We start from the raw sequence: 121896 nt of genomic DNA, 5'->3' as shown, positions 1-121896 counted from the left end.
ATAAACTTTAAAAACAAACAAACATCCCACTTGTTAAAACTGCCCCTGCCCCCTTATGAAAACGTAGCTCATTTCCACAATGGCATGACTTTGAAAGATTTAAGCTACATGTATAATTTAATTTCTCTGATGTGGAGGTCACATTTAAGTGCTTTTATATGGAAGACACAGGATGAGAGTCCAGCACAGAGAACAGAACGTTCAAGAAGTCTGAAAACATGCACAGCATGTCTACTCAGAAGTACCACTGAGTTAAATGGAGCATACTCTTCACATATTTCTGTATCCCGGGGGTTGGGCTAGATGACCCTTGGGGTTTCCAAACTTTACAATTTTATGAGAGCATATAGGATTGCAGGGTTGTGCAAGTCCCAGTGTGGGCAATGGAGCGATTTTTAGAAGTTTAAGCCCCTCCACCTCACTTAAAAGGCCAGTGGGATAAATGTGTAGGCCTTGTGGTGGAGCTTGGGGGCGAGAACTGGGTGGTATTCCTAAAAAAGGTGGTATAAAAAATTTATTAAGTTTGGAAGAAACCCTGCTCTCACTACTTTGCCAACACTTGACCTATATACATACTACAGGACAACTGAAATTTAGTGGAACCAAATCACTTTTATTGGGCATTTGAGTTACAACACAAAAAGAACAATAGATGGTTTTATACAGTTATGGACAATAGTATGGATAAACAAAAAACAAACAAACATGCACAGCTGAGTAAGAAGGTAAGAGTCCCTGCTGAAGCATTCACGGGAGGTTTAGTTTTCACTGTCACTTTCTCCCAGGGTGTGCTTGTCAAAGAGATACTCTGCCATTCCAGATTTTGGTGCCCCCATCTTGCGCAAGTTGGTCACATGGTCACCCAGTTCTTTGATGGATTTGACTTGCTCATCCAAGTAGTGGGTCTCAATGAAGTCGCATAACTGGAAAATAAAACAATGTATTAGGCACACCACACTATCGATCCTGCCAGCAAAGCAAAACAGTCTTCAAAACTATCATCAAGAAGTCAAGGTTTCCTGATGAAACCATGAACAAAGTCAACAGTCAAGGTACTGCCAGTAGTTAAAGCCTGGTTTGACCTTAAAATGCAGCTCTGCCTTCAGATTCTCTTTGAACAGATGTAGCACACAAGTAGCGTGTGGGGTTTTTGTTTTTACCAACTCCAATTAAAGGAGAGCTGCTCAAGAATTAGAGCACGATCTACTACTACTTGATCCAGGCAGGGATGTACTCCATGCTAAAAATGAAAAATCTGTATCAATGAAGACCAAATTCTGTTGCATGTATAGACTATGCAGATTTTGCAATGTGTTCTGCAGTTTTTGCTAGCTACTAAAGAAGTAAGGACTCTAAAGCCCCACCCCAGCCTCTAAAACAAAAGAAAAATATCTGAAAGCTTCTCACTTCTGCAATCTTAGTATGCAGTGCAAAAATACCTGGAAATGTGTGGGCAGGCATAAAGGCTAGAAATGGTCTCTTTAAATAAAAATAGCAAAAAATCTCATGGTGTCGAGTTCCCTACCCACACGAACACATTCTGTAGTCCCACAGCTTCTCTGAACACACAGTTCCACCTACCAGCGTGGAATTCCAATTCAGCCCAGTTCTTTTACTGTTTCAAATTTCATTTACTTCTTGCTTTTTTTCAATCGCAGCAAGTATTTGAGCATATCATTTACAAAGACAAACATGCTATTTCCATTGATTTCCAACTTACATGGGGGTCATTTTTGTCAGTTGCCAGCTTGTGCAGTTCCAAAAGTGACTGGTTCACATTCTTTTCCAAGTGCAAAGCACACTCCATTGCTGTCAATCCACTCTCCCAGTCATCACGATCTGGTTTCTAATAAAAGCAAAGGAAACCACTCTCAAAGCTGAACCACTGGAATAACAAGGATTATTAGTACAGCATACACCTATCAGAATAACTGGCAGGTATTTACAGGACAAATTTAGGGCCTTTATGAATACACTTTAGATTAAATACTTCATTACAGGGCATGTTCCAGCGCAAAATGTGTCTATTGCAATGTCCTCCAGCTCCTGAAACTGTAACTGGCTGCTTCTAACCCGGCTCCAGGCACTGCCAGATTCCATCTACCTCTCCTCTCATCCCTAATAGCAAGGAAAGAGCAACAAAAACTACAGCAGCTAGCTAAGCACGCCCATAAACACCCAAATGCTCTGAAAGAGCCAAACGCCGATTTAAACTGCTCTTGATCACACTTCAAGTTACTTGTGATCAGACTTTCCCCTTACTTCCCCTGCCCCGCGGTCAATATTTTTTCCTTTGACACAAGCCACTTGCTTTATCACTGAATACTGAAGTTATATGGAACGCCACATATTTATCTGCAGATTAGAGCTGTTCACTGTTTATTACATAATCACCAGAAGATTGGTTGATGTTGCAGTTTCCATGGCAACTACATTCTCAAGCTGCATTTTCACTGCAGAACGAAGGGCATGTTCCATTTTGCACATATCTTTCAGCCAAGCACTAGTAACCCAAGACACCTCAAGCCACTTTAAGCTTGAAGGAACTCTTTCCTGGTCAGCTTGGCCAGCAAGACCACCTGCAAGTTGCAAAGGACTGTAGGAAATCCTAGGTAGCCAACACTTCATAGTGTTCAAGCTAGGCCTGATGGGACCCACTTTTGGCCTGTGTGAACTGATCTTAACTTTCCTTTTCATGCAGAGGTGGTAAAGCTGTATTTCAGAAAAGCTGGCCCTACAGTTAGAATTTATCAGAGAAGCCACCACAATAACCCCCCCATGGCTCCTTGTCACAGTCTGAAAACCAATACTTCAAAGCAAGACGTGATCAGCAACTACACGTAGTGCTGCAGTTTATCTACTGCCGGACTGTACCACTTCAGATTGGTCATGGGGAGGGAATCCAGTTTTGAACTGTCCTCATAACTCCATGCATAATTAAAATGTGAATGTTGGTGAGGGTGTTCTAGTTTCAAATTACCCCCAAGTAGTTTTGTACAGGCAGCAAGGAGTTTGTTTACACAAAGGGATATTTCCCCTCCCTCAACCCCACCCTGGTGTACAGGTATAATCTAGCAACGCTACATCCTATGAGGCCCGTTATTCATGAACTCTTCTTAAGCAGATTTAGCTTCTGTAACCTCTAGATTAGTTGTGGATTTTGCATCTAATGATACATTCAGTCTTTGAAAAGCACATTTTAGTTCTTTTCATAATTTTAATCTGGATCCCAGTCCAGGAAGCAACAGTGCTGTATTTACCACACTTTTACAACTCACTTTGATGTCCTGCAAGAAGATGCGGCCGCCTCTCTGGTTTTGCAACTTCATAAGTTTCTCTGCATGCTCACGCTCCTCGTGGGACTGGTGAAGGAAGTACTTGGCAAAGTTCTTCAGGGCCACATCATCACGGTCAAAATAGTAGGACTGAAAATAAAGTTCAGATTCATTAATTAGAATCAGGGAACCATGTATTTCAACCATCAATGTTCATATCACTTGACATATGCAGGCAGGAACCTGCTGCTACTGGTTGGCAAATTTTTTTTCTGACATGGCAGTTCTTGAAACTACTGATCAACTAATCTATCAAACTTGGCCACATTAAAGGTTTCCATTATTACTTGTTTCTGGTATACCACACATAGGCTCAAGGGTCTAGAAGCACTGGAGCTCCAGCCTCAGTCAAGCCACAACAAGCTAAAGTGACCTCAATGTGGAAAATCTAGTTGATTTTATTATTTAGTAGTAGTGGTGAAAACCTGGCCCTTAACAGCACAATGGTGCTTGCTGAACACTTAAAATGATCAACTTGTGTTCTAGGAGTAAGAAAATAACTATCAAAGTGACAATTATTGATAAGGTTAGTTATGAAACAAAGCATGACACTCCGAAGCAGGATCAGAAACCTGTGACTTCTTTGAGACCATGTTGTCTCAAGAATCCAGCCCTTTATAGTCAGTTTTGACAGTCCAAGTCTAATCCCTCTAATACACTTGCAAAACATAGTCCAGATAAATAAATTAATTTTAACAGGACTGTGGAAGCTCCAACAGCAACTTTATAGGTTCTAACTTGCTCAATTGTGTAATTTGGTTGTTTAAAGCACTGCTATTCATTTGCTTACAAGCTAGTTGTATGTTCCGTTCTACTTTCCAACTAACGCTGATAAAAGCTCTAGGGTTGAAGGAGTCATCCTAGTCCTTTAGCGGAGTTTGTAATATGGCAGCCTGCTTTAATTAATGCAAATTGAACTGTTAATGCATGTTGAAATAGGCAGGCCAATCTGTTATTTGCTTATTAAGATGCTGCCAGACAAGTAATAAAGCTTGTTTTACTATACCAAGCAACCGAGCAGTAGATTGCTCACACGTGGTCCACTTATCCAAGTTCTCAGCACATTACAGTACATTCTAGCACTCAAAACAGTGGGCACCAAGTGAAAGGCAAACATTTTCAAGCTAGGGTCAGAGAAATGGCTTGTAACTACACCTACACCCCAAACGGCATACTGTTTGAAGCTTCATTGAAGATTCTTGGCGTTAACAAGCCCACAGAGTCCCACCCACCCTCCTCCTGGCAAGTTTAAGATAGCCATCTTGAAGTCCTACTGTTCTTCATGTTCACATAGGCTAGTACAAACATTACAGTGGAAGCCTGTTTATACCAAACGTGTATGTGGAAGGACTGGTTAAAGATTAACTTTTAAAATGCAATCCCCTTTTCTTCAGAGGCAAGCATACAACCAACTGCTTTAAACAAAACAAATTCCTTCCAGTAGCACCTTAAAGACCAACTAAGTCAGTTCTTGGTATGAGCTTTCGTGTGCATGCACACTTCTGTGTATCTGAAGAAGTGTGCATGCACACGAAAGCTCATACCAAGAACTGACTTAGTTGGTCTTTAAGGTGCTACTGGAAGGAATTTGTTTTGTTTTGACTATGGCAGACCAACACGGCTACCTATCTGTAACCAACTGCTTATTTGGGAGTCCACCCCATGTTGCCTGCTAGCAAGGCTGTGTCAAAAGGTGCCCCCCAAAGCTGCGTTCTGCCCTCCTCACCGCTCCCGGCAGCGCAGTGCCCAAATGTTTGCCAAACCCCAGCGGGCCGGGCCTGCCAACCCCAGCCAGTGGCGCAGAAGCTGCCTTGACCTTTAAGCCGAGCTCGGAGCATCACGGAAGGCCCCGCTGGGCGCGAGGCAGGGCGCGCCGCGATGCGCTTCTCGCTCCCGCCGCAGGTGCGCGCAGCAAAACTGCCGCTCAGCAGGAACGGAGAACCAAGAAAACCGCTACAGCGCAGCGGGAGCGGATCAAGCCTCCCGTCTCAGCCGCCAAACAAACAGCATAGAAATGCAAGCGTCAAGGATCTTTTTTTTTATGGCGGTTCTTCGACTCCCGAGTTGCGTTGCGCAAGAGGCTGGCTGCTCCAGGGGGAGGAAAAGAAAAAGGAACGGAGCGCCTTGCGGCTCCTCGGAAAATAACAAACCACCAGATTTATTACGACATGAGTAGCGAAGTAGCCCGCGGCTGAAAAAAACCTGTTGGGCCTTTTAAGGCGTCACAAGACGTTGCCGCTTTATGCTCCAACGGGCAGAGGGCAAGCCTCTCTGCACCGTCTGCAGAAGGGCAGCGGAGCGGCTCGAAGGGCGCCGCGATCTCCTCGGGAAAGGAAACCGCTCGGTTGTTTACAGCGAGGAATCCCGAAGGGATCCGCCTGCAGGAGCACGCAGGCCTCGCTCGCCCTCCAAGGACAAGCCAATGCACGGCCAGTAAACAGAGACGGAGGCGGCGCCCCCGGGGAGGGGAGGGAGCTCCAGCCGCCGCCGCCGCCGCGGCTTCCCTTTCCTTCGCCCCCGCCTCCAGCAAGGCACCATTCCCTGCTCCAGTTCAGGACCACCCCCCTCCGCCCGCCCGCCTGCCCAGGTCGGAGCTCACCATGCTGAGATACACGTAGGAGGCGTAGAGCTCCAGGTTGATCTGCCGGTTGATGGCGGCTTCGCAGTCCTGGTGGTAGTTCTGGCGCACCTGGGAGGGAGACGAAGCCATGGCAGCGCGGCTGTAGGTGGTGCAGCTGGGTCGGGCAGGCGGAGGCGCGGAGGTCGGGTGGGCCCGAGCAGGGGTGGGTTCCGTCCAATCACTGTTGAAGCAGGAACCTCCTCGGCCGGGTCTGTCGGAACGTTCTGAAGCCCTGCGCCTTACGTAGCTGCCGTATATACCCGGACCCCGAGGCTGCGTCACAATCCGAGGCGGGGAAAGCCACGCCCACCGCCGCGCGAGGAGGGGGGCGGAGGGAAGGCAGGAGAGCGGCGCTCCGATCTCGCGCCTGAGGAGTAAGCGTGACGCAGCAGTTTTTCCGCGGCGAAGGCGGCAGGCGGCGGGAGCGAGGAGAAGGCTCCAGCTCCAGGGAGAAATCGCTGAGTCGTGGTGTTATTCGAAATTCAAATAAAAGTTGCGTGCTGAAATATGGGAATGAAAGATCCGAAGGCAGTGGTACGCTATAGAGAAGGAAGCCAGTTAACGCATAACCCAAAACAGTGTGTACGTGAGCGCGCGCACATATACTTCTGGGAGTGTAACATCCATAGGAGCCAATTTCTAGGGGGCCCACCCCCCAATAAAAACTTTGAGGGGACCATTCAGATAGTGTCCGTGCGCCGCATCATGTGATCGATTATGCAGGGCGGGGCTTACGTGCCCGCCCCGCCCCCAATGTTTTATTCCAAGTTGGCATCCCCAGTAACATCAAGAGACTGGAAAAATAGTGACACAAAAAGTTCATCTCTTCTGAGAGAAGAATCATTGTGATGTAGTGCAATGGTTCTAAAAGTGGGTTGCAAGCCAGTGTTGGTAGTGCAAAGATCATCTCCAGCCTTCTCTGGGTGGTGGGCATCTTACCAGCTTGAAAGCAGAGTACCCAAGCAACTAGCTGTTGAATCAGTGTGTTCTTTCAATGCAAGGGGAGGTAGAGGGGCAACTGCCTTCTTGCAATTAAATTTTTATTTATTTATTTAAACTGTTTTTAATCCCACTCTTCAGAAGAAGAAGAGTGGGAGAAGGGGGAAAAGGAAACTCAAGACACCAGTTCTTAAAGTTACAGTTCTTTTAACAGGTCAATTATAACAGGCCTGGTAGCCTGAAGTAATGGCTATTGCTAGGTGACCCATGAAGGAGGAGAAGACTAGCCAAAGGTAGCTGGTCTCCCAGCAGAGCCGCTGAAATAGCCCTGTTGCCTTTTCTTTTTCACTACTGTAACCTGATGGAACAGGCAAGGCTAGGATGGTGTTCAGAGATAGCCCAGAGACAACTGGTCTCTCAGAGCAGCTGATGGCCAGGTCGCAGCTTCTAGAGAGAGAAAACACTTATTCTTCTGTTTTAATGTGCGTTCACAGTTCCTGTAAATGTAGCACCTTCTTTTACAGCAGTGCTTTTTAGGGGTTCCTCAATCAAAAAGAGAGTTGGAAAAAACTGCTGTATAGCACTGTATACATTGCACACATACTTCACTCCTTGACAGGAGAAAATATAGCTGTGTACATACACAGTGCTCATTGTACATAAAACAGGCGTCAAGCCAAAATCAATAAGGCTCTTCTGTGAGGTCTGGTGATGTGTTCTGCCAAATGATTTTTTAACAAACAAACCTCCAAGTATACATTTTCTTGAATGCGCCAGGAAACACCTTTTCACAATGATGCACTATATAACTACTACTTTTTTATCGTCAAGTCATCTTCAGCATCCTTCACTTTTTCAGAATTTCAAAACACTGGCAGGATTGTGAAATTTAGTTCCCAAGTGACAAAGTCCTGAATCAGCCCCAGTAACGTATTAGTTGGAAGGGAAGCTGCAGAATCAGGTATGAATTCAGAAATGATTTGGAGAGTAGAAAAACACTGTGCAGTAATTATAAAATAGATGCCCTTAGTGGCTTTTGATTCCCTTTAAACTCTTGTATTACCAGGGTGTGTTGTCAAAGGCTTATTGTTTCAGCCCATAACTTGTAGACTGAAAGCCGGAAAGAAGCAGCAGACTTCAAACTGGTACTAATTAAAATGGTTTATTCTTGTCAAAGAGAGTAACAGGATAACTAAAGGATTTCAGTAGCAACTTGGTCAGGGTGATTCGATTTAATATTCCAAAAAAGGAAGCAACTCGCAACATGCTGAGTACAAATTATTATGATTATGATTATTATTAAAATTTGTATACCACACCATCTGAAGATCACAGGGCAGTTAAATATTGACTGATTGTTTAGAAATGTCGTGGTATCTAACATGTTTCAAGCTTCCGGGTTATGTGGCTGGCATGACTAAGCCGCTTCTGATGAACCAGAGCAGCACACGGAAGCACTGTTTACCTTCCTGCCGGAGCAGTACCTATTTATCTACTTGCACTTCGTGCTTTTGAACTGCTGGGTTGGCAGGAGCAGGGACTGAGCAATGGGAGCTCACCCCATTGTGGGGATTCGAACCGCCGACCTTCTGATCAGCAAGCCCTAAGCTCTGTGGTTTAACCCACAGTGCCACCTATTTGAAAGTCTTATTCCCTCATACGAAGCTCCCCAGCATTTGAGATCTTCAGGGAAGGCCCTTCTATTGATCTTTCCACCCTCACAGGATCACTTGTGGACAGAGCCTTTTCGGTGGCTGCCCCCAGATTTTGGAACTCCCTCCCTAGAGAAGCTAGAATGGCTCTCTCTCCTCGTTGCCCTTCCGCAGGCAGGTGAAGAAGTTCTTGTTCCAACAGGCTTTGAGGAATCGATTGCTTTTAATGAAAGTGCTGGTGCTATGCTGTTGTTGTTGTTTTGTAATTATCTGTATGTTTTTAATGGATTTTATATATGTATATAGTTTTGTTTTTTATGTGTTTTTAGCCATTATTATTTTTAATTGTAAGCCACTTTGAGTTGCATCAGGGGAAAAGGTGAGGTATAAATATAACAACAACAACAACTTTAAAGCCATGCCCCCTTGCTGTAGTATCTGCCATCCATACAATTCACTAGTATATCACTTTGTCTGCCCTCCTAACATGTGGGAGTTCTAGACATTTGGTATACTTGTAGGAGCTCTCCTTATATGCACCAAATGCACAGCTGGCAAGGGACGCAGTCCAGGCATCTGTCAGCAGCAGATGGCCCTGCTTACCTGGTGACACCCTGGTCTCCTGCTCAACATGTGGGAAGGTTGTTTGTAAGAATTTTTCTAAAAGGAGAGGCCAATGGATGGCAGGAAGCGATAAGTAAGCAATGCATACGTTTGTCTGCAGTTCTCACAGAATAGCTTTGATCAGCAGAGCACTTTATGGATCTGACCTTACAGTGTGTTTTGAGAAGAAGCTTTTAGGCAGAGTAACTTTTTTTTAGTTTCTTTAGCTGTTTGTTTTGAATCTGACATGTCACCCAGACAGGAAATGAGTGTAAAAGTTCCATTGGGTAACTACCCAGGCTATCACTTGTAGAAACCCAATTACATCAGGCAAACTATGCAATGCCCTGTAAGGAACTTTGTGCAACAATGAGGAAAAACAAACTACAGAAATATCACCTTGTGGTGAGTCTACAAAGTACTTAAGAGATTAGGAGAGCAAAACCTGGGTTTTGAAAATGCCTTTAAGAAAGCCAAATCACAGGAAAATGCTATGTCATGTTAAAGCCAATCAGAGTATTAAATATTAAGAAAGCAGAGCTACACAATGCAGAATTAAAACCACAGTGGGAAGTGCCACAGAACCCCACTGGAAGATGAACCAAGTAGCGTTGGTCAATTACTCATCTTACATGACTCACAGGGGTGCTGGTAATAATTTGTACATTTTCTTGCACCAGTCCCTTTGGCACAGGTCAGAATTAGGAAAGGTAATGCCTGCCACTGCCCTGTACTGTGAATGAGAAGCTATTGCTGCAACTCCATAAACCCTAATACATAAGCTGCTGTATACAGTGGTCAAGGTACTGTACTGCTGAGAAATACTGGGCCACTTGTTGGAAGTGTCTGTAATGTCCAAAACCTGTATTGATTTGCCGAGACATTTTTTTGTTCTCCAGGCCACAGATCCCGCTGGAAATGCTGACACTCTTATTTGCCAGAATGCAAGAGCCTTGCTGGGTCAGGCCAAAGGCCCATCTAGTCCAGAATGCTGTTCTCACACCAGCCAGCTTGACCCACTGCCTCCTTTTGTTGTTCTTCTACCAGTTCCCTTAGCCTCCTGGGCTGTCTGCAGGTAGGGATATTGGAAAGCAGTCACCTTGGTGCTGATTTGCTGCCTCAAAAGTATTTCAACGTATGTAGGCACCATCTAACAAGGACCAGACTACCCTACACAACAGAGAGAACACTGTTGAGGGTTCAGTCCCAAGACGAGAAGCAGATGTCCCTCAGGCACTGAGCTGAGGTGTCAGAGGAAAAAATTCCAGAAGCTAAACACAAGAAGGCAAATGAGGGGGAAAGATATCTCTGTTGAAATGCCATTACGGAGACTTTCCACTCCCTATAACCACTTCAGCCCCCTTCCAGCTACTGTGCAAACACAACTGGTAAACAATGAGGCTGACTGGTAGGTCTGATGACTGTGGAAATCTAGCCCTGCCCTTCGCTGCAAGTTAGTGAGAGAGCGCTGCTTGTTTTTAAACAGGGGCCGAACTAGGCAGTGTCATTAAATACCGTATGTCTCTGCCCTTCCCAGGTAATTTATTATGATTTTTAAATGTAAGCTGCAGCAGGGCTGGGGAATTGTCCAGATTGCAGAAGGCAGAAGTAGGGAGCTTTCCCCCTCCCTTGTTGAAGTCCTTTGAAGCTATTTGCATAGGGAGGAAAAACCCCCCTCCTTTGGCGCCAGAACCAGGGGCATTTAACCTCAGGTCTAGTTAAATATCAGCAGTTCCAAAAGACAAGCAGAGACAATAAAAACAGCCGGGAGTCCTCCTCCTACTCAGTCGTTTCCTAATCCCCATCCAAGCCCCTTCTCCTGCCCACAATCCCTCATGTGTGCTGTCAGTCCCTATTTTGTCCTACAACCATGCCCAAAAGCTGAGCTCACAGTGGCCATTCCACATTCTGCTCATTCAGGAGTCCACACTTATGCTCTTCATGTGATGAGGGGAAAGCCAGCATGTTGCAACTTGGGCATGTGGGATTTTTTTTTTAAAAAAAAAGTTACACAAATGGGATTGAAACAGCTGTAGAATATGCGGGGGGGGGGGGCGGAAACCAGCATCAGCTGAGCAGAAAAAGCCCCCACTTATCAGGAGAAAAGAGAAACACACTTCTTGTAAACAAAATCTGCCCTTTTTCCCTTATGGGGTATCCAAGAGCCCGTAGAGAGTCCTTACATGGGTTCCCTATTGGTAGGAGAAAATAACTGAGGCCAACCAGAGAATACTGAGAAGCAAAACAGCTAGTAAGCCTGATCTTTATTGATCTGTTGCAACAGGGTGCTCCCCTCACACGCAGGAAAGGAGGAGGACCCAGAACCAAAGTGTGCCTGCCCTTATATAGAGATTTTAAATTCCCTGCCCTGGAGCTCAAGACCACCTCTCCATGCATCATACATACATCACAGAAGGGGTGTAACCCAAGACCACCCCTCACAAACATCATACCTACATCACAGAAAAGGTGGTCTACAACAGAAATTTGAATGTTGTTGTTTTTCCTGTCTGTCAGGTTATCTGATAATGCCTTACCTGATTGCCTTTCCTGGTAGTCTGCCCATTCCTTGAGTTGGTGATTTCCCAATTCCTGAGACAATGGGAAGGCTCCCTGACCCCCTCCCTCCTTGCAGAGAAAACATTTGGTCAGTTTGGGAGTCAAAATGGTTTCAGGTCAGTCTTCCTGTGCTGATCTATGTACGTGCTTGGCTGGTACATTTATGAAAATTTATTATATATATAAGACCTTAAATTTTATTATTACACACTCTTCACAAGGCAGAGTCTAGATAGCTTCGTCACACCAAAGAGCACAATTTGGTTAACAGAGCTCAAATCTATAAAAAAAAGGCTGGGTGTCACATTAAAAAAGTAACTGAGTTCTTTGTCCCTTTATTTTGGCATAAGCTGTCATGCAGGAATCGCCAACGGCATGCCCTTCAGATGTTGCTGAGCCACAGCTCTCAACCGTGTGGACAATGCTTAGGGATAAGGAGAGTTGTGAGTTCAGCAACATCTGGAGAGCAGGAGCCATTTTTTGTTTTGTTTATGGGAAGATTGCCAGCAGTCCTCTTTGGGAAGGGGTGACGCAAAGTGAGGGGGAGAAAAGGGACATAATCACTCCTCACTGAAATGTAAAGTTGTGTGCTAAATCCAAGTTAATTTTTGGCGTACAGACTGAAGACAAAGATTTCTAGTAAGGAATAAAATGACATTTCTATAGTAACTGATTGATAGGGGCCGAGACTACAGGACATTCTAGCAAGACTTATTTATTCAGTTTGCTCTAGGTTTGACATACTTAACAAAACAAAGTTTTACTCTCACGAAAAGCCTTTACGCTACAACATTTTAGAACTTCCCTGGTGGTAGGGCTCTTGCGCTGGATTATCTCCTCATAACACTAACTCTGTCAGAATAGAGTCTATTGATGAATCTTGTTTCACCATTTTGAAAACACTGTTCCACATAATATACCCAATACCACATACAATTGCCAGAAGGCCCTTGGAACTGGACGTCAGTGTCCTGGCTGAACTATGGGAATGGAGACGCTCCCTCAGGTGTACAGGGCCGAAGCTTGAACAAGCTTTCAAGTCCCCTAGCTTGGAACACTTTGTTAAGCTAGATGATACACAAAAACAGGGGTGGGAGATGAGTAGAACAACAAGAACAAAAAGTACTAGACTTACCACAGGCAATCTACTACATTTGCAGCACCCTTTCTTCCTCAGTCTATCCGCTGAGAGACTTGGGTGCCTTGTCCTTAAAGCCCTTACATATTGTTGAGTCCCCTAACTTTTGGAGTCGGGGGGCAATTTGAAAATCTAATAAACTGTCGAGGATACAAGAAGATACCCACTTTGCAGAAGAAAAACTGGTGATGTTCAGAACTATGTAGCAGACAAAACACCTACACATCTGTAGCAGGAGACCCCCCCTTCATTACACCGTAATGCACAAGCACCACACACACACCTCCCACCATCCCGACCCTGGAGATGCCCCCTTCTAGAGGGACATCCCCTAAAAGCCTTCCGTAAATAAGGAAGCGCTAGCCTGACAGCTCCTCATAAAACCCCGTAATTTCTCATATATTTCCCCGTAACGCTCCACATCGCCCTATCTTTATTACGGGTAGACCGGCCGCCTGAACTCTAGATCAATCGGCGGCCACTTCAACCAATCAGCATTGTCGAACAGCGCCCCTTGCGGCGGCCACGCAGGTACTGCAGGCAGCAGGCCCTCGCCTTCCCCATCTTTGACAATCCTCAATACAAAGTTTCCGAGTTCAATTGACCGTGACTGATTTAATCAAAATGTTGCAAGCCGTTTCCGGAAAGCAAAAGTACTTTAAACCTCAAAGACCGTATTCTTCATAAATTCACCATAAATCGGCCGTACATCGGATTTTCACCAGACCGCTTTTCTTTTGCTCCATATTACAAGGACTATCAAAGGGGGGTGGCCTGATACTAGTCAGCCATAATCCCTCAACCGAGCAGTCACGTACTCGGCGACCCTTCCCAGTTGGCATGACCACCTGGATTGTTATCTCGATAAGCCCAGACGAAAGACTATCAAGAACATAATGAGTTGCATATACTAGTGTATTCTGCATGGACTCTGACAAAAGGACCATGACGGGATTTTCCCTAGGGGGCAGGAAACTGCGCCTTACCCTTTGTTTCCCAAGGATGACTCATGTGGGGGAAGAGTGGGGGGCTCCGACCAGGTGTCAGGATACTCAGATTACCTGCGCAGCCCCTCCTCGGCCCCTCCTATTTTTAATGTAGTCACGATGTAAATATGATGTATTTCTAGGGGTGTAGCTTAGGGGATTAGGAGCTAATAAAAGTTGGGGTCTTCTTTTGTTCGGGGCTTCCATCTTGCTTCACCTTGTGGGCGGTGGGAGTCCTGTCGCGACAGTCTTTCCAATAAAGACCAGGCCTACAGGCTGCTGATTTGCTTCAACGTTGCTCTGGTTGGTGTCTTCATTTGTTCCAAGGGAGCCCTCGGTTTTCCGGTAACAACATCCAAATCAAGTAAGAGACAAAAGAGGAAGAGAAGCCCCCCCCCCCCAAAGAAACATGTAACTTCCCCAAACAAAAACAGACACAACGCTGTTCATAAATAACTGGGAGGATTGAAGACCCCAGTTATAGAGGGTTCAACAGAGTGGAACTATAGCATGGAACTTCAACCCGGTGCCACGCAGTTTGATCATATTACACCAATTTTGCATCAGACACTTTAGTTACTCATTCCCAGGCTCAACTGAAAGGACTGGTACTGGCTTCTAAAGCCCTGAATGGTGTGGGACCAGGTTAGCTGAAGGACTACCAACACCATGGATGGGGAACCTCCATTCACAGCACAATGCAAGCCCCAAGGATCCACTGATACTTGGGTTTGAGTGTTTTGCACATAGAGCTATACAAGCCCCACAAATCTGATGATGGGCAGAGATCCCCCCCAAAAAAGTTTTTTATATTAGATTTCTTATTAGCTCTTCACTGTATGGTTCCAGGGTGGGTAACTGCAGTACATTCATGCAAACAAGTAAAACAGTTTATATAATATTATAAAAGCCAAATAAAATGATTTCAAGCAAAAGCAATAAGCTTCAGAAAAATGTCAAGGGACCTAGGAATAGAGTTAGAAAGCCACTACTCTCTATCTTTCACCAAAAATCATTATTCCACTCTTAGGTATATTCCGAATAAATGTGTAGTTTTACTAGCTTTCATAGGAGGATACAGTAGGGAATTCAAATCTGACTTATTGCACACTTGGCCAGTTTGTAATGAGAGAGCTTCTGGGTGGTTGCACTAGGCCCCTTAGGGACTGACTGTTCCATCTGTGTGCATCTTCATATGCATTTCTGAACATGTCAGCATATATTACAAACTTTAGCTAGGTATCAAATCATTTTTTTCCAGGTGATATTAGTCATTCATCGTATTATGGAGCCAACAGACATACGGTAATTACCATCTTGCCAAGGCCCTCTTAGGCTGGCAGGCATTCATGCTGTAGCATTTCCTCATGTGCACAGAAGCAATACTAACCCTCTGTAATTATCACTAGGAGACAGAATCACAAAGCAGCACAGCTTGGGAGAACAAGAGCTGCAAATTCAGTCATCGAGTTTAGCAAGTGGTTGCTGATGGAAAGAGCTACATCTCACTCTTCAGAAACTCATTTGAGTGAGCGGCAGATCCTTCATGACTGGGTTGGTGCAAGGCGTGCACACACACACACACACACACACACACACCAGTCTAGGGGGTAAACAGTAGAATCATTACAGAGTTCTTTGGAAATGCAAAGGTTGGCAAAAGGATACTCATTGCTCAGGAGGCAGTGCTCTTGTAGATAATTGCTGTGCACATCCTTTCAAATCAGCTCTAGGAAAAGGAGCAAAGCACCTTCAATCCTGTGCCATTACTAATGACTTCCAAAAGGGCCACTATTTCAAGTGCATTACAACTGAGCACTTGTTATTCACCCAAAATTGTGTAAGTAGTAGAGAAAAAGGAAACACATTCCCATCAACAGTCTTGACTCAACACCTGCAGTCTTAATGCAGATTAAGTACAAATTACATGGGAGCCTCTGTGGTCCGATTTATGCAGACAAAAGGAATGAAAGGATTTTGTTTGGTTTTGTTTTGCTGATGTTAAAGGAGATTCATGGGATTAAAAAAACCACACTGTACAAAAATTTGTTTCCAGTCATCTGACAAAGGGTCGTTCTTTCAAAATCCATAGCGACTGATTCATCTTTTTCCTTCCTGTTCTTCTGGCTATGTCATTATGCCAATTCAGATTTCAGCTGACGGGACAAGATTCCTCTGACACAATACATGAACGTTACTTTGACAAACAAGAAATTGTTATGAATGAGTGGGTTGTTGCTCCAAGGCCAATTTGATAGCCATACCTTCAATTTTCTAAGTCCACATGCAGATACAGAGTGTAGCAAATTGAGGAGCTGGAAAAAGGAAGATCCCTTCTTTGGGTTAAGACCACCTGCTCTTCAAAACACCAAAAATCTGCTCCAGGACAGGGATGTACATGTGTACATTTCCCTATGCCAGCCGATATCCCTGGTAGCATAGGGTGGCTTGCAAGCATTTGCCCCGGAGGGGGATAGAAGTATGTTTGCCAATGCAACACAAGGACCACCTGGCTCCTTTTGCCTACTAGTATCACACAGTTGCTAGTGCAAGAGGGGTCTGTGACAGGCAGCAACCACAATCTGCACAGTAGGCTACTGGTTTTTTAGGCCGAGGTGAAGCATGCATAATAGAGAATGCTGGAGAACTTACAATTCCAATAGACTCCCCTACTTCCAAAACAAATCAATGAAAATTACCGTATTTTTCGCTCCATAAGACACACTTTTCCCCTCCTAAAAAGTAAGGGGAAATGTGTGTGCGTCTTATGGAGCGAATGCAGGTGGGAGGCTCTGCTCAGCACTCCCTTTAAAGAGCCGTGTGGGGCTTTTCCCCGAGGAGGGAGAAGGGCAGCTCTGCTCAGTGCTCCCTTTAAATAATGTTTTTTTTCTTGCATTTCCCCCTCTAAAAACTAGGTGCGTCTTAGGTCAGATGCATCTTATGGAGTGAAAAATACAGTAGCTACCAACTGATTGATTAATCTCAAGGCTCACTTTTATAGCATGACCAGTAATATGATATTAGTCTGGATTCACAACTTTTCATCAAGGTTTGCTTAGCAACACAAATCGTGTTTAGCTACGTTCTGTGCCTAATTGCTGTTTTGGACATTGAAACTGAACACGCCTGCTAGGACAGATCTGGGCTTGTCTCTTCCAAGGAAACGGCCTTGGCATCCTCATGTCGGATAATCTTTGCTACCAAGACAAGGGCACTACTTCTTGTCCTTTGATACAGCAGTCCCCAGAGGCAGTTTCAAATAAGAAAAAAATACATTTGTTGCAATTATCACTTTAAAACCCTAAAGCTAGCTACTTCCATGTAAATAAAGCCAAGATAACTGCAATACTCCCATTAGATGGAGCCATGAAAAGTGAGTTTATGTACTGCCTTTGTCAAGATGACAGATTTCACCCTCCTCAAAATTTCAGAAATAACAATGTGAGCTGTAACATTCTTTGGTTTTACTGCCTTTCTAGGAAAGTCATAAAAATATCTGTCTTTTATTTACTTGACTGCAAATACATGTAACCTTTGTATGTCACACTGAAATCTAACTTTCTGAAGAAGTGAATCTGCGTTCTGATCTGGGCAGGTAAAAAAGGCTTGTCCCCAAGCTACTGAAAATCTGAGAGGATAACATTTAGGAACTGTGTGCTAAAACTAAAGGCTGGTAGTAGTTACATAAGACCAAACCAATTTTTTTTAAAGAAAGGCAGAGGAAGTCCCATAAAGTATTAATATAGTTTAGTCTGGCAATGATCCCTTTGGTTCATACTGAGCAAGAATTTAGTTCACATCATTCTTGCCAATTTGTTTACTTGTTCAGTTATTCCAACTACTGTCAGATTTGTTTTTCAACTGCCCTCTTTCTGTCTCACCATTAGCTTGGAAGAACCATTTGTGCTGGTGTGAAGTAAGAAACAGTTATAAACAGTCTATTATGACCTGAAGGCACAATGGGAAGAGATAAACCCAGCAGTATTGAAGTCTACTACAACCTCTTTCTTCATCTTAGTTGGAAGATTCGGTAAACACATGCATCCAAAATAAGCAAAGCAAAATTGCCCTGGTTATTTGATTTTTTTTTTAAAAAAAGTTATTGACAGTTTCAGCATTTAAACCTTTATTGCACAAGATATAAAACATTAAAATACCTTACAGATGCATTTTACATAGACATGACAGACAAAAAACAGCTGAGCGCCATAAGTGGTTCTACACAGCTTCAGTGCTTCTTCATACTGTTAGAGGCACGCAATGCTGCTTTGGTACCTGGAAGAGGTGGAGACTGCCAAACAGCTGAACTTGTGCGCTTGAAATACCTCGGCTTACTTTTGTAGAAGATAGCTTCTAGTTTAGGACTTAAGATTACTCCAAAGAACTTGTTGATATCTGGAGGGTTGTAGTATTGGTATGTAACAGCTTCATTAAGCTGAAGACCTGGGGAAACAAGCAGTTATTCTGTGAGTAATCCTTCAAGTAGCAACACATCTCCACTTGAAGCACTTCTACGTAGGGGAAAAAAATGTGAAACCCAATCTATGAGTGGACTCTAGCCAGCAGCTCAATTCAGCACTCAACGGATCTAGGTATGGCTCGGCCTACATACGGAATACCTCACTGTAATTATCCAATAGTCTCCACCACACAAGCAGACTTATCATTTTGATTCAAAAACCCCCAAAGGAATTAAAAAGCAAGTTTGTCAGATGACCAAATAGAGGCAGGCCTGTAGAACAGAAATTATATTTCAAGCTGGGCAAGTTGGCTACACGATGAATCCCCCCCCCCCCCACGTAAGATTTTATTAAAGCTTTTTCACAATACAAGAAACTAAATAAAAACAAAAACAGAGGAAGAAAGAAGAAAGTGCAGAGTCTTCTCTCAAAGGTAGTTCTTAACCCTTGCCACTCACAGAAAGCGGGGGACCCTCCCAGCTCTCACCTGGGGGTTAGCCTTTCTTCTCCCAGTCTCTCACCCCGGGAGATCTTCCCTTCCTTGCATCTCAATCAGGGTCCTTTGACCAACCATCCACCATCCAGAAAGAGCATCTCGTAGAGAGCAATGAAGCCTACATTGACTTTGCTCTCTCCGTAAGGTTGTGTAAAGGCTCTTGTGTTACCATCAGGGTCTTGTAGCAGAACTGAGCTCTGAGAGATTTGTTTATGTATTTATGTATTAGGACAGATGCAGCAAAAACCGAGAGGACCGTCAGAATCTGAAGCAAGAACCCTGTAATTTCAGTGATACCATTTTGCAGCCACTGAAAACTCACTCTTACCAGTGGCCCATGCAGGGATGGGTTTCCTGGGCTCGCTTTCATCATCCGTGGAGTCATCGCTATTCAAGTCCATTCCATAGTCATTGTGGTTGACTTTGAGGGACTTGGTACCTTTCAGACCTTGGGGGCTCATTTGACTAGAACGGGCAGCAGGAGATTTCTGTAATAAAGAGGAGACCTGAATGGATTGGTTAATGTTACAGGTGCAGCAATTTGCCAACAGGGCTCGTTGGCTATACATCTTCCAGTTCCAATGTTTCGACCTGTGCCTTTTTAAGTTTCTTATTATGCAAGCACCTCAAATGACACTGTGGATGTGTCCTCCGTGATCATTAATCACTATGGAAAGCTTATGATTACCATACCTAGAATATTTAATATGAATATGGATGCTCTAATGTGCTTGAAGTTTTTTTTTTATTTTCTGTAATGTGTGTATATTATTATTGTTTATTAAATTTATATACTGCCCTTCATCCAAAGATCTCAGGGTGGTTCACAAGATAAAAAAACAGAATACAATCACAAATAAATAGTTAGAAACAAAGCAAAGCAAAACAAAAACACTCATCCCAAATACATTTAAAAGGCCATAGAATATTAATCAGCCCAAGACCTGGTTGAAGAGAAACATTTTTATCTGGAACCTAAAGATATATAATGACAGTGCCAGGTGAGCTTCCCTGGGAGAAGCATTCCACAAGCAGGGAGCCACTACAGAAAAGGCCTGTTCTTGTGTTGCCACCCTCCGGACCTCTTGCAGAGGAGGCACACGAAAAAGGGCCTCAGATGATGGTTGCAGAGGCCAGGTTGGTTTATAAAGGGAGAGGCGGTCCTTGAGCTATTGCGGGCCTGAGCCATTGGTGGTACAAGTCCAAAAGATAAATAGCTAGGGAGATGCTGGTGACTGCGTCACAGAACTAAAAGGCACCAGCTATGCAAGTTCCTAAAAATTAAGGCTTGAGATTGGTAGTTCCAGTTTGTCTATCACAATATGCCACCAGGGAGTGGCTACTTCAAGAATGAATACATGAATGTACATAATGCAAAAGCGGCCAGTTACATTATACGTCGGAACTGAGCTTGTTCCAACATGCTGACACTTTGAAACACCATGAAGTCTAGGACTTCATGGACACACAAGGGCATTGCTATATATAGCACTCACAGCTTCCTCCTTAACTGGCTGAAAGAAAATAACTCCAGGTCTAACCAGAACAATGCTGAACTGCATTTTTGCTGGCTTCTAGTAATCAATCCTTCTCCAGTGCTTTTGTGAGTTATTGGAGCCGCACACCAGATACTCACAAGGCAACATGGGGGATTATGAAGCTTCACCTCCCTCATTCTGGTTGCTGCCAGGCTAAATGGAATAGCATACTGGTAAGTGTGTGTGTATAGGGTGCGAGATACCATTGCTCCAAAGTAACCCCCTCAGTATTAAGAAGTACTGCTTCTTCTAAGTCCTTCCTATGGTGGTGCTACAGCCAGTACATTTTTTCTTAAAAAAGGTTTAGGGGGTTCTCTCATTTTGACTCAAGAAAATCACCATTTTATAGTTCAAATTGGGAAAAATAAATACAGTAAATGGACAAAAGTACAAAGATTCACAAAATATTTAGGGGTATGCGTCCCCCCAGAAAAAAAGCACTGACAACAGCCATGGAAGGGCTGCCCTTTACCAGTCTTCTTTGATAACAGCAATCAAACAGCTTAGTTCTTCATATTCTCATGCCCCCTTGTGCTCATTTGTCAGAACTGCAGCACCTTTAGAATTCATGTCTGCTTATTGCAGCATAAACAGCTGCAGGTTTCTTCCAATATGTATTCAAAAGAGTGTTATTTTCGATGCCTTGCCTCCTTCAAAGAGGAAGTTAGTGCACAGCCTCAGGAAATGCTTAATAATGCAGCATCTGGGTCACAAAACTCACTCAAAACCCTATGCCAGTGACAGCCAAGCGGCTGTGCTAGAAGGCGTTGGTAAGGTAAGGAGAGAAGAGAAATAAAAGGTCCCCAAGTTGGAGGCATTTAACACATTCAGCAATATACAGCCTGGCTGTTCTTGATCTGCTTTAATCACAGTGTAGGCCCTAATGATGCTTTGAGGTACACTACATAGCAAGGACAACTGCTTGCTCTATAGCCAACAAGTGAGGGGAACTGCAGAAACATAGACACTGCCCCATCCCCAAGTGCTTACTTAACAGGCAAAGGGAAGGGAGGGGCAACAGAAAGCAATTTTGGACTGCATCTGCCCACTGCTCAGGGCATAGGCAGAGTGAATATATCTCTGAGCATAAAACGGAGGACTGCTTTTAATTTCAGTTACTGAAAAGGTGTCACAAGTTTGTGAGATACCAATGGACATCCAAGTCATTTCCCAATTCAAAGCCCAGGTATCTGACCACAGGCCTCAACTATCTATTGCTTACCTGGGCAGTTATATTCAACCATTTATTAGTAGCAGGAACTGTGTCCACCTGCACAGCTTTCTTTTCTTGCTGCAGCTCGTCTAGGCGGGTAGAATTCTGTTCATCCTATTGGCAAGATCAGATTTATTAGCTGACCATTCTACAATGGTCTTTGATTCCATCCACTTCACCCAGACTGCATTGAAATTTAGTAGGGTAGCCTCTTCACCAGAAGGCACCAGCAGCTATTTTTTGTAAAGATGCAGAGGGTCTTCAAAAAACAATTTTCTTTTCAGAAAAATCCATTAAGATGCTCCACTAATAAGTCCATTAACTCTTCCCACCTGCTCCCCCATCATCAGTGAAGCATAATTATGATTGCTACCTTTCCCCTGGGTGACTCCCCAGACACCCATCCCATTCCCCGAAGAACAAATATAAGCGTAAACTCAGTTCTCTTGTAGAGCATATCGTGCAAAAAATGTGCACAAACCTACAATCTGGTTCAGTATGGTGGGATACATAGCTGCACAAGATTAACACAGCACTTTACAGAATTTAAATGGTGTCAGACAAGAAAATACTCAATTCAAGCAGTTCCCATCAGCAGTACAAGGGACAAGTTGATGTCCTGCATTTTCAAAATGCATCTGCTAAAATTAGAGGGATTTGTTTACATAGCTGCTGGCAAGTGGGGCTTTATGCCCACCCCCACTTCAAATCCTGGCTTTCCAATTCCTTGGCGTACCTTCAGATTTTCTTCCTCTTCTGTAACTACTGCTAGCTCCTGGGGTCTCACCAATTTCTCTTTATCATGCTGTCCATGGTGTCTAAAAAGTGAAAGGAGAGCATACATAAGCATGTTTACTTATGACTGGATTACTAGCAAGTCTGTGTTAGGACTGCAGCTTTAAGCACTTTCCCTTAATTACAAAATGCATATATTACCCCAAAGAAAGCCATATGGTTTTAGAACTGGCCCTTTTACATACAATTTTGGAAAGTCATCAGAATTGCATCTACACCATTCCATCAAGTGTTCCTAGGGTCATCCAACCTTGTAACCAAGGAAGCAAAGTCCTCACCCTTTCCCCTGTTTTGTGCAATTGTGCTCCAGCATTTTCTTAATTTCTCCAACGGTCTTCCACTCTCGATTTTTGTGCCCTTCTTCCTGAAACAAGGAGTACAGAATCAGCACCCACCACAAACATGAAGAGCAGGCAGGGAAATGCCAAATCCCTGTAGTGAAGTGTTTCTCAACCTTGGGTCCCCAGATGTTGTTGGGCTACACCTTCCATCATCCCTGAACTCTGGCCTTGCTAGCTAGGGATGATGGGAGTTGTAGTTCAACAACATCTGGGGACCCAAGGTTGAGAAAGGCTGCTGTAGTGCAACAAAGAGAACTCTGCCCCATTATATTTAACTGCTCCTTATGTACACAACAGGAATTGTATTAAGAGAGGTTTTATTGTAACAACAAGGTTTATTAAAAAACTAAACAGCCAAGCAGAATGCTTTAGAAACAAACCAAGCAGTTCAGACAATACTTCTCAATTCTCACCCATACGTGCAGCGAAAACCACAGTGGGACTTGGGTACTTTTTTCATGGCTCCCCAGGAGATACAGAAGGTAATGCCTGAGCTAGAGGATTTTGCATTTAATATGTCTGAGGGCATGTGGCAATGGTATTACCTCTTAGAATAATAGAATCATAGAGTTGGAAGAGACCACAAGGGCCATCGAGTCCAACCCCCTGCCAAGCAGGAAACACCATCAGAGCACTCCTGACATATGGTTGTCAAGCCTCTGCTTAAAGACCTCCAAAGAAGGAGACCTTTAAGCAGAATGAATGCTAGGAAGCTAGATGCAAAGACATTCGGGTAGGTTTTAAAAACCTACATATTCTCACCACCAAGAGTCCTTCCATATTTTGCTCACTCCTCACCCCTTCTGACAACTCCTTATGGCCTGGCTTTGCTAATAGGAACCAGCAGGTCAGTGGAGATTTAAATGCATCTTCCTCTTTCCAAGGAGACCTCCAGGGTTTGATACTTCAGGCAACGGCAATGCACTTTTCAGGATTACAATAAGACGTTGCTCAGGAGTTTGACTATTTCAGTCTCCAGCATGCAGGGCTTAATCCTCTGCCTCAGTTTCATTCTCTTCTGTACACCCTTTCACTTAACATTCAGTACAGTGCTCACCATCTGAAGCACCTTCTGTTTTCGCGCTTCTGCTTCCCCCATTTTCTTAGTAGATATTCTTTTCTTGGTCTTTTCCTCTGCTACTTTCTCTTCCCGCACCTGTGTGAAAGATCCTTTCATATTTTAGTTTTCATATTTCAGACCTCAAGACCATACTGAATAACAATTCATATAGTATCTGGGAAGTGGGGGGGGGGGGGAGAGAGAACAGAATCCAGTTAAGAATTGTCAACCCTACATGCCTGTGAAGTACTGATTTGAGTTTATGATCTCAGTGCCGAGAACTAAGTGCGATCCTGTAGTCAGTGCCAGACCAGAACTGAAGAGACCCAGGTTCAAATCCCCACTGGGTGCAGCTCATGAGGTGACCTTGAGCTAGTTGTAGCCTCTCAGTCTCCCTGGCCTCACAGGATTGCCAGGAGCAAGGCTAGGGAACCAAGTGCCCTCCATATGTTCTTGAACATATCATCATTACCTTGGGTCACACAGGCTGGGGCTGATGTGAGTCAGAGTCCAGCAACATCTGGGCAAAAGTTCTTCAGCTCTTGTTAAAAGGCCAAACCAAGAGTAGCCAATGTGGTGCTTTCTGGATATTGTTGGACTGCAACTCCCATCAGCCTCAGTCAGCATGGCCAATAGTCAGGGATAATGGGAGCTGTATTCCAGCAACATCTGGAGGGTACCACATTAGTGACCCCTGGCTTACATATACAGTGGTACCTCTGGTTACGTACTTAATTCGTTCCAGAGGTCTGTTCTTAACCTGAAACTGTTCTTAACCTGAGATACCACTTTAGCTAATGGGGCCTCCTGCTGCTGCCACACTGCCGGAGCACGATTTCTGTTCTCATCCTGAAGCAAAGTTCTTAACCCGAGGTAATATTTCTGGGTTAGCGGAGTCTGTAACCTGAAGCGTATGTAACCTGAAGCGTATGTAACCCGAGGTACCACTGTATACAAAGAATTAACGTTGGGATTGGTAGCCTATTTAATAAAACATAAAACCACATCTCTCAGAATGGATGACACAACATACCAATAGGAATCCGCTTACATGCTCTGACTACTGTCATTAAAAGGCTAGGAAGAAAATGGGACCACCTCCCACCTTCTCGCTCCTTTCTTCATGTTGAGATAACTTCTGCTCCATTCTCCTTCTCTTTTCTTCCCCCATCTGCTCCACCCGTTCTCGAGCTTGCAGTGTCTTTCTTAGACGTTCTTCCCGCTTTCTGTGAGATATAGAGAAATAGGTGTGTTTATAGTAGAGGCTGGGGAACCTTAGGCCTGGCACAAAACCCCAATTTGGCAAGCAATGCTACTTCCCCACACCACGTCCACCAGGCCCATACCTGACATGATATGTGGTATCAGGTATGGGGCAGGCAGGGAACGTGCCACAGGAAACCGTAGCATGCACTCCCAATTGTTCATTAGCAAGGAAGGCTTGCTATCATGGCCAATCAGCCCACTGGAAGTAGCTGCAGTACAGAGCTCCCCATGGGGAATTTGGTAGTGCTGCCAATCCTTGTAGAAAGCAGGGCTTGAACCAGCTGATCAGTGGTAACTTAATAATAATAATAATAATAATAATAATAAAATATTATTATTATTACTATTAATATTATTATTATTTACTTATATCCTGCCCATCTGACTGGATTGCCCCAGCCACTCTGGGCAGTTTCCAACATAATGCAAAAACGCAGCAAGCCTTGCTTGACTTCAATTTTCCTTTGTTAGCATGCTGTACCACCAAGGAAAAATGGTTCATCTGACATCATAGCGATCTCAGGAGATTGACTGTTTCCCCCACCCCAACAAATATAAATGAAATACATTTTCAGTGCTATGAAGAGTTTACACCCATACGTCCTGCCATATTTGAAGAGAGTTCTCTCTTCCTTTGGCATGACCTCCCCCCCCCCCCACAGGCCACCTATGGTCCGCCTGCCCATCACCTGATGCCACCAGGCTGTTGATTCTTCCCTAGCTTGCATTCAAGCTGGCGATGCAAAGGAAGAATCAGGTCCTCGCTGAGAGTGCACTCCTGAGTCGCCTCCTTCCTTTTAGCTGCAACATGAACTTCCTCAAGATGGACATCATATGCCAGGCTTGGGAAAGGTGGTGTAATTTGTATAAATGGCCTGCCATGCCTAGCTTAGACTGCAGGCTGGACTTATCTAGGTGAATGGCCCCCAGTTATCCAAATGGGAATGAGGGTGAACAGCTACCTACAGCCTTATCTCTTCTAGTCGCCGCTTTTTTTCTTCCTCAACTTTCTGCTTCCTCTGCTGCTCAGCTTCTTGCTTTTTCCGCAAACTCTCAAGACGCTGTCGCTCCTTTGCCTATGATGTGTAGAAAGTTTAGACTACTTCCGGTTGTGGCAACCATTTATTATTATTATTATTTATTATTATTATTATTATTATTATTATTATTATTATTATTATTATTATTATTAATTGACCCACTAACCAAGAAAAGCAATGTTTTCTCCAACCTCACTACCACGAGTTAAAGCCAGATCAGTATGTGTAGCAGTACTTAGGTACGTGAAACACCAAAACCTTCTGAAAAGAGCCATATGCAGCTAAAATGGGTAGCACATTTAGGGCAGTTAAGTCTTTTAAAAAATAAATAAATTCCCAGGCCACAAAATGAGAAAAATAGTTACTTACAACAAACTCTCCCTTTGGTAGGATGAATATGAAAAGGAAAGGAAAGACAAGTTACTTAGTTTCCAAGTCTAAATGCTAACTAACCAGTTCATTAGAGTGATTCAAGAACAGTTCCTTCTGCCTTAGTAAAGCAAAGGCTTGTGAGAAGATGCAACATGGGCACCGGGGCCCGGCAAGTAACTTCTTTACCTTATCAGTTATAACAGAGGAGAGATGAGACAAATAAATCCCAATTTGCTGCCTTAAAGCTATCAAAGATCCCAAGTTCCACAGCAGGAATGGGAATTAAATTAAACCAAACCAAAGCTGGAAAGTCCAGCAAGCTTAATTTTGAAGAGATTTCAGCCATGCTTCAGATAGGACAAAGGGCAGAAGATGATGGCTTGGTCTGACTGGTGACCTCCCAAATTGGTTTCCCCAAGAGTAAGGCAGACCGATCGAACCCACATGCACAAGTGGAGGAAGAAACGTCTCTTGCTGGTATGCGCTGGAAATTTCCCACGAGGCCACTTACAAAATGACAGTCCTAGCCCCAACCTCACATCTCTCAGTGTGATAAAAGGATGCATAAGCCCACACTATTAGTTCACCAAACCCAATCCAGCTGGCAGCAGTTCTGCAAGGTCTCAAGCAGAGGTCCCTTAGCCCTGCTATGCAAGGTAACTGCAGCTGCCAGGAGCTCAGGGTGTAGCAGACTTTTAACTTGAGCAGCATCCTTGACTCTTACCTTGGAGGTAGGCTTACTGGGGGTGCCACGTTTGATGAGATTTTTCATGACACTATTGTGGCCTGCAGACCCTGGGGATTTGAGTAGCTGGCTCTTCTGTATTGTCTGGAAGAAGTTTTTGAAAGGCCGTGCGATCTGTCGGAAGAGTATGGATGTTCTTAGTGGCTGGCCAGTGATGTGGCATCAGAAAAGGGCCATTATGTTGCCCTTGGCATTTACTTACCTTGCCTGGGCCAGATAAGGGCTTGTTTGCAGGAGATGTGGGTTTGTGACTAGGAAGAGAAGCGCCTCCATCCTGTGTGTGCTGGCCAGCAGGCAGTTCATCCATTGCTTGTTTATAACTCTGGCTCCTGAAAAGAGCATGAAGTGTATACATAGCAATCCCAATTACATAAATTATCCTTGCTGTCAGAGATCTGAAGACTCCCAACGATTCAGCAGGATCAAAAGGTTTTGGGCCTCTTACTCAATGTCCTTTTAGAGGTCAAGGTGCCCTATAAGCTCTCCAGTGAAGCTCAAAGAAAATTGGGGAGGGGGGAGGGATTACAGAGGAAACCACAAAAAACAAACAAAAACCTAGCAAGCACAAAAAACAAAAAACCTTCTATATATTTTTGAATCCAAAATTTCGGGCTCTTCAGATTAGAGTAAAATAACACCTTGATATAGTAACATGTTCAAGAATATACAGTTGTCCTTGGAAGTAGAACGGAATCCGTTCCAACTTCCAAAACGTTCGGAAACCAAAGCATGGCTTCTGATTGGCTGCAGGAAGCTCCTGCAGCAAATTAGAAGCTGTGGAAGCCCCGTCGGTTCGCAAACCGGAACACTCACTTCTGGGTTTGTGGCGTTCGGAAGCCAAAACATCTGAGTACCAAGGCATTCAGGATCCAAGGTACGACTGTATACTGTTATGCCACATGGTTTCATGACAGCCAATTTTGCCTGACACTTCCAATTTTGTGTCAATGTACATAACACGTGTTAAGCTTACCCAGCTATCCAAATTTCCTCTGATCTGTTATACTAGGAGATTTTCATTATGGAGCTTTTACCAGTAAAGATAACAGACTGCATACTATTTCTAAGTCCACCCACCTGCCAACGGTGACCCACTGAGTGGGGGGATGGGGGGGATAAGAAAAGAGAGAAGAATCTGGCTCACTGGCTGGACCTATCCTGGAAGAACTCATCTCGCAGAACAAAGATAAACTTTCATCAGATATACTTGTGTAACCAATACCTAACACAAGGCATCATAATACCTTCCAGGAGAACTCTTTCTACCTGAAACAACTTTTGGTAACTGCACTGATTGGAAACTGAGGTGGATTGAATCCAAGCTGAAAAGAAAAAAGAGAGGCCACACCAGATTATGCTCCCAAAAGAAAACATACCGTATATTCTGCAATTGCTCATGGGGACAGCTCTGGGCTGAATAGTCAGCTCCACAGATGTGGGTGTCAGTAATTTTAGTTTCAGCTGTTTCTGTGGAGAAGGCACAATTAGTTCAATGAAGGGTATTTTCCTGAAACAGTATCACAAAAGCCACCCTCAACTGATGGCAGCTAAGGTTAGGTGGAAATCGTACCATGGGTGCAACGTGTACTCTAGACCAGTGTTTCCCAACCTTGGGCCTCCAGCTGTTTTTGAACTACAATTCCCATCATCCCTGACCACTGGTCTTGCTAGCTAGGGATGATGGGAGTTGTAGTCCAAAAACAGCTGGAGGCCCAAGGTTGGGAAACACTGCTCTAGACAATGCTAATCTAGGCATAGTATCAGTATGCCAGGATTCAGGTCTCTTGTGCCTGAATCCTTTCCATTGGAAGAACAAGATGCTAAGCATTTATGCAGGTTAACTTATATGACAGTTCCCCTTTATTCTAAACTTGGAAACACAACCCATATAATTAAAATTCTAAAGAAACAAAAATAGATTTTTTTACATAAAAAGAAAATGATTCATAACGATGCTATAGTGGGTTGATGGCAACTTCTACTTTCATTTGTTTCTCAAAGTTATATGCTGCGCAGGCAGCTTTGATTGCATGAAGCTGTTTACCTTTACTGCATGATTCCCCTTGCTGCATCTCAAGTGGAACTGGACTTTGCAGAGTGCAACAAATATTCAGACTAGGTGCACCCAGAGCACAAGTCATATTTTGTAGTGTGTTCAAAGCCTAAAGGAAAAAATAATATTTTAACACTAGAGTGAGAGTCCTTCCACAAGGTTGAGTGAGCTGAATCCTAGATGAAGCACATGCATAACTTTTATTAAAAGGTAAAGGACCCCTGACAGTTAAGTCCAGTCATGAACGACTTTGGGGTTGCGGCACTCATCTCGCTTTACAGGCCAAGGGAGCCGGCGTTTGTCCGCAGACAGTTTTTTCCAGGTCATGTGGCCAGCATGACTAAGCCGCTTCTGGTGCAACGGAACACTGAAACCAGAGCAACTCACACAAACAGTAAAATAAGCACGTGCCATTTTTCACGAAGAAAGATAAAAGAGAGAAGAATATTAAAAGACTATTTCCAAGAAAGCAGCTATATAGCACTCAGTGAGGGAACCCAACCAAAGTCAAAGAAATATTCAAACACCAGAAGCAGGAGTCTTGGGATTAGTTTATACTATTAGAAGATCAAATAAAACTTTCTTAGACTAGCACTACAGGCAGTGGTGTCATGGGGGAGAAAGGAGAGAAGACATGCTTATTCAATTGCTCTCCTAAACAAAGCCTTCCTCCACATAAAAGCTAAAATATCTGGGCAAAGGGTTCAGTGTGGTCATGTAGGTTGGGCCTACCTGGCTTAGAAAAGACACAGAGTCAGAGATATGTAAAGTTGAAAGGGGCCACATGGGTCATCTAGTCTAACCCCCTGCGATGCAGAAATCTTTCACCCAACATGGGGTTCTAACCCACAACCCTGAGATTAAGAGTCTCGTGCTCTACTGACTGAGCTGCCCCTCTATAACATACCAGCGGTGCTGTCTTGTTTAGGCAAATTAAGGTGAAAAATATCCCAACACAGTAGCAGCCAGCCATACAGACTTAATTACTTGCACTAGTTAAGATGGATAATGTCTGTTCAGTTGCACAAAAGGTGATAGTTCTATCTTGACATAAGAACCTAAGTCCCTGCAATGAGATACTTTTACAAGTCTAATCTGACACCCAAAACAGAAAACAGGGGTGGCAAATAAAAACTTCTTCCCAAGACCACACACAAGTGTTAAGACTCAGAACCTCCAAGAGGCTCATGTCTAAGGCCCTAATTTACTTCTCTACCTGACAGATACAACACTTAGTTTTCCTCTGCATTTTTCACAAGTCTCCAAGTTTTGTTTGGATGCCTTTTAACACGGAGCATCTATCACTAGCCATCCTGACAGAACTAACTGGCCGGTCCTCTGATCCAACCGACAGATTCGTACAAGATTATGAGGGAAAGTGATCTGAACTAAAGCAGGTGCAAGGAAAGAGCAGGCAATTCACCAAGTGTAACCCAGTGGATAGCTTATCAATACCTTACCTCACCGGTTTCAGCATTCTGTGCCAAAAAAGGCCTAAGGAGAGGCATTTTGACAAAGCGTTACCCATCCCAACAGAGATCAAAACAATGGCTGCATGAGCAGATTAAAACCTTAAGGCACTTCCAAAGAACAATTGATGGGCTACTTGAACAGAAGTTGAATCTTCTGATAGAACAAAGCTGAAAGAATTGTGTCCCCAGGTCTACCAGTCTACTTTTTAATGCCCTTCAGGGTGCAACTTCAGAAGTTTAAACTGAACATAAGACTCCAAGGAAAGGTAAAGACTTTTTGCAGAGCCACTGGTCTTAAAGTGGACAGTAGAAAACAGGAATGGAGAGCTTGTAGACCTCCACATGTTGTTGGACTCTGGCTCCCATCATCACTGACTGCTGGCAATGCTGGTTGCAATTGATGTTGCAATGACATTAGGAGGCCCACTGGTTCCCCAGTCCTGGTGTAAAATGACTTTAAGCTATACGTTTATTTGGAGCCTCATAGCTGTCAAGAGAGCAATGACCAATCCTTTAGTCAAGTGTGCCAGAAACACATCCAAAGTGTTAAATAAGCACCATTCAAGAATATATCACAACACATATGTATGCAATGAACCTCTTTATACCCTGGGGACATTTTACCAGTAGATTCCTGAGCTGAGGAGCAGATCACCACATAAATCTGGGAAGGTGAGGAGTATAGGCCAGACAACTAGGGCTTTCTTGTCAATTAGGACCAAAAGCTCCCTCTGCCAGTTGTGACCTTAGTCAAGAACCAAAGTGCAACAGAGCCTTGAGACTGAGGCTACTCCCAGTCTTTGCTCTTCCACTGTAAACTACAGACAGAACCGCAACTCATTTTCCACATTATGAGTATTTTTCTTCAGTGTACATTCCACTAGGATCCATCCACACTAGAAGGCATGACATAGATGCTGTGGGTAGGGTGTTTGATGCTCAACACACATTAGCAAAACACTTGTGATAGGTGCCATTTTATGATCCTGTTTGTTTTGTTTTAACTGCCACTAAGACAATTTTCCAGGTAGGGGTATTTTGGGTTTGGTATTTTTTTATAATGAAAGAGATATAGTGCTAACACATCACTATGCTATAATGTTAACATTTAAAATGAATTAAAAGGAAAACATATTTCTCTTATTTCCATTTTAGCAACCTTTATAATGGCACTGGTCAGATTTTTTTTAAAAAAAACTCTTTTTTTAAAGTTAAAGTTATAGCAGAATCTTCCAAAGGGCTTTGATTTCTGTCTGTTTGCTAAAGCTTGCTCACCTATGTTTGCTAGTTTCATCATCCATGAATATATCAATGGAATTGTGGCCTGGAGAATAAAAAAGTTAAAGAAAACCATTAGTTGAACAAATGCTTGAAGGGTAAAAGTGTGGTTTGCTTCTATTCCTCCCATTAGCAACTCTGTCAGTCTAAGAGGCAGAACTTTAAACATATCAACAAGTTCTGCTACAGTGAATGGTGTATATGTGTGTATTCTCTCTGGTTTATGCACATACACATGGACAGAATTAACATACCAGCCCATTTGCTACTTGTTTTCATTCAGCACTTTCACTGTGCATGACAAAGAGCATAGTATGCCACAGGTTTTATTAAATCAGTGTTAGTTAAGGGGAGATGTGAGGCATCAACTATTAAGGAATACCAGTGTACTTTTCAGCATAGTTCCTAGCCTGAAAAAAGAAGGCAAATACACTGTGTGTACCAGGGTTAGATATCAAGTTTTGAAGGCCCTCCAATTAGGAAGTGACCCCGCACTTTCTATATAAGCAGCATATTGGAGATGCCAATTTCTTTCCCATATGTCACAAACTTAAGGCTACATATTGACAGCTTGTAGAGCCTTACATCCCAGAAGTGAACTGAATTGTCTTTACTTACAGCTTACTTGACTAGAGGTAGATGAGGAGTCCCAAACTGCTTTCTTCTGAGCAACGCTCTTGTGGATGGATTTCCGAATCATGCTTTTCCTTTTGTTGGCTAGTGAGTATTTCTCCGCGAGTGACACCCGCCTGCTCTTGCGAGGTCTATTTGGAGCGGGGTGGCTTGACTGAGAGTCTGCAGAAGTTCCAGTGTTGTTCTTTAACCCTCGGGAAAACTCTCCCTCGGGCACCATATTAGTGACTAGTTCTTGGGCAGGAAAGTCTTCAATTTCACACATTGCTTTTTCATTCAAAGAAGTGTTTGGAGTGGATGTACGCATTGATCTGACAGCATCTTTTTCTGTGTTTCCCGGATCAGTTGTGTCTGTCAGCACCAGCGCAGAGCTATTTGCTACACCTGCAGCCTCTGTAGCCCCAGGCCTAGCAACTGAACAGCCACTAGAACCCACAGTGATGATTTCAGGGTCTCCATTCATCTCCTCATTCAGTTTTCCTGATAATTCACTATTTTGGCTACAGTCAGTACCAAGTGTTCCACCGCCTGCTGGATACACAGTCAACTTGTCACACTGTACTTCTGAAGTTGGTTTAGCAACAGAGCAGGCCGCAAAACCAGAAATGGATCTTGCCATCCCGACATCAATTTTTTTCAGTTTCTCTTCACATGGGGACAGACACTGAGAAGGTACTATCTTTACACTGCTTCGTCTTCTAGACAGTCTTAAAAGAGAAACAAGCAAATAAACTTATTGTTAAAAAATTTTAAAATCTAAAAAAAAAGTTTATTCTATGTTAAGCCACAGGGTGGCACCAGATACTGGGATACAAATTTCAGATATTCCACAGATCTTTTCTCCACTAGAATTGAGTGCGACCACACCAAATTCCTCCATTTTCTTTGTAGTGTTATAGACAGGATAAACCTAGAAATTAATGAATGCTAGGATTTTGATTATTTGTGGTATGAAGGGAGAATGCAAGCTGCAAAGGAATTCCTGGGCTGGCTTACGCAAACCAGCCTGGCTGTGAGAAGAGGAGACCTGCTAGCATTACAAAAAGGTGTTGAGGGGCCACAGAAGGATCCTTTGGCCTGGGGAGTCAGATGTCACAATGGTTGCCAGGGTAACTGTGTGTTTGAGGGGCCAGGAAAGGGGAGCTTTGAAACAGGGGCTTCTGGGCAGAAGGAGGAGGAAGTGAGGCTGAGATCCACCTTAGAGAAGGGGACGAAAGGTTGCCTGCAATGCCGTGGGCCATGCTGTACGATCTAGACTCCCTCTATGCAGGTTGAAGGTGTAAATAGGCAAATAAACCCTATTTCTTAAAGCATGACAGTGTCTGCCGTGCCTTCCATTCTCCAAAGGGACACAGACCTTGCATGTGTGCCTGTGGCCCCATGCACTCTTGCCACTGCTTGGCAGAGAGAGGGGCAGGCACTGGGCTTTTGTAACAATAGGTTACTCCACTGAATAGTTATTGTCCTTATTAGGTGCCCAGCGCAGGGTAAAACTAAGGCTTGATTTAAGCACTGCATGGTGCTGGCTGACAAGTATAATCTTGAAACAGAGAGAGGAACATGATATTAGCAAAACCTGGGGACAACCACTTTAGCAAGTTATAATTCAGTCCTAGGCAAGTACAGAATTGATATAGCTCTTTTAAATACACATAGATGAACATCTAAAAATATTATATCTCTGTGACCTCTGACTGCAATACCTTTTTCTAGTTATTTCCTTATATTCATCCTTAAAACATGAAGATCGTTTCTTCTTTCGATACTTCTTTTGAGAAGGCGTTCTGGGCATCAGCTCAGGCTCAGCACTGAAGTTGCTATTAAAAACAATCTACTGAATAAATGAACTGAACCAAAATAAAAAATAAAGATTGCAAGTTGCATTCAATGTTTGGCATATTCAGAGGAAACCCACTGAAATTAATGGACATTACCAATCCATTGCTCCCAATAGGTCTAGTCTAGCCTCAGCAAAGTTTAGCTGGATTCAATACAATATGCTGGTCCCTATTTCAGAAGAAAATCTTAAATATTATACTGCCATTCTAGCAGGCCAGAACATGTTGCAATACCAGCCAGTTGATAGTAAAAGAATAATATATTCATATGTATTTATCACAGTGACAGCCACTGAATCCACATGCAGAAAAGCCCCTCAAACAGTCAGTCCTAAACTTCTGATGCAAATACCCAGCTTATGCCAGGAGCAGAATAAAGCAAAAACAAAAAACAAAACCCACATGCCAGAGAGACAGCCTTGATTTCCATCAGACTGGTACTCTGCATTTTTTAAATCTCTTAAGAATAGTGCAGAAATTATGGCACTGGTGGAAAAAGTCATATTCCCCTTTTATAAGATGCCTGGGATTCAAGGGTCAAAGCCTAAGCCTACCTATCAAACATCTTCAGGGCTTCGTCCTCGATTTCCCGCAACCACACCAAGCATTTATGTTCAGCATTGAACAAGAATTCTGTGAACTTCCGGCTACAAACATCTAGAAGATGAGTGGGGCCTCCTGCCTCTGCCATGGCACTGGTTAAAACAGGAGAAAAATACATTAATAATTGCATTCTGCATTTGATTGCATAGTGATTTCCTCCTAGCAGCAGATAATATTGACAACTAACCAATTTTCTTACAAACGTGCTTGTCTGAGTCTACCATGAAAACTGAAGTTGAGCGAGAAAGCTAACACGCCAGAAAGACAAATGAAGAGTAACCATCAACTTATACATATGTAATGTTAAACAACTTACATCATGCAAAATCAGTAATAGGGAGAAACTAGGAAGCCAACGCTGCCCGGGTTTTCAATACGGTTAGGAACGGTTACTTTTCAACTAGCCTGATTAGATTTTGCTTTTAGAAGAGTTAGATTAAGCGCCATTACGTTTGCAAATTGTTTGACTCCTTTGCTGCTTGCCAGGGGCTGAATGGGGAGAGAGCTTCCTGGGTAATATAAGAAAGGGAAAAGAGGATGAGCGCAAGCCGCTCCCTCCCTACCAAGATAAAGGAGTCGAGCAAAGCTGGAGGAAAATGCTCAAAACCTGCTTGTTAATAGCAAATCCAAGGAAACAAACTTAAGTTCTCCGTCGGTTGCCCAGAAAGAGGCAAAGTGCAAACCCTGCACCCTGCAGGGAGCACACCTAAAACTTGCACGGTAAGTGCCTGAATTCTTAAAAACGACACAGCAGCACGCCCTCCGCCCGCCTCAGCATTCGAAGCGAGCGCCCGCCCCTCGCGCGCCTTCTCACCCCTTCCGCAGCGCAGCTACATCGCGGCTCACGCGCAGAGGGCGGATTATACGAATAGACGACGCCTATTGGCTGCAGCCTTTGTAAGTTAAATCTTAAAGAGGACGTTGCATCCCCACCCCATTGAACAGCAGCCGGACCGAGATGAACAAGAAGACGGATTCTTTCCTAGTTTGTCAAGCCCCGAATTCGAGATTTTTAAAAATAGTACAGACCAGACCATTCCTTTGTTCGATGACGGGACCATTTGCTTATTTTTGAATTTTGATGCGGGGGGCGGGGGAGGAATGAGGGCACAGCTACTTATTGGAGACAAAGGAGAAGTCGGGGACTTTATGGGAGCTGGGACTGGGCAGCTGGACCAACAAAGAAAGGCGGTCGTGCTCTTGTAAGCTCACATTTGTGTCCGTGCGCCGCGATGGAAAGGAAACGAGAACGTTGTCCTACCAATGCAAACGCAAATATGTCGGGGCTGTTAAAGCCCTTTTAAAGTGCAGCGGTGAAGGTTTTCTTCCCAGACGTGCCCCATTTTTTGTTATTTCCTGCTGAAAACCCCCCGAAGGCCAACAGCCTCAGGTTGCATCAAGAACGAACGGCTACCTCCGGTTTACCCGCGCTGATGTTTAAATCCCCCAAGTTTGAAAGCGCCAGTCACCTCCACCCGCCCGCCTTCCCACCCGCCGTCCCTCCAGCACGAAGCGGAAACTCAAAGCCAGGCAGTGAGCCGGAGGAAAGACTTCCGAGCCCTTCCCCTCCCGTCTCGCCCAGTCGCGTCTGAGCCAATAGCAGGCGCCGCTCTGAAAAACCGCGCTTCCCATTGGAGCGCGGCGGCGGTGACGCTCTTTGAAAATAGGAGCGGGCGGCGTGCCTGACGTACCGAACCCTGGGCGGTTTTACTCGTTTGGCGTGAGGTGCTCTCCGGCTCGTGCGGCGGCCGGACAAGCGGGACCTGCGGCGGAGCGACGGGGGCCCAACCCACCCAAGTGAGTTTACAAGCCGAGGCGGGGGGAAAGCGGGCGCGAGGGGAGGCTTTTGGAGGTCGGTCAACTGGGGACACCGGCCGTTGCTCGGCCGGCTGCGGCAGAGAGCCGGGGAGAGGGTGGCGGGCGTGGTGGGTGTCTGGAGCGGAGGGGGCGCCTGAGGAGCCTTACAGAGCTTTGCGCGGGGGGGGGGGTTTCAAATGCGGCCCTCCAGGCATCTCTACCCGGCCCTCGAGGCGTCATCCATTCCGCCCCTCTCACTGGCTCTCGTCCATGGCCTTTATGCCTAACACCAGTGTGCTACTGACCAGGGCTTGTGTTGGGGAATGGACAGGAGCTTACAAAAACCTATTATTTTTGCATGGCTCGAATGCAAATTGGTACGCGAAGAGGTCGTAGCTGCTGCTGGTGCTCCGCCTCCTTTTTCCTCTGCTCGCTGCAGGATGCTCTCCTTGGGCTTCAGGAGGTTTCCTCACCCCGACCTCTTTATAGGACGTGGTGTTTCCCCAGAGGGGGCTGCAAGGCAGAAGCATCAAGTGGTTATCCGCTTTGAGATTTAAATATTTTTATATATAAAAAGCGGTATAGAAATAATAAAAAAATAATATCCTGCGAGCCTTTAGTATGTCTACTCAGAAGTAAGCTCCACCCAGTGCAGCGGAACTTGCTCATGGGTAAGCGGGTCTTTTATAGGGTTGCAGCCTGGGAACTATTCGGAGGGGATGCCAGGCTGCTTGGCGACTCTTTCGGGAACTGGGGGGGGGGGGGGGCTGAGGGTCAGGCTAGGCTGCAGGGAGGTACTGTATAGTAAGCATACACAAGTTCAGGGGTATTTACTCTCCATCAGCTCGTTCTCAGTAACAAGAGAGTCTCTTCGTTTCTGTATTCGGCTGCCAGGTACCGTTTGAATTTAGCAGGGCAAGCCCGAACAGGAGGAATGGGAGGAGAAAAATGGAGATATCAAAAAGGCAGGGTGAATTTGAAGTTAGAAAAAGTCGCTTCCGTATAAACCATTATTAGGTCTCCCTTTCCTGGGGAAATTGGAATCACCCAATAGAGAAAGCTAAGATTTTAAGTTGTGTGCTCCAAGCAAAAGGTGGCAGCAAAGACAGGTGTCAATGCTGCTTGTGACTCTGCTGTGAAATGTGAAATAGCTTGTTTTTGCATACAATTGTTTGTCAGTGCAAATTCGAGGTAAAGTAGTTTGCCATTCCATACTGCAGTTTGGAAGAGTCTGTGGCTGCTGCTGAGAGAGAGGGAATTGAATTTTAAAAGCCCTGTAGTGTACTTTATTCTGAATACTCAGTTGGTTGCCTGTCTGAGGTAAGGTAGTTTTGCAACAATTCCGTAGCATTTTCCTATGGCTTGGTGAAGATTAACATACTTTCTGTTAAGAAAACATCTCTCATTTCCAGCACTCAGCTTCATACCAAGGCTTGCATTCCTTTGATTTGCATACAGAGTGATTGTGCTTTTCAAGAACTGTTCTTTAAAAAAGTTTGCATACTAAATAAGATTCAGACTAGGAAGAATGGGGACTCCTGTCTTTTCTGACAGACTGCTTTTTCATTGGGAGGTACCTGTTCCCCAGTTCAATATGGTAGCACCTGAATTTCTCCTTTGATTACTATTAACTGCTCCCATTTCAACTGTGGAATAGATTTTATCTATTTAAAATATAAATTTGTGGGCATGTGTGTGATGTTTTTGAATCTCTGGGAAAGCGGAAATGGCAGGAAGGAGGTGGGTGGAGGAGAAGCATGCAAAATGGCCATAGGGAGGGGAAGCAAAGCTAGCGTTGAAGGAGGTGTAAAAGCGTAGTGCAAAAAATAGGCCGAGTGCTTGCTTAATATCCACTGGATATTAACATCAGGAGGAGCATTATTTATGAAAAAGATATTTGCACAAACCAATGCTAGGTAAAAACTGAGATTGTTACTGCATGTATCTTGTATGTAAGTTTACAACTTTGCACTACAATCATGTGTGTAGTAGTTCTGTGTTCAGAAGTTCAGAAGTAGTTCTGTGTTCAGTGAGGGCCTTAATAGCTGCACTGGCTCCCGGTGGAGTACACAGTCAGATTTAAGGTGCTGCTTTTGACCTTTAAAGCCCTTCATGGCCTAGGACCCTCGTACCTACGGGACCGCCTCTCCCGGTATGCCTCACGGAGAGCCTCAAGGTCCATAAATAGCAACACCCTAGTGGTCCCGGGCCCTAAGGAAGTTAGATTAGCTGCAACCAGAGCTTCAACTCTGGCTCTGGCCTGCTGGAACGCTCTGCCTCATGAGACCAGGGCCCTGCGGGATCTGATTTATTTCCGCAGGGCTTGTAAGACAGAGTTGTTCCGCCTGACCTTTGGCTTGGAGCCAATTTGATTCCCTCCCTCTCTTTTTTTTTTCTTTTCCTTCTCCTCCTGCGATGAGGCTACATTTTAATATTTTAATGTTTTGTTATTTTAATGTTGTATTTTAATTTTGTTTTAAAGTTGTAATCATTCAACTTGTTTTTATTATTGCTTGTAAGCTGCCCTGAGCCCGGCCTTGGCTGGGGAGGGTGGGGTATAAATAAAAATTATTATTATTAATACTCAAGCAAGTGCATTTAGACAGTGTTAGAAACTCAAAAATATATACTAGGCACCAAATGGTTCCTTAAACCAAGGTTACAGGCACCAAAATGGAATGTCCAACTACCATTTTGGGTAAGACAGCTCTAAAGTCTTTCAAAGGATTGGCTACAGATAGGTAGCCGTGTTGGTCTGCCATAGTCAAAACAAAACAAATTCCTTCCAGTAGCACCTTAAAGACCAACTAAGTCAGTTCTTGGTATGAGCTTTCGTGTGCATGCACACTTGTATCTGAAGAAGTGTGCATGCACACGAAAGCTCATACCAAGAACTGACTTAGTTGGTCTTTAAGGTGCTACTGGAAGGAAAGGATTGGCTGGCTGTGATTATCAGTGAAACATCTGGCTAGTTCAGATGACAAACTTGAGCTAGGTTCAGAACTTTGAGAACTTAAAGAAGAAAAGTCACTTTATCCAGGGATAGTCCACATACAAGATTGGCCTATTTTTCTTAATGGTGACACAGACCATTCATAACATAATATTTTTCACAACTGTGAGTAGGGCAGTGCGGTGGGGTAAGTGGAGACAAGCTACAGCAGTTAACTATAGCATAGTTCACCACTCCTGCTCAGGCTGCACAGCAAAAGCATTTTGGTTCCTGAAATTCATTCTGATTGTGCAGGTAAAAGATAACTGATAGAATTCTACAGGATGTGGTATTAGTGTGTGAAAACAGTCAAGATCCAATGATCCCCAGACATGGACCTCCAGATGGTGGCGGTGTCGGGTGCCATCCTGGCATCCAGGCTTCTTCACTTGGTCACAAGTGGCAGATAGGTGCAAAATGCTCTTGGCGCATGGCTAATTTTGAACACTGTAAATTTGTGTCTAACTTGGAGCAAGACCCATTTTACTTTGTGGCATTTAGGGACATGGGATTGCAGCCTCGGGGCTGTGTCACACATTACAGAAGTAGGCATTCCTCCTGTCCCAATGCGTATGTGACAACATGTATTTTTAAAAAAATTAAAATGGCATATAGTTGGGTGCCTACCCTTCTCTCTGCCGAATGGTGGCAAGAGTCCATGGGGCTCCAGGCACTCACCCAGTGTCTGTGTTCCTTTCGAAAATTGAGACACGGCAGAGGCTGTTGTAGCTTTAAGAAATATGGTTTATTCACCTATTTACACTTTTAGTCTGCATGGAGGGATTCCAGACCTTACAGCATGGTCATTTCAAAAGGAACTTGTACCCCACAGCAGTGCAGCCCTGGAGTCCAAGGCATCTCTCCAACCCAACTCTGCAGATAGCCCACCCAAAGATAGATCCCAGCCCTCTTCCTGCTTCTTTTTCCCAGTACCCATTGCTACCAGGTTCCCTTTTCCTGTTGCCTCAAACACAGTTACCATGGCAACCTTCCAAATACCTGTCTGGACAGGTGTGTTTTTTAGTTAGCCCTAGCTTGGCCAGGTCATTTTGCATAGGCTAGCTCAGGAATTTCTCTGCAGCTTATATTTCTCCCTTCACATTCCAGTAATCAAAATCCAACCATTTAATAATTTCTAGGGTATAGTTTCCCCACCACCACTATAACAATATTTAATGGGAACATGTGAGAGGTTGCAGCAGTTGACACTGGCTGTCTGATTATATTTTTTGCAAGAGATGTGTAGTGAAAGCCACAGATCCTGCTGCCTTTTGCTCACTTCTGTTTTTAAGATGTAGAGTGGCCTTGAGGTACAGGAGGCAGGCAGAAGGTTGACAAAATCATTTGAGTTTTGCAGCATGATGCTGTTTTACATTGTTGCAATATACTTCCTATCATTTGTGGGGAGATCAATGGATTTTTGTTTTTTTGTGCCTTGAGCAAGAAGTCTCTTTCATTTTTGCAGGCCAAGCCATGTGGAAGATGGGGAACCCAGTGATGCCGGAAGAACGTGCAAGGAAGAAACTTGCTGAATTTCTACAAAATATTGACAACAATGACTGTGTGTGGATGGATGAGATTATTGAAGAGGCTAAAAAGATGTTTACGAGGTATGAGCAAGAGATCTAGAAATGGTGCCCCAAAGCATGAGTTTTTTGTTCTATGAATCCATTGAAATCACAACAGCCCATAAGCTGTGTATATACCATAGGTTAAGACTAGGTTTGTTACCCATGCTAGATTAATTTTAAATCAAGGCAACGGTAAATCTGCAAGGAAAAGATATTTACTTTATTTATTTTACAGCCCACCCATCTGGGTGTCTTACAGCATATCTAAAAACATAATAAAACATCACATATTTAAAACTTCCCAATACAGGGCTGCCTTCAGATGTCTTCTAAAAGTTGTGTAGTTTTTTTATCTCCTTGACATCTGAAGGGAGGGCATTTCACAGGGACGGTGCCACTACCGAGCAGGCCCTCTTCCTGTTTCCCTGTAACTTCGCTTCTCGTAGTGAAGGAACCAGCAGCAGACCCTCAGAGGAGGACTTTGGTGTCTGGGCTGAGCAATGGGGGTAGAAATGCTCCAGGTATACTGAACCACCCTGAGACCCTTGGGTATAGGGCGGTATATAAATTCAAATTATTATTATTATTATTAATAATACTGGGACAAGGCCATTTAGGGCTTTAAAGGTCAGCACCAACAGTTTGAATTGTGCTTGGAAAACGTACTGGGAACCAGTGAAGATCCTTTAGGACCAGTGTTATATGGTCCCGGCAGCCACTCCCAGTCACCATTCTAGCTGCCACATTCAGGATTGGTTGTAGTTTCCAAGTCACCTTCAAAGGTAGCCCAACATAGAGCACATTGCAGTAGTCCAAGTGGGAGATAACCAGAGCATGTACCACTCTGGCAAGACAGTCAGAATGAATGCTTCTGGTTGGATGTTAGCTGGTTGCCATAAGTCAGTGGTGTCCAAACTTTTTTTCAAAAAGATTTGATGAAGTGAAGGGCCGTGAGGGCCGACCAAAGTTTTTTTAGGATTGAAGTTGTTGAGCTTTTTGGTTTTACCCCAAAGCGAGATTACATACTTGAAAGCTAAAGCTACAATTGTAGGGCATATAATTCTCATATGCTATATTATTAGAGAATATGTTACAGTATTAATGTGTTTTCTCATGTGGGAGTATACAACAAAGTGATTATTCTGTCAGATGTAGTACAGTACAGAATTGTATCAGGCTACCATCTTATTCAGTGTCATTAGTTTCTGGGTTTCAGGAAGTTTGATGCTGTGCCAGGGTCAGAAACCAGACTGGCTTTGGTAAAAGAATCCCAAGCTGCAAACAATATCCTGAACTTCAAACAATGTTTTTTCCTAGTCTTTACCAAAATGAGAACTTGAAAGATGAACTTTGAATGAAAGTGGGATACCTTCAATTTTAGCATGTCATCAAGCCATTGCTTCTGAGGAAAATGTTGACATTCTCGGTCTCCAATAGCTTGACCTCTGTAGGAATCGATACCCTTGATTGTTCCAATCCTACAGCATGAATTGTGTGAACTGGTCTGAAATAAGAAATTGCCATTCAGTGAGTAGTTGGCAATATTCCTAGATAAAGGCCCTTGGCAGACCAGAATTTAAACTGCTGCTCTTATCTCAAAATAGTGGCTCCAGTGATGAACCTGAGCTGATGCCAAAAACACCATCACAGAAGAGTCATAGGAAAAAGAAGCGTTTTTCTTCTGTTAAGAATGATCACTTTGCTACAAAGAGGTAGGGAATGTATTTGTGGGCTAAGTAGCAGGGAATAATCTGGAAGATAATGTTTAAAATTCCTAGTTGTTACTTCAGGAAAATGACTAGATTGGGTTGCAGTGTTTATTTGATTAGCTAAATATGTTTTGAAGATTTAAAAATGCGTGCTTTTGTAATGAGGGGTGGATTGTAAATGTTTTTTAAAATTATAAATAATTACCGCCAGGAGATCTCCACACACTACCTCACAAAGCACATCACAACAAGGATAGGACTTTCCTAACTCCATCTACCAGGTGTCCTAGGACTGCAAATCTGAAAGGAATCCCTCTGTCTGTCCCTGTCCATCAGCCAGTCTCTTAGTCTGTTGTCTGATGTAAGCAACATAGTTACCCTGAATCAAAAGACAAGGTATAAATCTTTAAAATAAATATTAATTCACAGTAATTTCATCAGCCCAAGGTTTGAATGATATATAAGTGGTAAATAGTTGATGTAACATTTCTCACTCAGTTTGTCTAGGATTTTTCAGTTCAGCTACGCTATTGTCCCTTGCAACACCAAATTGGTTTTATGACTCCATTTCTGCCAGCTTTGGCATGCAGTGAGCTTAGTCCCCATTGCTTTCCTTACAATGTGTTTCTTTTATCAGGTTGTCAAGAAGAGAGAGTACTCGGTTATTTTCCAAACGTATTACCCGAAGTCGGAAAAACTTGGAAATCAATGTAGAGAATGTGTCCCCTTGTCATCGTGTTACTAGATCTCGGGCTGCCTCATCTGCCAGAGTCTCAGATGCTTCTCTTAAGAAACTATCTTTCAATTTAGCCAAAGATCGGTTACCACTAGTAGTAATCAGTGCTAATGAGAGGCGTAGTGCAGAACTGCAGGCAAAAAAAGTGCTACCTCAGACAGATACAGCTGATTTGACTCTTAAATTATCTGAGGAGGGGTCTCCTATAAAGAGATCACCTTTGACCAAAACTTGCCTTGTGGCGAAAGAAACTCCTGAAGCCGAAATAAAAGAGGGACGGGGAATATGCAAGATGAAAATAGCAGAAGTACCCGGTGCCACTGAAAACAAAGAATCCAGCACTCAGAACCAAGAACCAGGTGCCCAGAACCAAGAGGACAGCTGGGCTTCTGAATCAGAGGCTGCTCAGAAGTTAAACCAGAGCTCACAAGCACCCACTACTTCAAAAGCAAACCGTCGCTCAGTCCGCCTAAGCAGGACCTCCAAGTCCTCCAGAGCCTCTATGGCTGAGAGATACTCACTCAGTACTAAAAGGGAAAGAATGATCCGGAGATCTAGTCGGAAGTCTTTGTCAAAGCGGAAAACATCCCAGCAGTCATTATCTGCTAGGCATGAAAGTAGTAAGTTTCAATAATGTGACATAAGAGTACAAAAAAAAAGTGTTGCTGTTTTTACCTTGTAGCAGGCTAGCTTGATATGAACTGCAAAATGCTTCCAATATTTAAGATTTATTTATTATTTTGGTTAGGCTTCTTTCCACTCTCTTGATAACTTCCTTTGTAGTTTCCAATAACTCAAAGCAAAAGTAAGGTTTAAAATTGAAGGTGATGTATTGGAATAATTTTACTCTATACTCAGTGAGACTTTGTCTTGAAACACCTGCTTCCTATTTTTTAAACCTATCCTAAGTCATGTGGTGCAGGCCTTAAGTACATCTAGGGGAAACCTACTGCTATCATTTAGGTTTGGGGGCACTTAGCAATAGTTGGTTCTTGGGATAGGTGGATGCTGCCAAAATGTCCCATACTTGCTGCCCATCAGTTGCCAGCTGAGAAGGTAGGTCTTCTGCCAGTTTGGGGCGATGCATCAACTTTGTATCTCAGAGGAAAGTGATCCAGAGACATGAAGCTGCTGTGGAACAATCACTGCCAAGTGCTTACATAAATGTGTGCATAGCCAGAGGCTCCAATGAAGAAGAGGAGTTTGGATTTGATATCCCGCCTTTCACTCCCTTTAAGGAGTCTCAAAGCGGCTAACATTCTCCTTTCCCTTCCTCCCCCACAACAAACACTCTGTGAGGTGAGTGGGGCTGAGAGACTTCAGAGAAGTGTGACTGGCCCAAGGTCACCCAGCAGTTGCATGTGGAGGAGCGGAGACGCGAACCCGGTTCCCCAGATTACGAGACTACCGCTCCTAACCACTACACCACACTGGCTCTCCAATGAGAAGAGGCATGGTCATAAAATGTTTGGGATGCCTGCCAGTGATGTGTGTAGATTTGTGTTAATTTGTAACCTGCTTTGGAATTAGCATGTGCAGTGAATAATGGGCAATAAACATTTTAAATAAAAGAAAAATAGTGGCCACCAGGAGATCTGTATACACTGCCTCACAAAGCACATCACAACATCCTACTCTCATCCTCCAGCTACAAAAGGAGCAGCTGCATTCTGCTTATTGCTTGCTGACAATTTTGTGATGTAGGGAAGCTAATGCATTCTGTATATGCTACAGAAAGTAGTCCTGGAGTATAAATTAACCATTGTCAGGTGTCTGTCTGAGAATGTGTTTCAGACTCCTTACCAGGCGGAATTAGCGAAAACTTTTCCAGTCACAGCAAATGATTTTTCCAGTACTGAAGATTTTAAAATTTGAGCACTTGTCCCTTAGCCCATGGTAGATCCCAGTGGTGCTTAAGGAGGTCCAGGATGCTGTTATATATTGTGAGGTGCAGTGTAAGAGCCAGGATGCTTCTGCGGATGTTTGACTTTGTTGGAGATGTAACCTCATGTCTCTTCTCATTCAGGTCATGTTGCTGTGGCTGAAGAAATTACTGAATCTGGGTGAGTTGCAATTAGAATCTTAGATTATTATTTTTTAAAGTGATGAATTTAGGAGATGTGGCTAACTGAGGAGCTAAATGGTAGCATAACTACCACAAGAAGATAAACACATCAAGTGGGCTTTTAAAAAGCGATTTAACATACAGCAGTTTACAGCTCCAATAAGGTAATGCTCCGGGGACTACAAAGTCCAAAAAGCAAAATGCTAAAACTTGATTTAAGGGAGGAAGCATCTGTTCTGAGGGCTTGGACAAGGCCTCAGACTCTCAAATGGCACATCAACAAAAAGGCAGGAGCTCAGCTTTCTAAATGTGGGATGATAGAGTGTCATATGCTTATATAACCTAAATCCAGCAAGTGCTAGCTTCAGGCTGGGGAACTACTCTAGCCCCCTTTGAAAGATGGTTTGACACGCTATCAGGAACCTTAAAGAAATTTCCAAAACAACTAATGAAGCTGTGAATACAGCCCTTGAAAACCAGTCTGAAATTCAGTTGCTCCAAATGACAACTGATTATCTATCACTTAGGCTAGAAGAATAGGTGGAAAAACCTTAACCTTCATTATTTACCTGAAAAAGAGGGAGGGGGAGGTATGGATGCATTTATAATCAACAGGACCATGAATCTCACTGTCTCCAGTGGATTTAGAGTGGGCTCATAGACTCCTGAGCAGGTGAAACTCCAAGAGACTCCAAGCCTGTATTCTTGACAAATTATGTTTACAGAGTTCACTATTTTATTTATAGATCTGGGCAAAGTCTAGGTACTTATTCTGACAGTACAAGTCTTACTATTCTTGACCCTATTAACAGCCCCTCATGGTAGTTCTGTCTTTTCCTTCCTTTTCTTTTCTGCCCTACTGAACTTCTCTCCACATTATGGTAGAACCTTATAGATTGGTGAAAGTGCGATCGCTTAATGTAAAAGGTTCAGGTGCTGCTGTTAAAAGAGCAGAGGTAGACTATCTTGCAAAAGGAAGGAATGGACATTATGCTTTAAGAAACTCTGAAGCTGGGTAAAGATTCCACAAAAGTGGACTTGTACAGACCAATAGCACTTATAAATGTGGACGCTAAGCTTTTCGCTGCCATTATAGTGAAGTACTTGAATGTTTTTATAACCTCCTACATCTCCCCTGACTGGACATGCTTCATGCCATTTTGAAGCATTGCAGGATCGGTAAGACGGTTTCTTGATATAATTTATGAATTGCAATCTAAAGAAATGCCAGTATTGTTACTTTCCCTGGATGCCTTTAAGGCCTTCAATACAACATACCCATCTCCCTTAACTGTTCCTCATAAGGCTTGGTTTCCAGACCATTTATCATCTTGGCCACCCTCCTCTGCACAGGTTTCAAGTTGTCAGTGACACCACATACACAATGTATTTTTTGCGGAAATAACTAGTATTAAATAACTAGACTTGTACCCAGACAAAAGAGAAAGGAAATGGTGAATCTATTTTTGAAAGCATGGCAGCAGTGAGGTGTTGTATGGGCTTTCTGTAGTCTAGTATGAGCTGAGGCTAGAGTTCAGCTGATAGGTTGATAACTTCATTTCATTACTTCAATGCATTTAAAGATAGAATGAAATGATAAGACCAATTAAAATTCATGCTGCAAGATAGAAGCATGAAAGGAATTTGCAAAGTTTTTACTTTTAAAAATATGCATACCTTTTCTCTCTTAGATTGATGATAGAGCCACCATCTCAGAAGGTAAGTTCTAAAGAAGACTAAAAGAAGTTTAAGGCCACAATCCAATACCCATTTACCCAGCAGTAAGCCCCACTCAACTCTATGTGACTCATTTTTGGTTAGAACTGTGTGGTTAGCAACCATCCAGACTCAAGCAAGGGGGAGTGTAATGTGCATGGAAGAGTTGGATGGCATTCCATGGGGCATCTTCAGGGTACATCTGTCCTGCCTCCAGACCTGCTCAACACTGACATGCTGGATGAGATGTTTTGACAGAAACTGCACGTTCAGAGTTAAACACACACAGACTTAATCTGCAGTCAATCCTTTGAAGTTCATGATTGCATCATTTGAGCCTGCGCATGTTGGATTCCACATTAGTGAACCTGAGTGCTGTCCTAGAATGCCTTCTTTCCTATGGCTCTCACTGAAGTGCCAACATCATTTTTAGAGATACTCGAAGGGGCTTAGTCTGCCTAACATTATTTGTGCTAAATCATTAAAGGGCCCACTTAGTTGTCTAGTGATTACACATCTATGGGAGGGGCTTGTACTGAGAAGGAATTTGCCTTTGCTGCAGGTTGATGAGAACCCTCGCATGTCCCTTCGTTCTCACAAGGCCAGTATGCAAGCAGTTATCAAACCTGTGGAACAAGATGGAGATGACAAAGGTCAGTATACTCCTTGGCTAAGTAGCAGAGAAGGTCAACGGTGAGTTGGATAGAATGTATTTTGAGGAAAGGCAAGTTTACAAGCCTATTATTTGCAAGATGCTCAGTTGTTCAAGCAAAAATAATGACTTGACTGGCCAATGTAGATGGTGTATTAGTGTTTGACTGAGAAGTCCAGGTTCAAATCCTAGTTTGGCCATGAAGTTAATGAGGTGAGCTTCAGCCAGTTTTCTCTTGAACTAATCTACATTGAAAAATTGTTGTGAGGAAGCACTGTATGCTGCCATGAGGTCTTGGAAAGGAAGGGTCCTATAAAAATTCATAGCAAACTTGGCTATGTCACATACACAGGCATTCAGCTGGATCTTTCCTCCACTTGCGTTTGAGTTGTCCCCCAGCTTGTTTCCTTGCCCTAAGCTCTGGAGTATACTAAGGAGCCAAACGAGCTCCATGAAGTGGCGCTCAGGGGTGATCATGTTCAGAGCCTGAGCCATTCAGATTTCCAGAGGTCAGTCAGAGCTTTGACAGGAGCACATGTCATATCAGCCAGAAAATCCCTTGGAGCAACCTGGAAACCTACTGGATCCATCAGCTTCCAAGGCCAAACCATCCTCATAAATCTCAACCGGAAGTGATCTGACCATGACAAGGGACTAATGTCAATATGCCCAACTTTCAGATCAACCTCTTCCAGCCCAGCTGAAAAAGGGGGGCAGGAAGAGGTCCCAAGAGACTCACAGGCAGGTGCCAGGTTCCAAGAGACTCACAGAATGTATTCCTGCATATTTGCTGAATAAGGATGAAATCTCATCATGTATTGGCAATATGCTTAGTCTAAAGTAGGTTTCACCTCTTGCTGTTCAGTATAAACTTGGAAAGCAAGTGAAGAAACCCATCTGGGCTTCCATTAATATGCATAAGACAGGCATACCCAAGAAGTGCTCCACCAAGTCACTTCTGCAAAATCCAATTAGTAGTATTCTGTTTTTAAAGAAACATTTCATTAATACACAGCCCAATGTGCTGAGACTACACAAGCTTGATTTGCTACATATTGAAATTCTAGAAATCAGAATTATGTCTATAAGGGAAGTAAATAGTATCGAGCTGAATGCAACCGAACAGTGCTGAGGGTTCATCGTCAAGCCTTCCTAGTGACAGTGAAGGCAGCAAAGACAACATAATTTGCTGCCTCCATTGCATCCTCTTCTGGGTAGTGCAGGACCTTTTACATTCTGCCCCAAAGGAGGTGGTGGAACCAACAGTAGCTGACAGTGACCTGTTTGCAAAGCATTTTGGGGATAAAATCTTGACTGCTGTTACAGCAGATGAATCTCATGGGGTGTCCAGAGCACTGGCTAGTCCTATTGTGTTGTATGAGTTTCAGTTGGTAAAGCTTGAGGATGTGGACAAGGTGCTTGGATTGGTCAGGGTGACATTAGGGCTCTTACCCTTGCCCCTCTTGACTGGCTAAAAACTAGCAGGGAGGGGAAAGCTGGCTGGGCCAGGGAGGTGATTAATGCCTCCTTGCGAGAGGGGGCTAGTCCCTGCCTACTTGAAGGAGGCAGTGATGAAACCACTCCTTAACAAATCCTCCCTGGATTTGGAAAATCTAAGTAACTACCAACCAGTTTGTGTCTCTTTCCTGGATCAGATCCAGGCGCTTATGCAGGAAACTGATTTTCTATATCTATTGGGGGTTTAGGCCCAATTTTGGCACAGAAACTGCTTTGGTTGCCCTGTGTGAGGACCACTGTCAGGAGAAATGTTGTCCCTGTTAATTTTCTTTGACTTCTCAGTGGCTTTCAGTGCTATCAACCATGGTATCATTTTGGTGCAGCTGCCCAAGCTACGGGTGGGTGGCACCACTTTGCAGAGGTTTTGGTCCTACTTGGATGGTTGTTCCCAGAGGGCGTTGCTTTGGGAGTGTTCATCAGTTCCATGGAGCCTTCAATGTGTGGGAGCCTTCTCAAGGTTTGATTTTATCCCCTGTGCTGTTCAACATCTACATGAAACCACTGAGTGGAGTTATCCAGAGGGTTGGAGTACATTGTCATCAATATCCTGGTGACACACAGCTCTACTTCTCCTTTACATCTGGAGGAGAGGTAGTGGATGTGCTGGACTGTTGTCTTGCCTTAGTAATGGACTAGATGAGAGGCAACAAACTGAAGCTCAATCCAAATAAGACAGACACTGCTAGTGGGCAGTTCCCTAGACCAAATGACTAGGATGTTGCCTGCTCTTGATGGGGTTACACTTCCTTTGAAGGAGTGGGTATGGAGCTTGAGGGTGCTTCTGGATCCATTCCTATCTCTTGAGACTCAGTTGGCCTTAGTGATGCGGAGTGCCTTCCATAAGCTTCTGCTGGTGGCCCAGCTGTGTCCCTATCTGGACAGGGACTGCCTAACTACTGTTGTCTATGCTCTGGTAAACCTCTAGGTTAGATTATTGCAGTGCTGGACTGTCTCTGAAGATGGTTCGGAAACTTCAGCTAATGCAGAATTCAGTAGCATTGGCTGCCATTTAGTTTCTGGGCCCCATTCAAAGTGCTGGTTTTGACCTATAAAGCCTTCAGCAGCTCAGAACAGCAATACCTCAAGGACTGCCTGTCTCCATATGAACCTACCTAGACCCTGAGATCATCCTCTGAGGCCCTTCTTTATGTGCCTCCACAAGAGGTCCAGAGGGTTACAACATGAGAATGGTCCTTTTCTACAGTACTGTACTCCCCATTTGTGAAATGTTCTCCCCAAGGAGGTACAGTTGGCACCTTTATTATACACCTTTAGGTGCCAGGCGAAAATGTTTCTCCTTAACCTGGCCTTTGGCTGATTACCACCGATTCCCTTTTAAATATTTTGTGGAAAGGGGGGTTATTGGTTTGTTTCTGTTCTTATTTTTATTATGTATTTTGCCTTTTTTATACTGTAACTTTATGGTGTGAACTGCCCTGAGATCTATGGTATAGGTCTAATAATCATAATTATTAATAATAACTCTGCCCTGACAATTATAAGTATTCATCCATTTGTTGACTAAACAACTTTGGCTTCAGGCCTTTGCTACATAAAACATTTTCACCATCACTAATTGTAGCTCTCTTTTTCTGTATGCAGGGGGAAGTTCTGAAAGTACTGATGAGGTGCAAAAGCAGCCCCAGAGTGCTAGGTATGTTTTCTTCGGACAAAACCTCCATGGAGCAAAACAAGATGATGACATCTGAGGATTAAGTGCTTGCTTGTTCTGTTTGGTTGACACCTGTATGCAGATTGAAGGTGCTAGGATCTAAACAGTGGAAGAATGGAAGGAGAGGAAGTGAAGGGAAGGTACAAGATGGGTATTCTTACAGTTTTTTTCTCCTGTGAGGAGAGAGAGGATTTTCAGAGAAGACTGAAAATAGGAGAGCAGGTCCATTGGCTGGTTGATGGGTAGCTCCTATGAGAGGATAGTTAATTAAAATACTTAACTGAGCAGCTATATTTCTTCTGGCCTCAAAGCACCCTAAGCAACAGAGAATGGAGCCAGAGTCCTGTACTTCCCATGGTAATTCTGAGACAAGGAGGTGGTTGATTTCTCTGCTGGTGCATCCTATGAAATGAGCCCTGTATTAATATTTAATATTTACAGGAGGAAGCCAAGCTATAAAAGAGCAGTTTATGAGCAAGATGAAGGACAGCACTCAGAGGAGGACTTCTCCCCTGCAAGGAAAAGGGCTGTATCTCCTCAGTGCCCTGCCAGCAAAGTAAGTCGAGAATTCCATCTTTGGGCATGAACCAGGTCCCATCATTTGCCTTCCAAGGACTGATCACTTCCTGTATTTTTCAGGTTGTCCGTCCTTTCAAGACATTCTTGCATACAGTGCATAAGAACCGAGTGCTCATGATGACCCCTGGCTCTTTGAGTCGAAGTGCAACCATGAAATCATTCATCAAACAAAACACTCCTATCCAGGCCACTCCCCAGGTAGAGTGAAGTCCTGTTTTGTTTTTAAATCCATGTATACCACCTTGAGTTCCTAGGATGAAAGGATGGATGTAAATGTAAGAAATAAATTGTACAAAAACTTCACATGGGCTTAAGGGAAGGAGGAGCTGTAAGAGTAAGAGGGCTTAAGAGACTGAAAGGACTGGCATTGGATTGGATGAGAGCAACATTTCTCCTTTGCGTTGAGCTAACCAGCTTATGTCTTTGACTGCAGGTTGTGACTTACTCCATCCCCACTCCATAGCTTAGCTTTTCAGTGATCTTTTAGCATAAGTTTATTGCATGCCATTTGGTTAAATCCATTACTTCTTCTTAGGTTAAACAGGGCTTGACTGGTGAAGCATGGCAGATTGCTGTCATTTGGTGAAGAGAGTTGAATAGGGCAAATCCTATATCAACTAGTGGTCTAGTCCTTTTGTATTGTTGGCAATGAAATACTGATAATTTGGGTGCTAACTTCCAAAGGCATTAATTATTTCTCAATCTTCTCTTCGTACAGCGGGGGTTTGTTGTAAGTAACAACATTTGGTCTCACAGTAGCTGTATTTGTATATCATTAACATGGTGTGTTATCTAATGGCATTCTTAACCTGCATAGTGACTTAACATTGCTTCCTCTTTTTAAGGTGGAATTCTAGCATTTTATTTAGTGCTTATTAGGGTAACCTTACTAAAAGGTAGATAATGGGTAGTAGCATTGTGCTATTTTGTTCCCTGTAGTAAGAAAGCCACAACCATTTCAAAACACGATAATCAATAACTGCCATTTCTTCTCTTGAATGTCTTAACAATTTTTTCTGTTTAATTATTTTAAGTTTAGAATAAAGTGCAAAAAAGAAACTAGATGCATTCTTAAGATCTTGGTTCAGTTTGCATTGGTGGACTTGGCCTTGGCTCTGGTGGTCCAGAGCTTTTTCACTTCCATTATGCACACTTACATGGTATGATCATTGAATTCAGGGAGACCTCCTTCTAAACAGGGATGCCTATTTTCCTCCTTCCTTACGTTTGTTAGAAAGTAACTACATAGCTTAATTTGGGCAGATTAAAAGGCTAAGGTTAGCTATCAGCTTCGTTTTTTCATCTAAGGCAGTAGATCAAACTTTTTTTTTTAAACCATGAGCTAGCCCAATCATATTGGCTGCTGCATTTTTATACTCCTTACAAGTTCTATTAATGCGTGGATATTGACAGAATTACCCAAAATGAAAGAATTTTTGCAGGTGTGTTGCTTCTGTCAATATTGTGTGATGGTGATAGTGGAAATAGCATCTGCTTCTATGTAACTGAAGGCAAAGGAGCCCTGTCTTGTGCTGGATCTACCTGTCAAATCACTTGATGGCTTGTCTGAGGTCTGGGCATTTCTAGACTGCATGTGTATTAGGAAGTGTAGGGTGCAATATTTCAAGAAGGTAGACAGAAATTACCAGTGTGTTGTTGCTATGTGATTCTTCCTACCCAATCCACCATAAGGTGCATCAAAGCCTTTCTGAAATAAGTAAAAGATGCATGCTCTAGGTCTAACAATGCATTCAAGTACTATAGAGAGTGTTGTCTAATCACTAACTGTTTGCTGTGATTTAGCTGGGGGGGGGAGGGAAGAAGTGTAGAACAGGCATTGTGAGGGATTGAGCAGTTCTTGCCTATCTTGCTCTTGGGGAAAATTGGTGGCTAAATTTGTGCTCTCTTTTTGTAGCTACTACACTTTCACTACAAAGGATGTTTTCACTGTTAGGAACATTTGCCACAGTGGAGAGAATAGTTCCTTCCAGTTCTGTTGCCTGTCTTCTACCGGGGGTGGGTTTCCATATTACAGTAACTGTTAACAGACACATCATTCTATTCATGTGTGCTAATGAACTTCCGTCCCTACCTAGCAAAAGGAAAGAGAACGGTTAGAGTCTCAAAGAAAGAGGGAGGAAGCAGAACAACTAAGGAGGCAGAAACTGGAGGAGGGGAAAAAGCAGCGGCTGGAGGAGATAAAGCGGTATGCATCCATAGACATCCTTCCAGTTACTCCTTTCCTAGTTCTGCCTTGGAGCTTTTTCTAACTGAACTCCTGTGTGCCATCAGGAAGCGCGAAGATCGCCTTCGCAAGGTGTTGCAGGCTCGGGAACGGGTAGAGCAGATGGAAGAAGAGAAGAGAAGGCGGCTTGAGCAAAAGCTTGCTCAGCATGAGGAGAAAAATGAGAAGGTGAACATGAATATGGCCAGAGAGCATTTTGGAAACGTGTGTTCTTCAGAGTTTAATTATCTATTTTGCAATCCTAACCACTCTCATCAGGGGAATATGCCCCATTGTATTCAGTAGGACTTAGTTTCTGAGTAGACCTGGTTAGGATTGTGCTGATAGTCTTATCAACCCAACAAGTCCCTCCCTCCGTGTGTTTGTCTTGTGAAAACAGTGAAGGGCTTAGAGTGTTTGGTACGTTATAAAGGACATATCTCTTACATTACTGTGTTAGGCTTATCTTGTTTTTTAAAGAAACATGACCTGTATAATGACATGATATACACAACCTATTGTAGGTGCGTGAGGAAAAACTGGCAGAGGACAAAGTTAAGAAGAAGGTAGCTGCCAAGAAGTTGGAAGAACTTGAAGCCCGGCGGAAACAAGAAGAAGATGCCCGTAAAAAAAGAGCTCTGCAGCTGGTAAGGGCAGGGGTGTGGGGATGGCTGGCCATGTAGGACAGTAGGCACACCCCTGTTGAGGTTAAATTCAAAGCCATGTAGCTGCAGGACTTGAAGAGGCTACTCTTTCAAGTATTTCTATGTCTTTCATGTTCACCAAATCTGTAGTGATTTTTAAGGTAACTGCTACTTTAGCATAGTATATAGCTCCAGTTAAGGATCTTAAAAAAATAAATAAATGTCTGCCTCTTCATCAAGCTTCAGAGGTTGACAACTTGAAGGGGAAACTTTACTAGAAATCTAAGTCTAATTCATAAGTTTGTCTTGCCTGAAGTATTCACTGTTGCTATTCACCTATGAAACATAGGTGAATAGCAACTGAATACTTCAGGGTGGTTGTCCCAGGTGGAGTTGAGGATTTGATTCATGCCATGCAGATATTTATGCATAATCTATATGACTTCACTACAGCTCTTTAGGTCATTATACTAAGAGGAGTTGGCAAAAGTTTTTTGTTTTATAAGGAGGGCCCTGCTGGGTCAGAACAAAGGTCTGTCTAATCCAGTATCCTTTCATCCCAGTGGCCAGCCAGATGGGCGGGGTATAAATAATAAATTTATTTTTAAAAAATTATTATTATTATTAGTCCCAAAGCAGGGCATGAGTGCAATAGCACTAGCCTGCTGCATTTATCTTTTCAGGAGGAAGAGCGAAGGCACAAGGAGCAAATGCAGAAAAAAAGGGAAGAAGAGGAACAAGAAAAGGCTAGAAAGATTGCAGAGCAGCATCAGTTGGAACTAGAAAGGGAGAAAAAGCTGTTTGCTGAGAGAGAACTAGAGAAGAGGCGAGAACAGGAGAGGCTCCAAGCACAGCGGTAAGAACAGAATGACTGAGCAACCCACTTGAGAAGGCTTCCAGTCACTCAGCACAGCCAGTCCATATAGGGCAGGGGGAAGACTTGCTGCCGCTGATGCCCTGCCCCCTTCAAAGGCTAATACTGGCCAGTTTAAATTTTTAAAAATGGCAGACGATCCCATCATCCCCCACTGCCGGTCATAGCTGAAGCCAGCAGCTAGCACCAAAGGGAGGATGTGGCTGCTCTCCCACCCCCCAGGGAGCTGGGCCAGGCCGCAACAGTCGCCCACCCCAGGAAAGGGTAGGTGTTCTTTTCACCAATCTAAAAACTATGGCTATGGATGAAGCTGTGAGGGGGGGAATGATTTGAGCCCCAAGGTGTATGCCACAGGCTGTTGGGAGTTCTGCCCAAGCTAATGCTTGGTGTACAGGTCATGCTTAAGGTCATGATCCCCTTCTTTCTTTGGATGGTAATGAAGTGTCTTTTGTCTGCAAGGGAGCATGAACAGAAAGAGAAGGAGAAGGCTGCTCGGCTGCATAAAGAGGTTTTAGCAGCAGCCAAAGAGAAGGAGCGACTCAGAAAAGAGTTAGAGGAAAAGGAGAGGAAATTGGTAAGTGGCTCTCATGTTTCTATCACATGAATATATTCCATACACTAAAAGGTATGTATTCAGCTCCCCAAATCTGGGTCCGGTTGCTTTAGGGGAAATTTAAATTGGCAGACCCTGTATGCTTCCTCCTGGAGTGCACTGTGTCATCAAGTGTAGGGTGGGAGCAGTGACCTATCAACAGCACTGTGTGGCCTTTTTGTGTTTTAGCAGGAACAGCGGCAACAAGAAGAGAAGCGAGAGAAAGCAGCTTCTGAGGCTGAGGCCAAGGCTTCCAGCAAACAACTGAATACAACAGTGGTTATTGAGGTGAGCTACAAACCACAGATCAGGCGTTGAAAGGAGTAATGATGGCCCTGTTGACTTGCTCTATAAGAGAGCATGTGCTGCAATGCACAGGCCTACCCACAGAAGCACATTACCTTCAGTGTGCCTTGAGGCCACTTAATAAAGGCTTTGAACGTAAAGTCCCACATATGTTTTTCTGACCCAGTTATTTCCAAGTCTGCCTTCTGCAACCTGGAGCACTAGATTGACTGCAGCTCCCATGATAGGAGTTGTAGTCCAAACACCTGGAGGGCACAAGATTGGGGAAGGCTGCTCTTATGTGAACAGCTACATTAAATGGAGCAATATATCTTAAACCATGAAAAGGGCAGCAGGCCAAAATCATATACTTTTCTGTAAAATTTTATTGCAAAATATTGAGGTGCTGCTCCCCACTTTGTATGTGTGTGGGGGGGGGTTCTTTTGTTGCTGACCCTATTTCCCCTTCTTGGTAAACTTACTGCATACATGTGAGAATTTTGAGAATCTTACCATCTCTTCTCCCTCACCCCCTTGGATTTCGTAGGCAGAGACATAACATGAAAGTGAGAATACATGTGAGAATTTTGAGAATCTTACCATCTCTTCTCCCTCACCCCCTTGGATTTCGTAGGCAGAGACATAACATGAAAGTGCAGTGGCAGAATTTAAAACACACACTCCAATAAAAGGAGGAAGTTGTGAATGAGGAAGAATATTTAGACACATGTTACACATTGGAGAATACGTACAGATCTGTTGGCAAGTGGGGTTTGCTGTAGTTGGTGTGAAAATAAACTGTTAACGCTAACTGGAATTTGGAATTTTTGCTTTGGACCATCAGCTTCTTGCTGGTTGACAGCTGGTTATCTCAACGGAGAAAGCTGTACTGTATAAAAGAAGGGGCCTTTAAAGAATAATGATGTGGCCATTGTCAGAAAAGTTGTGCTTTAACTTTGAAAAGAGATTTGTTGCTGGTGGAGCGAGAGATCAGAGGGCCTAGGGCATGATTGGTTGCAGTGTGTTTTGATTGAGGGGGCATGCTGCTGGGTGAAGCTAGCCATATTGACTTGTAGTTTGTCAGGTGGTGGTGATTCATCATGCTCTTCTGATAGAATAAGTTCTTTCCTAAAAGGCTGTATTGAGATTCTAGCGCAGTGCAACAACACTAAGTTGGTAAAGCATGAGACTCTTAATCTCAAGGTTGTGGGTTCAAGCTTCATGTTGGGCAAAAGATTCCTGCATTGTGGGCAAAAGATTCCTGCATTGCAGGAAAAGATTCCTGCATTGTGGGTCCTTCCAACTCTACAATTCCGTGATTGTAACTTTGCCAGCAAAATCTGGTTCTATACCCAGTGACTTAGCTCTCTCCTCATCTTCTTTCCAGAACTCTACCAGCTGTAATTCCTACCCGATGACACCACAAGGCCCTAAACAGCCCAAGATTGATGTGAATAATTATGGAATGGATTTGAACAGTGACGATTCAACAGATGATGAGAGTCAACCCCGCAAGCCCATACCTGCTTGGGCTACTGGTTTGTTTGAATCCTTTATAGCTGATCTTTCCTTATATTACTGTATGGAATGGGCTGCTTCAAGGTGTGATGGTGAAGGTGCGAAGACCACTAGCTTTTCCTTCATGAATTTGTCCATCTGCTGCTATTAGTCATGATAGCTGAATGGAACTTGTGTGTTCAGAAGCAGCATGCCCCTGAATACTAGGTTTAAAGGAGGAAGAGGCATTTAGCTGGCCACTGGATGCTGGGATAGACGAACCTTTAGTCTGACCAAGCTTGCAATGCTGTCTACTTAATGTTTATGCTCAAGTACTTGAGTGTTTATTAATATCTTCTTTGTTCTCGGGGGGGGGGGGGATAACTTTTTTCAAACTTCCAGCCTACAACTTAGGAAAGTGCTAGGAATCAGGTGTTGGTACTTCCAAGTCATTTGAGAATATATGGTACATCATCGTCTTTCTTATTTATTTATTTATTTATTTATTTATTTACCTACCTACCTACCTACCTACCTACCTACCTACCTTTTTATTAATACAATAAGCTCACTATTTATGCACATTTAACTTAAGTGCATTCAACACATCACAATTTAAAAAAATTAGAAAGGGGGCAGGGTTCTAGGGAAATGAAATTGGCAATCCCACCCGGCATTTAACCCAATGTGTTTTGACTAGATGCAATTTTGGCTTTAGGGATGTAACCCTTGCATAAGTTGTGGGCTTACTGTATAGAAAAGTAGAACACATTATAAAAATTACATCCCTGTATTGATGCCCAGTATTTCTGTTCTGTAAAGCTGAGTCTGGGATATAAATGAAAGGGCACCTTTCTTTTTTTAAAAAAAGACTATTCAGTCCATGCTGGCCTTTTTTTAAAAAATGGACTGTGCTAATGGAAAGTCTTTCACAAGAGCAGTGGAACGTCCCCAGTTGCGAGAAACCATAGTGCTTGAATCCTATTTGCCGGTTTCCCATAGGCATCTGTTCACTGTGAGAACAAAATGTTGGACTAGATGGGCCATTAGCCTGATCCAGCAGGCTCTTAGGTTCATTGGATGCAACCTACTATCTTTGAGTTGAGTTCTTCATGAGCATTATTAATGGCACATAAAACTTGGTTAATTGGCTTCAACTGACTGTACGCTGTTCTTCTTTCCCTTAGGAAATCTACTAAGCCAGGCAATTATACATCAGTATTACAAACCAGTTGACACCACTGCCCTCTTTGGAGTTGTGAAGAGCCCTAAACTAGAAGAAATATTCAAGAAGAGCAAGCCACGTTACTTCAAACGCACCAGTTCTGCAGTGTGGAACTCTCCACCATTCCCAGGTGGCAGAAATGTACCATATGCTTTAAAGATATGATGTTTTCTAGATCTCATGGATGTGTGGTATTTTTGTTCAAGAAATGTATTTCTGTTTTAAATGTTGAGTCCCTTTTTTCTTGTTTATATTAATAAATGTTGCACTTCTAAGGCAGTTTTTGTCTCTGTGGTGGGGAGAAGAGAGTACAGATTGCCAGCTGAAATTGGCAAGGATGAGTGAAAATCATTTGGCCTATATTTAACTTACTGAATTGCTAGGAAGAGTCTACGTGGTATAGTAGTTAATATGTCATGCTGAGAGTGAGGAATTATAGGTTCAGATCTCTGAATGCCAGTTTATAATTTAAAGGAAACTCCCTAAGTCTAATGGCCCAAGCTAGATAGAATCAAGCTGCTGATACCATGATAGATGATGCTCTGAGGCATTTCCCAAAGGAGATTATTATCTACATAAGTTCCACTTGACAAATTTTGACAGTCATTATTGCATTCTGTCCAAGGCCTTGTTACTATTTTAAAAGAACCTGAAAAAGTAAAAAATTGAAAAGGTGGAATGAAGAACAGGTTATCTTATCAGAAGAAACTGATGTGGAATTGATGTAAATTCTAGACGTACTCCTTTTTAGCTTTCCTGTGTCACAATTTAATTACACCTTTTTGTAAATATGATCACACTTATGTATTTAATGATAATTGAGATTTTCTTGCTGCATGAGGCTAAAGATGGAGAAGACAACTGACTGGAAAGGAGAATTCTGTTTGTCACCAGCAGCAATGAAAAAGCTGCTTTTTTCTTTTAGGAAACAAGGTTGAAGAAATGTGAACATGTGCCCATATACTAATCATAAATCTCTAAACAAAATTTAAATCAAATACAGATAATCAAACTACCATTTTAACAGATTAGACAACCATTAATTAACTTTATTAGAAAAAAGCAAACCCACCTTCCCCATGTTGTAGGCCTATAAGCTTATTTGTATTCTAAAGTTATGCTGCTTCAATTTTCTAATCCTGCTTCGTTTATCAGCTTCCAGGTACCTCTTCAAATCATCGTTATTTTGTAGATCAAGCTCTCGCAGAGACTGGTTTGTTTTGAGAGCTGCCAAAAAGGCTTCCCAACATGCCTCTGTCAGTCCACATGAATCCAACCTAGATAAAAGTTCATAAGGAAATGGTTGCTGTAAATGAAAACCTCCAAGGTCAAAATCTATTGCAAATAACTCTCAGAAGGACAGTTGTCCTAGATAACTTTGCATTCTTCTAACTGAAGTTTTGACTGATTTGCTTCTATTGTAAGGAAGCTTCTCATAAGCTATTGGCCTATGGATCAGTTCGTCTGGCTACCAACCCGAAGGCTGGTGGTTCTAGCCCACCCAGGGATGGCTGTGGGCAAAATTCCTGAATTGCAGGGGGTTGGACTAGATGACCCTCGGGGTCCCTTCCAACTCTATTATTATTATTATTATTATTATTATTATTATTATTATTATTATTAGTATTTAGTCCACCTTTGCTATCTAAATGTGAGACCCTCCCCCTCCCCCCAAAATGTCTGCAAAGATATCCAAGATGATCGCTCTTCCCACTGTAATGGTTTCCTTGAAACTAGTCACTTAAAAATCAAGTGTTAAAAACAAATGAACATAAAATGCAGTAACAGAATCAGTTAAGGAATAACAATAAAAATACATGTTAAAATCCTTCAAGAAAATGGTTCCGAGTTCTTGAGGGCTTCATATACAGTGGTGCCTCGCAAGACAAAATTAATTCATTCCGCGAGTTTTTTCGTCTTGCGAAGCACGGACTTTGGAAAAGCTTCAAAAATCACCAAAGTCTTCAAAAACCTCAAAAAAGGCTACCACACCGCGTGCTATGAGTTGCTCCTCGAAGTGAATGCACGGTTTTAAGAAAAAGGAAACAAACTTGCAAGACAAAGGAAACGAACTTGCAAGACGTTTTCGTCTTGCGAAGCAAGCCCATAGGGAAATCCGTCTTGCAAAGCAACTCAAAAAACGAAAAACTCTTTCGTTTTGCGAGTTTTTCGTCTTACGAGGCATTCGTCTTGCGAGGTACCACTGTACTTACAATCTGCCCCAGTAATAAAGTAGCAGCCAGTACAGCTCTCCAAACAGAAATGTAATATGATGACAGGGTGTCAATCTTGTTAGTGCAGAATGCAGTAGTAGTAGTAATTTTATTATTTATACCCTGCCCATCTGGCTGGGTTGCCCCAGCCATCCTGGGAGGCTGCCAACACGTATAAAAGCATAATAGCATGATTGCTAACTGCAGTTTGATGAAAAATGTTGATCCAAAAGTACACCAGATTATATCTGCTCATTTATGGAGAGTGCAACTTTGTCTAAGGCAACTGGTCTACGTTTTCAGACACAAACCATTCACCCACAGCCTCTCCATTCAAGCTTGGTTTCTTTTCTCCCATTCAGACCACCACAGTGTCCAGGTATGGCCAGGATCTGCATTGTTCTCCTGATACTATGGACAAATAGAGCTGGGTGCTTTACCATACTGATGGCACCATGCCCCAAATCTCCTAAAATCTGTTGGAAGCAATTCTTATCCAAACTCTGTGTACAGCTGATAATTAGTATCTTATTCCCAATGTAGTTATGAGCCACTTTGTCAAAGGTTCCCATCACTGTTCAATTTGCTTTTAACATCCCTATGATATTTCAAATACTTTGAAACAAGTACCTTAGCGAAACTATTTTGCAGTTTGGATGTTGAAGGCCTTCGCATAAGAGCTGCACGCCAGCCTCTCCCATTTCTTCATTATGGCCTAGAGCCAGCTCTAGCAGGGACTGGTTTTTACAGAGAACAGAAGCAAGATTCACACAGCAAGCAGCAGTGAGATTGCAACCAAGCAAGCTGTTTAAAGAGATGAAAAATCCATTACAAAGTTATTTACATGGAAGTAGCTTTAACAGGCTTTAAGTCCAGCGGCAGAATATTTTTACAATATCTGCCTTTGCAGGGTCTATAACTTATTGCAACGAAAATAAAATGAGTCCTGTAGAAGAAAGGTCACTTTATGTACTCATTGAGGACAGCCCCCACCCAAGATTTGAGACTTTGCATCCATTTCCCAATCTGACTAGTTTGGCTGACATTCCCTATCAGTGGTGGCTTATGATGGAAATGTCTCTGCTTGCAAGATGTGCACCTCTCCCTGGTTTGCCACAGTCATGATTACGCTAGGCCAGTGTTTTTCAACCACTGTTCCGTGGCACACTAGTGTGCCGCGAGATGTTGCCTGGTGTGCCGTGGGAAAAATTGAAAAATTCAAAAGATTTAAAAATAAAGTATTTTATAATTTTTCATATTTCTGTTTACTTACTATTTCATAATAAAGTAATTATAAAATACTTTCTTTGTGTTTATTTGATTCCTATTCAAGAGAATTACTATATATATAGTCAATATAGACACAGAGTTAAATTTTTTAACATTTTCTAATGGTGGTGTGCCTCGTGATTTTTTTCATGAAACAAGCGTGCCTTTGCCCAAAAAAGGTTGAAAAACACTGCGCTAGGCTACCTGATTAAATGGTGCCATGTTGACAGAACTACTACTGCACCTTCTCAACTAGCCTGTTAGGAAGAAGAGATGTAGCAGAATCTTGCCCCCAATGTGCTGTCTCTTTGTTATAAGGGAATATGACATTTATGCCATCTGCAAAGCGAGTCTGCTTAGAAATTTGAGCCTGCTGATGGGGTGTATTGTCTCTGATAGTTAATTATTCATTTCATTTCTATACCACTTTATATTTTAAAGAAAACAATCTGGTTTGCAACACATTAAAACATCAGATAAAGCATTACTGGAGAAAGTCAAATATAAAGTATACATTCAAAACAACATAATTAACAGGATACTAAAATATTACCTAAAGATGTCAAAATAAAGCATTACAAAGGTCAACAACAGGATGCATATTTAACAATAACAAACAACAACAACAAAAACTTAAACATTTCAAAAGAAAACATAACTAAAGGAAGTCAAATACAAAATGCACATTTAAAACAGCATAATTAACAAGAGAATGAAATCTCAAGCATTGAACATACCTGTTGCTGCCAATCCTGCCAGGGCAGGTGGTGGCTGTAGAAGCTCAGGCTTGCTGACTTGGGTCTACACTAAGAGACAGCTAAGATAGTCTCTATATGGTTCTGCTGTATTATGTCCTAGGAAGGCCAAATCAAGTGTCTGGAGGTCCTAGTCTTTGACAAACACTCAAATGATGTGTGATTTTCTCCATTACAGCTATATTCCAGAGTGAGCAGTACCAAGTGTCCAGTGTAAGAGTTGGGCTGTTTTCTATTGAGTTGCAATTACTATTTCATGCTGCCATCGTATAGAAGACCAATTCTTTTGACAATACATTTACAGTGTATCATCAAAAATCTTCAGTAGCATTAATTTCAGGCAACAAACAATTTATTTAGTAATATTTGCTATTTTTGTCAAAATTGAGTTGGGGCAATGTGTACTGTGCTTAGGAGAAAATCTATACCGAGCCAGGCAATTCAGATGATGCTAAGTTTTTTTTTAAAAGCCAGTGGGAGGCTGTGGCCTCCAGAAGCTGTTGGACTACAACTCCTACATCCCTGGGCATTGGTCATGCTAGCCACTGCTGATGGGAGTTGAAGCCCAACAGTACATGGAGAGCCACAATTTGCCTATGATTGCAATAAGCCATTGGTCACTTACCTGAGTACCTGCAGTTGGCAGTCTGGATGCACCAACATTTGGCAGAGCTCTATTAGTCCAGCATCCCCTATATTGTTAAAGTCCAAATAAAGCATTCTCAGGTTCTGGTTTTTAGGAACAATAGAGGCTAGTTTCTCACATGACTTGGGGCTGAGGTTACAGCAACGTAATCTGAAAGGTTTAAGTGTTCAAGAGGAATTAATGATGACAATGTATTCAGTAAGTTGACTGTGTTTCAAAAGTAGGTCACATTTTTTTAAAAAAAACCAAAGTAGAAGTCCCATTATCTTTGGCATTTTCCTTATCTGTAGTGCTTTGTTTCCTTTGTCCTCAGAAAGTGCATTAGAGATGGGCTGACTAGCACAGTGAACAATATTCTAGATGTGGTTGCTATGCCAAATACTTATATAACAGTATACATATTTACTAATGTGTTTTAATTTATTTCTTATTCCAATCACTGAGTTTAACATCACATTGACTATCCACTTACCTTCCAGTGACTCAGAAATATAGATCAGTGGCATGGAGATTTGCAGTGTCAGGACTCAGGGGCAGAGCATCACAGACTACAATTATGTCTTCCAAGCAGGCTGGGTATCCTTTGGCACAAGGTGGCCATTTTGGATAGCAACCCTGGCAAGTGTAACCCAGGTTCTGCCCTTTTGATAAAAAGCACCTATGAGCACTCACCTCAGTGTCTGCAGTTTGCAGTTGGGATGCTTGAGTGCTTGACAGAGTTTGATCACTCCCACTTCTCCTAGGTCGCTTTGCTGTAAGTTGAATTCTCTGATGTGTTGATTCATGGTGAGGACAGAGGTAAGAATCTCAAAGGAAGCAGCTCTGAGATTACATCGCTTAAAACTGAGGAAGAAATAGGGAGTCAGTCTTCCCTTTCCCAACTCTTTGCAACTTCTTTGGGATAAGATTTTAGACTAGGAGCCAGAGAGAAGAAATAACATGGTGCAGCAGCGCAACTGGATGCCTTCATCTGCTGCAACAAAGCACGTCTCTTCTGCATTGGTCTCTACCGCCACAGCAGGCACTGCAACCATCCAACAGCTTGACCTCACCCCCAAAAGTACACTCCTCCACTGTCACCCGAGACAGATGGGTGCCAACAGGAAGTGAATCATACTAAGGCCCACGCCTATACTTTTGACTTTTAACTAGTTTGACATTGATTGGCGGCCCCTGATAACAGACTTCTCCTTTTTAAAATCAGCTTTGGAAATGCAGTCTACTCACTTCAGTAGTGACTTTAACTATTCATGTGATCATCAACAGAATCTCCTTGCACATCAAGGGAAAAGGCCAGGCTGCATAGCCCTATCCATTAGCCAGAGAGGGGGCAGCTGCAGGGAGCTGGCTTTCCCCCTCCCTCCTCAAAAGACTCTTCTACTCCAACTTCCCACTGCCTTCATATACCAGAATGTCACACCTTCCAGTCCTCTAGATTTGACTTGCTGCACATTTGTCCAAAAAGTTGGCTGCTGCTATCTCCAAACAATAAAAAGTCCTTTACAATGGATGCTACTTTAAATAACCTAAAGCTGCAAACCTAAGAAAAACTATTTATATCCAAGGTAACAGTTGTCTACAGCAACCCTAGACTTCTATATGGTCTCATATATATTTTTAAAATTGCATTTATTTCCTGCCTTAATGGTGTAAAATAGAGAGCCATGTACACCACCTTCAATGCCTCCCTCCAGTCTCAGACTCTGTCAGTTGAAGATGAAGGGCTGAAGGGACATTCCAATTGCATTCAGCAGAACATACTGAAAGGTGGGAACCCTAGTAATACAAGCTTCCAGATCCTGAGGAGGCTTCCAGCTGAACAGGCTTAGAATCTCCATACAGTCATGTGGAGAGATGCTGGGGTGGGAGTAGTGTGCACAGCCCTCCCAGTCCCTACCCAGTTTGTGCCCTCGGGCATTTGGCTGAGCCCCCGACAGGGCTGAGGGCATCTGGGCCCTGGGCATGCCAACGGAAAGCTGCGTGAGATGAACTAAGGCAGAGTTGCACAGGACATGAAAGAACAAAAGTTCTTACCTACCAGATCTCTCTTACGTTGCACCTTGGATCCTTCAGTCCTTCAAATAGGAGAGGCAGGTTTTCATCCACTCTTCCATTAAAATATAAGCTAAACAAAATAGAAAACTGTGTGTTGGATATGCTATGCAATTGGATCATACAGCTGCAGCAGACAGCGTTGCGTCATGACCTGTGAAGTTGTAGGGTGTGTTTTACACAACTCCTCCAGGGCACAGAGACAAGATTGTTGATCAAGAGTAATTTGTAGCCCTAGAGGATAAATGCTGACATATGTGCTCATTCTGGGTGAAATCACTTCTGAAAGAGGTTGGCATAGCCATAAGCAACAGAAAGGCACATTTTAGAATATGAAAAGTCAAATTCACATTGAGTGAAACTTTCCCTTGATAACCAAAACTAGGACTCTTTCATGAAGTATGCACCAGCAAAGCTGGGTTTGCCACCAAGTATATGCCCAAAAGGGAGTGATGGCCATGAATGAACAGGTACAATATAAATGTTTGCAAATACGTGTTTGTTGCATTCAGTTTGAGCTTTAGCAACTAATTTTTTTTGTGCCCTGGCTTAGCAAAATGGGCTCTTTGGAAAAATCTGTGCCCTAGATTCACTGCTACCCATGCTCTAGTACCCTTGAACAAACCTACTTACAACATAGAATCTTAAATCTGGAACATTATTTGGCTTTCAGAGAATTACACCTTTTCTTAATTGATTTTTTTAAAACCACCTATATATTTGATCATAATCTAACTATGAGGTTGCCATTGCATGGGCCATAGTGGTCAGAATATCCCAGGAAAGGGCATAATTAAATGGACCAAAGTTTTGGTTTGCACTTTAGCTAAAAACAAAAACCCTGAACTGATCTGAACAGTGTCTTCTGATGGGTTCACATACCTTGACAAAAAAAGTAGATATCCAAGATGGAAGGACTGTTCTTTACGACAGTGTCTCAGGCAAAATGAAATAACCACAGAGTTGAATGCGTTCCCTAGGCAGTTATCATACAGCTTAATCTCAGGGATACAATCCATTGCTCTTCCCACAAACTCTTCTTCTTGAATTTCATATAAGCAACAGAATATCTCAGATTGCTTTTGACAGCTCTTTGATGCCACCTCAGCTTCGATCCAGTCCAAAAGCACTTGTTTTGTTTCTGAACAAATCTTGCAACCTAAACTTTTCTCTATGGTTTTCCTACTTTTCTCATTTAAAAGACCAAACAGAAAGCGGACTGTCAACACTAAGTACTCATTTCCACCCTCTCCAAAATCTTTTAGCAACTTTCTCACGTCTTCATAACAACAATCTGATTTGTCGGCCATTTCTGGTATTTCCTCTAGCACGTAGGACAAGGCCGCAAAAAACTCTTGGAAACTTAAGTGGATGAAGCTGTAGGCAGATTGGCAATCAATATCTTGCTGGAAAAGTTTCTTGTGAAGGAAGAGTGACCGGATGTCAGCCTCCTTTAAGCCATGTTTTTGGAGGTCATCATCCTCAAAGAGTATTTTCCTCGTCAAGACTCCTTCTCTGGCTAAGAGACAAAGGTTTTGGAAATGTTTCTGTTTACCTCTTTCCAACGCTGGACTGTGATCTCTGAGTAAGCTAGTTAAATAAAACATGTATACACAGGTAGTTGTTTTTGAAGTCTGCACAAGATCTTCTCCTCTATCCATCTGTTGCTTCATCACAGTGCAGATGATCCAACACACAATGGGGACAAAGCACATGGTGAAGAGCATCTCATTTGCTTTCACAACCCCAAAAGCTTGTACCGCTTGCCTCTCATTCCCAAAATACTTGTGGAAATACTCTTCCCTGTCCTTCTCAGAAAACCCCAGGATCTCTATGTAGCGGGGATACTTCAGACACTTCTGCAGTTGCTCCAGAGCAATTGGCCTTGTAGTGATGATTAAATATGATTTGGGAAGAATGCTTTTCCTGACTAAACTTCTCAGTACAACTTTCACCGGCTTCTTTTGACTAGGATCGAAACACAGATGTTCCTCATTGGATTCTAAGGAAAATTTCAGTTCATCAAGACCGTCGATTATGAACAGGAGCCTCTCTGGGTTTGCAAAAATATCTTGCAGGGGAGCATTTCTCTCAGGACAGTTCCAAAAGATTAAATCAATTAGACTCTGCTGTTCAGTCATCAAGTTAATTTCTCTGCAGTTTATGTAGAATGCATAATCAAACTTGCCTTGGTAGAGTTTGCCAACTGCCCAGTCCAACATAATCTTCCTCGCTGTCATTGTTTTTCCTATCCCAGCAGGCCCTTGGAGCACGACAGTTCTAGGGTTCACTCTGTTATCATCGGGATCAAATAAAGTCGCAATACTACCTGGACTGGCTTGCTTGCCCATCATGTTGGCATGTTTCCTTCCTGTGGACATAATTTCATGCTGCTTCTCTTCCAGCAGGCAATGTTTCTGAATGATCAAGAGTTGGGTGTATCTTCTGTTTAGATTCACCCATTGACCAAGGAGGGCATTTTTGTCTTGAATTACTTGATATTCTTCCCATACATATTCTCTGTATTTAATCCTGTAATCTAATAACAAGAAAGAAAGCACTGGGGGAGAGTACATGAAACAACAATACTAATAATACCTTTATTGTCATTGTACAACTTGTGTACAATGAAATTAAACGAGCCTTCCCCCCAAACACTCAATCTCTTATCGAACAACACACCACCTCACAAGTCAATTTCTCTATGTTATTTTCCGTTCAACAGCCTAACAGCCCATGGATAGAAACTGTTTTTTAGCCTGTTGGTATGGCTGATTAATCTTCTACCCTCGGGCAGGAGATATAGAAGTACAAAGAGGTGCTGGCCGGGGTGTGAGTCTTCCCTGAGAATTTTTCTCGCTCTCCTAAGGCAATGATCCCTTACGATGTCATCTAGTGGACTCAAGGGACAGCCCATGATATGTGCTGTATTCACCACAATGCAAACGAAATATTTAATGATATAGTTCCCAGGAGTAGAGTTTTGATCTTGGTTTGGGCTTCCTGCAAATGGAGTTCCCCCTCTCCTCTGCAGACACAGACATCCGCAGAGGTAAAATGCTCCATTTGGATGAAGTGGTTTGAATTAAAACAGATTTTGAAGAGCCTCCCTGTAATCACTGATCAACTACTCAGGAATGTCAGCTACTCAGGAACATTAAGTTCTTGATTATTCCTTTGTAGCTGCATCTGTGCCTGTCCCACACCTGACATCACATATGATGTCAGGTGTGGGGCAGGTTGAAAACAAATTGGGACCCTACTGAGGCCCGTGGATGCTGGGCTAGATACTGGACTCAGATCCAAGACGCTTGAGCGCTCAAGCCCTAACAAAGGAATTGCCAACATATTACCTTCCTGATGCTGTTGCCAGCACAGTTAATTGTCAGGGATGATGGGAATTGTGATCCATCATCTGGAGGGCTATAGATTCTCCACTCCAGCCCTAATACTTTACTGTGGCTGGAGTCTCTGTACAGGGCTAGAAGGTGGGGTTAGATGCCTTGTTTACCTGGATTGCAGTGGCAGGCAGGCAAGTCCTGAGAGGCTGCATGTAGATGTGGCAAGGGTGTGACCCATTATTGAAATGGACTGCTAGATTAGGTGGGCTTTTGCTTTGGTTCAGAGAAGGCCTGCCCTGCCCTTATATTTCTATGGTCTGCTTGTACACAGGGAGGAAGGCCTCAGCACTCTACCCTCCAAATGCAAACAGGACTCTAGATCATTTCCATAGAAAGGAGTGCTGCTGCCCTGTATATATATAGTTCAAGACCATGTTCACTACTTTAATGGAATAGCAACCACCCAGATCCAACACCCAAAATCATGTGCACTCAGCAGCTCTCTCAAAATACTTTCAAATGAATCAGATTTGCTAAGGTGTTAAACCCAAACTTCTAAGGCTTTGATAAGAAGAATGACCTGCTGTGGGTTTTATGTACCTTTTGGTGATATCTCCAGTGCTTTCTGACCGGACACCAAACCTGAAAGGAGAATTGAAATTGTTCTTAGAAGACCTGTTTAGTTTAGTGTAATCTGACCCATGTATATTATTCACAGGGGGACATCTGGTGTCCCAAAGAAGGATTATCCCAAAATGCATTGGGCTTGCAACAAATATTTCTTCAAGCATCTGGAGTTTCTTCCTTTCTCTGCCCCCCCCCCCAGCTTAGGCTAAAAGACAGTGTATTCCCCAAATGTAATAGTTGAATCCAACTGAGTTTCTCACATACAAATTCAATGTTGCAACCATTGCAGTGGTGTGCTGTAATAGATAATTCTGAGCAAGTTTGCCAGACTCGATAAGTGTAAACTCTTTGTACATAATAATTTCATAACTCTTTTCTAGAAGATACTTGCACTCTGGACAGAAGTCGTAAGTAGAGCTAGTTGGATCACCTGTGCTAAGCACAGCTTGTCCATGGCTATTTTTGGTCCAGCTGGAGATGCATGGAGGGAAATGAGTTGCAGGTTTTCTCAGAGTCCTTTACCTTTCTCTTTCTCTTTTCTGAGTTTAGCAGCAGACTGTTTCTGATTAATATCCGAGAGCACTTGTATGGTTACATCTATTGCGTCATCTCCACCATAACACTTGAGCAGGAGATTCTTGGTATCTACCCTGTCCGCGTTCTCTAGCCGACTTCGGGGAATTATGAAACGCTTTCCTTCGAGGTCTGAATAGGAGAGCTTGTCTTTAAACCTTTTGAAGTCTTCCTGAGAAAGGTCATCGAGCACAAGTAAGAGAAGGTCACTGATTCGGCTGCTTTTGTTTCCCATCGTTAAGCATCAAAGAACTAAACTGAAATATAAAGAAGAAGCAAAGTACGACTTTAAAAGGGAAATTTAAAATAAACATGGTGGATGCAATTAGTTGCCTACAGAAAGGAAAACAAATGGCTGCATATCCAGGTCGCTTGACTATGGCAAGTGCCATAGTACACCCTCAGACTGGGGAAACTCACTCTATACTAATGTGTGCATGTATACTTGTCTATGTGTGCACTCTCTCTGTTAGTTTTGAGACATCAGAGTTATTTTTTGGAATGTTTATTTTAATATGAATCAGTTTATAAAATGCAGTGCTCACAAACTGCTCCAAAGTTGCATACCTCTGCCTTGAACGCTGCTTCTTACACAACTAATGAGGATTGTGGCGTTTGAAAATGCGTTAAACACTGCAAGGAAGTGAAAGGGGCTACTACGAAGGCTGTACCCAGCTCTGACACAATGTAGTTTTTTAAAATGTTTAAAAATAGAATAGAAACAGGAAATTTAAAGGAAGATGTTTTAACTAAGAACATCAGCAGGACAATGATGCAAGAAAAACTGCTTACAGTCTTCAAGCAGTAGCGGTAGTTGTGGCCACCAGAGTGCCAGGGTGCTGAGGATCGGCTGCACAGCTGGCTGACATAAGTAATGGCCTTAGAGGTTTCAGTTCACATCACGAGTCAATGGTGGTCACTCCTCGTAGCCCTCCATGGGCTGTGAGGAGGTTCAGGCAGGGGAAAACCAGGATTTATGAGGTATAAGCCCTGCTGGCAATGTTCCCCAGTGGGGTCTGGGGAGTTCACTGCATCCCACTGTGCTGTGCAAGCCTGTTTCTGCCAACTTGAAAGGCAGAGCAGGTGTGACCTGGGAGTGTGTCCCTGCCATGGACAGACCTCTGTCTTCGGCATGGCTTGTGGTTAGTTCCTCTATAATCTGGACAATTGGCATTAATCAAGAGGTGCTCGTGGCCCACCCATTTCAATCCTAATTCAGTGTCTTTCTTTACTGCATTTATACTTCCCACCCCCCTTCCTCCCTCCCCAGTGGCCTCCAACCTGCCGCGCACAAGTCCGCAATGCAGAGACAAAACAAGACAAGCAACAACCCCCTGCTGAAACCAAAGTATAATTAAACAATGGAAACATAAAAATAAAGAGCCATGTCTGTTAAGTATATGAAACATAATGAGAACATTGTAGAACACTGTAGGGCGGCTCATAACTCAATGGGAAAATGAGCTAGGTACTATAAACAACATTAAGGTGACTGAGGTGCTCAGTGCCTACTTTTTCCATATCTGCACTGCGCCCTCACTCACTCAAGATGGGGCATCTGATACTGTCAGGGCAGCACAGAGGTCCAGGGCCTGTTTAAAAGTATGGCACTTACTATAACAACTACAGTTACAGGTTACAGACACTTCAGGTTACAGACTCCGCTAACCCAGAAATAGTACATCGGGTTAAGAATTTTGCTTCAGGATGAGAACAGAAATCGTGCGGTGGCAGCGGGAGGCCCCATTAGCTAAAGTGGTACCTCAGGTTAAGAACAGTTTCAGGTTAAGAACAGACCTCCAGAACTAATTAAGTTCTCAACCCGAGGTACCACTGTACATGATGAGCACCTGCAAATTTTCTTCTAGAAGAAAAGCACTGCCATTGCCTTTCAACTTCCTTAGCAATTGTCCAGTAATTGGTTCATTTACACTTACATCTTGCATCAGGCCCTGGGTGCTACCCCACTGGGGCCCAGAGTCATTGCCCCTCTGGACAGTTTCATGACCAATTGTCTAGGGCAGCGGTTTCCAATTGCGTAACCCACCCAAGGGGTCTGTGGCACCATCCACATAACAAAAACTACCATAGAGATATCAACATTTTCAAAAGGGGTCCATGGCTTGGCTTTTGAAAAATGGGGGGGGGGGGAGGCGGGAGAGGGCACAGTACTTAGCTAATTGGGAACCACTGGTCTAAGTCATTTAGGATATCTAGAAATGTTATATCTTTGTCATTACTGGAACCCACACCTACTCAGCCTGTGTGAGAGTAACTGAAGTCACCCATTCCTACAGCCAGTGCTCCCCCGCCCCCCAAAAATGTTTAGGGGTACTCTCATTTTCCTACTCATGTTGAAATACTGCCCCTCAATGAGGCCAAACTTAGATTCACAAAATGTTTAGGGGTATGCGTACCCCTGCGTACCCCCAGGAAAAGCGCTGCCTACAGCACTTCCTCCTTTAGATGCCTCCCTAATTTCATTCTCCATCTCACAATCACCCTGGGGATTTTGGACAGGCAGACAATAGTACACCCCCAGTCCTAAATTACCCTTGTGGCTTGATATCAACACCCACAAGGATTCCATGGGGGAATCTACCCCTTTTGGGATTTCTAACATGGTGGATTCTATGTTGTCTTTGACCTACAGTGTGAAACCACTCCCAGTATGCTCTTTCCGGTCCCTCCTGTGGAGTTTGTCTTTAGAGAGCTAACCATGTCCCACTGGTTCTCTTCCTTCCACAAAGTTTCCATTATGCCTACTATATCTGTGTTCTTTACTTTTCCAGAAACTGTCTCACCTAGACAAAAACTAATGACAATGTGAGGCAATAGAATATTTATTGATACTTAACTCTAATACTTAACCTTGAACATCTGTAAATCTAAATCTATAGGCATTTATCAGTGTTTAATCCCATTCAGGATATTTTGCCAAAGTAGCTGTTCCATTTAAAAACAAAACAGCAGCAAAACTTTTCACCAGAGTTAGGACTTCATATGCAAAAGCCCCACTGAAATATATGGGAATTAAGTTATAGGTACAGCTCATTCTTAAGGCGCTTGTGAAGAAGTTTCCAAATAGCAAACTTCATAGATGACAGTTGGCCTTTCAACAACACTATGATTAAAACCGGCAAATACTGGAAGATAATAAAGAAAATTATGTACTTACCATTGGTTAGCAAGGATAATGCTGTAAGAAATCTGGCTATGCCTTGGATTCACTTGGATCCACTTTCTGAGCATTCAGAGGAGATTCCTACCTTAGACCCCCTGAAGAGGAACTAGGAAACATTTGCATCATACTTGATTGTTGCAAAACTGTCAAACCCAAATCTTTCCTGTTTTCTGAACTGCCCTAAATGCTGTCTGACTGATATAAAAGGGAATGTGTGTCTTGTTTAGTGTTGTTCCAGTGTGTGCTCAGTTTCAGTAAAAAGAAAATACTTCTCTATTCTGTGAATTTTACTTCTTCGACTTAGCAATTGCTTAACGGAGTGTGTTCCCACGGTGCCTGTTGTCTCCTCAATTATTACTCTCTTGGCTTCTGAAAGTTCCAGGAACCTGGGGTCCTTTTGGGCATGCACACAGATGCATGTGCTTTGTCTGTGAAATTGCACAGCAATACATCTTACCAAAGCAAACCTTTCAAAAATGTCCCATAAAGAACCAAATTTTCATTAAAAAACAATAATTCTTTATTTATTTACCACTTTTGCGTAAAAAAGAAGTTTCAAGAGCCACTAAATTCTTCCAGCTCTGTTCTTTTCTGGCCATGTTGCTGTTAATTGATTCACCGTTTACATCGTTAGCCAAGTCCTGCTGCTTCTGCCCGGAGAACTTTCCTAGGCAAAAAAGAAGCCGGGGGGGGGGGGGCGCTAAAGAAACGGGGAGATTCTTTTTCCACTCTCCATGTGTGCAGCACAGGTATTCCCCCCCCCCAATCAAATAGTCCATGGATTCAGGAAATCCAAATTAATTAGGCAGAAACTTCAGGCTTCCACCTGGATGCTCTGTTTACAACATGTAAAACATACACACACAAAATGCATCAAATCCACTTTAGACTGCCATGTGTGAACACCCTAAGAGGAAAAGAAGAGCATAAAACCACATGCTACTCAAGTGTGTACCCAGAGAACTGTATTCTGCGGGTGGGTGGTGGTTGTTTTAATGTGTGTAGTGACATGTTGCTGGGTGGCACCTGTGCTTCTATTTGCTAGTCACCTAAGCACAACCAGGGAGCCTAGAGCTTGCCGATCAGAAGGTTGGCGGTTTGAATCCCCGCGACGGGGTGAGCTCCCGTTGCTCCGTCCCTGCTCCTGCCAACCTAGCAGTTCGAAAGCACATCAAAGTGCAAGTAGATAAATAGGTACTGCTCTGGCGGGAAGGTAAACGGCGTTTCCATGTGCTGCTCTGGTTTGCCAGAAGCGGCTTAGTCATGCTGGCCACATGACCCAGAAGCTGTACGCCAGCTCCCTTGGCCAATAAAGCAAGATGAGCGCCGCAACCCCAGAGTCGTCCACGACTGGAACTAATGGTCAGGGGTCCCTTTACCTTTAAGCACAACCAAGCCATCTTGTTTCTAACAGCTCAAATGATGTTGCGTAAAACAGCTGTATTAAAACTGGAACTCAAATTGGTCCTTGTTGGGCTACAAGGCAGGAAAGGGGGAAGGAAAACAGTGTGTTGCCAAAGCCCTCTCCCCAAATTGCTGCCTGCCTCTTGCCTTTACTGCTTATGTTCTTCTCCAAACAGCCCTCTGGCTCTCCATGTGTGGAGGCCTGGATTTCAGCTCCTCCACACACATGGGAGGATGATGGCAAACCCAAGGCAAGGCAGCGTCCTAGGTTAGTCACCGATGACCCCTTTTCCTCTCCTAAATAACAGCAAAGAAAGAGATTTCTAGAAAATGGGCAGAGGGGACCTCTCAGGTTTCATACATTTCATTCAGGATTTCCTTCTTCCATTCAGTCATGCCTGCAGTTTTGCCTGAAATCAGAGGAATATTGCAAGCCTTGTAGAAGGCATGCCAGTTATTTTCAGTCCAGAACAGTAGGTTCCCTTCTGGCACCTTATCAGCAAAAGTAAAGCTGCCCCACACATTTTTACTGAAAGCACTGAGTCTGAGGCCCCTGCTTGGGGGCACCAATGAAGGCCTTTGTGGGTGCCCAGGCATCCATGATCACAGCATTCACAGCATTGGGTGACTCCTGTCAGTTCATTTGAGGCCAGTTTGTATATTTACTCAGCTCATCAGTCCTCTTTGCTTGAGGGAAAGTGGGTTGGGTAAGTACATGAACCAGACCATAAAATCTTTTCTGCATACTTCCTAACTCTCAGGTGGATACTGTTGCATTATAGGGGGAAAGGTTTACTCCATTGTTCATTTCAGTAGATTTCCCTGTCAATATTTGTTAAAATAAGAAGATAAATGTTGCAGAAAGTTATTGAACCAAGACTGTTTACGATTTGGCGGGAAGTCAAAACCAAATCTTAAAAGGGCAGGTCATTTTGCTGCCAACACCGTCACTAAGTGCTAAGCTCTTATACCGTTAGGAATTAGCACTGAACAAGTGCCAATAAATTATTTGTTTAAAGTCATCTTAATTTCCCTTTAATGGTGGGCAGTGGTCCACTAGAACAGTATTAATAATTTCATAATTACTGAAAATATGAATTATTGGTTAGAAGTGAACTGGTCAAATTCCTATTAAGAACAATGTAACCTTTCAAATGAAGAAATTTGAGTTTGACAGAGCTAGAAATGTCAATTTATAACCCCAAAGGTTTATTGCCAGATTCACTTAACCTAACCTTACTGGCTAGTAACTGTCAGTACTTTAACAACTTAGCCTAATTTTTTAATAACAGCTGTGATTATTGTACCCTGGAATGCTCACCATTTTGGCTGATTCAAAAGTGACTGCTGGAGTCTGTCCCCAGGTCATTCTTTTAATGGATAAAAGCACAATTTAAGGTTTTTATATATTTAATAGAAAGTCACCTACTTCTAGTTAGGACGCGGGTGGTGCTGTGGGTTAAACCACAGAGCCTAGGACTTGCTGATCGGAAGGTCGGCAGTTCGAATCTCCATGACGGGGTGAGCTCCCGTTGCTCGGTCCCTGCTCCTGCCAACCTAGCAGTCTGAAAGCACGTCAAAGTGCAAGTAGATAAACAGGTACTGCTCTGGTGGGAAGGTAAACGGTGTTTCTGTGCGCTGCTCTGGTTCGCCAGAAGCGGCTTAGTCATGCTGGCCACATGACCTGGAAGCTGTATGCCGGCTCCCTCGGCCAATAAAGTGAGATGAGCGCCGCAACCCCAGAGTCGTCCACGACTGGACCTAATTGTCAGGGGTCCCTTTACCTTTTTACACCAGCTTCTCCAAAATTGCCGAAACCAGTTTTGTTGTTTTATAGTTTCTTCAGCTGTCACTACTGACAAATTTTATCTAAAACAGAGATTAAGGCTTGTTTCTGTGTTATTGGTCGTACCTGAACTGGACATGAACTTCTTTGGCACTAATAAGCTTTTCAGTTCCTTTTACATTTTAATGTGATCCTACATAATTCATTCTTCTTGAAACAACATGCTTCACTTCTCCAGTTTGCAAAATATCCTTTATCATTTTGCATTTGTGCATAACAGGAACAAGTGGCTTCTATGGGCCACTTCATTCTCACGGGAACAAGATCAAAGAGCTATAGTTGTACTTTCCCCTCGCCCCTGCTCTGGGAACCTACTTCATGAACAAAGATGGCTTGAATTACATTTCTGAAGAATTTATTTCTGTAATTTGGCACAAATTCAGCTGGGTGGAAAATCAGCAGTCTCCTATATATATTTAAGCCTGGTCCTTAACTTTCCAAAGGAAGTCCATTGCTGTTGCCATCTGGTACACAATAGACAACCATCTCCACCATGAAGCAGACAACTGTGTTTCTCCTGGGCACTCTGTTGGTTTGCTGTTATTCAGGTGAGTTGCTTAGCCCCTTATAACAAGACATTTTAGTCTCAATGGGCCTTTTGGGGTAAGTATGGATGCTTCCATAGGAAAGAGTTTCATACTGGACAATTTCATACTAAACAGTTTTCCTTGTTATCCTGCTGCTCAAATTAGTTTTCAGTAGCAGTATAAAGTTGCCTGGCTGTCAGGCTTCAGGGAATCCAATCTCCCACCCTCCTGGCTGGCAATCAGAAATGGTAAAACAAGAAGTTCTTACCATGGTATTTTATTCAATATTCACAGAGAGAGATGGAGGATGCCGCCTCTCATATAATGGCGTTGCTCCAAGTAAAGTCCCACCCCTTCCGTCTCTCCTATTATACATCATCCCTGCGCTGGCTGATCTGTGCTTTCTGCCTCTGTGCTTTCTGTTCTCCTACTCTCAATGCACGCCAGGTCCTGGGAGAGGAGGGGTCAGGAATGCTGTCTAAAGACACTGAGTCTGTCAGCTGTCTCTCCCCTGGTGCTTCTTCTTCCTGCTGCTCTCCCAATATTTCCCAGCTTCTCCCCTCTCCAGCCTCTGAACTATGACCTTCTGCAAACCACTATTCTAAATCTATACTGTCCTCCTCTTCTCGGGAAGGTTCAGGAAGAGGGTGGGGCGGTCCCCACCATTCCTCCTCAGTCCAGTCCCTGACACTACCCTCAAATGCATTTCATAGGCCAGTCTCTCTCTCTCTCTCTCTCTCTCTCTCTCTCTCTCTCTCTCTCTCCCGTATGGTTGGATGGAGCCACCCTCCAAAGTCAGCTTTGCTTCAGCTTACCCTGATAGCTCTGTGGCAGGATGGGTGCACCAGCAGAGCCAATCCAGAGCTTCCATACCCATGCGGCTCTGACCTTGCCGCTCCCTACTCTACCTCATCCTAGCCTCGCCCAGCTAGGATGCAGTGACACCAGTGTTAGGAGGATGGCTCTGCCCACTCACAATTCACAATTGCTTATTAGCATCCGGTGTTGTGAGTAAATGGATCTGGGCTTATGTGATCATTTTTGCTCGTACGGTTTTCTTTGGACATATGTGGGGGGAAAGTATTTCACCCCGCAGGTATTCTGAGTAAGACTGTTATGTTTATATGCAAAGGCTAGCCTGCACCAGCTGCTCAATACTGGAGTTATTTAGAAGACAACTTGGTCAAAACAGAGAGAGTGTCTTGCAGAGCTGTAAATAGCTCCAGTCTTTTGTTATCATTACAGTGAATCTACCTGAGAGAGAGAAAGTTAGAAGTCTCCTACCCCAAGGGTGACCCCAAAAGATAGGGTTGGGAAAGAATAAGTATGTGCACATATGTAGTCTTTGAAACCACACGGGTTGGTTTTTTTTGTACATAGCAGTTTGCAATTGTACATACCTTAATGCAATAACATCATACAAGCTGCAGCTACTGCCCCTGTTGTCTGTACACACAGGTGGGCTAGTTTTCAAACTTGTGTGCAATGACATTCTCTATTTCACTCAGTGTTGGAACAGATCATATACCGTATATACTTGAGTATAAGCCAACCCGAATATAAGCCGAGGCACCTAATTTTACCACAAAAAAACTGGGAAAACTTATTGACTCGAGTATAAGCCATTTCACCACACCAGAGGCTGGTGTTAGCAGTGACAGAGGAAGAACAAGAGGAAGAAAGGGCTGTTTTCGGGCTGCTCGTTCCTCCTCCTCTGCCGCCAACAGCGGCAAAGGCGGAGGAGGAGGAAGGAGCAGTTCGAAAGGACCTTCACTCGAGTATAAGCCGTGGGAGGCTTTTTCAGCATAAAAAAATGTGCTGAAAAAGTCGGCTTATACTCAAGTATATACGGTATACACATAATAGCCTTTCAAAAGAGGGGATGGAAACCGGTGTGTTGATATGCTGTGGATATATTCTAGTATATAGAGGAGGCTACATGACTGCACTGTTTCTTATTTTGCCTATTTCATTCAAAGACAAATTAAATATGATGAGGGCCAGTGGCACAGCCCTGCAATGTCCATAGGGCTTCCCCAATAGGAGGAGGAGACCTGAGAAAGTGCTCTCTGTGTACGCATGTAGGCAGCAAGCGCTTGAGAAGTGCATTATTGGTGCAGAACGGATTATAACTGTTCCAGCAGAATGTGTTTTAGATCAACGAATAATTTGGGACAGGGATGACATGGCACCTGTATCCAGTACTGAATGTACATAATCGTGCCATGTGTGCACACCCAAAAAAGAATAGGCGAATTCTGTGTGAGAGTCTCAAGAGGATTTTGGTGGTATGGTGAGGAGGTTAAGAAGACTGGTGCCTGGATCTATTTCTGGAATAGAAGATCAAATGTGTCCTGGACACCCGGCCTCCCACCCCAAGTTCCAATTTATGGACATGACTGAAATAATAAAATCCTTGTCATTCAGGGTCATGGAATCTGGCATGCTGTTTCATTTACTACCCTAGGGAAAAAGTTAGCAGGTGAGAAAATGGAAAGCTGACAGATTCACAAAAGTAACAGATTAATTAAAAATATTTTTATCTGTTATATATTTGGTTTTTATCATGCACTCATGCACTCATAGTTTCTGCTTAACTTGAATACCCTAGCCAAAGCTACACTACCTGCGTTTTGCCATGTGACGTTTAACTGGTTCAGAGCCTGCTCACTTTTATCACAATTCAGATTTCCTCACTCAAAATCTAATTTTCAAGCATTTTCCATTCCTTTCCAGCTACTGCTATGAAAACTTGCCCCGTTCTTGTTGATACCCTCACAAACTTCCTTTTCGCCTCGCATGATGACTACATGAAAGCAATTGATCGCTTTGCCACCACCGAAGAAATGAAGAAAGCTGCTTCTGTGCTTAAACAATGTGCAGTCGGTCTTCCGGAATCCGTTCTAATAGCAAAAAGCCAAGTGCTGGTAATTATTTTCACACACATATACCCAACACTTAAATCACAGTTTGGGGCAAATTCACAAATGCACATTCATTATTTGAGGACTTGAAGGTCTAAAACTGCTATGACAGATTGCCTCAAGTCACCAGAGACACAATATGTTTCGGTGGAAGTAGGCTCTGAGGCCTTGTTCAGATATGGCGGTTTATCACATCATGACTCCAGCATAAGCTGGCTGGGTGTCTATGTGAGTTAACTGTATTGTTTATTTTTCATTCAATAATAAATACTAAAGTCAGATAATTAAAAAAAACCACACAGAGAAAGTTTAATTAGATAGCAAAAAGGTTGTAATAAAAGCAGAGAAACACCAAGAATTAAAGCAACCCATTAAAAGTTCAGAAGATTCAAACTGTCTTCATCTGTTGCCTAAAAATTAGAAAATTGGCACCAAAAGTGTATCTCTGCTAGGAAAGAATCTTTTACAACCAATGAGCATAGCTGTCAACGTTTCCCCTTTTTAAAGGGAAATTCCCTTATTCCGAATAGGATTCCTTACAAGTAAAGAGAAAAGTTGACAGCTATGCCAGTGAGGGTTTCCAGCCCCTGGGGATTGGTGGTGAAGGGTAAAAGCTCCCACATTAAAGAAGCATATTCTGGGCTAGAGGACACATTCAGAATTTTGAGAAAGCACAGGGTTCTAGTTATAAAATGGCTGCCACATGTAGAAGAGCAGAAAAAGAGAGAGGACACAAAATGGTGCAGATCTCCTCCCCATCAGCCATCTCCATCAGTGGAGGAGGAAAAATCACCTATATTCGCCCCTACTTTACTTGCTCACAGACAGAAGCTCTTTGCACCTCTCCCCTGTTCAGCACAGATGGGAGGGTATGTGTCTAATCCTGGCATTCACTGAAATGTAGCATGTTTAAAGGGGCACGCATGGTCCATCTTGGAGAGGTTGAGTAAGTGCAAACAGGAACTGTGCAGGAAAAGCAAACAGTCTCTCATGCATTGTAGATTTTTGAGGGGCTATTTACTGAGCCCTTTTGCAGGCACTACAGGAGGTACTGGTGCCCTCAAGCACCACATTGGCTAACCCTGGATTAGGACAGCCTAGACACGACCTACCATATCAGAGACAGATATGATTATATGATTAGGTTTTATCCTATTCTCCATGTGAATTACAGCATACCTTTCTATTGGCAATCTTTGTTCCAGTTAAATATCCTGCATGAATGTGAAAAGCCACAACTGCTGCAAAACTGAAACTTTGAGGAATTCTCCCGGTCCATCAGCCCCAGCCAGGACAGGAACCCATGATGATCACGCTAGCTGTTGATTGTGATTCCCTTTCACCGATCTTCATCCTGCTGAAACGTATATTTGCTTCAAAGCCGTTCTTTTCTCAAATGATCCCGCTCTTCAAGATCAGGCATCTTCTTCACAGGCTTCTTTCTAGTCACTTCTTTCCTTAATAAACAAAAAGCATACCAGTGGCGTAGTTTGGAGTGTTGTTTTTTTTTAAAAAAAGAAACAACTGATAACAGCTCATGTCTTCCAGGATTTCCACCCCAGTCTGTATCCATAGTGCACGCTAACAATTCATTAAGTTTAATAACTTTGATTTTCTAATTTATGGTTTAGGTTCATACGTTGTGCTTTGTGTTGCCCCCCTCCAATAGACAAAGCCTTTCTTGCCTGAAAATCATTTTGTGATTTTTTCCCCAACTTGTCTTTAGCCAACCCCACTCCCCATCCACCTTCCTTTCATTCAGCAACCTGCCATGTCTACCCATCCCTCCCTCTCATGCTTTCCAAGAGCAGCCAATCCCTGCAAACCATTATTAAGACGACACATGGCCCAGATCATGCATTAGTCACACTTGAACTTTACAGTTCACATTAAATCTTTATGAATACACATTACCATGGATGCATGTTATTTTCAAGATCATGGGCCCAGGGTTGTGATATGCCACAGGGATGTTGCATTGTGTTACAGTTTCTGGGGGCAGTCACCAATGCATTGCTGAATTGGTTTATTGTTACAAAACACCAAAATGCTATCAGAGAGGAAAAGGGACACGAAAGTGAAACTGCCAAAACGATAACAGAAAAAATGGAGTAAAACTTGAGCAGATAGTCCAAAAACACCACACTGCCTGGACCAACAGCTTACTTGCTCGTTTCTGTGACAGAGCCAAAGGATTACCCTTGATGGCACAAGTGAAATAGTAGCACCTTTCTTTCTACTTTCCTTCAAAAATATAGTTAAAATATATGAAATATGTGATATTTTATGAGACAAGCGGCAAAAGCAAGCAGAAGTATAACCATAGGAATGGCAGAAAACTTCTCATTTTAGCTATGGTTTAAATCAGAGACAGTGCCTGACTGAAGCTAAGCAGGTTGGCCAGAACTGGCCTTGCCTCGTAGCCAGATGACCAGCCTCAGGTGGCACCATGAGGGATGGGGCAATGAATATATGAAGCTGCTCTCCATGGTTTCAGGCAGGAGCTTTTGCCAGCTGTACCCAGAGATACCAGGGATTGAACCTGGCACCTTCTTCATGCAATGTAGATGAGCTGTGGTCCTTCCCCGATGAATGCAGGCACTGATGCCTTAATGGATGAGCCAACCATTGCATATTCACCTTAGCTACAGCAGAGGTAGTTCTAGGCTAGGCTTCGGGAAACAAAAGAGTAATGAGTAAGCACTTGATTTGGAATTTTCAGTGTATTGATGGGAGATTGATTGGAAGAAACCAATACATTGAGATGCGAAGATGTTATATTGGACAGCATGCACACCTCCACGCCAATGGCAAAGTGCTGCTGGACTCACTGATCACGGCATCACTTCATAGGAAATAGCAGCTCAGGGCAATGGTCCTCAGAAGAGCACAGAGAGTTTGCCTTGGCAGGATAATCCCCTAGAGAATGCCTGAGGAAGGTGGCTCTATTTTCACTGCCCCACTTCATCAAAGTGCTCATAAGCAAATATTTGTTTTAAAGCACTGGAGTTTGATCCCTTAATAACATGCAGTGTGTGCATAAAACATTACTAACTAGTTTTCAAAGCACACCATCAAATAATTATCATGCCAGAGCCTGAATCAGTACCCAAAGTAGAAAAGTCAATATATACAAAACAAGTCCCCTAATTTAGGCAATTCCTTAATAACCACAATGGCTTAGAAACAGAATTCATGTTAGTTATTCTTGCCAGATATTTTTTTCTGTTTAGAAAACCTGCGGCCATACTGATCATTTGGATAAAAGGCAATTTAGCCTGTCCTGAAATTACCTGCCCTTTCTTCTTTGTAGCCTTGAAAAACTTATGGCCAGTGGTCATTGCAAATACAATTCTGTAGTAGATTTATCACCTACAAATCATGTGCATTAAGTACAACCAGTGCTTTTTTCCTTTTAAAAAATGTTTAGGGGCACTCTCATTTTGACTCAAGAAAATCACCATTTTATAGTACAAATTGGGAAAAATAAATACAGTAAACAGACAAGAGTACAAAGATTCAAAAAATGTTTAGGAGTATGTGTACCCCTGCATCCCCCCAGAAAAAGCACTGTGTACAACATATGACATGGATATATTTCATTATTATTTTTTGTACGTTTTGTATCCTGTCTTTTACTTCCCCAAGAAACTGAAAGTGACATTCTAGCCTCACAATAATTGTGTGAGATGGTCTGTGCTGAGTGCAGTTTCTCCAGAGATACCTAGGGAGCTTAATATGGGTGGAACCAGGGATTCATTCTACATGTCCAAACTCAGTCCTCAAGCCATGGCATTCGATCTGTTCTCTTACCTTTAAGCATTGTCCATAGAAGCCCACAGGGAACCAGGTTTGTCCTAAACCCTTGCAGTGTGCACAAATGGTAGAGCCTTATTCCTTTGGGCAAGGGGGCTGCCACACTCCTTCTAGCTCAGGGTTTTCCACAACCAAACACTGCCACAGCTATGCCCTGCTTTCTCGACAACCCCCCGATCTGTATACATAGTCATTTACTTCATCTGCTTTTCCTGGGTGGGTTCTGGCCAGCACAGAACATGGCTGCTGCAATTTCTTGCGGCTCATCTTTCTTCGGAGCCACACACGCAGCATATGAATCATATAGAAATTGCCTCCAGTGAACGTATTCTTGTGAACGCTCAGGTTCTCCCTGTTTTCATTGGAATTGGTTAAAATACGTGTCCAGGGGACTCAGCTACATTAGTCAAAAAATGACGTTTTGAATACATTATAAATATGCAACATCAGGTGGCGCCAGAGAGCAAGAAAAAGTTCTATGTGATTTTTACATAGCTTCTTCCCCTTTCTGACTTATTTATAGCATGGTTTTTTCCTGTGTGTAGATCCACTCCAGTAAAATGGTTTTTGGAGCATTTTTAATGTTATTTTTGCAATATTGATTTTAATGCACATTCTAACCTTCCATCCCTAGACACCCTCCAAGTAATCCTGATGTAGCACCTTCCTGCTGGCACCCCCTCTGCCTGTGCACCAAAGGGTACGGCTGCACACAATCAGTGACTTTGCTAGCCGCAGGTTCTTCATGCACAGGGTGAGATATGCACAGATGGGAGCGGCAGCTGTGGGGGGGGGGTGATGTTAGCCTGATCTGGTGAGAGAAGGGGTTATAGGAGAAGAGTTAGAGGAGACTGTGTGAGCCGGCATGGGACTCTGTGGGTGAATGCACAAGATGCTTTGAGGCTGAGGAGATAGGCCCTCAGTTATAGATTTAGACGGAGAAATAAAGATTTCTTGCCATGCAAAACCAAAAAACCAAAACCATGTGAGAGGAACAGAAACCACAGAGAAGGCAGAAATTAAAAACATCCTATCAAACGTGCCAACTAATTTATATTGATCGCAGCTACATGCATTTGAGAATATAGGTTCCCTCTACAGGAGCAATTGTAAACTTTCACATTCTGTAGAGTAGCTATGTAAAGGTAAAGGGACCCCTGACCATTAGGTCCAGTCATGACCGACTCTGGGGTTGCGGCACTCATCTCGCTTTATTGGTCAAGGGAGCCGGCGTACAGCGTCCGGTGGCCAGCATGACTAAGCCGCTTCTGGCGAACCAGAGCAGCGCACAGAAACGCCATTTACCTTCCCACCGGAGTGGTACCTATTTATCTACTTGCACTTTGATGTGCTTTCGAACTGCTAGGTTGGCAGGAGCAGGGACCGAGCAACAGGAACTCACCCCATCAAGGGGATTCAAACCACCAACCTTCTGATCGGCAAGCCCTAGGCTCTGTGGTTTAACCCACAGCGCCACCCATGTCCCTTAGAGTAGCAATGTAGTGGGTGCCAATCCTGCTGCCTGTTAGGCACCATGAGGAAGAACATCACCTCTGGTGAGGATGCTGTGGAGGTGGGTGACCAATGGTAGCAGCCATGGGCCCAAATCACGTTGAAGGGAAAGGTGGTAGTGGAAGGGAAGAGAACAGGGCTCTGTCCACCTTCTCTGTCTTTGTGGGGCAAAGTGACAGACTGCATTAACTTGCATGGGGAAGAGGGGAGAATGTTTGCACCCTCAGAAATGGCTGGAGGGGTGGGGAAAATCTCACCCATCCACCAAAGTCTCCATTATTCTGCCTCACCAGCTCTAATGGGTAGGCATCAGCCAGTCACCACTGAACAAAATTGGTTTAAAAGGTGCATTTTTCACTCAAGCTTATCACTAACAGAGCTAACCAAAGTGACCCACTTGGTGCCAACAAATTTGAGAATGTCTGAATTATATCTTTGTCTCCCTCAGATTCAATTTTTGAAGAGAAACAAACCAACGGGACAATTCCTCTCTCATCCATCTAATTCCATCTAATTCCTCCCTCAGGGTATAATTAAGAGAACAAATATGATGAAGACCAAGTGTCCTCCTAGGTCCTGTTGTGGGTGGTGCTGCTCTTGCTACCTCCCGTATATATATATGCACCTGCGCTGTGCAGCTCACCATCACAGACAATTTCCCTGGTAAGGCAATCCATACAGAGCATTCTCCATAATCATGAAGTTGGCACTTGTTGTCCTCTTCATCACCCTGGCATGTTGCTGCTCCTCTGGTAAGCATCACTCATGATTAGCGTTGCTATTGTTGGACTTTTATTGTTGTAAACTGCTTTGGGATTTGTTTTTAAATGAAAAGCGGTATGAAATGCTTTTAAACAAACAAACAAAAAAATAATGCTCTTTTTTCCTCAACACACTGAAGAAGCACAAATGACCTCATTCAGCACAGTGTTTTCAGAGATGGCATTTGCAAATGAAGTACAGTAGGGGAAAAGAATTAAAAAATCTGGGCTTTAGGCATCTGACTTAGGTGTGTACTCGTGTTGCTGAATATGTAGAAAGGGGGCAATTGTGGATACATCTGGCAGATGTTAATGTGACTTCAGTGGAACATTTTCCAGCCACTGTGATTGTGGAAATTCCTGGCTCCGTCATTGCCAGCCTCAGGTAGGCTTCACTTGCTGTGTCAATGTGAGGGATTGCTTCTGTATTGAAGGAAATGTTTGGTGAAAACTGATCCCCAGAGATGCAAACTCACCACTTTGTTGACTAAGTCTCAGTAAGTCAAAGTGCTGATGCCCAACAGCTTGCGAAGGTTGCTCAGTATTTGCTAGCTGCTTGGAAGAACAGTTAGGCTCCAAGGAAGCACTGGAGAGGGGCTTGTGGGATTTCCTGCTTCATGGGTCAAAATAATGTAACAAACCTTGAACAATATCTACCCTTGAGTCTGTGAAGGTATCATTTACCACTCCAACTCAGGTTAAAAAACAACAACCCAACAATATCTCAAGGGAAGAACTTTCAAAATTGTTACTATTAATATTTTTGAATTATGAACAACAACAGACCAAGTCTGTGGTGGTAGTTCCACACAACTGGGAAGTGGGGCCTGGTGCCTTGTAAATATTTAGGATTATATAGTCTGAGTAAATGGCATCTAGTTTAGATCAGAGCTAGTGCATTCTCAGGTGAGTCCTTTTCCTTCTAGCCAGCTATCACACAAGGTTTTTTATGTAAAGAGTTTTTAAACATTCATTTAATTTACTGAAAAATCCATTTTTATTTTTATTTGCTTTTTTCTAGTTTCTGCGGATATGTGTGATCCTGTTGACGAGTATCTGCAAGCAATGCTGAATAAATCAGATGAAGAATTTAAGGAGATAGCTGAAAAGTATGCCGAGGACGACCATGGGGTAGAAGCCTCAATGAAGTTAAAAAAGTGTGCAGATAAACTGTCAAGCGACCAAAATTCTGCTTACTTTGAAGTGGCGGTAATTATCAGTTTTGCCATTTTCTTTTCTTGCTTTTTGCAGCACAAGCCAACAAGCAGATTCAGGATTTGCAATCAATCTTTGTTTTCCTCTCTGTTTAAAAAAGTTATATTAACACACAGATCAAAGGTCATAAGATATAATATCCTGGTCCAAGAAGCACTCATAAACCTTGTCCTGCCTTCTTCCCCATAGAGAACTGTATCTCAATTGTTATGGTGTTGTACCTGAATATGGTTACAATATAAATAAAAATTGAAGCAAGCAAGCCAGTCAGGTCAGGTCAGCTGACCTAAATTAAACTATGAGCCAGTTTTCTCCCGTTCAATTGCTTACATGCCATTGGGCCATCTGCTCCCAGTACACCTGAATCACCCAAAAGTAACCAGAGCTGCACTGTGTACCCATAACCCCCTGCTTCTTTGTCCCGCAACACTCTGTATTGACCGGGATTTCATTTCATTTCAGAAAAAAGTAATGGCCAAATGCAAAGAAACCTGGAAGGAGGATTGATTGATCCATGGATGAATCCAAGCTGATTCCACAGGCTGACTACTAGCATCAGTTGCTGCAAAGCAACACTCATTGATCCATTCTTCTACTTCTTCTGTACTGTTACTATTCCGTCCTGAGATTTCTCTCTCAATCTGGATAGTATTCAACAAATACTATTGAGAACCTAGAGAAATGTCACCTGTTGTTCTTGAATCATTCATAATCAATAAACTCTCTGCCTTGCATTTCTGTGCTCAAGATTAATTTTTGAGTGTGTATTAACTTTTGTCACAGTTAATCCAGAGACTTCATTGGGGATCTAGAATTCTAGAAGGGTGACATAACTTTTGTCAATAAAGGGTCACTAAAGATTCAGCATTGCTATATTAAAAAATACCATGTTGGTTAGAGGTGGGGGAGTTGTATTATATCTCTCTGAATATTCAGAGCAGACTCTGAATAGTCGGTCTGCTGCAACATTCAGGCACATATGAAAAGGACTTTGGGATTTTAACAGACCACAAGAGTCAGCTGTGTGATATGGCAGCTAAAAAAAGCCAATGAAATTTCTAGGCTGCATCAACAGAAGTGTAGTGTCCAATTGCAATAAATCATGGCACCACTGCATTTTGCTTCGGTCAGACCTCAGCCTGGAATACTGTGTCCAGTTCAGGGAACTGGAGTTAAAGGAGAATATTGTTGCACACCACCCCAATCTCTGAGCGGTACGAGATTCCAGGGGTTCCAAGCACCCAGGGTTCATGTTTCCTTTTGGAATGAGGCACAGTGGAGACTGCGGTGTCTTTAGGCTATAAGGTTTATTTACACATACATACAGCCTGATCCTATGATGGAGGCATTTGCAGCATCAATACCCCAAAAGGCATCAGCCGTGGATCAAAGCAGAGATCTGGCATGGCGCTCTCTCTCTGCTTGCTGCACTGCTCACAACACAGCCCTGAAAACTCTACTCCAAACTCTGGCTTTGTCTTTTGCAAGAGGAGCCCCCACCTTTGGAACTAGGGTCATCCAATGAAGCAGAATGGTAGAAGATTTTGAAAAGACAAGAACTACTGCTTCACAGAATGGAATTCACTGATGAAAATAAAGCAGAGACGGTTACTAATTTAGACAGCAGGCGATCAATAGTGACTAATGTTGGCTGAACACAACCTCCTGTACCAGAGGCAATATGCTTCTGCATACCCACCAGGTCTCCCCATTTGAGCCATGAGGCCATTTCAGCAAGCCACACAGACATTAAAGTACAAGCGTATCCATAAATTCAAAATGTCAGAAGCCAACCATTTAACAAACACAGAATAAATTCAATATTACAAAAAACAAAAACAAAACCACCACAATCTAGATTTAAGTTACTGTCTTTTTGGCGACGATTGAAGATCCTCCTTTTCTAATAAGGACCAATATACATTGATCAGTTAAAACATTAAAAATGCATTATAAAAATGAGACATCAGAGGGCACATTGAGCACTGATCCATTGTCAATGTAAAATTGCATTGAGAGCTATATTATGAGGTTTTTTTAAAGCGATTTTACAAATCAGTGTAGATCCAGCCTAAATCTCTGAAGTAGATTTTTTTATCCCAATCTGTATCTGTATTGGATTTGAAATTCTTGTAGTAGTAGTAGTAGTAGTAGTAGTTATTCATATTTATTTGATTTCTTACCAGTCCTTTATCACAATGTCCCAGTATACAATTTAAAGACATAATGTTAAACACAGTTTTTTAAAAATAGTCACAAGAATAAAAGTAAAAGTAAAAGACCCCTGGATGATTAAGTCCAGTCAAAGGCGACTATGGGGTGAAATGCTCATCTCGCTTCAATGGGGGGGGGTGTCAAAAACACTTTCCAGTTTTATGACAATCAAGTCGTATTTAAATCATGTGAAATAAATAAATCTCTCTGTGTGTGTTGTAACAAATGAGATGCTGTGGGTGGCAGTACAAAATGGCTGCCATGAACAGCAAAAAGTTGGTGACAGTACTCCATATCAGTGAGTACCAAAAAACAAAACAAAAAACCAGCTGTGTGTGGGGTATCAAAGGTCAGGAAAACTGATGTATCTTCAGCATATGACTGAAACTACACAACGAAGGTGTTAGGCACATATCTGCAGGAAGAAAATCACAACAATTAAGAATTCATAATTAAAAACAGTTAAAATCAAACCACAGTCGCAGGAATAGGGTGAGCCCAGAAAACATACATATCAAATGTCAAAAGTGTAAAGAGATGTGTTGTTAGCATTCACTGAAAATTGTACATGCAGGTCCCACTATCCAAACACAAAGTGTTCTTAGGAAGTCATTTGTTATGTGAGCTTTCACTTAAAAGGTCAATGATTTCCAATTATTCCTACAGGGAAATTAGTGACTATGGAATTTTGACCCCAAAATGATGGGAAAAAACAAGAAAACCCTCTGAACAAACAAGGAAAGAATACATACTCTCTTATTTGTCCAATCTCTGCCCCTCGCCCCATGGTTTATGGCAAAACAGTTGTGACATACAAAAAAACTTAAGACTTCTTTTTGTTTACAATACTACGCAAGGGTCTGGCTGTTGGGATATCTGAATCTGTGGTGTTATAGTGAGGTTTGGGTACTAATAACTCATGTTTGAATAATGTTTTGTATAACAAGTGTTTGGATAGCAGAACCTTTGCGTGTATAGCAAAGATGCCAGACTCGCTTCTGTGGTCAGGGATTTCCACAGCTTATATGTTTTGATTGTTAAATCACTAGCTATGTTTCATGGGTAGCAATTCTTAAGTGAAATGAGTAAAGTGGCATCTGAAGGGTAGTATAGAAATTTAAGAAAGAAAGAAAGAAAGAAAGAAAGAAAGAAAGAAAGAAAGGAGAAGCAAGCCACAATGTGCTGCCGGACTTGGGGACAATGGTGTGTCACTTGGTAGAAAATGCCATCTCTGGGCAACAGGCCTCCTCAGAAGCAGAAAGGGCGCTGGGTGGTCACTGGAAGGTGCCATATTGTTAGATGGCTGAGGAAGGAGCTTTGGTCCCTATCCAATGCTGCTGTTCCACTAGTGCAGCAGAGCTTTCCTCTCCTCTCCCCTGCAGCCCACTGCCATCATAAGCTGCTCCAGAGGGTTGGAAGATCCTCTAGAGCAGATATTGAAGGTGCACAGGTTAATGAAAGGGAAGTCCTGCTCTGTGAGTAGAACCTGGGTTGCCATATTTCAAAAGGAAAAACCAGGAACTTCTTCTTCCTCTTTGAAGTCTCTCAGCCAGTGTGGTGTAGTGGTTAAGAGCGGTAGTCTCCTAATCTGGGGAACCGGGTTTGTGTCTCCGCTCCTCCACATGCAGCTGCTGGGTGACCTTGGGCCAGTCACACTTCTCTGAAGTCTCTCAGCCCCACTCACCTCACAGAGTGTTTGTTGTGGGGGAGGAAGGGAAAGGAGAATGTTAGCCGCTTTGAGACTCCTTAAAGTGAGTGAAAGACGGGATATCAAATCCAAACTACTACTACTACTACTACTACTCCTCTTCTTCTTCTTCTTCTTCTTCTTCTTCTTCTTCTTCTTCTTCTTCCATAAACACTGAAAAAAATGCGAATTTTCAATTGACTTGCCTAAGATCCAGGACAAAGTGCCACCTTTTGAATGTCAATTCTGCCTTTGAAATCCCAGTAATGTCCGGGGAAATCCGGACATTTGGCAGCCCTAGAACTCCATGCATGCAGCGCTGGATATAACCCTTTATCTCCCCCCCCCCGCCCACTCCTAATACAGGTCCTTCATTCAACTGACAACCTTAATAACAGAGTTATCGCCAACTCGTTTTCAAAGCATGCCATCCAAGCATGAAGAAGGGAAAACATGCCTGAATCCAAATCAATCCCAAAATCAGAAAAGTCAATAGATACAAATAGATCCTATATGGTAGGTAATCCCTTAATGACCTAAATTATTTAGAAGTAGCATTTATATTAGTGATTCCTGCCAAAGACATTTTTGACTGTTAATAAAGCCCAAGGCTATACTGGTCATTTGGAATTTAGCCTGCTATGGAATAGCCTGCTTTTTCCTTCCTACACCCCTCCTTGCCACACAACAACCATTTGCTGTTTGGATGCCTTGAAAATATTTTGGTCACTAATATTTTCAGATTCCATGATTGTGTCCTGCAATTCTTAACAAAAAATGCTCCCTGATCCAGCAGGATTTTTTGCACCACTTGTTTATTTTCAAGCATGTCCATTGCCTTCAATTTCATTTGCAATATCACCCAATCACCCATTATACATTTGGAACATTGCTATCTTTAGAGACAGTTTTGGAGAAAATCTAATCCAAGAGAGGGTAGGAGAGTGAAAATAAAATAAAATATGGGTGTTCTGGAATGATATTAAAAGAAACCTTGATGAAATTTCAAACCACAATTTCAATCTGAATCCCATAGCTATTTTTAAAGGAAATTTCATAGAAGTAGTACCACCTCAAGGACCTCCTCTCCACAAATGAACTGAGCAGACCCTGCAATCGTTATCTGAGGCCCTTCACATTCCTCCTCCATGAGCGGCCCAGAAAGCAGCAATACCTCCTCCATGAGCGGCCCAGAAAGCAGAACAGGCCTTTTCTGTGTTGGCTCCCCGTTTGTGGAATGCTCTCCTCAGGGAGACTCAACTGGCAGCTTTGTTACATATCTTTAGGCACCAGGCAAAAACATTCCTCTTTTCCCAGGCCTTTGGCTAATTAAACAATCTATGTGTGCGAGGGTAATTATTTTGTTGTTGTTGTTCTGGTATGTATTTTTATGATTTTATATTGTAAACTGCCCTGTGATCTTAGGATGAAGGGTGGTATAGAAATTTAATAAATAATAATAATACCAACATGCTATAAAATAGTGGAAAGTTTACCAATTATAAATAGCAAAGCACTGGGATGGGAGGTGGGAACACACACACACATAAAATCTGGCACAGGATACTAGGGAACAAAATATCCTGTGAATAATTGTGGGAAGGTACAGTAAATATGATCAACTGAAAATCTGGTATAAATTTATTTCATACTGGAACAGTGAACTCAGTCCAATAATGCATGTTGAGAGTGTAAGCAGAAATGTGAGGCAAGAATAACTACAGAGAACTATAAATGTGGTAGATCCTTCTCTTTTACGTAATATTTCAACAAGGAACTCTTTGGAATATGATTCCTGATAACTAAAGTATACAATTTATGGTTCCTGGTAAAATGAAATGTGTTATATTTTGTCCCTTAAATAAATACATATTTTAAAAGGCACTGAGTGCAAGTCTCAGGGCATCTGAAAAAGACGTAGCAGCTACACACCTTGTATGTAAGAATTACTGTACTTCCAAAAGGGATCTGTTGTGAGGGGTTTTTTCACATTTGCCTCCTGTTCTTCACCCAAGTAACTCAGAGCCACTTTCTAGCTTCACAATAGGTTAGCTATGCCAAAAGCATGATTTCCCCAGGACTAACCTGCGAGCTTCATATGTCAATAGCAATTTTGCATATCCAATCTCAATATTCCAGCTGCCTTTTCAAAATTCTTATGTACAGCATACCCTCCAACTTTTATCCGATGAAAATAGGGATGTCGCATTCCATGATAATTTTACTTTTTATACCCCACACATCTTACTGGGTTGCCCCAGCCACTCTGGGCAGCTTCCAACATATATAAAAACATAATAAAACATTAAACATTTTTTAAAAATCCCTATACAGTGGTACCTCGGGTTACATGTGCTTCAGGTTACAGACTCCGCTAACCCAGAAATAGTGCTTCAGGTTAAGAACTTTGCTTCAGGATGAGAACAGAAATCGTGCTCCGGCTGCGCAGCGGCAGCAGGAGGCCCCATTAGCTAAAGTGGTGCTTCAAGTTAAGAACAGCTTGAGGTTAAGTACGGACCTCCAGAACGAATTAAGTACTTATCCTGAGGTACCACTGTACAGGATTGCCTTCAGATGACTCGGGAGTCAAATAACTCCATACCCCCCAACATTTCTCCAATGAAAATAAGGACATCCTAAGGAAAAGTGGGACATTCTGGGATCAAATCAGAAACTGGGTCAGCTTCTCTAAATCAGGGACATCCCTGGAAAGTAGGGACACTTAGAGGGTCTGTATACAGTGTGCATATATGCCTACAAGTAGCTGACCTGGGCTAGGCTCCTGCAGTTCACAGAAGTGGTCAAAAACCTGCTTCTGTCTTGCAAGGAAGTCCTTTATAGGGCACATCACAGCAGCCCATACTCTGGCCACTAATTTTGCAATATGTGAAGCCACTCTCCATCTCCTTCAGATCTGATTCTAGGACTGAAATGTTCCAAGAGACACTAATCAGTAAGAGAATTCCTCTCTCGTCTATATTTTCTCTCCCACGGAAGATAATTTTTAATGTAAAATGCTCGGAGAATTTTGGTTATTGGGCAATATAGAAACATAGCTGTCAACTTTTCCCTTTTCTTGTGAGGAATCCTATTCGGAATAAGGGAATTTCCCTTTAAAAAAGGGAAACGTTGACAGCTATGTATAGAAATGTGCAAGGATGGCTGCAATGCTAACTCCACTTACCTGGGACTTGGGAGTAAGCACCACTGAATTCAGTAGGACTTACTAATGAGAGGACATGGTTAGGTTGCCCCATCAGTAAATATATTAAGTAAGTAAATACCAGGAGAAATGTAAATAAGGTCATGTGTGCTCCTGTGTCATGTTGTGGGCGGAGTGGTTCTTGCTACCTCCTCTGTGTGTATAAATAAACACACACCCCAAACAGTTTTGCTGCATATTGGAACCCATACTGGGATTTCTTCTCCACCATGAAGCTGACACTTGTCCTTCTGCTCCTCGCCCTGGCATGCTGCTCCTTGGATGCGCATCACCATGGTAAGCATCACTCTTCTGGTAACTATCACTATGACACTTAATGGCTCTTTGCCTCAAGAAGCAAAAATAATCCAGTCTAATGTCTTCAGATATGGCATCTACAAATGAGATGCAGGAAAACTTCAGCTAAATCATGAATGCCTGTACCTGACACTTCAGGCATACTCTCCTGAGGTAGGTGCAGTGGCAACCAGGGGCCCACGATAAAAGATGGTCTTCAAATCCCTGCAACAGGGTGAGCTCCTGTTGCTTGGTCCATGCTCCTGCCCCTGCCAACCTAGCAGTTCGAAAGCACATCAAAGTACAAGTAGATAAATAGGTACCACTCCGGCGGGAAGATAAACGGCATTTCCATACGCTGTTCTGGTTCGCCAGAAATGGCTTTGTCATGCTGGCCACATGACCAGGAAGCTGTCTGTGGACAAACGTCTTCTCCCTCGGCCAGTAAAGCAAGATGAGTGCCGCAACCCCAGAGTCGTTCACGACAGGACCTAATGGTCAGGGGTCCCTTTACCTTTACCTATGTGCATTGTAAACTTTAAAATGTAGTATTTAATGCTGGTCATTAAATTAATAAAATAAAATAAATAAATAACCATGAATATTGACTCACTAGCCTAGTGACATTCATGGGTATCCATGTATCTATCTAGCCTACTTTAATAGAGCTCAGAAGCAGTTCCTTCCAATCTAGGAAATTACGAATCCTCAGAATAACTGTATATTTTTACAACCATTAAAATTAAGAGCAGAAATGATAACCTATTCTTATAATTCAAGCAAACATCATTATTTGCAAGAATGAATAAGACATCTGATTCTTAAACAAGTAGCCAAGTTATATGACTTTTACCTTGCTTCTAGTTTGGTGAAACAAATTTCTCAAAAGAGATTTGCCTAGCTATCTTATTTTCTTCTGCGAGCGTAAGATAGGGGTCAAGCCTATCTTGCCCCTTGGTAAATCTTGGGTGCTCCTTTGTCAGAGGGGGCGAGGGAAGGATAAGGAAGCCCTGTCCATAAGTTGGAACAGGCCCACAGCTGAATTTCATATGGAGGCCACTCAGTATTCTCCCCAAGAAAGACCTGGGTGGACATGAGCATTGGGTCCAGTGGCGTAGCGTGGGTTGTCAGCACCCGGGGCAAGGCAAGTAATTTGCACCCCCTAACCCGTGGATTTGCGCCTCCTAACCCGTGGATTTGCGCCCCCTAACCCTAACCCCCAGATGTTGCGGCCGGGCCCCCCCTGCACCCCCACGCTACGCCACTGATTGGGTCCCACTGCCTGAAGGCACATGCTCGCTTCCATCCTGCCTTCTCTATTCATCTGGTAGGTGCAGAGGCTGAGAAAACCAGCATGCCTCTCCACTATCCCCAGGTGGGCGGGAGGGAGATGTTGGAACACTTCCTCCTGTCTCTCTTTTCATAGATTTGCACCTACCTGCCTGTCCATTAATGTAGGAGTGTCCACATTACACTCTCTCCATTTCAGGGTTGTCCCACACCTTTCCTCCTTTTAATGTGGGGTTTTTTTTCAATCCTTGGAAAGCCGGAAGAGGCCAGGCTTGAAAAACCTTGCAATAATGAAGAGACAGGAAAGTGCAAATCCATGCTTTGCTCCAGTGTGGACAAGCTCATAGCATCTGCTGGTGTAAGTGCCTCTGTCTCGCAGTCTTCTTCTCTGGCATCCCAGCTGGATCCTGGGCAGGGCAGTCTGAAGTGGGCTATCATGTTTGCAGCCAGTTATCACCTAGTTTTTATTTACTTTTTAAAGATGATACTAAAGAAGAGTATGTATGTGTGTAGATTTAAAGTGTTTTTAACAGCCAGTTTGGGTTTTTATTTTCCTTCTCCCTAGAGTCCCACAAAACATGCAAACCTATGGAGAAATTTCTAGGTGCAAAGTTTTCCGGAACAGATTCTGACTATATGGAAGAACTTGAACGTTATTCTGACAATGAAGATGGCATCCAAGCTGCAATGGAAGTAAAAGAGCTGATTGAAACATTTTCAGATGAGAAACGTTCGGAATACTTGAAACTTCTGGTAATTTTAAGCATTGTCCTTTTTCTTGCTGGCTTTTTGTGCTTCTAACTCATAACAAGAGACAGGGGGAGGAATATGATATTGTGAGTGTCAAACAGAATGCTCTCCTCTCTCTTCCTGCCGCAGGCTGTTCTGGGGGTTCTCCTGACGCCCCAGAAGGGATGGGGGGGGGGGTAGAAGGGGAGTCATATTGCACTAGTGGGAGCCTGTGCACTGACTTCTGCTAGCACACTGGGTTAATTGAATCCAACCCAGGATGTATATGTTCCCCCCCCCATCTAATTTTTTAATTTCATTTTTATTTATGAATTTATAAGAGTACAAAATACAGAAGTGAAAAATAAAAGAAAAAAGGGAAAGAAAAGGAAGGGGAGAATGGGGGGGAGAGATACATTACATCAACCCATAATTCTATTTCATCGACTTCCCATCCATCCTTCCATGGTTCCCTAAAGTTTCCCTTTCCTGCTGCATATTCTATTTTTTCTAACTATTTAAACATTCAAATACTTCCCAGTATAAACTATAACTGCTGAGCTTACTCCAAACCGACTAAAGTTCTAACATTTTTACAATGGTTTTTTAGGTACTCTACAAATGGCTTCCGTCCCGGGAATGTATATGTTCTCACCTATCCCACCAATTACAGTCTCTTGGTTTTAAGAGAGTGTCTTACCCTGCAGATTGAAAGTCATATGACAAAATCTGATGCTCTAAAACGGTTTTAAATACGTTGCCTGACCCCAGCACTCTCCACATACTTATTTACATACACAGCACACGTATCTGTATTCTCTTTTCCTCCCAGATAAATGTTTGCATGCCCAGGCAGAGACCCCCGACCCCAAGAGCCATGAATGACTCATGACAACGTGTTATGGGATTAAATTGGCCACAACTTTATTTAAACTTTCAGATGTAGGAAGACCTTAGCTTAGGCACTGGGCATGTATCCCTCCCAGTCCCCAGCTGGGGATCTGGAGCACATCCGGGAAATCAGATCTGTCTGGGAAGTGGGCTGGCTCTGGAAGACATTTGTTTACGCAGTGTCCACCGCCATTTCACCGCAACACTGGGGAGTGCACTGACAACTTTTCAGCTTATGGCCGTTTAACGAGGAACCCTGGGATCACCGCTGCAGGGGGGGAGCATCACCGCTACAACCCCCCCCCCATATAAGGAAGATAGATTAAAGGATTCCGCCCAAGGCCTAAAACCGCCAAAGTTGTGACATTTGCTACGGGGAAGGTGAAACTTTCCAATGCAGGGAAATTCCTTCCCGGCCCCTTAAGAGCAACCATCCTAAGACCATAGCAGCACCTGAATACCTGTAAAAGAAGTTAACCTGTAATAAAAGAGCATTAAACAAAGGGAGGGTAGGGAAGGTGAAGCCCTGGAGCTGACTGTGTCTGTCAGGTAGGCTCCACCCCTTTTAACTACGCGAAGAGCTCTGCCTCCCCTCACCACAGATAGGTTTATTAGAACTGAGGTTTGGTGGGAACCTCAAAGAGCTGTGACATGGGGAGGTGGACCAGGAACTTCTGCCATTGTCTCAGGGATCAGGGTACTGCATGCGGCCATGCAAAGGGCGCCTTCCGGTTGATGGGAGAGCGGTCATTACGCAGGTTGCCTATGCCATACATGCGAACCGAGGTACAGAGAGGAGGCAAATATACCACCCCATGAGGCAATCTCCTACTGTTTGAGAAGCAGGCTGATGATTAAATCCAAGACACAAATACTTTTTCTTCCAACACCCTTGAGTTGGCTCAACTAGAACTCCCTCAAGCCCTGTCTACCTCACCCCTTCCCTTCCTCCTCATTCATAAGGGTCCCTCAAGCCTCATGGCCAATAGCTGTGCCTCTCCCAGCTTTACATTACCTTTCTAATCTCCCAGCCATTCTTCACCAGCAGGCCCTGCTGACAAGGAGAAAGGCAATGGTACGGCCCTTGGTGGTCCGTCAGATTAACCCTACTACAGTTTCAGCCCTCTTTTCTTTCTTTCTTTCTTTCTTTCTTTCTTTCTTTCTTTCTTTCTTTCTTTCTTTCCCTCCTGTATAATAAAAAATATCTAAGTGGTGAACAAGAGTATATGAAAATATGTACATAAAGTCACTGGAGCTGCATTGCATAGCTGTGATTTTCTTCTTCTTTGTCATTCAGCACTCTGTACTCACCCGGATTTCATTTAATTTCAGAAAAACTTAATGCACAAATGCAAAAAAGACTGGAAGAACTGATCTTTGGATGATGCTACGCTGATTCCACAAGCTGACTACCAATTCCTGAAATATCATATGATTGATCCATTCTTCGATTTCGCTTGTACTGTCCTTGTTCAAAGAAGCTCCCTGTGGGGCAATAATCATTATGTGACAGAAAACCTAGAGAAATCTCATGTGCTGTTCTGCAATCAGTCATATTCAACTTGTTATTAAACTTACTGCCTTGCATTCCTTTGCTCAAGTTTCATTCCTGTAGGCTGTTAAATGTGTGCCATTTGCACTGATCTCTTGAGATTTGCTAGAGCCAGCCAGAGACTATGTTAGAGCAGAACAAGGAATGTTCTGAACAGTGAGTTGCTGGCCCAGCCCTTCTCTACAACTTAGAGAGGGCCCTTGTGTTGCTAGTTTGAGAGACAGGCAGTTGTGCTTCCCTAACTTCCAAATCATTTTTGTGGGGGGTGGGGAGAGTGGCTTGTACTAGGGACAAAGTGCCATAATGATCAGTCAGATACACTGATTCCAGAAAGTCATGGAAGCAGGTGGTAGAGTTTATGGGCCCCAACTTTGATCCCAGGAACAGGAATGCAGCTGATAGAATTGATATGCTCACCTGTGAATAAATGTCTACACTCCCCCCCAAATGTGAGTAAATGCGCTCGCACGCTCATGATACTGACATGTGCTAGACAGTCAGGAGCTTATATTACAAGGTTAAAGGAAGGCAGCAAAGATAAGCTAGAGGAAACCATTCATTTGTTCACTTTTTCAAAATAGACAAGACCTTTCTGCAGGCAATATGATTAGCCCAGGGATGATGAACAAAACATTTCAATAAGGAACAAAGACTGCCAAATGTATCATGTGACTCTAGTCAGTGGCCTCATCTGCACAATACAATTATAGCACTATCATAACACTTTAACCGTTGTGGCTTCTCCCAATGAATTCTGGGAAATATACTTTATTAAGGTGCTGGGCACTCCTTCCTCCAAGCAGCCCCCCATCTCTAGACCTTCTTTCTTGCCAAACCACTGTAACTGGATATTGCAGAAAAATGGATTCAGTTTAGTCCCACAAGGCTTGCACTCTTGTTTAAGAAGTCTTGCACTTCTCTGAACCTGGTAGGACTCTTAACATAACGTAAGAATATAAGATGATCCTGCTGGATCAGACCAATGGCCCATCTAGTCCAGCTTGCTGTTCTCACAGGGGTCAACCAGGTGCCTATGGGAAGCCTGCAAGTTGGACTTGAGCTGGACAACAGCACTCTGCTCACCTGAAACTCCCAGCAACTGGGATTCAGATGTATGTTGGCTCCCAAGGTAGGACAAAGGTATCATTGCTAGTAGCCACTGATGGTCTTATCCCCCATGAATTTGTCTAATCCTTTTGGAAAGCCATTCAAGTTGGTGGCCATCACAGCCCCTTGAGGGATCAAGTTCCATAGTTTAACTATCTGCCCTGAATCTTCCAGCATTCCGCTTCATTGGATGCCCATGAGTTCTAATGTTATGAAAGAAGCAGAAAAACATTTTCTCCATGCAATGCATAATTTCTGTCACATCACCTTTTTTCTCTGAACTAAAAAGTCAAAAATTCTGCAGCATTTCCTCACAGAGAAATTACTCCACCTTCTTGATAGATTTGTATAATGGTGCTTTTATGATATCAGCAGTTTTATTTTTAATTCCTTTTCTAGGTATCTTCTGTTGTGGAGGTGGGGGGTGATTAACAAAATCAATCCTCCTATCTGGGAATATCCCCTCACTCACGCAGTTTAGGACATTCCACACCTTTCCTCAGCAGAGTTTCTTGTTCACTGACAAAAATAAAGCTTACGTATATGTAAACTCAGCTTTAATAATAAAGAAAACTGTAACAAAATAACATAATGAAAGAAACTAAATACGACGACATGAGGCAAGTTTGAGGCAAGAAACAAGAAGAGACAGTTGGTCCCTCCTAACTGAAACTTAATGGAACACACTGAAGGGAGGGGCTGATTGCAAGCAGAACACACAAGCCCTTCCCACCAGATACCTAGCACTCTACTATTCAAATTAGGCCCTAGTGTTTTTCTTACATCTTCAGCATGCGATTTGCCCTTTCCACAGCTGCTACACCCTGGGTCAAATATCCCTTCAGCTACTACCCCAAGGTCTCATTCCTGATCAGTCACTGCCAGTTCAGACCCTATGAGTATATATGTGAAATTAAGATTATTTTTCACCACAATATGCATCACTTTACACTTGTTTACCCTGAATTGCATTTCCAATTTACTGCCCATTCCCTCAATTTGGAGAGGACTTTTTGGAAAAAGTTTTGCAAAATCTTTTCATGCTAATGACTCTGAACAATCTATTATCTTCCACAAACTTGGCTACCTCACTGCTTACCCCTAACTCTAGATCACTTTCGAACAAGCCAAAGATCACAAGTCCCAATACCAATCCTTGTGGGATTCCACTTTCCACATGTCTCCATTTGGAGGACTGTCCATTGATTCCTGTTATCTGTTTTCTTAACCAATATCTGACCTACAAAAAGACTTCTCCTCTTATTCCATGACTGCTAACCTTACTAAACTTTCATGAGGTACCCTGTTAAAGGTTTTTGAAAGCCCAGGTACACTACATCACTGGATCAGTTCTATCTATATGCTTGTTGACACTCCAAAATAAATCTAATAGCTTCATCGGAAAGGGCTTGTCTATGCAGAAGCCATGCTGGCTCTGCTTCTTGATGATGTACAAACAGCCTGCCTATCTCTCTTAAGAGTACATGAAAAAGGCAGTGCCTATCTCCAGAGAAGTGGAATATGTACCCTCCAAGCAGCAGCATTGGGGTAAAGTGGCTATAGCCACCTCGTATATTACTGATCTACTCAGTTAGCATGACCAACAGACAGGGGATAGGAATGTTGTATTCCAGAAACATCTGGAGGGCCATAAGTTCTTGTTCCTTGACAAGATCTCCTGAAAAGGTTTTAAGGGTTGATCAATCCATTAATCCACCTGATAGCATGCTTGTGAGCACTCCTCTTCTACAGCCCACGAAGGTGCAAAATTTGCCTCAGACACTTAATACCAAACACACAAAGCTGCCTTGCACAGGCTCAGATTATTTTCCATCTAGGCCACATAGACGTATTAGCATAAGCACTAGATTGGCTCTGCACAGCCCTGACCTCACCACCACCTTCCCCTGCCAGTACATGGAAGTAATGCTACCTCTGTCAAATGTTGTTGTTGCAGCACCACCCAACCAGGTGAGCTGCTCTTGATCTCTTGTAATAGTATACAGCAGTTTTAAAATGGGTCAGATTTCTTCTCATCGTAAGTCTCATGATTTATTTATTTTTAATCTTTGGCCCTTTTCACTTTGTTTTTAGCTAAGGAATCTTTCTGCCCGTGTCAGACCTTTCGCCCACAGAAAGTTATAGTACATTCCTCCACACAAGGAAAATATAACAAGGAAAGAAAAGAAGAAGGAAATCAGAAGAAACCTAGCTGGTTAGTAAAGATAATATTGTCTATACTGTCTGCTTATGAAATGAATGAATGAAGATCTGGATAACTGGGGGGAGTGAATAGAATTCAAAGCAGAATTCATAGTTAGCCTAGCCCAAAGATAATAGGTGGTATCCAATGAAGTAGTTCCATCAGTGGCAGAGCTTGGGGTCTCAAATTTCAGTGGAGCCCTGTGCAACTTCAAAATTCAGCACCCTCCGCATTTGTGCTCCATTCTAAATCATAGTTGTGGTGTCCCCAGCATTGCCACTCTCCTAAATCCGTTCCATTAGGACATGGATAAGAGAAAACACACAGGCCTGGGCACAAATCAATACGCAAAGGAGAAATGTCAATATATACACATCCTTCAATTTAGGTAATCCCATAATGACCTAAAGAATTTAAAAGCAACATTCATATTAGCAATACTTGGCAAAGTCAAGATAGTTTGGACTCTTTATAAAACCTCAGGCTATACGGATCATTTGCATTTACCTAACCATGGAACAACTTGCCCTTTCCTTTTTGCCTCCATCAACCATTTGCTCTCTATAACCTTGAAAATCTTACAGCCACTGATCTTTTGTCCTGAAATTTCATTTGCATATAATTGAATGCACATTTGGAAGGTTACTATATATTTATAAAGTGGTTGGGGGGCGGGAATCAAATCAAAGACACAGAATGAAAACCTGAGTGTATTTGTAATTGATTTAGCAACTGCACACAGGGTCTATTAAGTATAACACATGAGAGACAGACAGACAGACAGACAGACAGACAGAGAGAGATTTTGTTTTGTTACGTTCTCTTCCCCAGAAACTCAGTGTGGCATTCGAGCCTCATAATACCCCTTTGAAGTACACTATACCAAGAAAGAGTGATTTTCCCAGGGCTACCCAGTGACCTTCATATGTGAGAAGGGATTTGATGCATCAAAACTCAAGAGTACAGCCATAACTCTCTCTTGGCTCTCTTGTCTTCTTAAATCCTACGTACACTCTGCATATAGGTCAATAGGAAGCCACACCTGACCCTCCTTGTGCTGTAGGAATTGATCTTGGTCTCTTCATCTTGCCAACCTTAAATTTAGTTCACCCCATTTCCACAGCATTTTTTTTTTCTTTTAAAAGCTGCCACAAAAAATCAGGTAGATGATATTTCGTATCAGTTTGCTGACAGACTGGCTCTCTCCCCCATCTGCAGTGCAGACAAATAGTCAAAAAAATGATATTGTCCCCTCAAGGAACACTCTAATAGGGCACACCGCAGTAACCAACCCAGTGCATGCTGAATTTTAAATGCACGCAGCAGCTCTCCATCTCCTTTGGATTTGATCAGAAATGAGGAGGAGAACAATGTGTTGTGTTGTAGGCGGAGCAGCTCATGGGCACATAGAGCTATATATATAGATGCCTGAGCTGCGCAGCTCAGGATCCCAGATAGTTTTGCTGTGGGCTGCAACCCGTCTGAGAATTTTTCTCCATCATGAAGCTGACACTCATCCTGCTCATCGCCCTAGCATGCTACTGCTCTACAGGTAAGCATCACTACTGAGACTTCTGGCTCCCGGTTTCAATAGACTCAAGAAGCAAACATTTAGTAGTATGGCATAACATTTCCAGAGATGCCATTTGTAAATGAAATACAGTAGAATCTCAGTGAAATGAACTCCAAGAGCTGGACATTTTAGGCAAGGAGACGTCCTGGACCAGCTCTGCAGGGCCTCCACTCAAGTGCAGCACAATGCAAAGCAGGCTTACTCAAAAGTAAGTCCTGTTGTGCCCAATGGGGCTTTCTCCCCAGTATGCTTTCTTTAAGATCGCACAGGCCACAGTTAGGGATAATGGAGAATTCTGACGGAAATAGAAGCAGAAATCGCCACTGTTCACTTATTCGTTCCACGTCTGGAATGAAAATCAGTCGATTGAATGCAATCAGTATTAGCTGTTGTCACTTTCAGTCCGGAAACGATACATGATTGATGAGTCATCGTTTCCCCCCCACACACATTTGCCCCGTGTTTCCATTACATAGAAATGAATGAGGCTGAATAATGCAATGGCAATGGAATTACATAGTTTACATAATTATGTAAAATTTGTCACATCGGACTGTGAGACGAGTAACATAGTTTCTGACAGAAACGGTGCTTTCTTACATCCCTAGTGACAGTACTGAGCTCTAAAAAACCATTATGGCAACCAGATGCAAAAAAGAAAAAAAAGAAAAAAAGAGGACAAGGCTTCTGTACCTTTAAAAATTTCAGCAGGTATAGTTTGGCATGGGAGGTGCATCTGCAGAAATCTCCTCTTTTTACACAGCTGTTAAAAGGTGCAGCAGCCCTGTCCCTTTTTTTGAATCTGGGCACCCTAAAAATCACTGAAGATGATAGTCAGTGAGTTTAAGTGGGCTACAGCAGGACTCAGTTTGATCTAGTGACATGTGAATTTTATGGTAAGTTAAGATGTCATATTTATGGCCTCCAATTTAGAAATTACTCGGCTGTGAAAAGGCCAGTTTTGGTTAGTGCTACACAGAGGAAATCTGGGACGTGGGTGGCGCTGTGGGTAAAACCTCAGCGCCTAGGACTTGCCGATCGTATGGTCGGCGGTTCGAATCCCCGCGGCGGGGTGAGCTCCCATTGCTCGGTCCCTGCTCCTGCCCACCTAGCAGTTCGAAAGCACCCCTAAGTGCAAGTAGATAAATAGGTACCGCTTTATAGCGGGAAGGTAAACGGCGTTTCCGTGTGCTGCGCTGGTGCAGGCTCGCCAGAGCAGCTTCGTCACGCTGGCCACGTGACCCGGAAAGTGTCTTAAGCAAGATGGGCCTCTTAAGCGAGATGGGCGCGCAACCCCAGAGTCGATCACGACTGGCCCATACGGGCAGGGGTACCTTTACCTTTACCTTTTTACACAGAGGAAGTATAGTATTCCCCCCCCCCCCGCATCTACAGACCCCAGGAAACATAGCACCCTCTGGTCAGGGCTGTGTGTCCCTGACATACAAACATGGTAAGGAAAGAACATTTAAACCATCCTCATGTGGTGTCAGCACAAGAAAGTGCTTTTCCCGTGAAGATTTCTTGCAGAGAAATGGGCATCCAAACTGGAGCTGAGCTGGGCCTTCTCAGCTGAATCGTATTATTTCCATCCAGTTATCAGGTGATTGTTTCTTTTTTCTAAGATGACAATAAAGAGTTTAAATAAAATATGTATAAAGTATTATAAATTCATTTTTTGTTTTTGTTTTGTTCCCCCCCCCCCCCGCCCCAGTTTATTCTGAGCTATGTCCCTCTGTCGAGAATTCAGTGACTGCATTCCTTTCTGGAACAGCGGATGACTTAAAAGAGGAGCTTAAAAACTACGTACCTCGTTCAAAGTATGGGATAATCAATGCACAGAAGGTGCAAAGTTGTACCCAGGATGAATTTACAGAAAAGGAAAAAGAGGGGTTGTATGATCTTGTGGTAATTATCTATTTTGCCATTTTTTTTCTTGCCTGTGTTTGGGTATTTATTATACCTTGTCTTTCATCCCGTCAAACTTTATTTGCAGTCTGCTATTTAAAAACATTATTTTAGCATGCATATCAAAGGCCACAAGTTAATATCTGATGATCTAAAAAGGATCTAAGTTCTTTGTCCTGCCATCTATATTACCAGAGCCTTCTCCATATGTCAGAGACTAATTCAGGTCATACAGTAATAACTCTAGTTTAATATGCATGCAGCAGGCCTGTGTCATCGTAAGGAAGACCCATATTTTCCAACCCTAAAGCTGCCCAATTATTCTGATGGTTGAGCCAAGTGAATTGAGGCACAGATAGAAGGCAAAGTTGCCTTTTATTGACTTTCAGTCATTTTCACCATGGCATGATCTTCTACTGTTCAGGAAGCAGGCTGTTGAGTAATGCTCGCCAAGAACCAGCTAGCCCCAGCCTTCCTCATTTCCTTTAGCAGCCTGTATTTACATTTGTTTCATTTCATTTTAGAAAAAGATGGTTGACAAATGCAGCAGCGACGAGTAATTTTGATCTATGGAAGAAGTCAATCAAATTCCACATGCTGACTACTGATATTGGTTGCTGGAAAATATTGATCTATTCTTCTATTTCTTTGATCCTGTCATTGACGTCGGAGCTCCTGCCTCCCTTTGAAGCAATAATCATATGCTGCAGAAAAGCTTGAGAAATCTCCTGCCATGTTCTTCAATCATTCCTACTTGAATCATTATTAAAACCCGTGCTTTGCATTTCTGTGCTGAAGATTCATTTTTCAGTGTGTATGATAAATGCCACAGTTAATCCAGAGACTACTTGAAGGATCTAGAGAACAATTCTAGAAAGGGAATTTAATTTTTGTTGATATTTATTTATAAAAATATTTATATACTGCCAACTCAAAGCAGGGTAGAACAAAAGATAAAATGAAATGAAATGAAATCGTTTATTGTCACTTGTACAACTTGTATACAGTGAGATTACACGAGCACCCCCCACTCAACTCTGTTAGTCTTAATTCCCCTCGTTTACTGACGCACACCCACCAAACCCAAAAGTCAGTTGCCCTGTTGTTATCTTTTCATTCAGCAACTTAACAGCCCACGGATAGAAGCTGTTCTTTACCCTGTTGGTGCAACTAATCATGCTTCTATATCTTCTGCCCGATATTCTTGCTGATATTAAGGTGCAAGTGGTTCCTAGGCACCATGTAGATATTTTTTGGACCTCCCCTCTATACGCTGATTGGCCTCCACCTGTTATTAAACCCATTATGGTGGTGTCATCTGCAAACTTAATAATTGCAGTAGATGGGTCAGATGATAAAAGGACACTAAAGAATTGTTGGGGTCCGCTAATCGGGCGCAAGCTGCCTTGGTCACTGAAAGGCCAATAAATGCCATAGACAAAGTCCCATAATTACTCGTTTATTCAGCTGAGTAAAACAGAGTGGGTGATCCACACTCACCAGTGTGATGGAGAAGCCATGCCCAAATAGCCTTTGTTCAGACTTTTTATAGGCATCCCCCCTGCCTTTCCCCCTTTTGAGGTTCCTAGCGCTGATCAAAACAGGACACCCTGCCTGGAGACCTTGAAGGGAAAAGCTTCCTGGCAGAGGGAAGTTTTCTGGAAAATTGCCTAGCAATGTTATCTGGTCTACACATATTTGTGGCTCACCCTCCGAAATTATAAAGCAGGCAGTTTCTTTACAGAAGCAAAATGGCATCAGTTAGTCTAACCAAAAAACAGACAAGAACAGGCCTCTGTGGCTTTTCCTGAGACCTCACAGGATAAAATACAATAAAAACAATAAATGGCAAAGGACTAGCATTGCTGTATCAAAGGATTCTGTCTGAATGTGGTGCACAACTCTAATACAGTTTATAACCATATTCAGACTTATGCATCCTGCAAATGACCTGCTTATCAAGCATTCATTCTGGTTTGTTTACATAAGCAACAGCACCCTCTACAGTGCAGCTCATGGTTGGCACAGCTAGCGGGTACATAGCAAACAACTTAGTCCAGCCCACTCTGTGGAATGGAAAAATGAAGCATGTTTGGGGGGGGGGGAGGAAGGAGGGAAGATGTGTTATGTACTGAAGTTCTCACCCTGGGCCAGCAGGGGGATACCGTAGATAGTTTTCACTCAGGTCCACGTCAGTTATTTTAGGCGGGAAACCCTGGGTTGTTGTTGCTACAATGTTGACAGCCGGCTGCCTATAAAAGCAGGCCGGCTGAGCTGTTTGCTGTTCAGTTCTGCCAGCGTACAAATAAAGAGCTGCTCTGGAGAAATCGCTGTGTCGTCTGCTATGTTCGCCCACAACTTAACACTGGCGATGAAGGTGGGATCGATGGACATCAGAGCACAGCCAGATGCAGCCACCTCTGAGCAGAGCTGAATCACTGAGCTGAATCACTGAGCGAAATCACTGAACAGAACCAATTCAGAGCTGACTGTTCTGGCTAGAGCACGGTGTTCCATCCATCGCCTTTCACGCCGGCATCGGGATCATGGCTTCACTTGTGCCTCTACCGCCGTTTGCGCCAGCCTCTGAATCATGGGACTCCTACCTCGCTCGGTTCGACTGCTACCTCCAAGCCAACGAGCTGACGCAAGTATCACAGGAGCATAAGCGGGGCCTATTCCTCAGCCTCTGTGGGCCTGAGGTGTTTGAGATGGCCCGAGCATTGGTTGCGCCTGAAGCAGTCCAGGCAACACCGTGGGACACGATCCAGTCCAGGCAACACCGTGGGACACGATCCAAGAGAAGCTCCGCAACCACTACACACCAAAGCCGTCCAAGATTGCTGCCCGCCATGCGTTCTATCACCGGAACCAGGCAGAGGGGGAGTCAATCAACAACTACACCACCGCCCTGCGACAGGCTGCAATGCACTGCGAGTTCCGAGACTTAGACGATGCCCTGATGGATCGAATTGTTTGTGCAGTCATCCATCTGCAACGGCGTCTCCTCGCCAAGTCAGACCTCACGCTACAGAAAGCCATTGAGGAGGCTGTGGCCTCAGAAGCTGCTGAACGCTCCGCCCAGGAGATCCGCAAGTCCAGCAGCCCGCGTCTTGCTAGGAAGCCAGTTCCAGTGCATCATGAAGAGGCCAGCAGTGATGAGGCATCCTCCAGTGAAGACGATGGTGTGCACCAGACAAAGCGGGAGCGCAGGAAGTTCCAACAGAAGCCCAAGGGCCAACCGGAATGTGCCGGCTGCGGAGGGAACCATTCCCGTGCCAAGTGTCGATTCAGAGACGCCATCTGTAGGAAGTGTTCCAGAAGGGGCCACATCGCTAAGGTCTGCCGATCGGCTCCATCTGACACCACCCCTTCACCGACACGCAAGTCCAAGTCTTCACTCCAGTCTGCCAAGGAAAGCTGTTTCGCTCTCACCAACTGCTGCTGCCCGTCTGGAACCACGATTGGCCAAACCGACTCACCTACGCGACGCAAGCTGAACATCACGGTGCTCATTGAAGGAGCTCCATGTGACATGGAGATCGACACCGGGTCTGCCCTGTCCATCGTGTCTTGGAGCACCATCAAAAGACTGGTACCCAGAGTGTCCAAAAGGCAACTCGACTCTCACCGCGTACACCTGAGAGACTACCAGGGAAACGACATTCCCGTGGTAGGCCTTGGCCGGTTCTGGATTGCCTTCAAGGATTTTTCGGGCCTGCTCCGGTTGGTGGTGGTCGAAGGTCAGCGGCCAAGCCTCCTAGGGCTAGACTGGTTTGATGCCCTCGGTCTGGAAGTCACCAGCATCAACTGCATCTCTAACGCAGAGACTGAGGGTCTGGTCAAAGACTTTGCCGAGGTTTTTGACGGCACCTTGGGGCAATATACAGGTACGCCCATCTCCTTTAGCCTTGATCCACAAGTCGCCCCCATCAAGCTAAAGCCACGCCGGGTTCCCTTTGCTCTCAAGGCTAAGGTGGACGAACAACTGGACAAGCTGATTGCCCAAGGAGTTTTGGAGCCGGTTGACCACGCCAAGTGGGAAACCCCCATCGTCACGCCTGTCAAGCCAGACGGGTCAGTGAGAATCTGCGCTGACTACAAGTGCACGATCAACAAGGCACTTCAGCAGCACGCTTATCCGGTTCCTGTTGTCCAACACCTGCTGCATTCCCTGGGTGAGGGTAAGGTCTTCGCTAAGCTGGACCTTGCCCAAGCCTATCAACAACTGCCCGTCGATGATGCCACTGCTGAAGCCCAGACGATCATCACCCACCGAGGGGCATTCCGTTGCCGCCGGTTGCAGTTCGGGGTGAGTGTGGCTCCTGGCATCTTCCAAAGCCTTATGGAGCGTCTCCTGCAAGGGCTTCCGGGCGTGGTACCATATTTTGATGATGTCTTGGTGTCCGCAGACTCACACCAGCAGCTGTTCGAGCGCCTCCGTGCCGTACTGACCAGGTTCCAAGAGGCCGGGCTCAAGGTAAAGAGGGAGAAGTGCCAGATCGCCGTTCCACAGGTAGAGTTCCTGGGCTATCTTATCGACGCCTCTGGCCTTCACCCGACCACATCCAAGATCCGCGCTATCCAGCAGGCCCCCATCCCAAAGAACAAGACGGAGTTGCAGGCGTTCCTGGGGCTGCTGAACTTTTATAACATGTTCCTGCCCCACAAAGCCACGGTGGCTGAGCCTCTTCACCGACTCCTCAGCACAAAGACGCCTTGGTCCTGGGGTCATCGGGAGACGGCAGCCATCAACGCAGTCAAGGCTCTCCGTTCATCAGACCGTGTGCTGGTACAGTACAGTGAATCCAGGCCGCTGGTCCTTGCCTGCGACGCCTCACCTTTTGGCATCGGCGCTGTCCTTAGTCACCGTTTTCCAGACGGAAGAGAAGCACCGCTCGCCTACTTTTCCAGGACGCTATCTCCGACGGAACGGAATTACAGCCAGCTCGACAAGGAGGCACTGGCACTTGTGGCTGGAGTGAAGAGGTTCCATGAATACCTCTATGGCAGGACTTTTGACCTCATCACTGACCACAAGCCGCTCCTGGGCCTCCTCGCCAGTGATCGTCCAACTCCACCAGTCCTCTCGCCACGCACGCTGCGATGGACTGTTTTCCTGGCTGCCTACCACTACCAGCTCGTCCATCGCCCGGGGAAATCGATGGGCCATGCCGACGCCCTCAGCCGTTGCCCTCTTCCAGCATTTGTGGAAGACCCGGCTCCAGCTTCATCGCTCCTCCTGATTGAGGATCTTCCGGCAGCGCCTGTATCGGCCGCCACTGTGGCCTCCGCATCTGCCCAGGATCGCACCATCAGCCGGGTGCTCAACTGGGTGTGGAGGGGGTGGCCACAAGGGCCTTTTGCATCGGAGTTCCAGCCCTTCGCAACCAGACAACATGAACTCTCGGCTCATCGCGGCTGTCTGCTGTGGGGAGACCGCGTTGTGATTCCCCAGGGACTCCGTCAGCGCGTCCTGGAGGCTCTGCACGTTGGCCACCCGGGAATTGTCAAAATGAAGGCGTTGGCTCGGTGTTACGTCTGGTGGCCTAACATGGATGATGCCATCACTACCTGGGTGTCCGCCTGTCAAGCGTGCCAAGAGTCGAGGCCTGCACCACCAGCAGCTAAGGGACACACCTGGGAGGCGCCAAAGACACCCTGGTCGAGGGTGCACATCGATCCAGCTGGCCCCTTTCACGGCCGGACCTTTATGGTAGTGGTGGACGCCTATTCCAAATGGCTGGAGGTGGCCCTGATGCCCTCCACCCCTACCGAGGCCGTCATCCGGGTGCTGCAAGGCCTGTTTGCGATGCATGGGTGTCCTGATGTCCTTGTCTCTGACAACGGACCGCAGTTCACGTCAGGCACTTTTGAGCAGTACCTTTTGGGACTGGGCATCCGCCATGCCCTAACGGCACCCTTTCATCCATCCAGCAACGGGCAAGCGGAGAGAATGGTGCGCTTGGCAAAAGAGGCGAGGCACTGGCGCGCCTGGACCGGGGAGACTGGCACAAGCGGGTCGCCGAATACTTGTTCATGCAACACATCACCCCTCATGCGGCCACAGGGCGGAGTCCTGCTGAACTGCTTATGGGCCGCCGCCTCAGGTCACCGCTCGACTGGCTGCACCCGGACTTTGCCGTGGCCGAACCCCCAGGCGGTGCCAACACACCACGGTCATTTGTTCCAGGAAACCAGGTCTTTGCCCGGAACTATGTGGGGGACATTCCTTGGGTGCCAGCCACAGTAGTGGGAGTCACTGGACCTCGCTCGTACCAGGTGGCACTCGAAGACGGACGCTTGTGGCGCCGGCACACAGACCAGCTTAGGCGCAGGGTTGGGGACTTGGACACTACCGTGGTGCCCCCAACTGCGCTTGTGACTCCAGAAGAGACACTTACAGATGGCGAGGCTCCACCTACACCTCCCTCGCAAACTGCCAGCGTGGAGCTGAACCAAGCCGCTTCAGAGGGTCTGCCAGACTTACCACAGACTCAGACCATTCCACTTGCGGAGGCTCCACCCACAGCAGCGGATCCAGGGGATTTGGTTTCAACGCCACCTAGGGTCGCACCACTGCCTCAGCAAGAATTGTGTGGCCCCCCCGAACTTGGCTACCAGTCCCCGGCGGTCTGGCAGAGTTCCCAAGCGCCCAACTTATTTAAAGGACTATGTTGTTGGACATGTATCACTGTTGATCTAAGTATGGGAAATGTAACCGATATGCTTTTGTGCCTAATTGAACCATTACGCGTAGTGCTGTATATTAAGGAAACCATTACGATTGTAACTAACGCCTTATCTCGGTGGGGAGGGGTGTTATGTACTGAAGTTCTCACCCTGGGCCAGCAGGGGGATACTGTAGATAGTTTTCACTCAGGTCCACGTCAGTTATTTTAGGCGGGAAACCCTGGGTTGTTGTTGCTACAATGTTGACAGCCGGCTGCCTATAAAAGCAGGCCAGCTGAGCGGTTTGCTGTTCAGTTCTGCCAGCGTACAAATAAAGAGCTGCTCTGGAGAAATTGCTGTGTCGTCTGCTATGTTCGCCCACAACTTAACAAGATGCACACTCTCCCACCATCACCCTGCCTTCTCACCATCCAAAGACACATTCAGTCAGTAAAAAAAAACAAAAACCTCAAGGAGGCTGCAAAGCAAAACTGTAGGTGGGTGATCTGAGCCCCGACAGAGAGGCTTGGATGGCTGTATCTGGTCCCCAGAGCCCAATATTCCCTATCTATGCACCCTTAACAAAATAGTTCCCAGGGAGCTGCTATTTTCTGCTTCACCTCAGGCAGCAAATTGTCTCGGAGGGCACATCTGGAGGGCACTATGCCGGCTACTCCTGATCGATTGGATTCGCCAAGTTTTATGCTGGGTTTAATTGTTTTTGTTGTTGTGTTCTATGCTGAAGTTAGTTATTTTTTTACTGGGCTTTTTAACTTTCTGATTTATTTTAAGGTTTTTAATAATAGTATAAATGCAGTGTAAAAATGGAGGCTAAACCAGCTTCCTGGCCAGGAATCACCTGGGGAACCATGTGGCTCTGAGAAGTGGACAGAGACAGGAGAATTGGCAGGTTTTAAAAACTGGGCTTGGAATGCCAGAGGCAGAAGGGGAGGGGCTGTGTTTCCAGGGACTTGGGGGGGGGGGTGAGAAAGGAGGGGTCAGAACTTCATGTAGGAGCTGAAAGGCAGAACTATCTTGGCTGCTGGCTGGAGAGGCTGTATCCCAGAGGCTGAGGAAGATGGCTGGCTGCTCTGGACTCAAGATGGCTGAAGCTATGAGAGAAGTAAGGAGAGACACCCTGGAGATGTAATGCTGTGTACTCCTCCATCCTAGGCTCAGGTTGTAAATATGTGTTATTAAAGCATGTTTCTTAAAGACACTAGCCTCCTTTGTGCCTTCGTCTGCCCAATGCAAACACAACCCTGGGTAAGTGCCTGGAACCCCAGAATCTGTGGAGATTGGGATGGCGTGTAACAGTATTTTATATCTAAGGTGGCTAAGTTCTGTTAAGTTGTGAGTGAACATATCAGACAACACAGTGATTCCTCAAACGGCTCTTGTTTATTCACAGGCCAGAACAGAACTGAACTGCAGGGTTCAGCCAGCCTGCTTATATAGAGCTCCAGTACAACGCAACAGTAACCACTTTCTGTAGCTATCCAATCACTGAATGTCACTTTCAATCCCTTATTTGCATATATGGACCTGAGTGAAAACTATCTACTGTATCCCCCTGCTGGCCAAGGGTGAGAACTTCAGTACATAACAAGTTCCATTAGCAATATTGTCTGTTCTTACCCGAAACCCGAGGACACCTCTGACTCTGTACTATAGCATATCACAAATTATAATCTCCATGTGTTCTAATTACTCCTACATTTTACAACACATGAAGTGAAGCTGTTTCACATATTGCAAAATCAGGTGGTAAGTGAATGGAAGGCTTAGCTCACAATTGATCTTGCCCCTGAAATTAGGGAAGTCCAGCAACTATTCTGTTCTATTTTGACTTCTTTGTGTTGGGTTAGTTAGTATAACCCCTTGCATTGGGCCAATGATCTGCAGAATTATTTCAGATTGAAGATGAAACTCTTACAAATATCACCAGCCATGTAGTATGGCATATTACAAACACCCAAGTGACTGCTACAAAGTCAGCTTTGCAACCAAAACGTTTGTGCTCCTCCCAGCAGTTCAGCTGGTGAGCAAAGAGCACTTGTCATCAAGAATACACAAAGCAGAGTTTGAATGCAAGGCAATGAGTTTAATGAAACAGGAAGTTTGAGTGATTTAGAAATATTATAGGAGGTTTCTTCAAGTTTTGTAGATCATGATGGATGCACTCTAAAGGAAAGATGGGGCTCCTTGATCAGCGAGAAGGAAGGGATGCAACTTGCAGTTGGCTTTATCTGGCTGTTGACCTGTAGGTTGCTGTAGATTTCCTTTGAAAACTGAAGCTACTGGATTGAGTCGCAGTTCTTCATCACATTCCTCTGAAATTGAAAGAACAGAGGAAAGGTCAGGATAAAGTGCCAGTGTCATCCCAACCTAACAATATGGGCTATATATTGTCTGGAAAGATGATTAAGTTTTTTAAAAAGTTATTACATCCTTACTATACTGGTCCTAGCCTTGATCTGAGTGGTATAGGAGCACTGTGCCTCTTCTTCATATAGTAGAAACCAGAATACTACTCACACTGATATCCACCTGTTACTTTTCAATGGAATTCTGTTTGTGCAGCAGGGCTTCCCCTCCCCCTCACAGCCCACTCTCAAAATCTCTTCTGAGGGATCCTCCAATCCTCTGGAGAAGATTTTGAAGGCACGTGCGTGGTGGACTACAGGGGAGAGGAGGGAAGGAGGAAGTTTTGTTGCACAAGTGGAAGTCTTTTGGACGGGCTGAACAGCAGCTTAGATACAACCCAAAGACTCATGGGTATTCACTGGCATTATACCAAACAAGGGAGTCAATAGGCTGGTCAGTTGGGAAAGAGGACGGGACTCCTGTACCTTTAACAGTTGTGTAGTAGAATTTCTGCAGGTGTAGCAAGTGACAACTGCTGGAATTCCTTCATCTAAACAATTATTATAGGAGCAGGAGCAACTCCCCTGTTTTTCACCTGGTGGCCACCCTAGTTACACCTCATGAGCACCACTTTGTCCGCTGAATTAGACGAAGGTAGGACCTTCAGTCATAATTAATTCAATATTGGTATCTTTGTTTAGCTCAGTGGTTATCAAACTTTGGGGTCACACACACACCCAGGTTCCATGAACTCATTCCCAGCACCCCCTATAAAAAGCATCATTCAGAACACTGCTTTGCACAACCCACTAAGGAAGATAAGAATGCAATAAAGTTCAAAACCGTGACAATTAATTGCACAATTATTCAAAATAGACTGCTCCCTGCTGAAAGGCCCATTTCCACCTGGCCTAGGGGGCGGGGCCCACACTCACCCTGAACAGCTAAAAGAGGCTCCCAGGAGGCCACTGGGACACTGCTGGAACAACTCTTGGGTTGGGGCAACTGGCTAAAATGTTTTAAATGGTTCTAATTTTGGTTGCTCTGCTTCATTTTTGTTGGGTTGGTGTTGGTTAAACGTTTAGTTGTTTTTTAACATTTGATATTTTGTTGTGTTTTATATGTTGCAAGCCACCCAGAGTGGTGGTAAACACAGCTAGATGAGTAGGATATAAATTAAAAATATTATTATTATTATTATTATTAAAATCCAGTTAAAACTATTTAGTTGAATTAATTCAACAGTGGAACCTCTGACTTAGCCAGTTATCTCATAGATACACAATTATGCTGTACAAGTAGTCCACCACCTGAAATATGAAGGTTGAAATGTGAATTTAAAAGTGAAAGGATTGCATGCATGTGTGCAAAGGCGTACCTAGGCCCCCATGCACCCTTGGCAAGGAGCTATATCGGTGACTCCCCATCCCCACCACCAAATCCCTTCCACCTTTGGCAAGGAGATGCATCAGCGCCTCTGAAGCCAGGAGAGAAAATGAACCACGAACTCAAAAGGTTTGCTTTTTGTTGCCTTTCACCCCCCCCCCTGCTGACTTCCCCCATGAACATCAAGGTTAGGGTGTGTCTGCTGTGCCTCCCTTTCTTCTTCTTCTCCTCCTCCTCCTCCTCCATCTGTCCGTCTGCCTCCCTCCCCACCTCAGCTTCCCATGGTAGAGAGTGCGAACAAAACTATTTCTCCTTCTCCCCAACTCCCCACAAATGACTTGGCTTAATTTTCTAGATAGTTGTAGCAAAATATAATTACCACCACAGGAAGCAGGGTTGCTTTTTGCATAAGGCTTAATTCGCCGACACATTCTTTCAATTTAAATACAGCATTCTTGGCATCACTGTCCTCTGTGTGCTTAGAAACTTCTTTTTCAACTTCATCATCTGATTTAAAAAGCACCGTTTTTACGAAAGACTTGACAGGCTCACAGATGGAGAAAGCTGCATTAAAGCAAAACAAACAAACAAAACAAAAACACTAAATAGCTGGCGATTTAAGAAATAACTTTTCACATACATTTTTTTTCAGATCTTTGGAGTTTTAAATGTATAATGACAATAGTAACTGGGAAGAGTGTATGGCTTGATTATTTTTATTTATTCCTTGTTAGATTTATATACCGTCCTTCAAAAGATCTCAGGGCAGTTCACAAGATAAAAACACTAAATAAAAGCACAAATAAATAGTTAACACAGAAACAACAAAACCTCCCACAAACACATTTAAAAGGCTGTAGAATATTATCAGGAACGGGGAATGAGAAGAGAGAAATATAAAAGAAAAAACATTTTCTGCTTATAGCTTCCTAATAAGCAAATTCTGCCTAAAATGCAGGGGCTGAGTTGCAATATCTCAGCAGGAACACAGGCAGCTGCGTTACACCGAATCAAGCCACTAACTAACTTAGTACAGTGCTACCTCGGGTTACATATGCTTCAGGTTACAGACTCCGCTAACCCAGAAATAGTACCTCGGGTTAAGAACTTTGCTTCAGGATGAGAACAGAAATCGTGCTCCGGCGGCGCGGCGGCAGCAGCAGCAGGAGGCCCCATTAGCTAAAGTGGTACCTCAGGTTGAGAACATTTTCAGGTTAAGAACGGACCTCCGGAACAAATTAAGTACTTAACCTGAGGTACCACTGTAGTGGCTACACTGACTGGCTGTAGCTCTGCAGGATTTCAGTCAAGGAAGAAGAAGAAGAAGAGTTTGGATTTGATATCCCGCCTTTCACTCCCTTTAAGGAGTCTCAAAGCGGCTAACATTCTCCTTTCCCTTCCTCCCCCACAACAAACACTCTGTGAGGTGAGTGGGGCTGAGAGACTTCAGAGAAGTGTGACTGGCTCAAGGTTACCCAGCAGCTGCATGTGGAGGAGCAGAGACGCGAACCCGGTTCCCCAGATTACGAGACTACCGCTCTTAACCACTACACCACACTGGCTCTCAAGGAGTCTTTGCCAGCCCTGCCTAGAGGTGCTGGAGACTGAAACTGAGACCTATTGCATGTAATGCAAATGTAGCAACGTCCAAAGATCAATTAGATATCAGTAGAGAATGGCGTCCATGATTGCCAGTTGGTTATGCTAAGCTCTGCGTCTCCCTGCCACCCTTTTGAGACTGGTTCTGTCCCTGCACCACCACTTTGTGACAGTAATTTTCAGCCACGTCAGGTGGGCCTTGAGGGGTAGAAGGCTTGAGAAACCCTGCTCTACAGTGTTTTCAGGCAGAGAGTTTTGCATGGCATTACGGATGCTTACCAGAGTTGCAGCTGCATGCCAGGATGAGGAGCAGAAAGAGAAGGGTTGGCTTCATAGCAGCAAGGACCACTTCCTAGAAATAGTCGAAATGCTTTGTGACTTCCTTTGGAACCTAAGGCGCAGAGCCGAGAAAGAAGGAGATATATAAGAGGCTACAAGACTGACTCCTCCCTCAACAGAGCATGGCAGGTCACCAGACTTCCTTCGCTCTTGTCTTCCTGGTGCATTTTCTTAGCAAGGACGCACAGGCAAATATGCCCTCCAGCCAGTTTCAGATATGCAAGCCTCTGTTCTGTTCTCTGAAGCTATGACATGTTGGAGAGTTCGAGGAAACCAAGCAGCCACAAGGACTGCCATCTGCACTGGCAACAGCCATGACCAGACGTAGTTGCACACAGCATAGAATGAGTTGGAATTTTCTAACCCCCTTTTAACAACAAGAGCTGTTTCAAATCCCCCAAGAGAAATAACAGCACCAAGATCTGCTGAGTTGGGTTTTCTCTAGAATCCTCGTATCTGATATATTTCAATAAAATGTCATTCACTATCTCTATCAACAATAAAGCAGGAGCATAGAAAGGATAATGTTTTATTCCAAACAATTTCTTGGGAAAGCAATGGCAGAGGTGAAGAAATCAGTACTCTTACCCAATCATCTTTAAGGCATCTAGGACAATACCAAACCTTACACACATTCCTCTGATACTTAGTAGGCTTCATCCACTCAGAAGACTACTATGCCTGCAAATTTCATCCAGTTTTGACACATTAAACCCATTTGCTGATATCTTCATTATAATTTATGGGGAGACAGCTGAAGCTTTGCAAAACTAACCGAAGCAAGGCTCCTTTTCAGATCTTAAATTAAGTTTGAGGACATTACTAGGCTTCAGCCTGAGGCTCCAAAGTGGGTTCTGAACCGAGTAATTTGTTTTTACACCCTTAATCTGTATGCAATGGGAAATTTGTTGTGACAGACACTACAGTTGTCACCTCTGTGTTCTTTTTCCTGGAACTGCCATCATTTGTTTACTCTCTTTCTATGGGGATTCATAAAAAGCGGTTACCAGATCGTTGCGTTCTTATATTTTTTGCGGGGGTCTCCTATTATTTTTCAGACCTGGGCTTTTTCGCTGACAATTTTTGTTATAAAATACAATCACAGTAGCAGCTTGTCTAATCTGAACAGAGAAAACACTCTCAAGGCTTTTAAACATTAGTGTGCCTTTAAACAAAAGCTTTCTGTCTGAAATCCAGGACAAACATTGATGGTGCTGGTCCCAGCAGGTGATTGGGCTGCCATGGCCTTGCTGCTGCCCCATCCAGGTTCTCAGCAGTGTCAGGAGAACAGTTCCACGACTCCAGCGGACCCCTCATACAGATTTTGTTTGGGATTTGTTTCTATCATTAAGGGATTTCCTTAGCTATTGACATTTCTTCTCTTGATATTGGCATGTGGTTTCTTTTCTGAAGGAGCAGTTAAATTGGCCACAGGCATGCTTCACTTTTATTCCTGGTTTTGGCACGCTTTGAAATTCAGTTGCTAATTGTGCCAAACTACCGCACCACTAGTTAGTTAGTTAGTTAGTTAGTTATTTACTATTATATTCCACCCTTCCTGCAAAGGAGCCCTGTGCTGTCCACCCTAGGTGCTCGGGGTGTGTTCTAAGTTAAAGTGCTTTCCAACCATTGCAAATGCTTTTATTTCTAAGTATTTCAAAGAAAAGTTTGCATTGGGAGATACAAAGGTGAACAACATCCTATATGCAAATAGGTGTAATTGTGTTCTTATGGCCTGTAACACACACACACACACACACAGAGAGAGTGAAATATACTCAGAGTCGCAAAGTGATTTCATGCTCTTTATTCAGCTCATAGTGGTGAGGAGGAATGAATGAATGTCCCCTCAAAGTATCTGCTTTATATACATTATTTACACAATGGGCTGCACATGATTGGCTAATTCCAGGATTCTACTGTAGGCCAATCAGGTTGTGGATTCACTTCTATCTGGAGCATGATTGGGTGGTTCCTGCTAACCAATCATACTGCTGCATTGTTCTAGGACCAATCAGACTGCTGCATTCTGAATCCTATTGTTCTAGGACCAATCAGACTGCTGCCTTTTGGAGCCTATTGTTCTAGGACCAATCAGACTGCTGCAGTTTGGATCCTATTCAACGCAGTACATAACACCCCTCCCCTCTAAGTTCCAGTCCTGCCCGGAAGGTCGCATTCATAGTCCTCAAGGTACGCCGGTGGCCTACGTGTGCGTTGCGGCCTGGGGTGTTCCCTGGTCCGGGGTTCAGGTTCTGGCTCGTGTTCCAAGGATGGGGCTGTTTGGTCTGGCGCAACCGGCTCGCTCAGTCGTGGTTCTGGTTCCGGTGTCCTTTCGGCCTCGCGGGTCCTCTCTGTATTTACTGATTCTGCCTCTCCTGCTTGCCCCTGCTGCTCTATGGGCCTCACTGCCCCACTGTTCCCTTGGGACTCCTCTGACCTGTCCTCCTCCTCCTGGTTTTCTCCCGGGAATCGTCGCCGTATCTGGTCGCAGTGGCGGCGCCAGCATTGCCCCCCATCTGTTAGCACCTCGTACGACACGGGGCCCGTGACCCTGGTGACTGTGGCAGGTACCCATGCAGGGCCTGCCCCAAAATTCTTTGCGTACACTGGGTCCTGGGCCTCGAAGGTCCGGGGGTTCCTGCCTTCCCCCACCACTACCTCATCCTGAGCTCTATCGGGGTGAAGGCGGTCCAATCTGATTGCAAGGCGCCGACCCATTAGTAGTTCAGCGGGGCTCCGGCCAGTCGTTGAGCTGGGGGTGCTGTGCTGTGCTAGAAGGAATGTGGCAAGGCGGTACTCCCAATCCCCTTGCGTCATGCGGCGAAGGGT

At 43.7% G+C, this 121896-nt stretch overlaps 7 protein-coding genes and 3 long non-coding RNA genes across 20 annotated transcripts; 6 read left to right on the top strand and 4 right to left on the bottom strand.

Annotated features, from left to right (window-relative positions):
- Window positions 1-592: 592 nt before the first annotated feature.
- Window positions 593-6193, bottom strand: FTH1 (ferritin heavy chain 1). Its single transcript, XM_081855001.1, has 4 exons — window positions 5935-6193; window positions 3279-3425; window positions 1721-1846; window positions 593-923 (listed from the first exon to the last, which is right to left on the bottom strand). Exons 1-4 carry the CDS (start codon window positions 6043-6045, stop codon window positions 759-761), a joined length of 549 nt encoding a protein of 182 aa, XP_081711127.1. The 5' UTR covers window positions 6046-6193; the 3' UTR covers window positions 593-758.
- Window positions 6194-6314: 121 nt separating this feature from the next.
- Window positions 6315-10677, top strand: LOC309337956. Its single transcript, XR_014154566.1, has 2 exons — window positions 6315-7855; window positions 10049-10677. It is a non-coding gene; the product is annotated as an uncharacterized lncRNA (long non-coding RNA).
- Window positions 10678-18050: 7373 nt separating this feature from the next.
- LOC309349407 (inner centromere protein B-like) lies at window positions 18051-35680 on the bottom strand. Of its 4 annotated transcripts, none has more exons than XM_081875349.1 (19): window positions 35348-35680; window positions 34987-35127; window positions 34298-34411; window positions 32580-33301; window positions 31959-32007; window positions 30672-30705; window positions 29203-29320; window positions 28535-28625; window positions 27361-27487; window positions 27138-27272; window positions 26411-26422; window positions 25968-26077; window positions 24841-24961; window positions 23733-23831; window positions 22613-22698; window positions 22276-22357; window positions 21549-21653; window positions 19117-19276; window positions 18051-18275 (listed from the first exon to the last, which is right to left on the bottom strand). In XM_081875349.1, exons 2-19 carry the CDS (start codon window positions 35121-35123, stop codon window positions 18061-18063), a joined length of 2517 nt encoding a protein of 838 aa, XP_081731475.1. In that variant the 5' UTR covers window positions 35124-35127; window positions 35348-35680; the 3' UTR covers window positions 18051-18060. The 4 variants fall into 4 exon arrangements, with proteins under 4 accessions (XP_081731475.1, XP_081731474.1, XP_081731472.1 ...); XM_081875348.1 differs by having other exon boundaries at window positions 35352-35680; XM_081875346.1 differs by lacking the exon at window positions 35348-35680 and having other exon boundaries at window positions 34987-35271.
- A 1803-nt stretch (window positions 35681-37483) lies between these two features.
- On the top strand, window positions 37484-59658 carry INCENP (inner centromere protein). 2 transcript variants are annotated; one of them, XM_081875387.1, is made up of 18 exons: window positions 37484-37503; window positions 41290-41434; window positions 43000-43107; window positions 43742-44460; window positions 45867-45903; window positions 47597-47624; window positions 48184-48274; window positions 51394-51445; window positions 51905-52019; window positions 52103-52240; window positions 54139-54248; window positions 54335-54455; window positions 54791-54913; window positions 55594-55766; window positions 56244-56358; window positions 56566-56664; window positions 58049-58199; window positions 59346-59658. In XM_081875387.1, the coding sequence occupies exons 1-18, from the start codon at window positions 37500-37502 to the stop codon at window positions 59546-59548; spliced, it is 2532 nt and encodes an 843-aa protein (XP_081731513.1). In that variant the 5' UTR covers window positions 37484-37499; the 3' UTR covers window positions 59549-59658. The 2 variants fall into 2 exon arrangements, with proteins under 2 accessions (XP_081731513.1, XP_081731512.1); XM_081875386.1 differs by lacking the exon at window positions 37484-37503 and adding an exon at window positions 38727-38748.
- Window positions 59659-60127: 469 nt separating this feature from the next.
- Window positions 60128-80550, bottom strand: NLRP6 (NLR family pyrin domain containing 6). 7 transcript variants are annotated; one of them, XM_081875285.1, is made up of 10 exons: window positions 78636-80550; window positions 74038-74149; window positions 70809-71116; window positions 70260-70301; window positions 67201-68857; window positions 66305-66391; window positions 64939-65109; window positions 64246-64416; window positions 62227-62400; window positions 60128-60660 (listed from the first exon to the last, which is right to left on the bottom strand). In XM_081875285.1, the coding sequence occupies exons 3-10, from the start codon at window positions 71092-71094 to the stop codon at window positions 60474-60476; spliced, it is 2775 nt and encodes a 924-aa protein (XP_081731411.1). In that variant the 5' UTR covers window positions 71095-71116; window positions 74038-74149; window positions 78636-80550; the 3' UTR covers window positions 60128-60473. The 7 variants fall into 7 exon arrangements, 6 of the variants coding, with proteins under 6 accessions (XP_081731411.1, XP_081731412.1, XP_081731410.1 ...); XM_081875286.1 differs by having other exon boundaries at window positions 74038-74138; XM_081875284.1 differs by lacking the exons at window positions 74038-74149; window positions 78636-80550 and adding an exon at window positions 71652-71825.
- Window positions 77683-82224, top strand: LOC309349547 (secretoglobin family 1D member 2-like). The gene is made up of 3 exons (XM_081875646.1): window positions 77683-77841; window positions 80557-80747; window positions 81950-82224. Exons 1-3 carry the CDS (start codon window positions 77787-77789, stop codon window positions 81995-81997), a joined length of 294 nt encoding a protein of 97 aa, XP_081731772.1. The 5' UTR covers window positions 77683-77786; the 3' UTR covers window positions 81998-82224.
- A 4466-nt stretch (window positions 82225-86690) lies between these two features.
- Window positions 86691-88782, top strand: LOC309337920 (uteroglobin-like). Its single transcript, XM_081854946.1, has 3 exons — window positions 86691-86824; window positions 87855-88042; window positions 88511-88782. The coding sequence occupies exons 1-3, from the start codon at window positions 86770-86772 to the stop codon at window positions 88553-88555; spliced, it is 288 nt and encodes a 95-aa protein (XP_081711072.1). The 5' UTR covers window positions 86691-86769; the 3' UTR covers window positions 88556-88782.
- A 6548-nt stretch (window positions 88783-95330) lies between these two features.
- On the top strand, window positions 95331-99929 carry LOC309349542. The gene is made up of 3 exons (XR_014160026.1): window positions 95331-95448; window positions 97304-97491; window positions 99691-99929. It is a non-coding gene; the product is annotated as an uncharacterized lncRNA (long non-coding RNA).
- Window positions 99930-100552: 623 nt separating this feature from the next.
- On the top strand, window positions 100553-107485 carry LOC309349551 (uncharacterized protein). Its single transcript, XM_081875660.1, has 5 exons — window positions 100553-101039; window positions 103112-103232; window positions 104607-104772; window positions 106508-106701; window positions 107226-107485. Exons 3-5 carry the CDS (start codon window positions 104721-104723, stop codon window positions 107259-107261), a joined length of 282 nt encoding a protein of 93 aa, XP_081731786.1. The 5' UTR covers window positions 100553-101039; window positions 103112-103232; window positions 104607-104720; the 3' UTR covers window positions 107262-107485.
- A 7971-nt stretch (window positions 107486-115456) lies between these two features.
- On the bottom strand, window positions 115457-119145 carry LOC309349559. The gene is made up of 3 exons (XR_014160031.1): window positions 119005-119145; window positions 117506-117690; window positions 115457-115706 (listed from the first exon to the last, which is right to left on the bottom strand). It is a non-coding gene; the product is annotated as an uncharacterized lncRNA (long non-coding RNA).
- Window positions 119146-121896: the final 2751 nt, after the last annotated feature.

Source organism: Podarcis erhardii (assembly GCF_964252035.2).
Source record: "Podarcis erhardii genome assembly, chromosome: 1".
NCBI classification, from domain to species: Eukaryota; Metazoa; Chordata; class Lepidosauria; order Squamata; family Lacertidae; genus Podarcis; species Podarcis erhardii.
Note: the sequence above shows the minus strand (reverse complement) of the source record. Positions and strands in the feature narration are given on the sequence as shown.

Coding starts and splice junctions, on each gene's coding strand:
- LOC309349551 (XM_081875660.1), top strand. CDS start 104,721: ATGAAGCTGACACTCATCCTGCTCATCGCCCTAGCATGCTACTGCTCT. Junction 104,773..106,507: donor AGCATGCTACTGCTCTACAG/GTAAGCATCACT, acceptor CCCCCGCCCCAG/TTTATTCTGAGCTATGTCCC. Junction 106,702..107,225: donor AGGGGTTGTATGATCTTGTG/GTAATTATCTAT, acceptor ATTTCATTTTAG/AAAAAGATGGTTGACAAATG.
- LOC309349407 (XM_081875346.1), bottom strand. CDS start 35,165: ATGCAATTATTAATGTATTTTTCTCCTGTTTTAACCAGTGCCATGGCA. Junction 22,699..23,732: donor AACAGAAGGTGCTTCAGATG/GTGAGCACTGTA, acceptor TCCTTGTTTCAG/GAAGAAGGGCACAAAAATCG. Junction 22,358..22,612: donor TGCACAAAACAGGGGAAAGG/GTGAGGACTTTG, acceptor TTCACTTTTTAG/ACACCATGGACAGCATGATA.
- LOC309337920 (XM_081854946.1), top strand. CDS start 86,770: ATGAAGTTGGCACTTGTTGTCCTCTTCATCACCCTGGCATGTTGCTGC. Junction 86,825..87,854: donor GGCATGTTGCTGCTCCTCTG/GTAAGCATCACT, acceptor GCTTTTTTCTAG/TTTCTGCGGATATGTGTGAT. Junction 88,043..88,510: donor CTGCTTACTTTGAAGTGGCG/GTAATTATCAGT, acceptor ATTTCATTTCAG/AAAAAAGTAATGGCCAAATG.
- INCENP (XM_081875386.1), top strand. Junction 43,108..43,741: donor GATCACTTTGCTACAAAGAG/GTAGGGAATGTA, acceptor TTCTTTTATCAG/GTTGTCAAGAAGAGAGAGTA. Junction 54,249..54,334: donor CGGCTGGAGGAGATAAAGCG/GTATGCATCCAT, acceptor GTGTGCCATCAG/GAAGCGCGAAGATCGCCTTC.
- FTH1 (XM_081855001.1), bottom strand. CDS start 6,045: ATGGCTTCGTCTCCCTCCCAGGTGCGCCAGAACTACCACCAGGACTGC. Junction 3,426..5,934: donor CCTACGTGTATCTCAGCATG/GTGAGCTCCGAC, acceptor CTTTATTTTCAG/TCCTACTATTTTGACCGTGA. Junction 924..1,720: donor CTGACAAAAATGACCCCCAT/GTAAGTTGGAAA, acceptor TTTATTTTCCAG/TTATGCGACTTCATTGAGAC.
- NLRP6 (XM_081875285.1), bottom strand. CDS start 71,094: ATGGGAAACAAAAGCAGCCGAATCAGTGACCTTCTCTTACTTGTGCTC. Junction 68,858..70,259: donor ACTGGAGATATCACCAAAAG/GTACATAAAACC, acceptor TCTTGTTATTAG/ATTACAGGATTAAATACAGA. Junction 65,110..66,304: donor TGCAACGTAAGAGAGATCTG/GTAGGTAAGAAC, acceptor TTTCTTCCTCAG/TTTTAAGCGATGTAATCTCA.
- LOC309349547 (XM_081875646.1), top strand. CDS start 77,787: ATGAAGCAGACAACTGTGTTTCTCCTGGGCACTCTGTTGGTTTGCTGT. Junction 77,842..80,556: donor GTTGGTTTGCTGTTATTCAG/GTGAGTTGCTTA, acceptor ATTCCTTTCCAG/CTACTGCTATGAAAACTTGC. Junction 80,748..81,949: donor TAGCAAAAAGCCAAGTGCTG/GTAATTATTTTC, acceptor TCTTTGTTCCAG/TTAAATATCCTGCATGAATG.